The sequence below is a fragment of the Manis javanica genome, chromosome 10, assembly GCF_040802235.1.
Source record: "Manis javanica isolate MJ-LG chromosome 10, MJ_LKY, whole genome shotgun sequence".
Classification (NCBI taxonomy): Eukaryota; Metazoa; Chordata; class Mammalia; order Pholidota; family Manidae; genus Manis; species Manis javanica.
Genome location: NC_133165.1, coordinates 91,013,499 through 91,157,677, shown reverse-complemented (window position 1 = coordinate 91,157,677; position 144,179 = coordinate 91,013,499). Strand labels below are relative to the sequence as shown.

Below are 144,179 nucleotides of genomic sequence, written 5' to 3'. Positions count from 1 at the left end.
AAACAAGGTTGTTGGAGAAAAGAATGGTATGTAAAAAAAGCAAGTGGACATTTCAGGGACTAAAAAGTCTGCACTCTGACATATGCCATGCCATTTTTGCTCAACTAGAAAACCCAAGAAACTTGATGACCTAATCCTACGGTTCCAAATAATCTCTACTTTTTTCCTGGTGATCTGAATACAAAGAAAAATAATTGAATATAGAAGGCACATTCTATTGATAAAACGGCTGCTGAAATAAACAACCTAGAAAATACTAGTGTCTTTACACTATAGAAATACTTTCCCCATTCATGAATAGTTCAGAGCAGATGTTTGAGGCGTAGCCTTCCAGGAATCGATTCAGGTCCCAGACTGCTACCATCTCCTGGCCATACCATCTTCTGGGTCCTAAAAATCTTTTACTTCCAGCCAATACATAGTGAAAGAGGAGGTGGAGAAGAGAAATGTATCACTTCTGTTCACATTCTATTAGCAAGAACTGGACACAAGAATCCACCTAGATATAGCTCCCAACTGAGTAAGGACATCCTACCAACAATGCCATATTAAAGAAGGGAAGCATGAATCTTTGAAGGACAGTGAGCCATCTTGGCCACAAATGCCATTTCAAGTATCTGTGGTCATCTTATCAGCAGTTACTTCTTAATTGTCTAACCTGAATTTAACTGCAATTGTACCTACTTGCTTTGGCTAGAATATGTATGCATGCTTTTAGTTCCCAATAGGTTGTCAGGGCCGGGGAAATCTTTTCTCAAATTTTTGTAAAATTCCTTCCCTACCTGAATTCTAATAGAGTAGAGATGATGCCCAAGTTCTATATAAACTATCTTGATTTCCACCCTCACCCTAGTCTGGGAAACATGGAACAGCTTTTGTCTCATCTCTTCTTTATCCACAGGCTCTGAATGAATAGCTGGGGAACTTGCACTTTGTAAAACAAACAAATGAATGGCTCCTAAGTAATAAATCAACCTAGTTTTTAAGGCAGGCAGATATCAACTTCAATTTAGAGTCTCCCCATTGTCATTTATGTTTTATTCCCTTCACCTATTTTTGACCCTTCCCACTGATGTTTGTGAAAGACTGAATCCTTTTTTATTTCTTTCATGGCAGACTCACGTGTCACCTGGCCTAGTTGTTACACTTAACTTATTTTGCCACCAATAATATGTAGTTATCAGACAAGCCATTTATTCATTTCTCAAAGTTCTGCAATGGTGACTGTATATTTAGGTGACTGTTGCTTTATAGACTTACTGCTCATAATGATGGTCACTCACATTCTTTGTATTTTAATAAAGATAAGATCTGTGTTTAAGATCTCCTCAATTATAATACTGTCACCAGTCATTCCATATCTGTAAAAATAGGCCTTATAACTGTTTCTTCCCTCCCCAAGTATTGTCCACAAATCGGATGCTGCTTGTCACAAATTCCCAATGAACACGAACACACCGCCAGGGACTGCAGCCAGGCAAGAGAGTAGGAATGGATCCAGGCAGACCTATTACTGCTCCTGTAAAAACACATGCCCTCCTATGGGTGAGTCACATATTAAAACCAGTCTATTTTAAACACCCTTACTTTTATAGCCTAGATGAATCTAGTAACCTTATTATAATCATTTGAACCCTATTTTCAAGGTCCATTATCATACACTGTTGTTAAGATAGAAATCCTTTAGAATATGGAAAATATCTAAAAAATTGTCTTTGAGCAGTCTTTGTCCATACCAAAACATATACAGTTTTCTGTTTCTGTAAGACAGCCAGTGACACCCTATTATGATATCCCATTTCATGCCAGTGGCTAATGGCTAAAAAAATACAATACCTAGATGCTTCTTTGATCTACATTTGCCTTATGTCTTTTTGCCAGAGCTGCAAACATTTCTCAGTTGTCTTTGAAAGAGAGAGAGAATCTGTGAACTGTGAGCATACTCTTAAGTGGCACAACCAAAGCTCTGGTACTGCTTTATTTAAGTTTATCACAGAATTCCTTAACATGTTTTCTACATCTATTATTATGCCCCTATCTGAAGCTATGCTGTGGTCATCATTTCCTAAAATATTTTTAAAATTTATCCTCATTAACAAATGTATAATAATCACCCCTGACATGTAATACATTGTGTTAGTTAATAAGATGTTGGGAGGATTCCTACAAAGTAAAGTAAAAGATTCATTATTTAGTAACCCAAATTTTAGAGCTAACTGTGAATGTGTCATCTAAATGAATGTTATCCTACCTGTTAATATAACTGCAGCTATGAGAAACCTTGATTCTCCAAGTCCACTTTACCATCTATCGTCTCCTCATCACAGGACACCAGTGTTGGTGATTGAACCACTAACGTTGCAGTGTTGGGGTTGAAGCTATCTCATTTTGAACCACCTGAATAAGACCTCTTGGTCTTACCAAACTTCCTTATTTTAGTCTCAAATCCTATGTAATTTCATGTATATAATCTTGTTCAAGCTGCTCTACCTTTTCCCTCTTTTCTGTGATTTTTCCCACTTCCAAATATAATAGGGAGTTTTAGTCTGGCTCAGTTGTTTCAGTGTAGAAATACCGTCATCTTTTCTGACTTATTTGTGTAGACTGCAACCAGACTGTAATGGAAGTCTCTATTTTTATAAGCAGTAGAGTATTACCCACTCATTATAATACTAATTCATACTTTTAAAAATATCAAATCATCTATATTCTCATACAGTTAGAGCTTCACTTTATAGATTAATTTGTCTGGTAGAACATTTCCAGAGACTTCTGTTTATTGCTGATAAATATAGCTTGCTTATTTAAGCTCTTTACCCTTTTCTAACCCTACAGGGAGATCTTCTGAAGCAAGAAGCTTTAGAATGACACAGGCAGTAATGTGCTGAAAGCACTGGACAGCCTCTTAGAGGAGGCACCATGATCAGATAATACAGCGTCCACTGCAGCTCAAGGTCAAATGATCTCTAATCTAAAAACAATCTCTCAATGACATAAGAAGGGCTTTAACCTTAACATCCATTGTATTCAAGGAACTATTTCATCTCTCTGCAAATTAAAGTCAGTAATATGAGAATCATAAACTGAGCAGGACTGCAAATCCTCTTATCCTACCTGCTGAAAATCAAGGTGTTAGCAAAAGCATTGTTTCAAAATTTCACTAGTGCAAAGAAATGAGAAAATAGTTCATCATGTGATTGTTCAATACAAGCCATGGTCAAATAATGTGATGGGAAATGTTTTTCTCAGCTTGCTTCCTGAATCCTTCATTTAACATTCTGGGAAACCATCCTGATGGAAAAAAGTCAAAGATATGCAAAAATAAAATAAGGCTTATTAATCACATTTTATAATTAGAAAACATATGTTAGAACTGAAAAACATTTTATTCAATGAGAAGTTTCCTAACCCTTCCCTATACTGTAATTACTCAGAACCTAAAAGAGAAATTAAATTCAACAATACACATTCCTGTTTTCAGTGTTATGCCTCAGAATACTTCATATTCATACCTATTCCTACAACTAAAGGAAGCAGCAGTCATATAGATAATTTATGAAAATAAAAACAAGAATTTTAATTTTAACTTGTTAGAGAGAAAGAGTAATGCAGAATAATGCTTTTCAAACTTTGTTATGCTCACAAGTCATCTGGAGATGTTGTTAAAATGCAGATTCTGATTCAGCAGGTTTGGGGTGGGGCCTGAGATCCCGCATTCCTAACAAACACCCAAGGAACGCCACCTCCCCTGATCTGAGGCTCACACTTTGAGTGGTAAGATCACAGAATTTTGTGTTATTCCTGCATGGTTTTTTTTTTCTTTAATATATATATATATATATATAAATTTTTATACTTTACAATTACATGAAGAACATTATGTTTACTAGGCTCTCCCCTACCTGAGGTCCCCCCAACAAACCCCATTACAGTCACTGTCCATCAGCATAGTAAGATGTTGTAGAATCACTACTTGTCTTCTCTGTGTTGCACAGCCCTCCCCTTTGCCCCACCCCCCACATTATACATGCTAATCATGATACCCCCTTTCTTCTTCCCCACCCTTATCCCTCCCTACCCTCCCAGTCTCCCCAGTCTCATTCCCTTTGGTAACTGTTAGTCCATTCTTGCGTTCTGTGATTCTGCTGCTGTTTTGTTCCTTCAGTTTTTCTTTTGTTCTTATAATCCACAGATGAGTGAAATCATTTGGTATTTGTTTTTCTCCACTTGGCTTATTTCACTGAGCATAATACCCTCTAGCTCCATCCATGTTGTTGCAAATGGTAGGATTTGTTTTCTTCCTATGGCTGAATAATATTCCATTGTGTATATGTACCACATCTTCTTTATCCATTCATCTACTGATGGACACTTAGGTTACTTCCATTTCTTGGCTATTGTAAATAGTGCTGTGATAAACAGAGGGGTACATCTGTCTTTTTCAAACTGGAGTGCTGCATCCTTAGGGTAAATTCCTAGAAGTGGAATTCCCGGGTCAAATGTTAAGTCTATTTTGAGCATTTTGAGGAACCTCCATAATGCTTTCCACAATGGTTGAACTAATTTACATTCCCACCAGCAGTGCAGGAGGGTTCCCCTTTCTCCAGAACCTCGCCAACATTTGTTGTTGTTTGTCTTTTGGATGGGAGCCATCCTTACTGGTATGAGGTGATATCTCATTGTGGTTTTAATTTGCATTTCTCTGATAACTAGCGATGTGGAACATCTTTTCATGTGTCTGTTGGCCATCTGAATTTCTTCTTTGGAGAACTGTCTGTTCAGCTCCTCTGCCCATTTTTTAATTGGATTATTTGCTTTTTGTTTGTTGAGGTGCATGAGCTCTTGATATACTTTGGATATCAAGCCTTTATTGGATCTGTCATTTACAAATATATTCTCCCATACTGTAGGATACCGTTTTCTTCTATTGATAGTGTCCTTTGCTGTACAGAATCTTTTCAGCTTGATATAGTCCCAACTTGTTCATTTTTGCTATTGTTGACCTTGCCCAGGGAGATATGTTCATGAAGAAGTCGCTACTGTTTATGTCCAAGAGATTTTTGTCTATGATTTTTTTCTAAGAGTTTTATGGTTTCATGACTTACATTCAGGTCTTTGATCCATTCTGAATTTACTTTTGTGTATGAGGTTAGACAGTGATCCAGTTTCATTCTCCTACATGTAGCTGTCCAGTTTTGCCAGCACCATTTGTTGAAGAGACTGTCATTTCCCCATTGTATGTCCATGGCTCCTTTATCAAATATTAATTGACCATATATGTTTGGGTTAATGTCTGGAGTCTCTAATCTGTTCCACTGGTCTGTGGCTCTGTTCTTGTGCCAGTACCAAATTGTCTTGATTACTATAGCTTTGTAGTAGAGCTTGAAGTTGGGGAGTGAGATTCCCCCCTACTTTATTCTTCTTTCTCAGGATTGCTTTGGCTATTCGTGGTCTTTGGTGTTTCCATATGAATTTTGAACTATTTGTTCCAGTTCGATGAAGAATGTTGTTGGTAATTTGATAGGGATTGTGTCAAATCTGTATATTGCTTTGGGCAGAATGGCCATTTTGACGATATTAATTCTTCCTAGCCAAGAGCATGGGATGAGTTTCCATTTGTTAGTGTCCTCTTTAATTTCTCTTAAGAGTGTCTTATAGTTTTCAGGGTATAGGTCTTTCACTTCTTTGGTTAGGTTTATTCCTAGGTATTTTATTCTTTTTGATGCAGTTGTGAATGGAATTGTTTTCCTGATTTCTCTTTCTATTGGCTCATTGTTAGTGTATAGGAAAGCCACAGATTTCTGTGTGTTAATTTGTATCCCACAACTTTGCTGTATTCCAATATCAGTTCTAGTAGTTTTGGAGTGGAGTCTTTAGGGTTTTTTATGTACAATATCATGTCATTTGCAAATAGTGACAGCTTAACTTCTTCTTTACCAATCTGGATTCCTTGTATTTCTTTGTTTTGTCTAATTGCTGTGGCTAGGACCTCCAGTACTATGTTAAATAACAGTGGGGACAGTGGGCATCCCTGTCTTGTTCCCGATCTCAGAGGAAAAGTTTTCAGCTTCTTGCTGTTCAGTATGATGTTGGTTGTGGGTTTATCATATATGGTCTTTATTATGTTGAGGTACTTGCCCTCTATACCCATTTTGCTGAGAGTTTTTATCATGAATGGATGTTGAATTTTGTCAAATGCTTTTTCATCATCTATGGAGATGATCATGTGGTTTTTGTCTTTTTTTTTCTTTATGTGGTGAATGATGTTGATGGATTTTCAAATGTTGTACCATCCTTGCATCCCTGGGATGAATCCCACTTGGTCATGGTGTATGATCCTTTTGATATATTTTTCAATTCAGTTTGCTAATATTTTATTGAGTATTTTTACATCTACGCTCCTCAGGGATATTGGTCTGTAATTTTCTTTTTTGGTGGGGTGTTTGCCTGGTTTTGTTATTAGGGTGATGTTGGATTCATAGAATGAGTTTGGAAGTATTCTCTCCTCTTCTATTTTTTGGAAAACTTTAAGGAGAATGGGTATTATATCTTCTCTGTATGTCTGATAAAATTCCAAGTTAAATCCATCTGGCCTGGGGGTTTTGTTCTTGGGTAGTTTTTTGATTATTGCTTCAGTTTCTTTGCTGGAAATTGGTTTGTTTAGATTTTGTGTTTCTTCCTTGGTCAGTCTTGGAAGGTTGTATTTTTCTAGGAAGTTGTCCATTTTTTCTACATTTTCCAGCTTGTTAGCATAGGTTTTCATAGTAGTCTCTAATAATTCTTTGTATTTCTGTTGGGTCCATGGTGATGTTTCCTTTCTTGTTTCTGATTCTGTTGATGTGTGTTGATTCTCTTTTTCTCTTAATAAGTCTGGCTAGAGGCTTATCTATTTTGTTTATTTTCTCAAAGAACCAGCTCTTGGTTTCATTGATTTTTTCTATTGTTTTATTCTTCTCAATTTTGTTTATTTCTTCTCTGATCTTTATTATGTCCCTCCTTCTGCTGACTTTAGGCCTCATTTGTTCTTCTTTTTCCAATTTTGATAATTGTGATGTTAGACTACTCATTTGGGTTTGTTCTTCCTTCTTTAAATATGTCTGGATTGCTATATACTTTCCTCTTAAGACTGCTTTTGCTGCATCCCAGAGAGGTTGGGGCTTTGTGTTGTTGTTGTCATTTATGTCCATATATTGCTGGATCTCCATTTTAATTTGGTCGTTGATCCATTGACTATTTAGAAGTGTGTTGTTAAGCCTCCATGTGTTTGTGAGCCTTTTTGCTTTCTTGGTACAATTTATTTTTAGTTTTGTACCTTTGTGGTCTGAAAAGTTGGTTGGTAGAATTTCAGTCTTTTTGAATTTACTGAGGCTCTTTTTGTGGCCTAGTATGTGGTCTATTCTGGAGAATGTTCCATGTACACTTGAGAATAATGTGTATCCTTTTGCTTTTGGGTGTAGAGTTCTATAGAAGTCTATTAGGTCCATCTGTTCTAGTGTGTTGTTCAGTGCCTCTGTGTCCTTACTTATTTTCTGTCTGGTGGATCTGTCCTTTGGAGTAAATGGTGTGTTGAAGTCTCCTAAAATGAATTCATTGCATTCTATTTCCTCCTTTGTTCTGTAAGTATTTGTTTCACATATGCTGGTGCTCCTGTGTTGGGTGCATATATATTTATAATGGTTATATCCTCTTGTTGGACTGAGCCCTTTATCATTATGTAATGTCCTTCTTTATCTCTTGTTACTTTCTTTGTTTTGAAGTCTATTTTGTCTGATATTAGTACTGCAACTCCTGCTTATTTCTCCCTATTGTTTGCATGAAATATCTTTTTCCATCCCTTGACTTTTAGTCCGTGCATGTCTTTGGGTTTGAGGTGAGTCTCTTGTAAGCAGCATACAGAGGGGTCTTGTTTTTTTATCCATTCAGTGACTCTACGTCTTTTGATTGGTGCATTCAGTCCATTTACATTTAGGGTGATTATCAATAGGTATGTACTTATTGCTATTTCAGGCTTTAGATTTGTGGTTACCAAAGGTTCCAGGTTACTTTCCTTATTATCTAAGAGTCTAACTGAACTCACTTAGTATGCTGTTACAAACACAATCTAAAGGTTCTTTTTGTATTTCTCCTCCTTTTTCTTTCTCCTTCATTCTTTATATATTAGGTATCAGATTCTATACTTTTCCTCTATCTCTTGATTCGCTTTGGTGATAGTTAATTTAATTTTGCATTTGCTTCACAATCAGCAGCTCCACCCTCCCTACCATGATTTTACTACCTCTGGTGACAGCTATCCAATCCTCGGAACACTTCCATCTATAGCAGTCCCTCCAAGATAGTCTGCAGAGATGGTTTGTGGGAGGTAAACTCTCTCAGCTTTTGCTTCTCTGGAAATTGTTTAATCCCTCCTTCAAATTTAAATGATAGTCTCGCCAGATAAAGTGATCTTGGTTCCAGGCCCTTCTGCTTCATGGCATTAAATACATCATGCCACTCCCTTCTGGCCTGTACGGTTTCTGCTGAGAAGTCTGTTGTTTGTCTGATGGGCTTTCCTTTGTATGTGATCTTATTTCTGCCTCTGGCTGCTTTTAACAGTCTGTCCTTATCCTTGATCTTTCCCATTTTAATTACTATGTGTCTTGCTGTTGTCTTCCTTGGGTCCCTGTGTAGGGGGATCTGTGGATCTCCATGGCCTGAGAGACTATCTCCTTCCCCAGACTGGGGAAGTTTTCAGCAACTACCTCCTCAAAGACACTTTCTATCCCTTTTTCTCTCTCTTCTTCTTCTGGTATCCCTATAATGCGAATATTGTTCTGTTTGGATTGGTCACACAGTTCTCTCAATATTCTTTCATTTTTAGAGATCCTTTTTTCTCTCTGTGCCTCAGCTTCTTTGTATTCCTCTTCTCTAGTTTCTATTTCATTTATTATCTCCTCCACCGTATCCAACCTGCTTTTAATACCGTCCATCATGTTCTTTAACGATTGGATCTCTGACCTAAATTCATTCCTGAGTTCTTGGATGTCTTTCCGTACCTCCATTAGGTTGTTGATTATTTTTATTTTGAACTCCCTTTCAGGAAGAGTCACGAAGTCCATATCATTTAAATCTTTCTCGGGAGTTGTATTAACAATTTTACTCTTGACAAGGTTCCTTTGGCCTTTCATGTTTGTGTATGTCACCCTCTAGTGTCCAGAAGCTCTATTCTGGAGTTGCTGAGCCCCTGACACAATGTCGCGGGTCACAGGGGAGTGGTACTGGGGGTAGGAAAGAGCTGTTCCCCGCCTCCTGGCTGCTGTGCCTGTCTCCACTGCCTGAGCCAGTGGGCCGGTCACACAGGTATAAGTTTTTGTCCCGGAGCCGCCAGATATAGATCCCTGCTTTCCACAAGCAGCCAGAATCCCAGTCTCCCCAGGAACTCTGCCTGTATTAACTTTCCAACCCGGTAGTCATGTCAGTCTCTTGAAAGCACCATGAAATGTAGGTTTGTGCTCCCAGAGCAGATCTCCCGAGCTAGGTACTCAGCAGTCCCAAGCCTTCCACTCCCTCCCTGCTCTGTTTTCTCTTCCTCCCACTTGTGAGCTGGGTTGGGGGAGGGGCTCGGGTCCCGCAGAGCCACAGCTCTGGTACATTACCCCCGTTGGGTGAGGTCTGCTCTTTTCTCCAGGTGTGTGCAGTCTGACGCCATCCTCTTTCCAGTTGCTCTCTCAGGATTAGTTGCGCCAATTAAATTTTCTAATTGTATCAAGTTTTAGGAGAAAGCCTCTGTCTCTCCTCTAGGCTGCCATCTTTAATCCCCTGTCTCCTGCATGGTTTTTATAGAGAAAGTGAAGCTAGGGGAAGTGTGAAAATGGATTTTATCAACTTTCTCAATCTTTACTTTCATCTGCATGCACAGATACCTAACATTTTTATAAAAGCAACCAGGGAGTACATGGTTTATCTTTTTTAAGATGAAAAACACAGTACAGATGTAAGATACGCAATATTATGATTTATATTAAGCTTTTCATTTAACATCTAAAAATGCACCTTTAATGCACCTACTCATTTAATCTTGTTACTATGATCAGTCAATACACAAACTACTCTCAGATTGTTCAGTAAATACAAATATAAATATAGCCAAAGAAAATATTCAGTTAGGTTCCATTGAATACTTTACAAGTAATGAAGTAAAAGGTTATTTTAAAATTTAAGTGCCCAGAGAGTAACCCTTTTCTTTGTTGAGCTCAGAAATTGGCTTATTTACTTAAAATGCTGACTCAGCCTTTGGAAAGGCCCATTAACTCCACTGAGTAGTTCAAATTATGTTAAAGCTTTTAATAAAACTCTGGGGGAAATTCCAATGCCATACAATGAAATTCCATTACGTATAACTTATTTTTGGCTCCCCAATTGATAATAAAACATATCAAATGGCATTTCACTTTATTTTTTCCTGGGACTTGGTTATTGTACTACTATTCATGTATTCTTCAAGGAGAGTTTTTTTACTTAAAAGTATTTTTAATTTCATTCTTCAAACAGTACTAAAATATGTAAATTTTATTATTGTAATGATGTCATAGTGTATTAAAAATTATGTATTAGCAATCATTCTGCTTAATGATTTCCATAAGTAATCTGCCATTTATAGTACTAAAATTCCAAGGAATAACATTATGGCAGAAAAGATTAATTTTTCCAAAGTCCTGCACATAGTTAACATCTAATAAATATTTATGTGTTAACTGTAGCCTGATCCTTCGATAGCTGATTGAAGAACTGCTATAATTAGTCTAGAAGACTATCAATTTTAAAGAAAGGAATAAAGAAAAAAATTCAATATTTTATTCATATCGATCACCTGTCTCAGAGCAGACCCTTAGCAAATGTCTGATGATCGTGGTGTTGTTGGGCCACTGCGTCTGGGGAGGTCTCTCCCTGCACACTGGGTGAGACCTCAACCTGGAGGACGGAGGGCTTTTGACTCTGACTGAGAAAGAATTCTTGAACAGGTCAGACAAGTATAGGTAAAGAAGGAATTCATTAAAGTGAGAGTAGCAGCAAATGGCAGCAGCCATGCAGGCAGCAGAGAGCAAGGAAGAGCAGAGGGAGGAAAGGGAAGCTCACTGAACTCCTGCTTGGCATAGGGCAGATCTCTTGCCAGCCCCTAAAGCCAGGATCACCTGGTGTCCAGTGTCCACTTGAATCCACACAGCATGGGAACTAAACCCCTACCACTCTAGGATTGGGGGGAGCCGCAGAGCACTGGAGGGAATGAAATTATGTTCTGAAAACTTCCCAAACTAATGAAAGGAGATGTTTGGGCAGGCTACTAAAGAGCATGATCGTACAGCTGCAGTCCCGTCCAGGTCACCCGAGTGACAGGAACTTGCAAGCCTTTCCCTACTTCCCTACCCATCTGAAGTAGAACCTAGAGAGAGGGGCTAGTGTGTAAGCCTGGAAAATTGAGTAAAATAGCAAAGTAACAAAGACACCACTTGAAGAGCACAGAGACAAAACAATAATTCGAGCAGTAAGAAGTCTTTATTTAAGGCAAACTACACGTTCAAAGAAAGGTGAGTGCAGGCAACGTCAGAGAGGAGGCCAGTTAAAGGCTTAGGATTCTGTCTTTTAAGGATTTAAAGAATGGAGCAAAGGGCTGGTGGGGAGGGAGTTTGAAGAAGGGGTGTAGGCTTGACATGATGTCTGTCTCCAGTGAGAGAAATTATGTCACCATCCATAGTCAATCCTTTATATATTCTTTAAGGTAAACTTAACACAAGGAATTTCTTAATCCTGTTCTTCTCCAATATAGTGGTTACCCTCAAGCAATTGGGATTTAGGACTCATTGCCCTACCTTAAGATAGGGTAGGTTATTGGCTGATTACCATAAAATATATTAGGAATTTTACCTCCTAATTCCACCCCCCCCTTTTTTTTTTCATATAATAAAATTCTTTTACTGGAAATGAAACAAAGACTCTCCAATCACTAAAGATCAATAGATAAGACATAACAGAAGTAAAAACCATTGTGAAAGTTGACACGGATTTTGTCATTCTTTTACATGTGAGGTAGACAATAATAGAGCTGGCTGTGGAATAACAGCAGCCTGGAAATGGTTCTGAGTTCTGTCAACTGTGATGGGCTCTGCAACTTTGAAAGTTACCAAGTTAAATTGTCTGATTTGGTATGTGTACAACTGTTAAATGGGAATAACAATAATTTTTATTTCACAGGAATTTTTCTGTGAGAATCGATTGTCTTTTATTCTGCCAAGTCCAGAGAAAATGTCATTAAAACTCTTTTTCAACCAGAAGTAGTCATTTTCCACTTGTGTTAGTCAATCTGCTCTTCTGCATATCTAATCTAAATGAAAACCTCCTCAAGATCAAATTTATTTTATTTTATTTATTTATTTATTTTTTGAGAGGGCGTCTCTCATATTTACTGATCAAATGGTTGTTAACAACAATAAAATTCTGTATAGGGGGGTCAATGCTCAATGCACAATCATTAATCCATCTCAAGCCTAATTCTCGTCAGTCTCCAATCTTCTGAAGCATAACGAACAAGTTCTTACATGGTGAACGAGTTCTTACATAGTGAATAAATTCTTACATGGTTAACAGTACAAGGGCATTCATCACAGAAACTTCCGGTTTTGATCACGCATTATGACCTATAAACAATCAGGTCAAATATGAATATTCATTTGATTTTTGTACTTGATTTATATGTTGATCCCACATTTCTCCCTCTATTATTATTATTATTTTTATTTTTAATAAAATGCTGAAGTGGTAGGTAGATGCAAGATAAAGGTAGAAAACATAGTTTAGTGCTGTAAGAGGGCAAATGTAGATGATCAGATGATCAGGTGTGTGCCTATGGACTAAGTATTAATCCAGGCTAGACAAGGGCAGCAAAACATCCACGGATGCAGAAGATTTCTCTCAAAGCAGGGGGGGTGAGGTTCTGAGCCTCACCTCTGTTGATCCCCAAATTCTCACCTGATGGCCCCCCCTGCGACTGTGCCTGTCTTAGGTTGTTCCTCCCTTGAGGAATCTTACCCGTCTCTGGCTAACCAGTCATCTTCCGGGGCCATACAGGGAAATGTAAAGTTGGTAAGTGAGAGAGAAGCCATATTGTTTGCAAAGGTTAGCTTTTTACTTCTTTGCAGATTTATGCCCTGTGGCTTCTATGCCCAGCACTTGTCTCGAGGTATCCTTACCACCTGGAGGAATTATGATACTCGGTAAATTCGATATGAGGCACGAATTCTATTTAAGGGTTGTAATTAGGAAGAAAGAAGAAAAGCTACAGATGTAGCATATGGAAGGAAACATGGGAGGATTGATTATTTCTTTGACATATCTTCTTGTAGAGTACCTTAAGTATGTATAGGTTTTAAACTACTAACTCATTTGCACACACATATTAACGTAATAGGAATACGGTGACATAAACAAAGCAAATCTATAATTACCATCCATCTCCAGTGAAGCCAAGAAAACCATTTAGGCACCCTAGGCATTTGTGAAAATTTGTCTATGATATGATGGATATTGTCCAACTGTACTTGAACAATCAGACAAATTAAAGCAGCCCATTTCTGGGATCTGTTCACATCCCATATGTTCTTTTAACCGTAGATAGTCTATAGTCATGAGATTTTGGAGTGCTACAACTTGCACCCCTCCCAACTCCTGGTTGAGTTCCAACAGTACAGATCCGGTCAAATTCGTTGTCTCACTGTATGCACATGCCAGCCTAGACATCTCCCTCCTCATTCCAATGGTAAGTCCAGGAGACGGTGGGCTGGATGCAGCCACAACCGCAGCATCGTCCGGATCCCTGTGGAGGCTTTTTGATGATCATCCCCCGGCACAAGTCCTCCAGAGAGTGCTGATGCCGGAAGCTCCTCCTCATATCGTATCTTAGTTCATTTTCTGGGTATCCAAGCTAGGCCTTGATCTTCTGCATAGAAACAAACAGACCCTTTGCCCACACTTTGACATGCCCTCTATACCACTGTGCAGAACTCATTGGAGGTCAGCACACAGTAACTGCTTTTTTTTTTTTTATTATTAAGAGAAAGGAATATTATCAGAAAAGAGTACGTCTATAGCTGATCATCTGACACCCTTTAAGTGATCAACATTAAGGATATTTAAAGCATGCGTTGATCTTTGATTAACAATAGTTTTATCCTATCCAGGAGTAATCCCCCTTTTCTTTCTTTCTTTCTTTCTTTCTTTCTTTCTTTCTTTCTTTCTTTTTTTAATTTTTAATCTACACTTACATGAAGAATACTATGTTTACTATGCTCTCCCCTATATCAGGTCCCCCCAAACAACCACCTTACGGTTACTGTCCATCAGCTTAGCAAAATGTTGTAGAGTCACTACTGGTCCTCTCTGTGTTGTGCAGCCCACCCTCCCCTTTCTCCCTCCCCCGCATGCATGCTAATCTTAATACCCCCCTTCTTCTTCCCCCCACCCCTTATCCCTCCCTGCCCACCCATCCTCCCCAGTTCCTTTCCCTTTGGTACCTGTTAGTCCATTTTTGGGTTCTGTAATTCCGCTGCTGTTTTGTTCCTTCAGTTTTTCCTTTGTTCCTATACTCCTCAGATGAGTGAAATCATTTGCTATTTCTCTTTCTCCACTTGGCTTATTTCACTGAGCATAATACTCTCCAGCTCCATCCATGTTGCTGCAAATGGTTGGATTTTTCCACTTCTTATGGCTGAGTAGTATTCCATTGTGTATATGTACCACATCTTCTTTATCCATTTATCTACCGATGGACATTTAGGTTGCTTCCAATTCTTGGCTATTGTAAATAGTGCTGCGATAAACATAGGGGTGCATCTGTCTTTCTCAAACTTGATTGCTGCGTTCTTAGGGTAAATTCATAGGAGTGGAATTCCTGGGTCAAATGGTAGGTCTGTTTTGAGCATTTTGATGAACCTCCATACTGCTTTCCACAACGGTTGAACTACTTTACATTCCCACCAGCAGTGTAGGAGGGTTCCCCTTTCTCCACAGCCTCGCCAACATTTGTTGCTGTTTGTCTTTTGGATGGCAGCTATCCATACTGGTGTGAGGTGATACCTCATTGTAGTTTTAATTTGCATTTCTCTGATAATTAGCGATGTGGAGCATCTTTTCATGTGTTTCTTGGCCATCTGTATTTCTTTTTTAGAGAACTGTCCGTTCAGTTCCTCTGCCCATTTTTTAATTGGGTTATTTGTTTTTTGTTTGTTGAGGCGTGTGAGCTCTTTATATATTCTGGACGTCAAGCCTTTATCGGATGTGTCATTTTCAAATATATTCTCCCATACTGTAGGGTTCCTTTTTGTTCTATTGATGGTGTCTTTTGCTGTACAGAAGCTTTTCAGCTTAATGTAGTCACACTTGCTCATTTTTGCTGTTGTTTTCCTTGCCCGGGGAGATATGTTCAAGAAGAGGTCACTCATGTTTATGTCTAAGAGGTTTTTGCCTATGTTTTTTTCCAAGAGTTTAATGGTTTCATGACTTACATTCAGGTCTTTGATCCATTTTGAGTTTACCTTTGTATATGGGGATAGACAATGGTCCAGTTTCATTCTCCTACATGTAGCTGTCCAGTTTTGCCAGCACCATCTGTTGAAGAGACTGTCATTTCCCCATTGTATGTCCATGGCTCCTTTATCAAATATTAATTGACCATATATGTTTGGGTTAATTTCTGGAGTCTCTAATCTGTTCCACTGGTCTGTGGCTCTGTTCTTGTGCGAGTACCAAATTGTCTTGATTACTATGGCTTTGTAGTAGAGCTTGAAGTTGGGGAGTGAGATCCCCCTACTTTATTCTTCTTTTTCAGGATTGCTTTGGCTATTCGGGGTCTTTGGTGTTTCCATATGAATTTTTGAATTATTTGTTCCAATTCATTGAAGAATGTTGCTGGTAATTTGAGAGGGATTGCATCAAATCTGTATATTGCTTTGGGCAGGATGGCCATTTTGACGATATTAATTCTCCCTAGCCATGAGCATGGGATGAGTTTCCATTTATTAGTGTCCCCTTTAATTTCTCTTAAGAGTGACTTGTAGTTTTCAGAGTATAAGTCTTTCACTTCTTTGGTTAGGTTTATTCCTAGGTATTTTATTCTTTTTGATGCAATGGTGAATGGAATTGTTTTCCTGATTTCTCTTTCTATTGATTCATTGTTAGTGTATGGGAAAGCTACAGATTTCTGTGTGTTAATTTTGTATTCTGCAACTTTGCTGTATTCCGATATCAGTTCTAGTAGTTTTGGAGTGGAGTCTTTAGGGTTTTTTATGTACAGTATCATATCATCTGCAAATAGTGACAGTTTAACTTCTTCTTTACCAATCTGGATTCCTTGTATTTCTTTGTTTTGTCTGATTGCCGTGGCTAGGACCTCCAGTACTATGTTAAATAACAGTGGGGAGAGTGGGCATCCCTGTCTGGTTCCCGATCTCAGAGGAAATGCTTTCAGCTTCTCGCTGTTCAGTATAATGCTGGCTGTGGGTTTATCATATATGGCCTTTATTATGTTGAGGTACTTGCCCTCTATTCCCATTTTGCTGAGAGTTTTTATCATGAATGGATGTTGAATTTTGTCAAATGCTTTTTCAGCATCTATGGAGATGATCATGTGGTTTTTCTCTTTCTTTTTGTTGATGTGGTGGATGATGTTGATGGATTTTTGAATGTTGTACCATCCTTGCATCCCTGGGATGAACCCCACTTGGTCATGGTGTATGATCCTTTTGATATACTGTTGAATTCTGTTTGCTAGTATTTTATTGAGTATTTTTGCATCTACATGCATCAGGGATATTGGTCTGTAATTTTCTTTTTTGGTGGGGTCTTTGCCTGGTTTTGTTATTAGGGTGATGTTGGCTTCATAGAATGAATTTGGGAGTATTCCCTCTTCTTCTATTTTGTGGAACACTTTAAGGAGAATGGGTATTATGTCTTCTCTGTGTGTCTGATAAAATTCCGAGGTAAATCCGTCCGGCCCCGGGGTTTTGTTCTTGGGTAGTTTTTTGATTACCGTTTCAATTTCTTTGCTCGTAATTGGTTTGTTTAACTTTTGTGTTTCTTCCTTGGTCAGTCTTGGGAGGTTGTATTTTTCTATGAAGTTGTCCATTTCTTCTAGGTTTTCCAGCTTTTTGGCATATAGGTTTTCATAGTAGTCTTTAATAATTCTTTGTATTTCTGTGGAGTCTGTTGTGATTTTTCCATTCTCATTTCTGATTATGTTGATTTGTGTTGATTCTCTTTTTCTCTTAATAAGTTGGGCTAGAGGCTTATCTATTTTGTTTTTTTTCTCGAAGAACCAGCTCTTGGTTTTGTTGATTTTTGCTATTGTTTTATTCTTCTCAATTTTGTTTATTTCTTCTCTGATCTTTATTATGTCCCTCCTTCTGCTGACTTTAGGCCTCATTTGTTCTTCTTTTTCCAGTTTCGATAATTGCGATGTTAGACTATTCATTTGGGATTGTTCTTCCTTCTTCAAGTGTGCCTGGATTGCTATATTCTTTCCTCTTAAGACTGCTTTTGCTGCGTCCCACAGAAGTTGGGGCTTAGTGTTGTTGTTGTCATTTGTTTCTATATATTCCTTGATCTCTATTTTGATTTCTTCATTGATCCATTGATTATTTAGTAGCATGTTGTTAAGCCTCCATGTGTTTGTGAGCCTTTTTGTTTTCTTTGTAGAATTTATTTCTACTTTTATACCTTTGTGGTCTGAAAAATTGGTTGGTAGAATTTCAATATTTTGGAATTTACTGAGGCTCTTTTTGTGAGCTAGTATGTGGTCTATTCTGGAGAATGTGCCATGTGCACTTGAGAAGAATGTATATCCTGTTGCTTTTGGATGTAGAGTTCTATAGATGTCTATTAGGTCCATCTGTTCTAGTGTGTTGTTCAGTGCCTGTGTGTCCTTACTTATTTTCTGCCCGGTGGATCTATCCTTTGGGGTAAGTGGTGTGTTGAAGTCTCCTACAATGAATGCCTTGCAGTCTATTTCCCTCTTTAGTTCTGTTAGTATTTGCTTCACATATGCTGGTGCTCCTGTATTTGGTGCATATATATTTAGAATGGTTGTATCCTCTTGTTGGACTGAGCCCTTTATCATTATGTAGTATCCTTCTTTATCTCTTGTTACTTTCTTTGTTTTGAAGTCTATTTTGTCTGATATTAGTACTGCAACCCCTGCTTTCTTCTCACTGTTGTTTGCCTGAAATATGTTTTTCCATCCCTTGACTTTTAGTCTATGCTTATCTTTGGGTTTAAGGTGAGTTTCTTGTAAGCGGCATATAGATGGGTCTTGCTTTTTTATCCATTCTATTTCTCTATGTTTTTTGATTGTCCACCCCCTTTTTTTTAAATGGAATCTTAGTCCTAAAATAGAGTCCCTCCTCTTTTTTACTATAGTATTTATGTCTCAGCATTTTTCATCATAGGCCAGAAAAATTAATCATGATGCTTGTCCCAAGTCCCTGCCCTATTTCAATGGTATTGATTATATAATTAGTTAATACTTGTTACAGTTAACAAAATAATTTCTTTCATACTTAAATAGGTAAGAAACACACAGAAATACATGTGTATATCTCTAATACATAAAGATAAGGTTTAAATGTAAACTACAGAGATACATCCAGATGCCCTTTCAAGGAGTGATTCTTTGCCCTCACTGCTGGGAGTGCTGGAAGCCAATATCTTTTAGCCCTTCAAGAGTCACATCAGTCACACCCTTTGCAAAATGGCCCACATCCAGTGACATATGAAGGAAGAGATATTGCTATAGACTGAATGTATTTGTCCCCCCAAAATCATATGTTGAGACTTAATCCCAAATGTAATCATATGTGGCAGTGGGACTTCTGCCAAGGAGCCCTCATGAATATATTCATGCCTTTATAAAAGAGACCCCAGAAAGCTCCCAAGGCTCTTCTGCTATGTAAGGACACAGCAAGAAGACAGCTAGCTGTCTTTGAACCAGGAAAAGGATCCTCACCAATACTGAATCACTGGCACCTTGATCTTAGTCTTCCTAGCATCCAGAACTGTGAGAAATAAATCTGTTTTTAAATCACCCAGTTAATGATATTTTTGTTTTAGCCACCCAAACTGGCTAAGACAGGTATAAAGGTCTGGCATTTCAGATCAGTGCAGTATAATTCCAAGCTAGGCTGCCCTCTGCCTGATTATGATTTCAAAGCCCTGGCTTTCATGAGTTGATCCCAGGAGTCCCCCCAGCCTGGCACAGTAGGCTTTTGTCTAGGCCATCCTTGTCTTACAGGTAAGGAAACGGGCTCCAAGACAGTGACCCAACTCGCCCAAAGTCAGGCCACTTGGCCTTCTCCTGAGCTGCGTCCTGCTCTTCTCAAAACCTCGTTCTTCTCCCACGGGACATTCGTCTCTGTGGCCTGTAAGATCCCTGAAATAGATTTCAACTTCACATGAGGTTATGCACTTAACTAAAGCAACTTGGTCTTCTTGATTATTTTCCAAATGTTTAATGCCAGTTATTCCTCTTCTCCATCTTCACCCCAGGAAGTACAAAGGCAGCTGGTACCCACTAAACACTAATTACCTCAGGCATGCTGCTCACAGAACTCTAATAGAGAATTCAGAATGGCATTCTCCCGGGACTATGGCATCCAAGGAGAGGGCCGATATTGAGATAGCTGAGGCAGCATAACCAAGGTAGGCTCGGGATTCACAACCAAAGGAAGAGAGGCAGTAAGAGCAAGGGAAATGTCTGGATTGGAGAAAGGTAGGGGCAGGGTAGAGATGGGAGCAAATGACAGAGACACCGCAAAGGAAGGCAGAGATGGAGACCCTCCTTCTAGGTTTTTGCAGGATCTCGGTCTGTGAGTCCTCAGACCTAGGAGGTACTGGCCATGCTTCAAGAAACGTTGCCGTTACTACTGATGAGCCAGTTTTCACTTCTTCAGTTATCCTGCTTCAGCCCTTAGAGGTGGAAGAGTGCATAAAAGCTCCACCTGGAGCATGTTCTAGAGATCTGGCTAGCTTTGAGTGTGTTGTGTCCTACTAAACACCAGCCGCAACTCAAACATACCTATGTCTCCATTCCACTGATCATTATAAAAGAGATTTTAGAAACGCCATCTATGGGCCCACTTATTTTAAGTATTATTTGATAGTGCACATCCCAATAGAACAAGGAAAAAATGAGAATTGGTCCTTTGCATTTGTTGTAATTAGATTTGATCAGTTTTTCTAAAGAGAAGAATGTGTTCACTAGGGTATGTACCTGTCTGTCCTAATAGATTTGAAAGTGAAAAAATGTAGAAAGGAGAAAAAGGGGAAATGCTTGGGTAAAATGCTAAATCTGAAATCAATGTTGAATGTACCTCGTAATTCACAGGAGAAAACAATTCAGGAGGCAGTAGGACAAAACAGTTAGGTTCCTAGTTGCTTGAATGCCAATCTACAAAACATATGATTAGATATTCACACAAGAAAAACAATACTCCTCATAGACATTATTGCATCTTGGCAGAAATAATATTCACAAATGGCAAATCCTATGGAATGTACCACACTGTGCATGGTAGTAGCTCTCTGCGTCAAGAAGATATATATCTTTGTGAAAACCCCAAAATCAGGGGTGACAGAATGAGAAAGAACATCTAGGTAGAGATAACAGGAGAGTACTGTTGTAGGGGGTGGGGTGGGGGTGATGGTTTGTAAAACACCCCTTCCAGGCAGAAGGAAAGGTTGGACAATCACGTCCTGACATCGATCACAAATCTGGCACAAAAATACAGGCAAGACAAAGAAGTGATGAAACATTGTGCTTATCTAGACATCTCCAGGAAGTCAGTCAGCTGAAAGTAAAGCATTGGATACATCTTACTGACAACTTCATCTTTTAGAAGGCAGAAAAGGCAATGAAGGAAATCACTGCTTAGGAACTAATTCTGACAAGAAAGGAAGACAACTGGTTGGCAAAGTGGAAATGATAGAATCCTTGAGGAGAAGGGGGTAACCAGTAACAGCATCTTAGAGTCCGTGACAGCCTGAGCTTTGAACCCTGAGCAAATAAGGTATAGGGCCTAAACTAAAGGAAGACAAATTTCCAGAATTTCAGAGAGAACACAGGCATGATCTCATGATCAGAGACTGGGGAAGGAAAGGACTCTGGGCTTTTTAAATGCACCGTTCTGAGATGCTAATCATGAAGGTGAGGCAGAAGCAACTAAAAAAAACATTCTGGCAGCTCAACCACCTCTCAGTTCCACAGAGATATTTTAAGGTGTCATTTGTAAAGAGTGGAAGGACCAACATATAACCACAAACAAATGAAAGCTAATACCAAGGGAATAAAGTAAACTTTGTGAAAATTCCCAAGGAAGATGAAAATAGGTTTTCTAAAGTTATGCAGGGAGCAAGAGAACTATTAAGAGACAGTACTCTGAAGTCCTCAGGAAGGCACACAGCACCACTTCTCAGGTCTTTCCTCTGCTGTAACTGATCTCTGTTTCTTTGCATTGCATCCCTCTCACATCTCATGAGGTTGTCATGGACCTGTCGGCTACAGGGCCAAGCCAGCCCTGGACATGGCTATGAACACATGATTGCACAGAGCCAGTTAGGTGCTCCCCATGAGATCTGATGCATGGATACTGAGAGAGAAAGAGTTTTTCTTCTTTTTGGATTTGAACTAGATGCAGTAGTTATCGTCTCTACCATGTGGTGAGCCCATCCACAAAATGGGTCAGAACTCAGATACAGCAAGAAATGTAGGCTTCTGGTGACATCCTCTGGTCTCTACATCCAGCCCTGATTGAAATAAGCCTTACCCCTGGATCCCCCAGCTATGTGAGCCAAATATTCCTCTTTATCCTATGAGAGTTTAAATTGGATCTCTGTGTTTGTAATCAAGAGAGTTGTGACTGATATATTAGTGGAGAATGTTAATTGTCAGATTAGAAAGGAGAAAGCAAATATTGGGAGGAGTAAATTAAAGTCCCAGCTAGATAAAGAGGTTGAAAATAAGGCACCTTTCAAATGACTTTGGTCCCATTCCATAAAATCAAAAGAATGCTCAGATGACATCAGTGAACTGTAAATAGTCATCTTTGAAGAACTATGGGAACAGAAGTCTTGCTGACAGGTGGAAAAAGGGCAAATAAATGTTTCTATTTTAAAAAAGGTGAAAGAAGTTAAATTCTTTAAACTATATGCCAAAGGATTAGATGTATCACTAGCAAACTGAGTATAGAAGATGGGTAAATACTCAGGAAACATAGAGGTATCATTAGGGACCAGGACAGGTTCATGAAGTTCAAGTCATGCTGGGATTATATCATTTTCTTTTTGAGCTACACTTTAGAGAGGTTGTGAGGATTATTAATTCTGCCAGGTACTGTGTGAGACACTATTCTAATAGAGTATTATGTGTGATGATAGTCATAATTGGTTTGCCTTGTTAATTATAATAATATCTGGTGTGCATTAACAATACAGTATGTTCCAGAATGCATACACTGCACAACACACACATAGATACACACACATGTATGCACACATATATAATATGCATATAAATACATGTAAACATGAGCATTTGTATATATATATATACACATGCAAATATGTGTAAGCATATACACATGGTATTCACTTACACATATATAGCTCTGGGAGAAGGGGTTCCCCACCCAGAACAAGTTCCCTATGAATTCGCTGAGGCCAAATAAAGGCAAGGGCAAGAAGTTGGGAATTGAAGGGGTTTATTCTCATGGTTCAGTCTCTCCTCGCTCCCACTGGCAGCTCTCTCGGCTCCTTCCCTTTCTCATGGCTCTGAGCCCTAGATGCTGGCTCTCTCTCTCCTACACTGCTGGGAACTCCCTCTCCCGCTGCACTGTCTCCTCTCCCTGCCCCTCACACTGGGAAGAACTCAGTGGGCAGGTCCCTTGTGACAGGTGGATACCTGACCAGTTAGGTACCAGGAACAAAGGAGAGGAAAGAATGGGTATTTCTTCTCCACCCCTACCCTGGGCCAGCAGTTCCATGACTGATCAGCTACTCTGCCGCTGGTAAACATTCCATAGATGTGCAAATAGGCTCATATATATGGACAATGGTTGCTATTAAGGCCAGGCAGGAATACTGGTCAGAAATATCCATTTTCCCTGCAACATAAAACATACAGGAATACACATATGCACATATACAACTAAATATACACAATACATACATACAAAATTCACTTGCACATTAAACGCACACACACACACATATATACCCATAAACACATATTTATACACATGCAAATATAGCAGAACCAAAATCTAACATGAGCAATAAATATACCCGTGATACAGAGACAACTAGAGTGAGAGATGCTGTCCAAAGTCACACCACTAGTAACAGCAAAACATGGATTTGAACTTAGAATATCTGATTCCTTAATGTTCTTTGTTGATAATTGGTATCTATGTGCACCATTATACGCACTGTTACACAAAAATGCTAATTCAAAAAGGTATGGCAAGCTGAGGAGAGGTCTTTGGCCTCTTCAAGTTTCAAAAATGTTAATATCTATAGAGAAGGCACTGCAATCCAGTTTGAAAATAATTCAGTGACCTGTAATAGATTGTTGAAAGAATTGGAATCTAAGCTGGAAAAAAGAAGAGAAGATAATAGGGATAAATAAGTTCAGGCTACACAACAACACAAGTACCTTAACAAGATTTAAGGACTCTGAGTCCAAGGAATTAACTTGACTCTGAGCTTAAGGAAATTAACAGTGAGAAGTTGCTGTCAGAAGAATGAACTCATCCCTGGGCTGCATCAACAGCCATATGAAATTCAGAAGGAGGAGGAAGAAATGATCATTTTTAGCCCTAAATTAACACATTGGTACTTGCCCAGAGGATACTGATGATGATGAAAAAGAATCTCATCTTTTCCTAGGGTATATTCAAGAAAGATGACCACAATGTCTGATGAGAGAGGTAAAGAGTTACACCATGGGTGTGTGAGGAGAATTCGTCACATACTCCTTCTATACCATCCAGAGAGCTTTGAAAGGCACAATAGGAATTAAAGCAAAGAAGTTGCTGTGAATCAGATTTCAATACAGTATAAATGTAAAAGGTTCCTCTTAATGCAGAGATTAAATGCAGAGCCATGGAAAGGACTGATTAACATTTAGTATGATGATTTCCTGACATAAAGGTAGTCAGAATCATCATGGAAGATGCCAGTTTGCTCCTGAAAAGAATCTGTAAAGTGGGCTCCCATCTGTAAACACAGGCAGAGTGGACATCCATTGCCCAACTGCCCTAACAGGTCCCCCAAGAAAACTCACTAAACAATCCCTATGGGCAGAAATGGATCTACTAGCCCAAGAAGCCCACAGCTCTGTGGGAAAGAGGAAACTCAGATCCTGGCCTGAATATCCCAGGATTAGAATTTAGAGATACCCGGGAGTGAGGACTAAGCTAACTTTGACCCCAAAAGGAGAATTCATCAGGAGAACAGGAGAGATCCATTTATTCCCTTAAGCTCGGCACACATGATTTTTGTGCAGAAGAGCAGGTTGTAGCATGATGTGTGGCTGAAGCTGAAAGCCCCTTGGGCTGTGGTTCCCTGGGGGTTGTGTTTAAAGAATAATTAATGGACGTATGTGTGATCACCTTGGCATCCAAGTGTAGCACACCAATTTGACCTGTACAGAGACATGTGCCAACAAAGGCGTAACCATGATGAAGGGAACATCAGGTCGTGTGTACAGACAAGCCTTCAGCAGGACACCAGTGGCAGAGAGCAGCAAAGGCAGGAGGGAACTGCTCCTCCTCTCCATTACTTTGTCATCCCAACCAACAGAAATACAACGGACTGCCTCGCCTTCTTTACATTGATCGGCCTCTGGATTTCTGAACAATTGGAGGGGGTGGTGACTGAAGGAGAGATATTGTGGTTCTGTTATTAAGGATAGATGGGTGCTTGTGTGCCCAACGTTAGAAGAGGATTGCCTCTACAGCCACTATGAACCTTGATTCTTCTAATTACAAATAAATGAAGATTATAGGACTAAAGAAACAGAAACCAGTTAAGTGCTTTCATGCACATTTTATTTTCTTATTAATGCAATGCCAAGCCATACTTAATATTACCCACACTGCTTTGAGAACTATGGCTGGAATTGGAAACCTTGAAGTGTTCTAGAAGTCCCAAGTCCCACACCAGTACTTCTTCTTACTTATTAAGGCAGATGAACAAAAGAGGGTGCCTGCAGGTGTATTAGGTTTCCATTGCTGCTATAACAAATCACCACAAACTTCTTGGTTTGAAAAACAACAACACAAGCACCGTGTCTTACAGTTCTGGAGGTCAGAAGTCTTGGAACAGGTCTTCTGAGGCTGACTCGAGGCATCAGCAGGGCTGCATTCCTTCTGGAGGCTCTCAGCAAGAATCCATTTCCTTGCCTTTTCCAGCTTTTGGAGACTACGCACATTCCTTGTTTCGTGGCCATCTTCAAACAAACATCATTCTGACCTCTTCTTTGTTCACACATTTTCTCTACTCTTCTATCTGCCTCTTTCCCTTGTAAGGACTCTCCTCATTACATTGGGCCCAGCAGAATGATCCAGGATAATCTCCCCATTTCAAGATCTTTAACTGAATCACATCTTAAAATCTTTTTGCCTATAACGTCATCTCGGCTTCCAGGGATCAAGACGTGGACCCCTGAGGAGACGTGGTCCTGGGTGCTGCTCAGCAGCCTCGGGCTCAACCATCGCAGAAAGTCTGAGCTATCACTACACCAGCTGGAAGGAATGGACTGTTCCCTTTTTTTTAAATCTCCATCAAAGCTAAAAGAACACATGTTTTAGCTTATTGATGAAATATACACAAAGCTTAATCCATTAACCTTTCAGAGAAGAAAGTTTCAGGGAAATCATTAAACAAATGCACAGATCTCCCAAACTGAATGAGGAAGATGGGTACAAATAGCCAACAAGATTGCTTCAAAGAAAGTTTCTCCCCTTCAGTGTGGTTGTGCAGACATCCTACAGGAAGATAGGATCTTCAGCCTACCTGGTTTTAGAAACAGTTTTAGTCTTAATATTTTCTATCCCCATAAGAAATTAAAATCAGTATTTGGCAGGGCATCAGGGGAGTTCAGGCCCTTGGAGAATTTCCCCCAAATCTCCCATGACAGTGCTCAGAAAAGTAATTTGGGAAATGAAGAGGAAGTGACCTTACTTGAAACCTAATTTGGTGAAGCGAATGAAAAAGCTACATCAAGAAAAATCTTTTAGCACAGTTTCTAAAATACCCACTATTTTACTTATTTCTCATTTCTGTATCTGCAACTTCAGGCAGTAGCCAATCCCAGATTTTTTTCACTTTATGATGATACCAAAAGACTACCTATAGCGCAATTTGCTTAACTAAAAATTGTGGTTACTATAACCCATGTTCAGACCAATTCAAGTATGAAAGTTGGAGAACCCCATGACTGGCACCCATGGGAACTATAAAGCAAGACATGTAGGGTTTTTATATTGTAGTCACCAATATGTAATGAAAAAATTCTACATGTTCCCAAGACCAATCATTAACCCCTTGTCTAGAGGCAGTCTAGTAACTTAGGATCATTAGCTTCAGAGAATGAATGCCTAGTGAGGTCAAAATAATACCTGGAAATGCTCTGTTCACAAATAAAACATGGTATTCTTCTTATTACTATACTACCTGCAAATAACCTACAGCATTTTCACTGTTACTCTTATTCTGCTGCAGCTAATGTATTTTTTGTTGTTGTTTTAGCAGGAAAATTTGAGGTGGTTTTATTTTTCAGTTTTAGCAATCATAACATGAGGACTAACCATTCATGTCCCCCCCAAAAAAGAGTAAATCTGTTAAACAGAGGCATATCAAATTGCCACAGGTGAAATGAATCAGAAGCAATGACTCCTAGGACCTTTAATAATACTTTTATAATTTGTATGTCTGTTTCATGAAAAGATACATAAGATTGCATAATATCGATGTAGTTTATAGTAATTTATAAATTAACTTAATAGTTGTTTAACTTGAATATGTTTTTAGCTAAGAATAATCTATGTTTGTACAAGAAGAGGGGTGTGATGCCAAACTTGACTTAAACCTGTGCAACCTCCACCTTCAATTTTGCTTAATTAATTCACCCTATGGCATTGCTATGACCAAACTATATCCTTTCTGGAGTACAGACAAGTAGGAAAAGCCTTGCTCATTCTCTCAGTGGAAGTAGGGCTGGTTGGAAAAGGCTCCTCAGGTGCATACTCCCCTCATGTTTGACTGCTGAGTTCTGTGAGTGGCTGCAGAGCTGCAGGAAGAGTCACATTTATCCATTATTCACTCAACAAACATTGAATAACTGATTCTTCTCATTCTTTCTGAAAGACTCAGAAAATTTAAGACTTTTAAAATTTCCTTTTAAATTTATTTTTTATGTTAAATACAGTAAAATTCACTCTGTATGGGTGTGTAATTCTCTGAGGTTTGACAAATGCACAGTCATGTATCTACAACGAAAATCATGGTATAGAGTAGTAGCAACTCAAAAATTTTCCTTGTACTTTTCCCACACGCTGGACTCTGATTTATTCCTCCATTTCTAGAGCTTTACCTTTTCCAGAATATCATATAAAGTGAGTCACTTTGTAGCCTTTTGATCTGGCTTCTTTGAGTTAGCAATACATTTTTAATTTATTCATGTTGTTGCATCTATTAATAGCTTTTTTTCAGTTTTTATGTATGGGTATACTATAGTTTGTTTTTAATTTAATTTCATTGTGGTAAAAATACTTAACATGAGATCTACTTTCTTAATAATTTTTTAAATTGAAGTGTAATTGACCTACAACACCCTGTTACTTTCAGGTGTACACCATAGTGATTTACTGTTTTTGTACATTATGAAATGATCCCACAATGTCTAGTTACCTTCTGCCACCATACAATGCTACTGCAATACTATTGACATATTCCCTATGCTATGTATTACATATCCATGACATTTATTTTATAACTGGAATTTTGTATGTCTTAATCCTCCTCACCTATTTTGCTGACTTCTCCCCAAACCCTTCCCTGCTCTGGCAATCAAGTTTGTTTCCTGTACCTCTGAGTCTATTTCTATTTTGTTTGTTCATTTGTTCTGTTTTATAAGTGAAGTTATATGGTATTTGTTGACTTATTTCATTGAGCACAATACCCTGTAAGTAGGTCCATTCATTTTGTCACAAACGGTAATATTTCATTCTTTTTATGGCTGAGTAATAGTCCATTGTGTATGTCTACATAACATCTTTATCCATTCATCTGTTGATGGACACTTAGGTTGCTTCTGTATCTTAGATGTTGTAAATAATGCTGCAATTAGCATAGGAGTCCATATATCTCTTCAAATTGGCGTTTAGTTTTCTCTGAATGAATACCCAAAAATGGAATTGCTGTATTATATCATAGTTCTATTTTTAATTTTTGAAAAACCTCCATACTGTTCTCCACAGTGGCCACACCAATTTACATTCCCATGAAACCTAACTATATTAAGTGTTTCTTTAGCTTTTACTTTTTGATTTGTAAAAGACAATGGTAAATTACTATAGTGATTTTGGGTTTTTACCAAAAAAACTCCACAAATCACATACAGCCACATATATACAGGATAAAAGCTAAAATATTTTATGTTTAGAGTTCTTTAAATACTATGGTTAATTTAATCTTATTCTTTGTCTCACTGCAAAAAGGATATAATGCAATGATGCATATCTTTTTAAAAAGCTATTTTATATCAATATACTCTTTAAAAGTTAGCATAAAAAAATAACATAAGAGTGTCATTTTTAGGTCTTGGGTATTTGACTTTGAAGTAGATACTGAAGTAGAATATTGATGTATAAGATGATATTGTACAGCTTGCTTTTAAATAATTATCAAGCACAGAGTGTTATTTTATAATGTCTTAATTTAAAAGTAAATTGTTATTCCTATGAGACTACTTACCATAAACAATCAATGAATCTGTTTGTCCATCTGGTATACTAGCTTAGTAAATAAATATTAAGTTCTTCATTTTTTATAGAATAAAATCAAATCTTGCAATGCACTATTCAAAAGATTAGTTAGATCTATATTTATTGATCTGAAATAATGCCCAAAAGATATTTTTAGGTGAAAAAAGCAAATTATGAAGTGTTACATCTGTGTATATTTGTTTAGAAAATATAATGTGTGTGCATATGGATATAAGAATAAGCATAAGTGTGGAAGGATACAAATGCAACTGAATTTAAGAAAGGAGTTAGAGGTATGAGAGAGACACAATCATTTGCTGAAAATGAAAATTTGTTCAAAATTAGTATGCAAAGTTTAGTATATATTTTCTACTTACACGTAATTCATTTAAAACTAATTATTCCTTTTCTTCCATATTTACGGAAATCTGCCACAATCCAAATGGTCAAAAACTGTTGAATTGGTTTAATATAGCTGGTTATAATAGCACTTAAAATGTGATTCATATGTTTAGATTAAAAACACATGCATTTAAAAGGGATATTATAAAAATATTCTGAAAAACATTCCTAATAGGTATCTCTGGCTGAATCATGAGTATACTTCATGTTGTTTTGTTTGTCTACGTTTTGTTTTTTAAAGAATGTGTACTGCTTTTAAATAATGATGGGCTAAAAATAAAAGAAAAGCATCTGAGGAGTGGGGAGTGGGATGAAGAAGCAGTTGACTTTCCAGAACACTGAAAAGTATGTCAGCAAATTCTGTGGGAATAGGCAGTCTCAAAATGTGTAACGTTAGTTTTGAAATTTGTCTTAAAGATACTCATCAAGAGCTGCTGGAGGAACTGAATCATACTTTTTCAGGAATCCCTTAGTAAAAGAGGAGAATAAATTCCAGCAGATAAACACAGATTGGTGGGAAATGGCTCCTGGGGATTTGTCTGTTCTAGATACAGGTTTTGTTTCAGTTCAAGATTTTTTTATTATATATGAATATGGAATATACCCTGATGTGATTAGAAACATAATTTATATGAGATTCAATCCAAGAATTCATTTTCCATTTGATTGAACTTCCTAAGAACTAGTGCCACTCTGACCTTCACCATGAATAGACTTTACTTGGAAGGCAATTGGTGTCCCAGGAACATAAACAGAGCCCTTGAAATGGTGTTCTCAGAACTCGAGTTGATGCTTTCCCAGCTTGTTTATTCTTTTGGTACACAGACTACAGCAGTGATTCCCTTCCTTTCCTTTAGTTCCCTCTCCTTTTCTTTCTATAACCTCCAACTGGCAAAGTGTACAAAAAGCCATGGTTTTTTAAATTGTATATGATAGGTAAGCCCTCAAAGCCTTCAAAGAAGGTTTTAAAATATGGTTAATAAATATCTAAAATGTACTTAATCTGTATTATTATTTCTAATTTTTTATTAATCATTTCTTCTGAACACCCTTAGTTACAAGACTTAAAAGTGAAGCAATTTGGTCAAGGAAGTATAGAGAATCATAAGGATGCTACAAAATTTAATTTGACCTTGGGCTGAATATTTTAAAAGGCACAGAGAGGAGGTCTAACTGGAAGTTTCAGCTGTGGGATAATCCCATACATAAGATGTTAAATTTCAAAACCAGCTGTTGGACCAGTGGCAGAAGTTTCTAACTTAGTGACCTAAGACAGACTCAGAGGCTCTAAACTACAATAGATATAAAAGGTCTAGGAGTAATAACTAAGAGTAGATTTGTGAAGAGACATTTTGGAGGGACCTGCTTCAACACTGAGCCTCCCACCCCCACTGGACAGCAGGAAGTGAGATACTTCTCCCTTAGCCTAAATTCAAGACAGCAGGCGTCAGTGGCCCCTGCAGACAGCTTCATACTGAGAAGCTGAGGAGCACTCCTTGGGGTTGAGAAGCACACCACTGCCGGTGTCAGAGGAGCCTGGTATCTGCAGGTAAGAGGTGGGAGGACAGAGCCAGGATATGCTGCTGCATTGGGATTTGCCTGTACTTCCTGAGTTTCATTGAGGTAAAGAATAAGTGTTTCCTGGAGACAGATGTAGGACACTTTAAATGGGAGTTTGCCCAAGAGGACTTCGGTTAGAGGGTAAGAGATCTCCATCAAGTGTCTAGATGGAATGACCCACAGGAAAAGCAGAGCCTGAGGTAGGGGTCTAAAGTAGCAGCTGAAAAAAAAACATTTGTTTCATTACTTGAATCATGGATATCCTAATGGTCCAGCAGGGAGATCTCTGAAGAATCCACCAAAGTGCCCAGGAGGGAAAAATAAAGGTTGGCCATCTTCCAGACCCAGAGAATATCCAGTCATTTTATGGAAGTAACTGTCAAGTAAGAAATACACTACCCTCTTCCCTCTATCTCCCCACATCCTGCCATCCCCCGTCAATAGGCCCTGAAGAGAGAAGAAACAGCAGCTAGTGGGTTGGTAGAGGAGGAGGTGACTGAGGACAGCCAACCACACACCTCCCAGAGGCAGGCCACTGGCCTACTCTCAAGTCCTAGCTCAGAAGAAAAGGAGAAAGTATCTCAATTTTGAATGCAGATCTAAAGATTGATATTTTAATTACCAAATTAAGATGGTATTTGGTGAATACCATTGGGCAGAGAACTCTGTCTGTATCACCTCAAAGTGAATAGAAAATTCAGGAATCTGACAGATTATTCCTCCAGAGAGGAGAAAAGAACTTCCACTACTGAAACATGTTAAAAGACATTGAGAGATTAAAAAATGAAAACAGAAAAATGTGCACTTTAATGATCCCACCATGTTTGCTTGTTCAAAGTAAACAGAGACAACAAATCCCCTAATGAAGGACATGGTCATATTCTTAGTGGCACTCAGACCAGGATTATGTTCTATTCTGAATGATGTTCCTAAAGGGGGATGTTGACAGAGCACCAAGGATACGAAAATCCGACCACAGAAGAGACGATTCAAGGAACTCAAGCTGTTCAGGCTGGAAAATTTAAGCAAGATGTAATAACTCATTTAGCCTCTATTAATAGGCTTATATATGGAAAGCAAACCAGAAAAATTCTATTGCTTCTGAGGGCCAGATAAGGACCAGTGGACAAATTTTAGCTAAAAATGAGGAGATGTATATAATGCCCATATTTAAAACCAAATGTTTTGCATTGTTCTGGACTGTCTTGTATCGCAGTGCATTCTTCACTGTCGGTCACTCAAGCTGAAGCTGGACAACATTTGTTATGTTTCCTACACAGAAGCTCCGTTAATCATGTGCTTCTCGATCAAACTGCCAAACAGCAATTTGTTTTAAGCCAGTTTGCCAGTTGACTAATCCACCAAATGACCATTCCACTGAAAACCAATTTACCCAACACCAATTTACCACATCTACTTGTCTCCTTATTTTAATTGACTAAATTTCATTTGTCCTCATAAGAGAACACTTTGAGGAATATTTAACTGATTGCTGCCCTAGTTCTCTGGAGTCTGAGAGAGGGGGTACCGAAGAGCAAATAGACAATATATTCTTAAATACAATCCTGAATATAATGAATTATTACAATTGTTATCTTCCTAAAAAATACTACTGTTCCTCTCCCAAACCATCTGTCATTCCCTCTTTCTCTTTCTTCCTCTTAGCCTCAGCTGCAGCACCTAGGCATTAGAGTGGAAACAAATGGAGCATTTATTAGTTATAGGGGTATTAAAAACAACACCCCTTTTTCCCTCCACTTTGGATCTAATTGAGAGAGAGATACAAGTGCTAGTCAAGTGGAAATCAAAATATCACCTTTATTCTTGGTAAGCTGTGTTGGAGAAGAGAGTCCAAATCTGGCTCAATGGTCCCAAACTGAAGGCACAGCCTTCCCCACTAGAAAAAAGAATTCTGCAACACTGTTTGCACATCCACAGATTTACAAACATGCCAAGCACCTGCCTCTAGAACACTGTCACAGACAAGAACCTGATCTTAGAACTCAGAACTCAAGAAATTTCTCAGTACCTGAGAGAAAGGGTACAAATGGAGCCAAGTGTTTTGGGATATCCTCTTAGAATACCATCAGTGTAGGCCAGTGGTTTGGAGACCAAGACTTGTGATTTTAAAACTCTGTTGGAGAAATCTCCCATTAGGTGGTCAATTCCAACCTTACCTGCAATATTGCAATGGCTGCCTGTTTAATTCAGGGTAAAAGCCAAAATCCCCAGAAAGGCCAACAGAGCTCCCTCATGCTAACCCTTCTGTGACCTGATCTCCTCCAGCTCTCCTCACTTGCTTGGGGACTCTGCTTCAGCCACAATGACTTCCTTGCTTCCCTCAAACATAGCTGAAGATATGCCACCTGAAGGCCTTTACCTCCAGGTACAGTTAGAGTAGCCTCATCCCATACACCCATGAACCTTTGTGTATGTGGGTGTATATATATGTATGTACTATATCCATATAACACACATAGATATATACATTATACAATACATATTGTACTATATGTATTTTATGTAAAATATATACACACGTTAGCCTTTATTTCATTCACTTGGCACTATTCTGTTACACATATATATATGCATTATACAATACATATTATATGTATTTTATGTAAAATATATACACATGTTAGCCTTTATTTCATTCATTTGGCACTATTCTGTTATACACATACTCTCTTTTTTTTAACTTTTTAAACTCCTAAAGGGTAGGAACCACACTTTTAGGCCAACAAGTGCCTTAGTGCCATGTCTGGGGCAAAGTTAGATAAATGAGTTAACGAATAAGTGAATAAATGAATGAATGAATGGATAGAATGTTTTGTATTGCTGGTTGCAAACACCATCAGTGAAACCCCAATAGAAGCTGTAATTCTCACCTGGACAATATAAAACACAGCTGTCCAGAAACCTTGGGTCCTCACCCAAAATCAGGTCATAGTCACTCGTGGTTTTGAGTCAGTCTTAGCCTGGATGCCTGGTAAACCATGTCATCCTTGGCCCACCATATTGCCAACTGGAACCACCATTCTCCCATTATCACTAATAGATCTCTAGCTTTTAAAATCTTGTTACTATGAAACTTAAAATATAGCCATATTGTAGTTTGTAAAATACACTCTGCACATATAAGGTGTTCATTACATTTCTGCTGCTGTGACTGGCAGTCAGCGGATCCAGTGATTACCTGGACTGACAGCTCTCCTTTTCTCCAGAGCAAATAGTAAGGTATCATAAGTTCCTCTCAACTGCTAATGTAAGGATCTCCAGTTCACAATTCTCTTCTACTAGGTAGGCCATACTCACCTGAATCAGAGATCCACCAGTAACACTTGGTCCTTTCATAAAATGAAATATATTCTCAAAAAGTCTAGGACAATGGAAAACAAGTTAGCATAATTAGCATGACCATACTTAGCACCCAACCCCATGCCGTCTCTCTGATAACATCTGTAGATTAAATTGAAAAAACCACTTAACTTCTACCACTGCTATTTCAACCTCAGGTGATAGTGAACAAAGGAGCCTTTGATTCCCTCTTTATTTCCCATGGTCACAGTATGTGTATATATTGAAAAGACTGAATTTAGATTTTTAGATACAAATATGCATTATATACACATATATATGCATGTATGTGTGTGTGTGTGTGTGTGTATATACTTCTTTCATCAAATTTGTAAGTGCTGTATCTTTTCTTTCATTTTAATTTTTTTTGTAACATGTCATACTTTATCTAGATCACACAAATGCTTCTCTCCAAGTCTAAATATTTTTTAATGACTCTTTCATTCCTCCATTCATTTGAAATTAATTTATTTTCTGTGTATTTGCTCTAGCTCTCTACCTTTTCTTGGCACTCAATCACCCAAAACTCTTTCAGAGATTTTCTTTTTAAATAATAAAATAAATTAAAAGCAGAAGCAATAGTTCTGACTACCAGGAAAGTACAGTATATGTTGGTAGGTATCATCTACATTTGTAAGTTGCCTATGTATTCATGGAATCATAGAAAATTAGCATTGGCATCTTAGAGAGTCTAAATCCACCCTTCATTTTACATAGAAGCTGATGAAGCCCAGAGAAGTTTTATAGGAGTTCCCCAGGATCACACAGTAAGTAGAGATAAAGCCAGAACTGGAAGCCAGATATCCTAAAGACTCAGTGTTCTTTCTAGTCCAAAATGTTGCCTTCCTTAGTAAAGATAAAAATACGACTCCTAAGGTCGGAACTTTGCCAAGACACCCCTCCTCAGAGTCCCATCACAGGAAGAGCACATCTCTGGGCTCCTTCTGTGGTGTGGGTGTGGCTTTCAGACATACGTGACTGAACAGTTACATCGGGAGCAAAATTCAAAGATCTGGAGCTATTGTTGCTGCCTTAGACTGAAAATGAAAAATGATTTGGTTGTGCTAAATATTATAAAATATAATTATAATCCGTGGGAACAACTCAGCAAAACTGGAGCTATATTTTTCTGTCTTAGCTCACTAAAGCCCTGGAAGATAATCAAAAAGAGATTGTATAGCAAGTGGCATACATCATTTCCTTTAGATTTTAGCTCTCAGTGTTCAGAAAATGTGACTGTTTTGGACTCATTAATAATCAGTGTTGATTGCCAAAGTTTAATTGATCATACGTCAATGTGTATTGCTAGGCACTAGTTATTTACCTCTGTATATACCAGTAAAAGCTTCTGGCTCTCCTACTATAGCCTTTATATTTCTGTCTTAGGGAAATAAAACTGCTGTTCTGAACCATCAGCTTTTCCAATTTAATCTGAATCTGACTTTTTTTCATCTTTATTTTTAGTTTATAAACTGCTCGAGAAGGGCCTTTTTTTTCCTCCTGATTCCTGGCTGGAGTTGAAACTGAGTTTACGGAAATACCTCAAGAGTGGCTATTTCTATCCATGCTGCAATGAGAAATTTAGGGATGTTTAGCTGAACATTCAAATGTTTCAGCTTTTACCCTTCACTATTAATAATACCATCATCTGTCTTTCACACGGAAAAATCTTTCTTTAACTTCACACTTGAGAATTTTGTTTCTTTTTCATTTTATTTCCTTATAGAGTCTCCCTGGAGTGAGTCATAACATACTGAGGTCATGTCAGTCACATTCGGTTACACAGGAGAATGTTTCATCCCCAGGTGTGTGGCCAGGCCCACTGACATGTGTATTAATCTTGAAATGGGGCTGTTGGTGCTAAAGACCCAACCAAGCGAAGACTTGGCTTGGAATCTTCCCCAAACCACTGCTCCCATTTAGAACAAAACCATACCAAAGGAGAAGGAGAAACTCCTTCGAACTTTAGGTTTTGGTCCCTATCTCCACTCTTTATAAGAATTCATTTAATTTGATAATAGTATATAGTATTTCACCTGGCATGGTCTAAGATTCCAAAATTGCTTTTAAAAGCCCTAAAGTTTTAATCCCAAATGTCTTTTTATTCATTTTAACCAGTTTAAATTAGGATATGAACAGCTGAAAAAAAACGAGTTATAAATTATATTGCCAAAATGAGGTTACTAGCATTCCACCAAATTATTCACTATCCAGTCACAAAGTGAGGTTGTGCCGTTTCTTGTGTGGGTGTAGCTGAATTACGGAGGGGCTTCACAGTTTCCGCTTTGTCTTCTGTTTAATGTCCTTTCTCTGTACCATATCCCATTGTCCTCAAGAGTCTCACTGTAGACTCCCGAGTATAAAGATCATCTCACTACAGGAAACAAAGAGCTGCCAACATTTCTTTATTTTTAAGTAGAATTCTGACCAAAATGTTCAGTTTTTGCTGAAATTTAGCAATGTATTTTATGTGGACAAAAATGTTTAAACACTTCTCACACAGTCCACTTTGACCCTTCACCACCCTTCTTTCCTGCCTTCACTGCTTTCTGTAGTAGTCGTAGACTCACAATTTCCAGTCTGGAATAAACCTTAGAGATTGGTCATACAGTCCTGTCCTTCACATTACAGAAAAGGAAAGCTGAAGCCCACAGCATTGAGAAGATGTTCCCAGTGACCAACTAGCTCATGACAGACCTTGGACAGAGCCCAAGATTCTGGACTTGTGTTCTTTTTACTCACTTCTCCATTCATTTCCCCATTGCTCTAGCTTTTACTTTTCTCATGCACTTGTCAACACCCTCTGAGCTCTTGTCTGTTGAGAGCAGAGGGTGGTACCACCTACCAAAGCACCAGTTGTGGTTAGTCCCATATCCAACCTGCTGAGCAGCTTTGGAGAAATGACCCGACTGGGAAGATTGCTGCCACCTTGGTTTCAGTGCATCTGCCTCATTTGACATACTGATGCTGCCCAGGGATCGTGCACAGCTCTATAGCTCTGTGAATGCCGACCTTCCATAATCAACACTCAGGTTTGGCACCGCAGTGATTTTTTTCCCCCAACTTCTGAATCCTCTGATCTGTTGTGCAACTCTGCATCTTACCTCTCAGAGAAAATACAAGAAATCCAACTTCTTGCCATTAAACCTCCAGATTTACTTATCTGCCATCTATTATTCCTTTTCACTTCCTATTAAAATGAATGAAGCATTTGCAATTTAAACTAATCTCTGTGTTCATGTTTTGGACAGCATCCTGTCCAGGACTCCTAAAGTGTTTGTTCTGTTGTATCCCTTTTTCTCAAATTTTCACCATCAACCCCCCACCCCGTCTTGGTCCCACAAGTAATTAAATATATCAAGCATCTTCATTTGTCCCGTTCTTGAGTCCTCTTTTTCCAAGACCTGAAATCTCAACATTCCCGGGAATCTGTCCTGGGTAATTAATTTTAGCCATTTCCCTGAACTATCCCATCAGATCCTATGGTTTTTATTTCATTTTCTCATGCTCATGACTCCCAAGCTATAGCCCCAACCCTGCTCATTTTCTCTCTCTCCCCCTCCTACCCTGCCAGGCATTTCTGCAGATAGTCTGCAGAGACACCTCAAAATCAACATATCGGAAACTCAATGCATGTTCCCTCACTGTTCCTTCTCCTTTGTTCCCTGTCACACCAAATGATATCACCATTCAACTAGGCATTATCTTTAACTCCCAGTTACCAAGTGTTTTCATAAAATCTTTAATACAGAAGTTCAGAGAACAGTATTGGTCCTGCCGCTGCAAGTTAGCCACTACAGTTGCCTAATGTTTCTAAGTTTCAGTGTCACCTTTCAGGAAATAAAAATACAAATAGTGGCTATTGAAAATTAATGAAATAATGTGAAGATGACTTCCAGTACACAGTAAGCATTCAGCAATTTTTGTCTATCTATAATACCATGAGTATTAGTATTACAATAATCAGTACGCATCTCAAAGTCTTCTCTAAGTGCCTACTGCCACAAGACAGCCCAGATCTCTCATCCCTTCTCTGTATCACTCAGAAGTTTCCCAACTAATCTCCCTGCCCCAGACTTGCCCCCTCCTTTCTCCAATCCATTTTCCACATGGCATCCATAAGTGATAAGCCAAAAATGTCTCATTTTTCTTTTTCCAAATGTTTTCCATGGTTTCCCATTGCTACCAGGGTAGAGTATACATTTCTTTAAAAAGTTTAACAGTTCCTTTATCATGTGGCTTTTGTGTACCTCAGCTCCATCTTTTAGTTTTCCCCATTCTCTCTTCATAATTAAGCCAAAGCAATCTTGTTAAAAAAAAAAAAAAAAAACCTAAACTCTTCAGGCCTCCCTCATACCAAGTACTTCACGAAGCAATTTCCTGTGTGGAACACTCTTGAGTACTCATTTGGCCTTGTTAACTCTTAATCATATTTCAGATCTCAGTTTCTTTGTCTTTTTTCGAGGAAACTTTAGCTAACCTTTACCTCACCTACTCTAGCAACTGTCATATCTACACTTGCAGAGCAACTTAATCTTCTCCCATAGTGTTTAGCATATTGCATTTTACCCGTGTATTTACCTTGTGGTAGTTTCCTAGAGCTACTCTAAGAAACTACCACAAACTGGGTAACTTAAAAAAAAAAAAATTTATTCTATCACAGTTCTGGAGACCAAAGACTAAAATCAAGGCTTAACGGAGCCACACACCCTCCGAAATGCCTGGGGGAGAATCTCCCCTGCCTCTTCCAGCTTCTGGTGGGTCCTGGGGCTCCTTGGTTTGTAGCAGCGTGATTCTGATTTCTGTTCAGTCCTCACATGCCTTCTCTGTGTTCGTGTCTTCCCCTCTTCGTATAAGGACACTCTAAATGCAGGATGATTTCATCTCAAGATCCTTAGTTAATTCTAAATAAGGTTATATTCTGCAAATACACTGTTTCCAAATAAGGTTACATTCCGAGGTTCCTGGTAGACATGAATTTGGGGTACTATTCAGTCATTACACTAACCAGTCTTCTTTGCTGGACTATAAACTTCCGTAAGGGAGTTTATTGCCATCACTGCAGTTGGTTGAGCACATAGTCTCATGGAATGAATACTTTTCTTCTTCTCAGTTTTCACCCAGCTTTTCTACCACATGGTAATCCCATCCAACAACCTCAGTGCTCGCTTCCACTTAGTCCTTTAAGACCAATTCATGCTCCAGCCTGAAAACTAAATAAGGAATATTGAATTACTCACTTGGAAGCAATCCCCTCTCACACTAATATTCATATAGCTCTTTACCTGGTTTTCTTGTAGTAAGAAGTTTGTGACTTTCTAACTCATGCTATACTTGAGTATTTCTTTTATAATTTCTGTAAGAACAGTAATTAATATTTTTATCTGTCCATCCCCCTAGAAGACTACCACAAAACTCAACATGAAAGATTTCTCAATAAATTTTCATTTAATATGTTTATCTGGATCATTTGCTGATACATAAGATCAGTCTACTAGAAAGTTAGGATTATTCAAAGGAAACAAATTATTGACTCTTTGATTTCAGAAAAGCAAAAAAGAAAAGTCCTAAACATGTTTTTCTATTCTTTGATTTAAACATGTTTTAACTATTCTCAAAGTGCTAGACATATTTTTCTATTCTTTGATTTAAAATTTTCTAGAATCTATAAACGCCAAAGTCTTCAAGTCTAAATGTCCGCAATTTCTTGCAGTTTCACGTATTTCCTTTGTTCCATTGAACTTGTCTTCATGTTAGGGTAAATTCAGTGATGGCCTCTTCACAGATATACTCAAAGTTTATCAATGATTTTTCAAAACCTTTATTAATTTTTTCAAGTTGAGCCCTGCTGAGATACCATACCTACATTAACATATTTATGTCATAATGTATTATCAGAATTTCATCAGAAAAATCCAAAGTAGGTATTTTAGGTATTAGAGTATATCTAGGTATTTTAGGCACAAAGACATTTCACAAAGAGAGTGTGGTGCTTTATGACACTGCTGGAAGGGCAAAGGCCAGAGAAGGCTAGAACTAGCACAGGTTTGCCACTGGATTTAGACAATCAGAAAATTGCTGCTGTAGCTCAGGTCAGGAATTACACTTAATGGCCCCCAGTGCTTGCAGATGTCTCAGCAAGGAAGCGGGTGATGACAAGCAGAGAAACATCCAAAGATCACTGTAAAACCTCACTTCTATCAATGCCCAGCTATCTGCCTGCCAATACTAGGAAATTAATAATGTGGTTTCTGCCCAGTGGTGTGCTGTAAATATATAACAACTGGCTCACTGGGCAGGAATAAAGTGCTGATTTGTAATATTTGCCAATTTCATGGAGTAAATACTGCTATGGCTGATTTAAAGCTACTAAATGCAGAGTAAGGAAAAGATGAACACAGTTGGTTTCTTTGAGCTTGTGTAAGTCAGATCAACACACCACTGTTTCTGCCTGTCTTTTGCCTTCCAAATATTACACAAATGTATCTCATTGATGGAACTTAATACAAATTCAGAACCTTTTGGCAAATGAGACTGGGAAATACATAGCTATCAGACTTCCATCCCCTGCAATACAGGGTATAGCAAAGTGCCAAGTGCCAACACAGATAATATCTAGCTCATGTAATGGACAGACTAATGTTAGAAACAATTTTCCCTTTTCATGCAAATAACAAAAGAAATCCTTGGTGATTTCATCTGCATTGTGGCTCAGTTCCCAAATGATGTTCAAGCTCTGAATGGCTCATTTAAAAATTAGTGATTCAGCAGGCACACCACTAACATTTATTGAGCCATTAGAATGTGCTTGGTATTGTTTTAGACTTTACATACATTATTCAATTTAGACTTCACAATTTCATGCGATAGGTTTACTATTATCTTAATTTTACTATTATCCTAATTTTAAGGATGAGGAAGCTAAAAATTTATATGGTTAAGTAAATGCTCCAAATCACAGCTAATTGAATAGCAGCATATTTCAGACTGAAGTTGTCTGACTCCAAGGCTGCTGCAATCTTCTCTCCAAAATTTTCTACCTTAAAAACATGCAATATTTTATTAATTGTTTCTGCTTTTGAGCACCATGTTTGGTGTCAGATGCCTGATAGCATCAAGTGTGTTGTAGAATCAATATACTAAATTTTTAGGACTACATTGTATCTTAGAAATCACCAGATGGTATTTGGAAACACCCTAATAAGCATCTGCTAGTCAAAAAAAGTAATTTACATACAGTTCACAATAATTTGATCATGATGTATCTTCTTTTCCTCAGTTTCCATCATTACTGCCTGAAGGTTTGATCCCTTCCATTCTTCTGGTTTAGATAAATACCCACTTTTGTTAATAGTGTCACTGAGCTTAAAGTACAATAGTAAACTATTTGTATAATTTTCAGAAGGAAAAAAATATGGTGGAGAAACAGAATCAGATCTTCTTTTAAGAAATAGAAAATTGCTTTATAAAAGGTGTTTTATGTTTAATAAACAGTTGTATATCTATAAATTGCTTGAATCACTCTCTAATTTTTTAATGTGCTTTCTCTTGCTTAATCCAGCAAAATATCCCTTTATGCTTTCAGGTCACGCTCACATACCTTGCATTCCCTTTTCTAGGTTCTGTTTTGAAAGCAAGTGAGCATTTCTCTTCAAATCATTAAAAGATAATTCAGCCACTGTGCTTTTTACCTTTGTAATTTCAAGTTAATTGCATGGCTGTGTATTTGCCCAAACTGAAGTAATTGGGCTTTCTTTATTCTATAATCAATCTTTAATTTAAAAATTAATAAATGAAAGGATATGCTGTGGGAGAGGGGCTGTCCTTTGAAGAGTGGTAGGCCTGATTTCAGGGGTAGGTGCTATCTGTGGGAGACACCACATCAAATTATCTGGCCATGCTTTTGCCAAGGAATGATGTGTTTTGACAATTTATTGCCTCACATGCTTTCAGGGCTTGTGGAATACAAGAATGTAAGATGTTTCTCAGGTATGTGATATCTGGTTGAAGCAATTCAGAGTATCAAATGCACCAGAGCATAGCAAGGTATTGAGGTTTGTATTTCTTCCACCAACTTCAACTTGGTGATCATCCCAACTGTCCAGTGATAGGCTAAGGTAATATTTTGAGTGGTCATTACTGCAAAAGAGAGAGAAAAATATCACTGATGTTAACTAACCTGTTTGTCAAGAAACATTCAGAATTTTTTAAGTCAGGCAAGCTCTTCTCCTCTTTTAAGGTGCTTTCTCTAACATTTGTTGGGTTTCTCTGATATTTGCCATATCAGCTTTAAGAATGTGAAATCTAAATGAAAAAACCCATGAACACATGGAGACTTAATAACATGCTCCTAAATAATCAATGGATCAATGACCAAATGAAAACAGAGATCAAGCAGTATGTGGAGACAAATGACAGCAATAATTCAACACGGCAAAATCTGTGGGATGCAGCAAAGGCCATGCTAAGAGGAAAGTATATTGCAATACAGGCCTACGTCAGGAAAGAAGAACAATCCCATATGAATAGTCTAAACTCACAATTAATGAAACTAGAAAAAGAAGAAAAAATGAGTCCTAAAGTTAGTAGAAGGAGGGACATAATAAAGAATAGAGTATAAATAAATAAAATTGAGAAGAATAAAACAATAGAAAGAATGAAAGAAAGCAGGAGCTGGTTCTTTGAGAAAATAAACAAAATGGATAAACCCCTAGTCAGACTTATCAAGAGAAAAAGAGAGTCTACACACATAAACAGAATCAGAAATGAGAAAGGAAAAAACACTACAGACCCCACAGAAATACAAAGAATTATTAGAGAATACTATGAAAAATATATATGCTAACAAACTGGATAACCTAGAAGAAATGGACAACTTTCTAGAAAAATACAACCTTCCAAGGCGGATCTAGGAAGAAAGAGAAAATCCGAACAGACCAATTACCAGCAATGAAATTGAACTGGTAATCAAAAAACTACCTAAGAACAAAACTCCTGGACCAGATGGTTTCACTGCTGAATTTAATCAAACCTTTAGTGAACACCTAATACCCATCCTCCTTAAAGTTTTCCAAAAAGTAGAAGAAGAGGAAATACTCTCAAACTCATTGCATGAGGCCAGCATCACTCTAATACCAAAACCAGGCAAAGATAACACAATAAGAGAAATTTACAGACCAATATTCCTGATGAATATAGATGCAAAAATACTCAACAAAATATTTGCAAACTGAGTTCAAAAATACATCAAAAAGATCATCTATCATCATCAAGTAGGAATTACTCCAGGGATGCAAGGATGGTACAACATTCAAAAATTCGTCAACATCATCCACCACATCAACAAAAAGTAGGACAAAAACCACATGATCATCTCCATAGATGCTGAAAAAGCATTCAACAAAATTCAACATCCATTCATGATAAAAACTCTCAACAAAATGGGTACAGAGGGTAAGTACCTCAACATAATATAGGCCATATATCAAAAACGCATAGCCAACATTATACTTAACAGTGAGAAGATGAAAGCTTTTCCTTTAAGATCAGAAACAAGACAAGGATGCCCACTCTCTGCACTTTTATTCAACATAGCTCTGGAGGTCCTAGCCATGGCAATCAGAAAAGACAAAGAAATAAAAGGCATTCAGATTGGCAAGGAAGAAGTTAAACTGTCACTGTTTGCAGATGACATGATAATATGCATAAAAAACCCTAAAGACTCCACTCCAAAACTACTAGAACTAATATTTGAATTCAGCAAAGTTGCAGGATACAAAATTAATGCACAGAAATCTGTTGCATTCCTATACACTAATGATGAACTAGCAGAAAGAGAAATCAGGAAAACCATGTCATTCACAATTGCATCAAAAAGAATAAAATACCTAGGAATAAACCTAACCAATGAAGTGAAAGACATACCCTGAAAACTACAAGACACTCTTAAGAGAAATTAAAGAGGACACTAACAGATTTAACTCATTCCATGTTCTTGGCCAGGAAGAATTAATATTGTCAAAATGGCCATCCTGCCTAAAGCAATTTGCAGATTCAATGCAATCCCTATCGAAATACCAACAGCATTCTTTAACGAACTAGAGCAAATAGTTCTAAAATTCATATGGAACGACAAAAGACCCCAAATAGCCAAAGCAATCCTGAGAAGGAAGAATAAAACAGGGAGGATTACTCTCCCCAACTTCGAGCTCTACTACAAAGCCACAGTAATCAAGACAATTTGGTACTGGCACAAAAACAGACCCATAGACCAATGGAACAGACTAGAGAGCCCAGATATGAACCCAACCATATATAATCAATTAATGTATGATAAAGAAGCCATGGGTATACAATGGGGAAATGACAGCCTCTTCAACAACTGGTGTTGGCAAAACTGAACAGCTACATGCAAGAGAATGAAACTGGATTATTGTCTAACCCCATACACAAAAGTAAACTAAAAATGAATCAAAGACCTGAATGTAAGTCATGAAACCATAAAACTCTTAGAAGAAAATGTAGGCAAAAATCTCTTGAATATAAACATGAGCAACTTTTTCCTGAATGCATCTCCTCAGGCAAGGGAAATAAAAGAGAAAATAAACAAATGGGACTACATCAAGGTAAAAAGCTCCTGTACAGCAAAGGACACCATCAGAGAACAAAAAGGCATCCTACAGTATGGGAGAATATATTTGTAAATGACATATCTGACAAGGGGTTAACATTCAAAATATATAAAGAACTCACATGCCTCAACAACTAAAAAGCAAATAAACCTATTAAAAAATGTGTGGAGGATATGAACAGACAATTCTCCAAAGAAGAAATTCAGATGGCCAACAGGCACATGAAAAGATGCTCCACATTGCTAATTATCAGAGAAATGCAAATTAAATCCACAATGAGATATCAGCTCACACCAGTTAGGATGGCCAGCATCCAAAAGACAAGGAACAAATGCTGGTAAGGATCCAGAAAAAGGGGAATCCTACACTGTTGGTGGGAATGTAAACTAATTCAACCATTGTGGAAAGCAATATGGAGGTTCCTCAAAAAAACTAAAAATAGAAATATGATTTGACCCAAGAACTCCACTCCTAGGAATTTATGCAGAGAAAACAACTTCTCAGACTCAAAAGGACATATGCACCACTGTGTTTATCACAGCACTATTTCAACAGCCAAGATATGGAAGCTAAGTGTCCATCACTAAATGAATGGATAAAGAAGATGTGGTACATGTGCACAATGGAATACTATTCAGCTGTAAGAACGAAACAAATCCTACCATTTGCAACAACATGGATGGAGCTAGAGGGTATTATGTTCAGTGAAATAAGTCAGACAGAGAAAGACAAATACCAAATGATTTCCCTCATTTGTGAAGTATAATGATGAAGCAAAACTGAAGGAATAAAATAGCAACAGACTCACAGACTCAAAGAAGGAACTAGTGGTTACCAAAGAGGAGGGGTTGGGGAGGGTGGGTTGGGTGGGAGGGGGAATGGGATTGTGAGGTATCATGATTGGTGCACATGGTGTGTGTGGGGTCACGGGAAGACAGTGTAGCTAAGAGAAGACAAATAGGAACTCTGTGACATCTTACTACACTAATGGACAGTGACTACAATGGGGTATGGGGGAGGACCTGATAATAAGGGTGAATGTAATCACCACATTGTTTTTCTTGTGAAACCTTCATAAGATTGTATATCAATGATATCTTAATAAAAACTTGTGATATCTGGTTATGACCACTTGGTGTTGAACCAGATTATTGACATTCATATTCTAAATCATTGCTGGAGGTTGAAGAAAGTAAGTGTGGACCACTGGGTAGGAAAGTCCTAAAGCAACATGCCTGTTTCCAAAGCTAGCAAAATTTGATCATCTCTAGTACAGATGACACCAATTAGTAACCCCTGCTGATATTAATACACATGAAAGATGCAATAGGATTGATGACTATAAATGCTGACTCCCATTTCAGTACAGATTGCTGTGTCTGGGAATAAATGAGTACTTATCATTTCCTGAATTCTGCTCTGGCCAATGGCCAACAGAGAATGTACATCAAAATGAGAAGAGATGGGAGGTGGGACATGGTTCCAAATCGATCTGAATAAAGATAGCAAGCTTGAAAGCAACCTCCTTGCTTTTATGGTTCACTGTTGTCTGTTTTCAAAAGTAAAAGAAAACATTCAAGAAAATAACAGGAAGCCAGTCTACAGCTTGGAGATAATCTTGCTGGATTTGATTCCTTCACTGCATTGCACTATCATCTATATAAAAACAGAGCTCACCCCTGCCAAACCCAGGAATGCATAAAATGGAAATGAGAAGGGAAAGTGCCTTTGCCACTCATCTGTTTCTCTCGTAGGAAATGTCTCCAGCCTGTCTGCTTGGTGTCTTACCCAGAGGCTTTCTGTGCCCACATGAAATAGGGCAGGTGCCACAGAGGGACAAACCTGGACGAGGGCTGGCATGGCCCATCTCGTAGCAAGTCCCAGATGCTTTTCATCCTAATGAAATACCCACACAAAGGGCATCTTTGGTTATCCAAACCCAGAAGCCACTTGCTCCCTAATCATGTTAAGTCTTGATGGGAATTTTGAGGGAGCTTCCTGTAGAATGACATTAAGTTTACTGTTGGCAGAGTCAGGAAAATGCATAGGTTAAGAAAATCTATTTATCCTGGGTCATTGTCCTAGAAACAGGACAATAACTCATTACCTTTTTTTCCAAAGAGTAGTTTTATCCCCATAACTAATGTTGAACAAGGAGATATAATCTGAGTAACATGGGAAAGGAATATTTATTTATTTATCAATTTCACTTAAAAATAAGTTAGATGGTAAAAATTTGAAGTAGGTGATAACCTCTCTCATGTATATGTATAACCACATATACAGGCACATGTACACACTCAAATATATGGACTCTGTATTAATTTCCTAGGGCTGAAATAACAAGATAGCACAAACTAAGTGGCTTAAAAGACAGAACTGTTTTCTCTCACAGATATAGAAGCTAGAAGGTTAAAATCAAAGTGTCTTAGAGTTTCACCCCTCTGAAGGCTCTAGGAAATAATCCTTCCTTGACTCTTCCTACCTTCTGGAGGTTGACTGCAGTCTTCGGTTTTGCTTGGCTTATAGATGCATCACTTCAGTCTCTGCCTCCATCTGCATATGGTGTTCTTCCCTCTGTGTGTCTCTGTGTCTGTCTGTCCTCTCCTCTTTCGGTAAGAACACTAGTCATACTAGAATTAATTTCCACTTTAATTCATTGTGAGTTTATCTTAATTTGACTGCAGATGCCCTGTTTCCAAATAAGATCACAAATTACCAGTAGACATGAAATTTTTGAGGGACACTATTCAACCAAATATAGTCTGCCTCTAACCCCTACCCCCCAAATTCATATTTTTTCCCCATATTCAGCCCATGGACCCAACAGTCTTAGTTCATTCTCACTTTAAGTCCAAATCCCAAAAATCTCAGCTAAACACCACCAATTCAGAAAAGTTCCAAATCTCATCACCTAAACCCAGTAGGGGTGAGACTCTGGATATGGCCCATCCTGGGACAATATCTCTCTCTGCTCACAAACCCATGAAACTAGAAAGCTAGTTATCTGCTTCAAAAATACAATGATTGGACAGACATAAGATAGACATTCTCCTTTTGAAAGGGAAAGGCAGTTAGAAGAAATAAAAGGATTTCTGGTCAAAACAAGTTCATAGCACAGCAGGGAAAATTACATTAAGTTTTCAAGACCTGAAATGATCCTCTGTGGCTCCACGCTCTGCCCTGTGGGCCCTCCAAGATGGCTCTCCTACTTCTGTGGCCTCTACATCCATGGTCCTGCCTTCAGTCATTCTTCTTTCATTTTATTCCATCCTTGCACCTTTCAGTCCAGGCTGACAAGATTTCAGATGATATAAAATTCTCAAAAACCTTGTCAGTCTTTGGTAGATGTCACAGGGATCCTCAGTGTTAGACATGAGGGTTCTCTGAAGATTCTTCCTGGATAACTCCATCTCTATTCCTGGCTTCTGCTGAGATGGACTTCTGTGCTATGTTTGGAAATTTCTTCAGCTAAATACCTAGGTTCATCATTTATACATCATGCTTTCCATTCAACAGCAGAACACAATTCAGCCAAATTTCTAACAGTTCATGACAAAGGTCTTCTTTCTTCCAGGTTCCAAGAACATGTTTATCATTTCTTTCTAAGACCTCATCAGAAGCACATTTAACATTCATCTCTAGCAACATTCTGTTCATGACAATATATGCATTCTCTAAGGTGATAAATGCTCTCTCCAATGCCCTCTTCACTTGTTTCTGAGCACTCAGCAGAATTGGCTTTCATGTTCCATTTATCTACCAACCATCTCTTCCAGACAATGTAGGCTTTTTCTATCACGTGCCTCAAAATTCTTCTAGCCTCTACTCATTATCCAATTCTAAAGCCACTTCCACTTTTTTTGGTATTTGTTATAGCAGTACCCCACTTCCTGGTACCAAAATCTGCCTTGTTTTGCTAGGGCTGCCCTAACAAATCACCTAGAACTAGAAAGATGGTCACACTCTACAGGAGGCTAGAAGTCTGAAATCAAAGTGTCAACACAACCGTATGTCTCACTGAAGGCTGTGGAGAAGGATCCTTCCTTGCCTCTTCCTCGTTTCTGGTAGTTGCCAGCAATGCCTACAGTTGGTTTATAGACACATCCCTCCACTCTCTACCTCTGTTGTCACATAGAACTCTCTATGTGTATTTCTATGTCTAAATTTCCATCTTCTTAGAAAGGCATTAGTCATTGGATTAGGGCCCACCTTAATCCAGTATGACTTTATCTTAACTTGATTACATCTGCAAAGACTCTATTTCCAAGTAAGGTCTCATTCACAGGCATCAGGGGTTAGAATTTCAATGTATTTTTTGGGGGGAAACAGTTCAACCATGCACAAGACATAAACAGAAGAAAAAAATAAGAAAAGTGATATAAAACACAGCCAAAGAAATATTATTGCAAAAATACATGTCGAAATTTCCTTATACTCTTAGAGACAGGAAATAAACTTAATTATCAACATAAAAAGGGAACTCTGATCATTTACACAATTCAAAGTGTCTATGTGATTTAAAAAAAACAAAAACAACTAAATGCTATGGAAATGCAGAATTATTGCTGATAATATAACCATTACCAGAAAGAAATCTCTAATTTAAGAATATTTGTAGGATTATTTCTTTATATGCAAAAATGTGACTACACACAACACACAGCACCATTTTGCTAATTGCATATACATCCTTCACTTTAAATGAGCTAAATACACAATTACAAAGCAGAATAATATATGGGAAAATATGTTTTAGAAGTCACAAGTTCAAAGGTCATATTTAAATACTAGATGTCAGTGATCAACAAGGAAGCAACAAATACACAATTTAGTGCTTCCACAGTCAAGGAGGCTCTCCCACAATGCGGGAAATGCTTCAAAGGGATACAGTAAGGAAAGCACCTAACATTTAGGAAACCAGCATCTAAACAGACACAGTGCTATGGCAATGAGCGTGTCTGTAAACCTCTTTGAAAAAAGTTTCTGTTCAGATAACAGAAGATTTTTCTGCAGATGCATAGTTCCAAATATATAGAAATCGGTAGCAAAAGAGGATTTGAATTCTAGGGATTCACTTTAGAATTAAATGTGTTGAAATATCTTGGAAAGTGATACTACATTTTTAAAGATATCTTTATTCCAGATGTCCTCACTTTTCCACCTGTTTTGTTTCAAGTGCTCATCTTTGTTTTTTGGGTTTTTTTGCCTTAATTTTGACAACTAGGTTCCCTGTCCCCATGCACAGTCTTTCCTCAGCCCACTTTGAAGCAAAGTCTAACTTGTTTAACTCTGTTAGGCTTTAATTAAAAAAAAAAAAATGAGATGTTTTAGTGCCTTCAGGATTCTATAACAAAATACCACAGACTGTGTAGCCTGTAAACAACAGAAATTTATTTCTCACAGTTCAGAAGGCTGGAAGTCTGAGAGTTGGGTGCCAGCAGGGTCAGGTGAGGGCCTTCTTATAGATCACAGACTTCTCATGGTATCTGCACAGGACAGAAGAGGTGTGGTTATCTCTGTGGGGTCTCTTTTATAAGAACACTAAGCCTAAACCCATTCAAGAGGGCTCCTCCCTCATGACCTAAGCATTTCCCAAAGTCCCCACCTCCTAATACCATCACATTAGCCATTAGGATTTCCATAGATGTATTTTGAAGGAATACATTCCAACATTAGCAGAAGATTTAAATAGGTGTAGTTGTCAGAAAAAAATAGCCCCCCAAAGTATATATTTACTTTCTAATCCTGAAAACTTATGAATATTATCTTATATGGCAACACATAGGATTAAATTAAAGATCTTGAGAGAGGACTTTATCCTGATTATCTAGGTTAACAGTAAATGCAATCACATGGATCCTTATAAGAGAGAAGTAGAGGGAGATTAGATACAGAAAAACAGTGGTGATGTGAAGACAAAGAGAGACATGGAGCCTCAAGCCAAGGAACATCAACAGCCCCCAGAAACTGGAAAAGATAAGGAATAGGTCATCCACACGGCCTCAGAAGAGAACCTATGCCTTGATTTCAGACTTCTGCCCTTCAGAACTGTGAGAGAATTTGTGGTGATTTGTTACAGAGATCTATCTAATAGGTGAAAACACAGGAAACAAAAAGAGAAATGAAACTCCCCTCCCCCATGTGACTGTATCTCTTTATTGACCTCTCACTTACCAAGCACCTAACAGCTGGGTGAGAGAAAATGAATTACATGCTTTAAGCACATGATCCTAACACTTAGAAAAACCTACAAAAATAAATGTGATTGTCCCCGTTTTGCAGATGAGGAAACTGACTTGCCCAAATTCACACAAAGTAAATAAACAGAAGTCCCAGGATTTAAACCTAGATGTGTTCCACTCCCTATTTCCCACTCTTCCTGCAACACTATGCTGCATCCCACAGGTCTCACTCCAGCCTCCCCACCCAACTGCCAAGCACACTCACAACCATGTTTTACTCTTACCCAGCTGCAAAATTTCCCTCCATGCACCTGGGGGCAACCAGTTGTATTCCTGGCTTTTATAGGAAACAAAATCTTAAAAGGCAATATGCCCCAAATAGCATGGTTTTTCTTTTTTTTTAATAGCATGTAATCTTTTTTTTTAATCTCCTAAATTCCTAGATCCTGGCCCTAAGCTATCTAAGTTGGTTTCTCCTCCACACCAAACTAACCCTGATTTCCCTCAGAGTAGACAAATTGCAGGCAATTTCCTAGTCCCAGAGCTACAACCTCGTCTGGGTACAAAGTAAATCTGAGATTATTGGCCATGTCTTGCCCATCCTGCCAACATCTCTCTTGCTCCTAGCCTCTGCATGTTCTCCCTGCATCCTTACCCCTGGTCTGTCCAGCCTTGATCCACTGTAATTTAGGCCTCAGTGTGTTTCCTGAGGCCAGGGAATCACTAACAAAATCTCATTTAGTTTGAGATTCATATATGTACACACGCACACCCCTTCTGCAGGTATTTATTTATTGAGGCATAAAAGCGCAGGTGTCCAGAAATAGAAACGTCTTTATTTCTTACAGTTACAAGTAAACTAGGCCTTAAGCCTCCCTTCTGCTGATAGTGGGAAAGCGATTCTTCTATTTTCAAACTCAGTCCTTCAGCGGTTGTTCCCCACTGCTCCAACCCGAGTTCATCTTCTTTCTTCTTGGAGAGACGTAGGTTCTTAAAGCTTATGCATCCTCCTGGCCTGGGAATGGGGGCTTCTGGTCTGGGACTTCCTCTGTCCTAGGCTGCATACTGCATCTTTCCATCTTAGGTGTTACCTAGCCTCTTTCTGCTGCATCCAGAACTGCTGTCTCACGTGGTGATGGGGCTCCATTTCCAGATCTAATGTCTGTTAAGCTCTGTGCAGGGAGCTCTGCTATCTAGCTGCTGCCTCAGCATTTGCTACTGCTGATTCTCAGAGGCTCTCTCACCTGAGTATCTCCTGTGGGACCCACCCTCAGCACCCTACGGACCCCTGCACAGGGTTTCAACTACATTTCACAGTCCTCAGGCCCAAACAGTGCTTCAGATTTCCTACGTGCATCCAAGGAGGGGGGGATTTGAGGATGAGGCAGTGCAAGGGGAAAACTCAGGTCCTCTCTGTTTGAAGCATTGCGCCACCATCTCCATCTCCTAAGGCAGCACCACAAAGACACAAAGCATAGGATGAAATTTCTCCTTTCAGAAATTCAAACAGGTTGCTGGATACTAGCCCCTTCTCCTTATATATCTTTACACTCTTAGGGGTCCCAGTCTCCCACTCCAGGCTCTAATTGCAGGGGGACAAGGAGCAGAACCCTCTCTAACCTCCACACTGATGCTCTCCCTTGAAAATCCTCCCTCAAGTCCTCACTTCATTAAGGTAATAAGGGTTCAAAAGGTCTCCGTGTTCAAATGGAAAGGAAAGCTGCCCCTAAGGCATTGTAATTCTTCCATAGCCTCTGGGTCAGGGTTTAAACTCAGTACCTTCATTCACTAGGCTTTGCTCTTGGCTTCCCAAGTCAAATTTTTGAATTTCAGTGAAACCTTTTTTCTCTCAGGTAGCTTATAAAAAAAAAAATTGTGGCTTTTAGAGTATTGTATCTGCTGTGGATTTCAAAAGGAGATGAAATTTGGAGCCAAGTGAGGACAATTTTGTTTCCAGCAGTTGTGTCTACCATTCTTCTGGGGCAACAGATGCCACTGGTTCAGTGGGTGGGGACCTTGGCATATAATTAGGAATTAGTACCGCAAGTGAAAGATGCACTTAGTGTTTTAAAAACATCATATATTTTGCAAGATAATGTTAATACTATAATCTCGGCTTTTAATACAGTTTACAATTTTATGTAATATGATTATTTTAATGGTGCTGTTTGGCCATTTCCTTGAAAAGATAATGCTTAAATTTCTTTATTTTGCTTAAATTTTGAAATAAAAACAATACATTTGTTCATTTTGACTTCAAAGTCAAAAAGTAATTTTTACATTTAGAGTCTGAAGTAATGTGGAATATCAAAACTAATAATACTATTCCAAAAAGGCATGTGTGTTTTATAGACTATCATTTTTACATTTTGAAACATTTCTTGTTGAAATATTATAATAGCAATATTAGAAAAAAAAAATTTTAGAGTCGCTTATAGACCCACCATCCCTTGTGACTAGGGGGATGACTAAACTAAGTGACTAAACTAATACCATGTTACTGGTTATTAGCTTTATCTTTTCTAACTATACATGGTCAAAGATGTTAATATAATAAATAACTTTGCGTGAAGATTTTTTTCCTTATTAGATTATTTACTTGTGATCAACCAAGATTTTGATTATTGAGTCAAAATCAAAATCAATATTGAGTTAGCACTAATCAGTTACCCCCAAGGCCTTCCCTTTCTCAGTGCTCCGTAATACTACCTGTGAGTTTTTTAATGAAGTTAAGATAAATGCAATAAAAAAAAAAATTTTATAAAAGAAGGCATTGCTTTTTTTTTTTTTTAACAAGAAAGGGACCTTCTAAAGTTTTTTTTGTTGTTTACACAGTATATCATAAAACATCCTCAGAAGTTGAACAGGTCTAAATTTAGTAGCCTATAATGCTATATACAGTCGTTTTTTTCCCAACAGTTTCAGGGTTCAAGTGAACTTACTGGCACATGGTATGAGTCAAAGTGTAATGTGAGACAAGTTTTACATATGGCCTTACATGTAGGTATAACACTAATGGAGAATAAGACATAATAAGGTAGGAAAGTTGAAAAATGAGATTGCTTCTATTATTTATTGCATTTAATTTGTATCATTATAGCAAATATTAGATGTGGAATACACAAGGAAAGTACTGATAAGCTCTGTGTATGTATGGATGTGTGTTTTTGTCTTCAAATAGGAAGACTTCTTAGAAATTTGAAGCAAAACCTTGAAAGCAACACTAGGCTTTTCTAGAACTTTCTAGAATGTACTTAATCTTAACTACATCATAGAAAACTATTTTCATATGTATCTGAACCTATAACACTAAGTAAAGACCAATGTCACAATGTCATTGACTGTTATTTCATAAATGTGTTTGTTGGTTCTCAGAGGCTGTATGAAGAACAAAATCAGTCAAATTAGAAAGTCATGAAATTATTACAGATACTATACATTTGTGTATCTGAAAGACACCAAATTAAGCTAAACTAGGTGAAGGAGGTAACTTAGGCCCAGTGGAATGAGTTCTGGAAACTGAACCCTACAAAACTGAGTAACATCTGAGTTCTTCTATTGAAAACAAGATATTGTGTATTTCTGGGCTTTAATTTGGATATCTACAACATAAGGGAAAGGGGTGTACAAGATGCTGTCTAAGACCTTTTAAGACTTGAAATGCTCTCAGTTTATAAAAAGGGTGCCAACAACTGCACAACTCCTGTACAGAAGGATTTAATGACAATAACCAATATAATAAGTTGTAATTATAATTAGAAGCCTAATGAGCAATATGCACATTCTTTCATCTTTCTCTTAAAGAGATCAGGTGTAGCCAAATATTCATAGTATTAAAATCTGTATCACATTTTTATACTTAGAGATCTGCAAAACTATGGGTGCTTTACTATAGAGCACAATCAGCAATTCATGGACCTCTAGTATTTTTCTTAATGAAACCATTCCTAGGAATGGAGCTTTACAGACAAAAAAGTAGAATTATAATTGGATTGCAAAGTCAGAGGATCGCATCGTTTGTTTTGCTCATCCTTTCTGCTCCATTTCTGGTTCTGCTTCTTTTGTGAGCCCTTTGTGATATTTCCAATTCAGAAGTAATCTACCATTTCTCTCTATATATTTTTTCTATGTCTCTCTTCCATAGCTCTACTTCTTCATGGACTTTATGGACTTAAAAGCACATAGCTCTCTCTTCCCTTTTTGATTAGCATTAGGGAAGAACTTGTACTAATATCTCCTATTAGATCTAAATTATTTTTGAGGCTTAGGGTTTTATCATCTGCATATTGCTCATAATACTTAGTAACTAGGTATTGTTACTTGTTGACTTGAATCAGTAATAATCTAGTTAATTAACTCAATATTACGTTGTTGCCTGTAAGAATACTTACATGAATGAGTGGTGATACCAAACTACCCCAGTGGGTCTAAGTGATGTGATTACACAGGAGCCTCAAATAAAGACTATATATTTTGTTTGCTTCTCCTGTACATCTGGACAACATAAGCTATGGTTATGAAGTCATGAGAACCATGAAAACATGTATCAATGCACAGAGATGATTCCATATGGACCTCTCCAAGTTTACATTCTGAGCACATCTTTCAGATTGTCCCTTTGCAGAATCACAAGACCTTTATTATAGCTCCACAAGGTGAGAAAAAGCATATGGCTTCATTTACTGCTCTCACAGGAACAATTTTATCCACCATAAACTGTGGGGTCTGCCCTTTTTAGGCCTCACTATTCTGTGATATCTGGATGAGCAGGGACCTTGGAGGCAATTTTTTTCACAAAGAGCCCCAAAAAGGCCTCAAAGACCACAGATAACTAAAAGATAAAGTCGGGGTCACTATTTCCTAATCACAACACCTGTTCAGTTTATTATCCTTATGCAAGTCAGCATACAAAAAGAATTTAATTAAAACTAAGTCATGAAACATCTATGAATCATGGGAAATATCTCTGACACCTAGCTTTACCTATACCTAAATAAATTTTCTTAACCAAGAAAATTCAGCTCAAGCTTACATTCTCTGCACATCTCTCCTGACCTCCTCTCTCCAAATTCCTACAACTCTTATGCTCTCCAGACTATACACTTTAGGGTTTAGATGGATGTGACATAATCTCTTTTTGCTTCATCTGTTTTGTCTTGTCTCCAAGACTTGGAGAGATTGTAAGACTCTTAAAGGGACCAGTGCCTCTTTATTCTGTATCCTGCAAAATGATTAGCACAGAGTGTGTTCAGCACAAAGTGGGGATCCAATTGAGTGCATAAAAATATAAAGATCATGCATAATTCAAGTTTTCTGAAAAGAAATCTTATTTTAATAAAAAGCATTCCAACTGATTAATCTTTCTCAATATTGAAAATCCATGCATCCATGGGACACCTATGTATTTGCATTAAATTCTAATAGAATATTCATGTGATTTTAATGACTACCTAAGGTCTATGCTACCTAAGATGCATCATGATACAAATACAAGGGGTAGGGAGAGAGATGTAATTATAAGCTTCAGGTGTTTTGTACGCCTTTTCTTGCATGCAACTGTTATTATCTCCATTACCGTTGACGTGTCATTTTAGATTCTGGCAGCAATGATTATTCCTAATTATATATGGGAAAATAAATTGTAATATGTGTTTAATACAAACAGTCTATCACTTGGATAGTCGTGTCAAATGGTTAATCATGTTTAAAACTAGGAGGAAAAACTTAGGGGACAGAAATATGCTATGAAAAGACAATTTCCTCTTTTCTTAATTTTGACTTAAAATTTAATCTGAAGGTCAGAGAGCATAGCTTCAAGAAATGTGCTGGCATTTCATTAAAGAACAGTTTCTCCCTATGACATGAAGAGTTCTTTGGAATTAGATGACACATCATTGCCCTACTTGTATAGGTATCCCTGCAGACACCAGTGTCTTCCCTGGTTTGGCCTCTTACATCGGTCTGCCCCATGGTGGGACAAGGACAAGGAATCCAGCCTTTGGCTGCAACTCATCCAGTTTCTAGCTGACAAGATACTATGGAGGAGACTCATTTCTAAATGGAAGCTTGGTTCAGTATTTTGTCCCCAGTCTCTTCTGTTACTATGTTGACTTTGCCCAGGCTTAACTCTGCCTTGCAAATAAGAAATAGTCTTTCAAATAGGTCCAATGCAATTAAATATTTTTTTAAAAACCTTTATTCTGCAATCAACCTATTAGAATGATTTCCCCTGAGTGAGTGGGCATACAGCTATTTATAAACCAGGCTTGGACAGTATTGTTTCTTAACTAAATGCCATCATTGTTGGTAACTTTAGAAAAAAATAACAGCACGAAAGTTAACATCCGTATTATGGACGCTCAAAATATCCTAGACTTATGCAAATCTACTTGTGATCACATGGCACCTATTTATTTACAAAAGCTTCTTTCTTTTCTGAGAAAATATTAGAGTGCCTATCCATGACTACAATATCTCTCCTTAAAGTAGCAGTTTCAGCTAGTGAAAGTCCAGGAAACACTGCTATTTTTCAGAATCTCACAGGGACTCCTGTGTTAATCATAGAGGTCATTCATACCTCTCCAATACTTTGAACATCATGAAAGTCAAGTATTTAAATTATAATACCCTATTGTAAAAAATAATGGGGATTTTATCTTAATGGAAGCTAATGTACATAGTAACCAATACCTGAGATGCATTGGTACTTCTTTATGCTGGACTTGGAGAATACCAAAAAAATATGCATGACCGAGTGAATTTTCTAGTATTTCAGGACAATAATTTTGAAAACAGAAGCTGATCATGGAAGAATATAAATGAAGGAAAACCTGGTGTATATTCAGAGAAACAAAGGTTTAAAAACCAATCCCAAGTTGGACTGCACAGAGGAGAAATATAAAAGCTGTCATCAGGGTCTTGCCGTAAGGCAGCAGATTTCTAAGGAATAGAAGACATTTTATATCCCAGGAAGAGCAGAGAAAAATGCAGAAGATGATATTCTAATGACATGAAGTCGAGATCTTGAGGCTTTAGTGTCCTGTTATTCCTCATGACCATTCACCTATTAATAATAAACCAAAAATAAAGGAACAGAGAGATCACATTCTTCAACTCCTATAAGCTGACAAGGTTATTCATCTTTAGTGAGATGGAGGTCATAGAAAAACCTAGTTTGTGAGCAACAGGGGTCTAGAAATACTCTAGTTTGCCATTAGCCATTCTGCATAAGGCAGCAAAATTAATTTGTTTTAATGTTATACCCAAGAGGCACATGTTTTCCTTTCTATGTGATTATGAAAATACTGAATGTCCCCTGAGGAAAGAAGTTCTTTTTTTAGACTTTGGGAAGAGACAACCCAATTTTCTGAGTTCGTTTTTTCTCCTTTGAGAGCACTCTTAATTTGTTAACACAGGAGTGCATTTGTCACCAATAAAATTCATCTTCACTCTATAAACAGACTGCCTGAAATTAGTCCTGATAAGAGGAAAAGCTAGGGGGAGTGTATTCAGTTGCATGTTATGAAAACATAACTCAATGGCTTAATTTGTAATAAGATTTTTATATCCAACTATTGCATGAGCAACATAAGAAAGATACTGAAAGACCATGCTTTTATTTCACTTCTACCAAGCACTGGTCTTTATGATTATAGATAAAAAAGCAAACTGTTCTTTAATAGGGGCTTCACTGCTATTAAATGGGGTTGAAGGTTGTCAGTGTTTATTTCTTTTACATTGTTATATACCCACGGGAATAAAATTGTGACTACTTGTAAAACACTGTGTTAAGTGTTTTGAAAGAAATAAAAAAGTGGATGGGACCCAGCAACTGCCCTCAGGTAATGCAGTCTAAAAGGGGTGCTCATATAGGCATAAGAAACTGCCTTACAAGGCAGAGGGAAAGAAGTGTTTTGAGTGCCTTTGATTAGAATATTTTTGGGTTGCAAATAACAGAAACCCAAATTAAACTATCTTAATGATAAGGAAACTGAGTATAATGCTTAAGAAATTTCAGACAGGCTGCAGGAACTCACCGTGTCACTAGGAATGCACTTCCTCCCATCTCTCCAAGTTGCTAGTCACTCATTTGTTCAGACTAAGGCTGGTGGCCTTGCCAGGAGATGGCTGCCAACAGCCATCAGAGCAACATCTGTTGCTCTGTTCACATCCAGCAGGAGAGAAAGACTGAATTCTTTCTCTGAAATCCCTTTCCTTGTGTTCCATTGGCCCATGTCTGAGTTCATAGGTGATAAAAGAGGGATGGGGCTCTCTTGATTGACTCAGACTATCCATAGGGTAGAAGAGAGGTCGGGAAGCCAAGCACAGTGTTCACCCAAGTGTGGTAAAGGAAACAGACCCAAAGCCGATCCCCTCATTCACCGAACTGAGTAGCTTCCTTGGGGTTTGGTGGGTTACCCTGAGGTTCAGTGTTGCCAGAGATGGAAGGCAATAGACAACACTTGGTAAGAAAAATGTTTTTAAAGCCTGTAAGAGATGATTCATTATGCCTTAATGACATTTCTAAATTTGGGTAAGAGGAATACCTCTCCTTTTCTCCCAAAGTCAGATAATCTTTTAAAAGTGGTTGCCAAGCATTTTTAAAGCTGATATTTCTAGCTCCTTCCAAAACAGTCTGTCACTAAACCCACCCACTCTACATAGAAGGGGGAAAAGGAGGAGAAGAAGCTGAAGTGTTGTTACTTTTTATAGAGACGATAGTTCTTCAGTTGTGTCAGCTTTTGATGGGTAATAAGATGCTTTCAATCTTACAATGTCTCTTGTATATGGGCACCCTGCCCTATTCTGAGTCCATATCTGGCCTGTCGCACTTAATTGTAAGATTGCTTTTATTTCATTTTTTTCATTTTTAATGTTTACAATATGCCATGTGCTGGTATAAGCTCATTACATGTGTTGTAATCTTATTACATGCAAAAGCTCATTTAATTTCCTAACAACTCCTAAAATAGGAATTATTTATATCCTTACTTCACAGGTGAGAAAACTGAGCCACAAAGAGATTGAGTAACTAACCCAATACATACAGCAATCAGTACCAAACCTGGGATTTGAACCTAGGCAGTCAAGGTCCAGATTCTGTATTCTCACCCACATTATTACAGAAATACCTGTAAACTATCAACTTTCCTCACCAAAACAGAAGTAAAAACCTTAATGATTGGTCCAGACATACCTTAGGTACTGACAAAAATTCTCCATTTTTAGTGATCTTCAAATCAGAGGACCCCTTGTTCACATTTAATCTTTCATGTATCTGTTCACTGAACACATGTATTGAACATTCACCATGTGCCAGTCTCTATGACGGATGCCCGAAACTTACAGTCTGGTGTGAGATGAGTAAAACCCAATACAGTGTGGTAAGAGCTGTAACAGAGGAGGTGATAGGTGCCACTGGAGCACAGAAGGCAAACTTGGGGGTCACAGAAAGTACATGGGCAACTTCCAGCTAAGACACATTTAGAAGAATGAGTCAGGTAGGTATCATGGAGAAGAGGGAACCAAAGGAATGTAACTGTGGCGAGTGAGGGAGGGTAGAGAAGGGCACAAGTGACTAAGATGGTGCTAAACATTTCGAACATTATCCTAAGAGTAGTGGGTATAACGTGAGGGGTAATCAGAAAACAGATAACTAATATTCAAGTCAATAATGAGGCAGAGAGTATTGTTTCTGAGAAAAGTTGGAAGAGAAAAGGAATGAACATTTGTTGAACACTTAAGGTTCAAAGGGATAGCGCTCAAAGCTTAGGGCTTGCTTTGCCATTTCCTAAAAAGTTTCCGAGATTTAATTTCCCCCATAATAGAGCTCAGAGAAGTTAGGTAACCTGCCTGAGGTCTCAAGGAAGACCTAGAATTTAAACTGCTATCTGATTCCAAAGCCAATACTCTTCCCCACTATCCGATGAAGTCTCCAGAGCTCCTCCAAGTCAAAGACAAAAAAGGAGAAAACTTCTTTCTACAAACCCTCATTCATCCTGTAAAATGATACCCTCTTCAAATCATAGAAGTTGTACATAAGAGAATTAAATGTCCCTGAGAAATTTCCCTTCTCTCAGATCTTTTAATTATAGGCACCAGAGAATAAAGACCTGAATATATGAGCAAAAATATTAAGTAGAAACCTCCCCCCAACACATACACATTAACAACTGATATCCTGCCGGGACAGAAACATGATCACCACTATAAGTATCTTCTCTGCTTCCCCTGGAAAAACAACAGTGAACGCACCCCCGCAACATCCCCAGGGAGAGCATAAAGTTCCCCGGAGCTTCCTCGAATTGCCCAGCACATCGTTTTTATATTTACTGTAAAGTACAACAACCCAAAAGGACGTGAGGGCCATTTCTGCTTCTCTCAGAGTGACCCCACATGGCTTGGCTTCCAGCTGGAGAGCCATTTCCAGGAGAACAATGCACATTTGCTAAGGTTAAGCCTCCCATGAATAACTTATAGCTGTGCAGCCTCATGGACAGCAGCCCTGACACAACTGACAGTATCATTCACTGAATCGCGATCCACCCTCTCAGGAGAAATGAAATATTTGCTCGTTTCACGTTTCATCAAGACAGGCTCTTCAACTATTTATAAGTAAAATAGAAATTTCCACTACTTCAGCTGACACAACTGGCTGGATCTGGCAACTGATAAAAGAGATCCAACAGCAGCCTTTGGTAGTCGGCTTCAGCAAAAGCCACTAGTGGCAGGGGAAGGGCACAAGGTCAGCACCGAGGGCGCCCCTCCTTCAGGCGCTGCTCTCCTCTCCTCATTCTTCTGCACCACCTCAACTGAGACCCCAAGTATACAGCTGACCCAGCATGGATTTTGCTAATAACTTTTTGCAAATATGCCTCCAGGTAAGTGGCTGTGCTTTTTCAAGAATTATTAAGGACTCATTGAAATTGACACTGATCAATACCATAGTGCCTTTCTTCTGGAATAAAGGTTGTCACTTCTAATTCAGTCCTCCTGAATTCAAAACAGATGCATTAAGGATAGTCAGTGTGCTGGATCTGGGAATTTAAAGACTGCTAAAATTAAGTCCGCATCCTTCAAAGGCATAAACCTAGTAGAGGAGCAGACAAACAGAAAGCCCTGACTGCAATAACTGCTCTGCCACAGGAAAACCCAAGGGGCAGAGGAGCTCTGTTAGCCCAAGCTGGAGGATTGTTTTATTGATAACACGTGCAGACCCAGTGCTTCATACAGTCCTCATCCTATTTAACCTCACCATAACCCTCCCCATGAGGCTAGCTATATTATTAACCTGAATTTTTAGGTCAGGAAACCCAGGCTCAGAGATGTTAAGTGATTTGCTCAATCTGACAATGCAAGTGGCACATATAAAATTCAAACAGCCTAGTCTAACCACAAAGACCATGCACTTACTTTAAAATTGTATTGTTGCATCTCAACAGAAATTTGCAAAATTTAATGTTCATAACTATATTCATTTATTATTCAAGAAATACATGCTATGTTCGAGGCACTAAAAGGGGCACAAACTAGGGAATGGTTCTGGACTTCTGGTACTTGCCTTTGAAGATCATCGCAGGCAAAGAGTTTTGCGTAAGATCATTCAACCAATCAGTTATTCTGGAAATGTTTGTAGAGTACTGTTATGAACCAGGCACCAAGCTTGGTTCTGAGACTATGGAGTGATCTGAAAAAAAAAGAAAAAATGTCTCTGCTCTCCTGGAACTCATATTCTGGAAAATATGCAAATAAATACACATTACATCCAAGGAGGTTAAGAGCTGTGAAAAAAAATCAAGTTGAACAAGGAGTGGGTCTAAGAGCAAGAGTGAAGGACTGAGGGGAGAACTTGGAATTTTGAAGCAGATGATCAGTAAAGGTTCCTGAGAATTGGAAGGAAAACCTGAATAAGGAAAAGTGTGTTAGGTAATCTTCTATGTGGAGAGCATGTGTCGTAACAGAAGCACAGCACGTACAAAGACTCCAGGGCAGGAGCCCACTTAGAGTTCGCCAGAAACAGCAACAGCCCAAATCACAGAGAGAGACTGAGGGCAGTGGAGCACCCTGGGCCGTCCAAGGACAGGACCTTGTCTGCAGTGTGTGGGACTCCTGTTTTCTTGGCAGAGCAAAGGGAAACCACTGGGGAGCTTCGAATAGAGTTGGTGGTCGGTGGGTGGTGGTGACATGTTCTGATTAATGTTCTAACCTAACTCTGGCCACCGTGTGAACTGATGATGCGGATACCCGAGTGAAAACAGGAAGACTGTTAGAAGACTGTTATGCGAGCCTACTTCTGAGATGGTGGTGGGTTAAATTAAATCAGAAATGGGAGGCTGTCAGAGTAGGGATATATTTTTCATGGTAGTGCTGACAGACTAGGTTAGATGTGGCCTGGAGGAAAGAGACAAGAGGAAATGCACTTAAATTCCTGGGACAGTTTATACTCAATATATGGGAAGTCTGTCCCCATCTTTCAGAGCCCAACACACAATTTACTTGGAGGAAATGAGTCACATGCATAACTAATTATTCACACATCTATAACCCCATGTCCACAACCCGCTCATAACGAAGTAGATGATATTCTCCTTCAATTGCTTTGATCAAACTAGTAGATAGCCTCTATTTGTGTTCAAATAAGCCAAGTAGAAGAATTATTAAAAGAATTCTGGTTTTATCAAATATGAGGGAACTTCTATTTTTGGTGAAAGTGTCTATTACTACTATAGGTAGAACATAGTTCTATTTATTATAAAATTCAAATATTGCATTGCCAGAGAAGTCTCCCATGGAATGCCTTCTTGTAAGGTCTCCTTGTTACAGCCTCTCATCACTCCTGTATCTTTCCATCACAGCTCTTGTACTCTGAAATTTGTTATGTATTTAATTAATATTTGCCTCACCCACTGTGATCCCATTCTTCTTAAGTTTGAAACATTTGCCTAGAAAAAAATACAGTAGGCATTCAAAGATATTTGTTGGAAAAAAGAATTAGCACTCCCCTGTTCATTACAGCAGTGTTCACAATTGCCAAGAAGTGGGAACAACAAACTAAATATCCATTGACAGATGAATGAGTAAAGAAAATGTGGTGTATACATGCAGTGGAATACTATTTGGCCTTAAAAAAAGAAATTCTATAATGTGCAACAACAAAGATGGAGCTTGTGAACATTATGCTAATAAAATATGCCAGAAACAAAGTTACAGAAAGAGCAGATTCTACATGATTTCAGTTATATGAAGTATCTAAAAATAGTCATAGAGTCAAAGAGTGGAATGGTGGTTGCCAGGAGCTGGGGGAGGGTTGAGTGAAGAGGTTCTAATCAATGAGCATACAGCTAAGCAAGATGAAGGGGAGCAGCTTCTTGGAGAAGGCTGCTGAAGGGAGCTGTGGCCTTTGGTAAAGGGTAAAGTTAGTGAAGAGAAAGCCAGGGGAATAAACCCAGCTAGGAGGAAGCCAGGGGAATAAATTTTTTGACCTCACTATTCTCCAGACCCTGGATATCCTGTCTGTAACTAACATTGGCTAAACCCCACTGGAAACTGGTGGGCAAAGGAGCTTGTTGATATAGGCCACACATGTTTGCTTTGCAGGGCACCAAACAGGGTGGAGAAGAGAAAATACTGAACCTAGAGAAGCAAATGGGAAATGTTCCGCTAATGCCTCTGCGTTCTGACCCTCGCCTCCTCTTTGTCCCTTCTGCTGTAGTCACCCTAGCCTTCTGGATAGAGCTTGACACTCCAAGCAACTTCACAGTTTTCTATTTTCTGTTTCCTCTTTTTCTGTAAATACCTATTTTGCTCACTTCCTCACTTACTTCAAGCTCAGACTTCACCTTCTCTCCACAATCTACCTGAAAAGCCTATTTAAAATTACAAACCACCTCCCCCCAACATTCTAATCCCCTTAACCAACTTCTACTTTTTTCTTTCCCTCCTTTTTTCCCATTGTATTAATCATATACTATATTACAAATGATATAGGATTACATACACATTACATTAATTTTTTTATTACATCTAATGTTAACTGTCAGACTCCCAATTTTCTCCCTGGAATATAAACTCTGAGGAAATGACCTTTGTTGTGTTTTTTTAAACTGATATTTCCCAGTGCTAGAAGTGGTGGAAAATACATAAACAAATGGAAAAAATTGTGTTTAGTATTCAAATGCTCTCATAGTGTGTTGAATTTTGTTTATATAGGCAGATAGAAGTAAATAAATACACTAAAACCAAATAGTCCCACTCCCTTCCCCATTCTCAAGAGACAGATTAAGGTTGAGCTGAAGTGTGACCAAATACTGAATGAATTTCTGTCCCTCTGTAGGTGGTTTCACAGAGAACTGTACCTGAGAAGAAGCTCATTCTTTTACATTGTATTAAACTAATTCAGCATATGGCAGTGAGCCAAAGCCTAGGCTCTCTTGAGTCTAATCTCCTTCCACAGAGATGTGAAAACCTTTGAAACCACTAAGAACCCTCAGAAAATAACACAATGAAGTCACTGTTCAGGTGGTTCTTAATTGTGCTGAAGGAAGAATAAAATCACATACAGTATTTAAAAACCTTCAAAATAGAGAGACCAAAGGCCCCTGAAATGATTCTATTTGTGTGTGTCTTCCATCTATACTTAACCAGCATGCAAAGATTTAGAACCAAAATAAAAGTTTATCCCCATAAATGTATGCAGAAAGACACACTGCACCACATATAATTAAACAGTGATTATTTTTAAAATTCCTTTATCAGGGCAGTTGTGAGTCCAATAAACTTATGAGGGTAAGAAAACTGAATATAGCAGACCTACAGTGAGGAAAAGCACTTTGTAACCAGGCTTCTCACAAATTTAAACCAGGATTGAAGGAGGTAATGATCTCATCTTCCCCATCCATTCTTCCCCCACAAAGCAGGGAACTCTAGAGCTATGCAGATGTACAAACACTCTAGAGGTCTTAAAATGAAGGCGTATTTTTATAGCATCATCAGTAGCCATCAAAGCTTTGCCAATAGTATTTATGTGCATCACAGTGACATTTTTAAATGTTAATTCAGCCTCCAATAAGAAATTATAAACATGTAGGGCTTAAAAGCAGAGAGTCGGATTGCTTGATATATCTAATTTATTTGCAAGCCAAAGGGAAAAGCTCCTCTTTAGAGGCAACATCACAATATCCCATTTGAAGTCACCCAAAAAGACAAAGGGAAGATCTATCTAGGAAATCACTGACCTCCTGATAGGAAGGAAATTCCTTTATACTCCCCTTAAGGGAATCATTTTAAAGTAGGTTAGGTATATCCTTGAACCAAGAAGGTTTCTTCAGATGTCTAGTTTTTGTATCCTTCAGGCTACTGTGATATTCAGCCCACTCTACCAAATTCACAGGACTCACGGCTTCTGAAACGTGGTGTGTTTAGATAAAGGGCTGCTTCTGTACATCTTTGCGTTCATCCAGTTCCACCTGAGGCAGTTCTTTTACAAGGTCACTTCATGGATAAAAATCTACAGAATCAACCCAGAAAATATAAGGTACCTTGAAATTAGACATTTTGTTCTCTTTTCTTCTAGCATCATAAACCAGATGATAATTTTATATGTATGTGAACATCAAGAACTAGGACTATGGCTCATCAAGGTCAGACTGTTTAATCTTAGTAAGTTTTGAGGTAGGCGTGGAAGTCATGAGGCACAGTTGTCTTTGACGTATATGCATAACTCCAGGAAGGTCAAAATTTTGCTTGATTTGGCATCAACAGAGAAAGAAAGCATAAGATCAAATATTGATCCATAGAAACCCCTAAGAATTAGAAATTTTTTTCTGCTTTTAGAGAATTAGCCCAGTGGACCCCTTACAACACAAGGGCAGAAAATACATAGATCTCAATATTAAGTCATGCTTTGACCAACTGTGAAATAAATGTGTTTACATTATGTAGAGATATTTTTCACATTCATTTTTCTGTCACTTTGATTTGCATTATGATGCCAGGGCTTTAAAATATGGGCTGTGGGAGCCTTGAATTTGGAAAGCCTTAACTTCTCATGAAAAACTCGAACTATCCTTCCAAAAAGGGTTTTATTAGGTATATACATTATTTTGATAAATATTTACAGAAATAAGCACTACAGAAAATAAAGAGCAGCACTTCCAAGCTAAAGTAAAAAGAAATGTTGTTAATCAATGGGAAAAGTTAATGCAATTTACTAGGTAAGCTATGACAATTAAAATAAAAGTTCCATGCAAACACAGAGAATATGGGTATTGTTCACCATTGTATTTCTAATACTTATTTCAATGTTTGGCCTGTTGTAAAGGCTCAGTAAATAATGTTTGTAAAATATACAAATACTATGATAGATGAATGGATGAACAGTCTTCTAAATCCAAATGAAATATCCCCAGGAAATAGAAGACCAATTCATCAGAAGGCACTTGTAGTTAGATGAAACTCCTTTAAGATCAACTATTTCCCTTTGCTGTTCATATGCTTTCACCAAGGAACCACAGAGACCATAATTAGTTCTCTTGAATTGTCATACTCACAGGGATAGTAATTTATAACTGATTATAAATTAATCAGTTGGTTTTCTAAAACAGATTAGTCCCAAGAGATGTGGGTTATGTGAACCAGTTTTCTTAGGGCTTCTTCAGAAAGATCGACAATTAAGGTCCTTAAACTCAAGGAAATTTCACAATTTCAGACAGCAGCCTATGAGGTCTGTGGAAAAAAAGCCAACCCAGTGTACAATACTGTGTAAAAATTATAGTTTGTGCCTTTTGGACACTACTTTCATCAGGAAAAAAATGTCTGTCATGATTTCAGTGCTCTTGATGCTGGAGTTCTTGTTCACAGAGCTGAAGAATGAACTTCACAAACAGTCAAGGCAGGAGAGCAAGGCAGAGGCTTCTATTTAGAGAGAAAGCAAGAGAAGAGAGCTCCTGGCTCAGGCCAGGAGGGGCCAAGAGAACCCCTGGATGGTGTGTTGTCTAGGGGTTTTATAGGCAGTTGAGAGAGGGTTCGGGATGCACACCTGCTAAGTGGTCCCAAAATGTTTATCTTTGAAGAGACATTAAGTTTCTTATTAGTCTTCCTGGTTATTTACAAGAAACTTTACTGCTCTGATTTCCTCCCGGGATAGCAGCTTCCTGGTCTGGGAGCATATTACTCAAGACTGCCTGCTTTGCTCCCAAGGTGGGCTGAGTTATTCTCTGTTTGTTAAGAAACTTCTTTTAACGAATTGGGTTTTAAGATGGAATCCTTCCTATTTTTACTATGTTGTTTTGGGCTTGCTTGCTACATTCCCCAAGTTGCAACAAATCATTTGTTTAGGGCTGGAGGAAGAAAAGCAGCACTTGGATAAAGTTAGGAAAATAAGCTGGGCCCCCTCAGTAGGCCAAAGGAAATCTCACAATGGATTATCCTGCTTTTGGTTTTTTTCCAGAAGCCCTCACTCTACTCTGTCTAAGCCCATGGTCCCTGTCTCACTTTGATACATTTAGGGAACTTTGGGCGTCTCCTACTTCCTCCGTATAAGGGTTCAATGAATGTATATATTTGATCATCAGTAAGACATGTTAAAACATGAATCTATGTCATCAGTACAATCTTTCCTCTAAGGTGACATTGTCCTAGAGAAGAAAATAAGGAAGAGTGTTTCTTTTCCATCACAAATCCCTGTTGAAATCTACCCTGATTGTACACACACATGCAAGCATTTGTTCTTTCATTCAGTCAATATTTTTCACGTGCCTGTAGGCACTCAGCTTCTGTTATGTTATTAAGCTTACCGAGGTGAGAAAGTTATTGGTGAATGACAGCTAATTTGATAAATGCTAGCTAACCGTGTTAGTTTGCTAGGGCTGCCATGACAAAACAGATGTGGGGGCTCACACAGAAATGTGTTTTCTCGCAGCTCTGGAGGCTGGAAGTCCAAGTGCCACCAGGGTTGGTTACCCCTCAGGCTTCTCCTCTTTGCTTGCAGAGGGTCACCCTTTTGCTGCCTCTTCATATGATTATCTCTCTGTACATGTGCATCCCTGGTGTCTCTTTTATGTGTCCAAATTTCCTCTTTGTACAAGTTTACCAGTCAAATTAGGTTAGGGCCCACCCTAATATCTTTAACTTAATCACCCCTTTTAAAACCCCGTCTCCAGATACAGTCACATTCAGAGGTAGGGAGTTAATGCTTCAACATATGAAGGACAATATGAAGTATTTATAGGAAATGTGGGCTTAGAGGAACAGTGATAGAGATGTAAAGAAGGGCCACATCTGTATGAGTTAGGGGGGAAAGACAGTAGAAATTAATGACAGTGGACATGGTGGGATGAAGGGCTGGTGCTGGAAGAAATAATCTGTAAAGGCAAAGGCAGCTCCTGTAAGGACCCCTGGATCACGAAATGTGGGTGTTTGCACCTCAGGCTTGTATGAACTAAACCATTTCCCAAGTAGTGATAGGTTTACCACAAAACTAACGAAGTCCAGCTTCAATGCCCCTCAGAGGTCTTTCCAGGGCCATTGATCTACTTTTATATTCATGATTTTGTACTCTTTCTTTAAGAGGGCCTTGGACTCCAAACAACCTGCATTAGTCCGTGATTGCAAGTATTTTCAGCCATTTTTCTTGTGAATTCGAATCATCAACTGACTTTTAGGCTGCAGGGGCTCAGTGTCCTAGTCACATGTTCTAGTCCCGACACCATTCTTTTTCTCTGTCTCTTTCACACACACACACATACCCAATACACACACACATAAACACTATATACACATTTGTGTTTGTGCCAGCAGTCAGAACTGGGCAACCAAATTTATAACTTAAATAAGTTAATTTAATTACAATTAATGTGAAAAGCAAATTGTGTATGTCTAATAACTATAGTTGAAAATAATTGTTTGAAATCTTTTTGTTTTATGGAGAATCATGCTTCACTCATTTCTTCTCATACAGCTAGATGAATGGGTCCTTCTAAGCTCTCTGGGTGTGCACACATCCCAGCCCAGCCAGTATGACATTTTCTTATTTTGGCATTAGCTACAAAACACTTTCTTTACTTTCTCTAAAAAAAAAAAGTATAAATATCTTAATGATGCAGAATGCTATTACCGAGTGGACCTTTCCAGAGGCAGCACACTTAGTGAGAGACAGTTTCATCCTGTTCCCTTTAAAAGATTTCCGCATTTTGTTTTTGTTTTGCGCATAGCTCTTCCTGGGAACAGCCTTGAAATTGAAGACAGAAAGGTGTTTCTCGGTTGGAAAGTAAAAGAAGGAAATGAGATGAGATCCGTAAAACAAGACAGTTCAATTTGCCTAACAAAGCAAAATTCCCAAATTGAGTTACTCTTAAAGCACTGTAATCAGCCATGTTTCTTAAAATGCCTGGGTTATATCTATCCCCACTCACACTATGGTAATTATCAGCTGCCACCACACAGAAGTGCTGCATTCCCTGCTACTTTTTTTTTTTTTTCCAGAATGTCAGCTTGTAATCTGAAGGACAATTACAAACCCTACTTTTTTAGGCATGTTTAAAATAAACCCACAAAAGCAACAAGCCTGTTACAATTACTGTCCTGCTTCAAGGGAGAAATATCCCAGGTGGTGTTTTATCTCTGCAGCATCTATTTCTAAAGTTGAGCCACAATGAAAGGAGCAACAGCGCCTTATATAACAGCAGACTAATGCCAGTTGTGGGAAGAAGCTAAAACTTCTTAAGAAGCATTGAGACTTCATTCTTGATGAACATAAACTAGCCAAAGGATCATCACCACTGGGGCTACTTGAATACAACATCCCTGCATAAAAAGCTGCAGTATCAGTCACTGTTCATACGGCGGTGAGACTGTGTAGAGGATCACTCTTTCTTATTTAATAGGAACCTACAACCCGCACCGAGTGGAATGTTTTATGCTAATGGCAGCATTTCCAATTAAACTGCCAATACAAATCACTTTGACATGCCACCATGCTTTTTTAACTAGTTTCACACCATACACCTTAGAGCCCTTATATTGTTCAGCTTGTAAAAGAAAAATGAAATATCAGTCAAAACATAATAGGCAGCATGCTACTGAGGAAACTTTTTAGCATAACAAAATTCACATAAGTTCAAGTCACCTGAATTTTACGAAGAGATTCTGCCCAGAGTGCTAAGAAGCCTAAAAAAAAAAAAAAAAAAGAAGAAGCAAAGCACTGAGAAATCCATATATTGACTTTTCTTCAGGTATTTTAAAGTAGTCCTAGCAGAGTAGACTGAATTTGGGACAGGAGGTCTGATTGTTGTCCCACCTCAGCCATGAACAGTCTGGATGATGTTGAGTTTTCAGAAATGAGGCTCTCTAAGTCCCTTCATCTCCAACTTTCTGCAATAACAAGTTCCATAAAAGATGGAAAAAAAAAAAAACTAGGTCACTTCATGAATTCAATGCAATTCAGGACACAATTTCCAATAATAGCTTCCTCCTATTCCTTATAAAATATGTCTCATCCCTATGTTTGTCCCCTGTTTATACACCCACAAAGGGGAAAGAGTATGAAAGGCAGAACTGGGTTTTTATTGCAACTGAAATTTCCTGTTAGCTATGTGACCTTGGACAATGTGCTTAACTTCTAAAATGCTAGTTTCCTCATTTATAAAAGTAGAATAATATTCTCTATCTTGTGAGGTAAGGATAAGGATTGTAAGGGATATTTCTAACCAATATTTTATTATGCCTACAATCTAGGAGCCCTCCACAGCTAGAAGTTACACATGATCACACACATACCTTCACTCGTACGTAATCACACTACCAGCTTCAGAGAACATTGATCACAGCTCCACTAGAAGTGGCCATCAGTAATTCTTGTGTCATTAAGTCAGAATTGGAAATGCACATAGCTGTAGGTCCTTTCATAGTAGTATGATTAGATTGACATTCTAACATGCCCATGAACTTTCAAATTCTTTATTATCCTGTTCACTGCCACTGCCAGGCGTCTAGTGTGAGGGTTATCTGTCTGGACAAGGTGTACCATCTCTAGCAGGTAGAAAGTGCCAGCCCTAGAGGTACAGTCTGTCATTCCACATCCTGTTGTGATAATTTAGAAATGGAATTACATCATTTTTCTACAACAAATCGGAATAGCACCAGGTTTGGTACAAATTAGAATGCATCCATTCTAATTTAATCTCATTAACTCACCGTTTCAGGGTATTTCATCTAAGCTGTCCAAATAATAAACCAAAGCATGCAACATATGTATGTAGCTCAAATGTAGATCCTAGCTCATGTCTCCTGTATTCTAAGGAAATTTTTTTCACCTCCACTAACTAGCCTAAATAATTTTATTCCCTTGCTCTTCAATTTTACCACCCAATTTCTCCCCAGAGCATGCCATGCTCACCTGCCCTCAGTTCCTGAGTATTCCTTAAAGTGTGCAAATCTGGCCACCCCCAACTTTTTGAAATTGTCCTTGTGGTGGTCGTCAGTAATGTCTTATGGCTAAATCCAGCAGCCCTACTCAGCCACCATTCACATTAAGATTTCTTAGGACTCTGAAACTGCTGTCCTCTAGAACCCTTGTCCCCCATGGCTGCATGAACCCTGCACATTCATTTTCTTTTGCCTTTCTGAACTTCCTTCTCTTTCTCAGGCCTTTTCTCCTCCAAACCCAAAATTTAGCAGAATCCTAAATTTTCTTTGTTCTACTATGGTCCTTCAATGGTAATTTAATATATCCCAGCAGTTTTAACTACAACTCTATGCACCACACTCCCAGATGTAAATCTCCAGCCCCACCCACTCTCTGAGAGGCTCCACCTGGTTACATTGATTAATCTTTGCCTCTCAGACTCATGAGTCCAGATGTAACTCATTATGCCCCTTATGAACCTGCTCCTAGTGCTGTGTTCCTGGAGTTCTCTCACATCACCACCACCCTCATGGTCACCCATGCTCCAAATCTCTGCATCCACTTGCCCTTTTTCAAATTAGTTATCCTATGTCAATTCTACCTCCATATATTTCCAGTATGTTTCTACCTCTCTCTTCCCACTATAGATGCCCTAATTTATGACATGTATAATATGGGTTTAAGAGAGGAAAAATTTCCCAATTCTAGAAACCTTCCACCCCAGATTCTCTGACAGGTTATCCTAGATTAAGCATCAGAAAACACATCTAATCATTTCCATTTCCTTGCTGAAAATGCCTTGTGTAACACCATTTCTTTTAGGTAAACACTAATTATTAGAATAGTAAAACAATTAATGAAATTTTTTAAACATTTGCTTAGTATGTCTAGGTAATATGTCAACTATACATCAATTATCTCATTAACTGTTATCATAGATATGATTTTAGTTATTTGGGTGATTGTACTGATTAATGTATATCTCCCTAACTAGATCATAAACTCCATGAAGTCTAGGGCTTAAAAAATAGGCACTCAAATACTATCTACTAACTAAATAAATGAATGAATGATTTAAGCCTTCTTTGATCATCATAGCCAAAGGTACTCTTTTTTTTTCTCTTGGAAGTTGCATACTAATTCCTTATGTACATTAGCATATTGTACATTGTATCATAATCACTATGCCTGTGTTAAATTTGGTATATGCAACTGTCTTGCCAATGGGTTTCAGCCCCGGGCAAGTTCACTATGGATTCAATGAGACCAAGGAATGATAGTGGAACGTCCTTGGGGTTAAAGGGTTTATACCCAACTTTATTCCCATGGTGGCAGGTCAATCACTAGAATCCCATCCACTCAGAGCGAGTCTGCATGCAGCACGCCAGTCTCTGTCTCTGGGCCTCTCTGCCCCCGCAGCCATCTCAGTCTCTGTCGTCAGAGCTGCCACCACTTCAGTCTCTGCTCTCCTGCAGCTGTGCAGCCGTACCACCATGCTGCCCAGCACACTGGGTGAAACTCTTCATATAGATTCAGTAGCAACGTATTGCCCACACGTGTGTAGTGAGCAAGCCGACTAGAGCCCAGTGAGAATCCTGGGCATAGGAACCTTTACTTTATCCATAGCAACAAATCAATTCTAACTAGATGTATTCCTACTAAGGACCTATATTAGACTACTTCAGGATCAGCCAAGTCACAAACAAACTTGGCAAAAATTAGACACTAGGAATATAGGTACTATGGATTACCACACAAACAGAAACACTATACTGTACCTTCATATATAAACCAAATGTTTTGTGTAAATCTTTCTCCCAATTCCCTCCCTCAAGAAACTTAAGCAGCTCTTAAATAATAAACTTTGCATTCAGCTGAAGCACATGACCAGATTATTACAGTCAGCCCATTCATTGTCGGGGTTTATTTATCTGATTTTCCTGACTGGACAAGATGATCATCCTCTCTTGTACAGCTCTCTTGAATTTTTCTGAATCAATAAGTGTGCTTGCCTCCCAAAAACTCGAAGGGAGGTTATTCAATCCATGCTTTTTTTCTTATTTAGCACTCATTCAGTAAAACGTACTAGGTCCCAGCATGAGTCAGACATGGATCTTGGCTTCAAAGGATGTATGGATTAAATATAATGCATGTGCTTAAGTAACTGTAATTCAAAGGTGAAAGATAAAAGTGGCATAATATATGGACAGCTAAACTATGAATTCAAGATAGAAATATTAGTTTCAGTGGGGAGGGTCCCAAAGTAGTTCCTGGAGAATTTGTATGTGATATGGTTTATGAAAGATGAGTTGGATTTTTTAGATGTTCAGGGATGAGAAAAAGGATGTATTCCAAGAGGAACAAGAGGAAGAGCATTAACGAGAATGTAGAAATCTGAAAAACCTTGGGATGTAGATAAGAATCATTAGGTAGAAGAATTTAATTGTAGGATTAATTATATTGTTACTGTTGAAATAAACAAGCATAATGCTGGTTCTATACTTTTTTTACTATTATTAAGGTATTATTGATATACATTCTTCTGACTGTTTCACATGAAAAACAATGTGGTTACTACATTCACCCATATTATCAAGTCCCCAACACATACCCCATTGCAGTCACTGTCAATCACTATAGTAAGATGCCACACTTCTCTGTGCTACACTGTCTTCCCTGAGACCCCTAAACCATGTGTACTAAACAATACCCTGAAATCCCCTTCCTTCACCCTCCCCACCCGTTCTCCCACACCCCTCCCCTTTGGTAACCGCTAGTCCCTTCTTGGAGTCTGTGAGTCTGCTGCTGTTTTGTTCCCTCAGTTTTCCTTCATTGTAATACTCCACAAAAGAGGGAAATCATTTGGCACTTGTCTTTCTTCACCTGGCTTATTTCACTGAGCATAATGTCCTCCAGCTCCATCCATGTTGTTGCAAATGGTAGGATTTGTTTCTTTCTTTTGGCTTAATAGTATTCTATTGTGTATATGTACCACCTATTCTTTATCCATTCATCTATTGAAGGACACTTAGGTTGCTTCCATATCTTGGCTATTGTAAATAGTACTGCAATAAACATAGGGGGGGTTCATATATCTTTTTGAATCTGAGAACTTGTATTCTTTGGGTAAATTCCTAGGAGTGGAATTCCTGGGTCAAATGGTATTTCTATTTTTAGGTTTTTGAGGAACCTCCATATTGCTTTCCACAATGGTTGAACTAGCTTACATTCCCACCACCAGTGTAGGAGGGTTCCCCTTTCTCTGCATCCTCGCCAGCATTTGTTGTTCTTAGTCTTTGCAATGCTGGCCATCCTAACTGGTGTAAGGTGATACTTCATTGTGATTTTTATCTGCATTTCCCTGATGATTAGTGATGTGGAGCATCTTTTTAAGTGTCTGTTGTACATCTGAATTTCTTCTTTGGAGAATTGTCTCTTCATTTCCTCCACCCATTTTTTAATCAGGTTATTTGCTTTTTGGGTGTTGAGCCATGTGAGTTCTTTATATATTTTGGATGTTATTAAATAAGCCCTTGTCAGATATGTCATTTATAAATATATTCCCCCATACTGTAGGATATCTTTTTGTTCTGTTGATGGTGTCCTTTGCTGTACAGAAGCTTTTTAGTTTCGAGTAGTTCCTTGTGTTCATTTTGCTTTTGTTTCCCTTGATCATGGAAATGCATTCAGGAAGAAGGTGCTCATGGTTATATTCAGGAGATTTTTGTCTATGTTGTCTTCTAAGAGTTTTATGGTTTTATGACTTACATTCAGGTCTTTGATCCATTTTGAATTTACTTTTGTGTATGGGGTTAGACAGTGATCCAGTTTCATTCTTTTGCATGTAGCTGTCCAGTTTTGCCAACACCAGTTGTTGAAAAGGCTGTCATTTCCCCCTTGTATATCCATAGCTCCCTTATCATATATTAATTGGCCATATGTGCTTGGGTTTATATCAGGGCTCTCTAGTCTGTTCCATTGGTCTATTGTTCTGTTCTTGTGCCAGTACCAAATTATCTTGATTACTGTGGCTTTAGAGCTTGAAGTTGGGGAGCGTAGTCCCCCAAGCTTTATTCTTCCTTCTCAGGATTGCTTTGGCTATTCAGGGTCTTTTGGGGTTCCATGTGAATTTTAGAACGATTTGCTATAGTTCATTGAGGAATGCTGTTGGTATTTTCTTAGGAATTGCACTGAATCTGTAGACTGCTTTAGGCAGGATGGCCATTTTAACAGTATTAATTCTTCCTATCCATGAGCATGGGATGTGTTTCTATTTATTGGTAATCTTCTTTAATTTCTCTCATGAGTGTCTTGTAGTTTTCAGAGTATAGGTCTTTCACTTCCGTGGTTAAGTTTATTCCTAGGTATTCTTTTTGATGCAACTGTGAATGAATTTATTTTTCTGATTTCTCTTTCTGCTAGTTCATCATTACTATATAGGAATGCAAGGACTTCTGTGTATTAATTTTGTATCCTGTAACTTTGCTGAATTCAGATATTAGATCTAGTAGTTTCAGAGTGGATTCTTTAGGGTTTTTATGTACAATATCGTATCATCTGCAAACAGTAACAGTTTAACTTCTTCCTTACCAATCTAATGCACTTTATTTCTTTGTGTTGTCTAAATTCTGTTGTGAGGAATTCCAGAACAATGTTGAATAAAAGTGGAGAGAGTTGGCATCCTTGTCTTGTTTCCTATCTTGAAGGAAAAGCTTTCAGCTTCTCACTGTTAGGTATAATGTTGGCTGTGGGTTTGTCATATATGGCCTTTAATATGTTGAGGTACTTGTCCTCTATACCCATTTTGTTGAGAGTTTTTGTCATGAATGGAGGTTGAATTTTGTCAAATGCTTTTTCAGCATCTATGGAGATGATCATGTGGTTTTTTTCCTTTTTGTTGATGTGGTGGATGATGTTGATGGATTTTTGAATGTTGTACCATCCCTGCATCCCTCAGATGAATCCCACTTGATCATGATGGATGATCTTTTTGATATATTTTTGAATTTGGTTTGCTAATATCTTATTATTTTTGCATCTATGTTCATCACAGATATTGGTCTGTAATTTTCTTTTTTTGTGGTGTCTTTCCCTGGTTTTGTTATTAGAGTGATGCTGGCCTCATAGAATGAGTTTGCAAGTATTCCCTCTTCTACTTTTTGGAAAACTTTAAGGAGGATGGGTATTAGGTCTTCACTAAATGTTTAATAAAATTCAGTGGTGAAGCCATCTGGTCCAGGTATTTTGTTCTTAGGTAGTTTTTTCATTACCAGTTCAGTTTCATTGCTGGTAATTGGTCTGTTCAGATTTTCTGTTTCTTTCTGGGTGTGCCTTGAAAGGTTGTATTTTTCTAGAAAGTTGTCCATTTCTTCTGTTATCCACTTCATTAAAATATAATTTTTCACAGTATTCCCTAATAATTCTTTGTATTTCTGTGGTGTCTGTAGTGATTTTTCCTTTCTCATTTCTGATTCTATCTATGTATGTAGACTCTCTTTTTTTCTTGATAAGTCTGGCTAGGGGTTTATCTATTTTCTTTATTTTCTCGGACAACCAGCTCCTGCTTTCATTGATTCTTTCAATTGTTTTATTCTTCTCAATTTTATTTATTTCTGCTCTAATCTTTATTATGTTCCTCTTTCTAATGACTTTGGGCCTCATTTTTTTTTCCTTCTCTAGTTTCGTTAATTGTGAATTTAGACTGTTCACTTGGGATTGTTCTTCTTTCCTGAGGTAGGCCTGTGTTGCAATATACTTCCCTCTTAGCACGGCCTTTGCTGCATCCCACAGATTTTACGGTGTTGAATTATTGTTGTCATTTGTCTCCATATATTGTTTGTTCTCTGTTTTTATTTGGCATTGATCCATTGATTATTTAGGATCGTGTTATTAAGCCTCCATGTGTTTGTGGGATTTTTCAATTTCTTTGTGTAATTTATTTCTAGTTTCATACCTTTGTGGTCTGAGATACTGGTTGGTACAATTTCAGTATTTTTGAATTTACTGAGGCTCATTTGTGGCCTAGTGTGAGGTCTATTCTGGAAAATGTTCCAAGTTCACTTGAGAACATTCCTTACCAATCTAATGCACTTTATTTCTTTGCTTTACTTTCCATGTTCACTTGAGAAGAATGTGTATCCTGTTGCTTTTAGATGGAGTGTTCTGTAGATGTCCTTTAGGTCCATGTGTTCTAATACATTGTTCAGTGCCTCTGTCTCTTTACTTATTTTCTGTCTGGTTGATCTGTCTTTTGGAGTGAGTGGAGTGTTGAATTCTCCTAGAATGAATGCATTGCATTCTATTTCCCCTTTTAATTCTTTTAGGATTTGTTTTACATATTGAGGTGCTCCTGTGTTGGGTGCATAGATATCTATAAGGGTTATGTCTTCTTGTTGGATTGACCCCTTGATCATTATCTAATGTCCTTCTTTTTGTCTTCTGACCTTCTTTTTTTTGAAGTCTATTTTGTCTGATACAAGTACTGCAAGTCCTGCTTTTTTCTCCCTATTAGTTGCATGAAATATCTTTTTCTATCTCTGCACTATTAGTCTGTGTATGTCTTTGGGTTTAAAGTGAGTTTCTTGTAGTCAGCACATAGATGGGTCTTATTTTTTAATCCTTTCAGTGACTCTGTGTCTTGATTGGTGCATTCACACCATTTACATTTAGGGTGGTTATCGATAAGTATGTACTTATTGTCATTGCAGGCTTTACATTCGTGATTACCAAAGGTTCAAGGTTAACTTCCTTACTATCTAACACTATAACTTAACTCATTTAGTGTGCTATTACAAACACAATCTAAAGGTTCTTTTTTTCTCCTTTTTCTTCCTCCTCCATTTTTTATATATTAGGTATCATATTCTGTACTCTTTGTCTATCCCTTGACTGACTTTGGGGGTAGTTGATTTGATTTTGCATTTGCTTAGTAATTAACTGTTCTACTTTCTTTACTGTGGTTTTATTACCTCTGGTGACAGCTATTAAACCTCAGGAAGACTTCCATCTATAGCAGTCCCTCCTGCAAAATACACTGTAGAGACAGTTTGTGGGAGGTAAATTCTCTCAGCTTTTGCTTATCTGGAAATTGTTTAATCTCTCCTTCAAATGTAAATGATAATCTTGCCAGATAAAGTAATCTTGGTTCCAGGCCCTTCTGCTTCATTGCATTAAGTACGTTATGTCACTCCCTTCTGGCCTGTAAGGTTTCTGCTGAGAAGTCTGATGATAGCCTGATGGCCTCTTTTGTATGTGATCTTATTTCTCTCTCTGGCTACTTTTAATAGTCTGTCCTTATCCTTGATCTTTGCCATTTTAATTACTATATGTCTTGGTGTTGTCTTCCTTGGGTCCCTTGTGTTGGGAGATCTGTGTGCACTTCCATGGCCTGAGAGACTATCTCCTTCCCCAGATTGGGGAAGTTTTCAGCAATTACCTCCTCAAAGACACTTTCTATCCCTTTTCCTCTCTCTTCTTCTTCTGGTACCCATATAATGTGAATATTTTTCTGTTTGGATTGGTCACACAGTTCTCTCAATATTCTTTCATTCTTAGATATCCTTTTTTCTCTCTATGCCTCAGCTTCTTTGTTTTCCTGTTCTCTAATTTCTATTTAATTTATCATCTCCTCCACCATATCTAATCTGCTTTTAAAACCTTCAATTGTATGTTTCCTTTCTGATACTGTGTTCCATAATGATTGGAACTCTGACTGTAATTCATTCCTGAGTTCTTGAATATTTTTCTGTACCTCCATGAGCATTTTTTAAATTTTTATTTTGAAATCTCTTTCAGGAAGATTCATGAAATCAGTTTCATTTGACTCTGTTTGTGGTGTATGTCTTGACTCGACTTGTGCCATTCCCAGGTGTTCTGAAGGCAGAGAGGATTTACTCTGCTGACTCACACAGTATGGAAAGGAGTCTTGCGTAGGGAGGGAAGAAGCTTCCCATTGCTCCAGGACCTGGGGTTGAGTCATCCCAAGAGGCCCAGTATGAATAATATCCTGATGCAACTGAGGGATTCCGCCTCCTCCACCTCTTCCTCTTCCTCCACCTCCTCCTCCTCCTCCTGGGAAAGGACATTTCAGACATGAAGAGGTGGGGAAGTAGTGTGTGTGTCAGGCTGGAGCGCATGAGCTGCCAGTGACTGTAAAGAAGAAAAGCCTTTCTCCCAACCTGCCCTTTTCCTGGACTTATCTTCGTTTCACCAGTTCCAGAGGGGGACTTGGCCCTGGGCCTGGAACACCCTTTCTCTGGGAGCTACAGTAGTTCTGACCATGTGACTTAAGTTTTCTGCAGTGGGAAAAGAGTGGCAAGGACACGTGCCCCAACCAGGCACAGGCATGAAATCCTCCTCTGTGCCCTGCCGTGTTCTCCCCTTTTCTAGCTAACTGAGATGTTGTTAACCTGGGGTCTATTTGAAAGCTGAGTGTTAATGATAAAAAATTTCTATCAGCAGGGAGATCTGCCCTATTCCTTCACATACACTGATTGTTACATACAAAGTAGGTACATTCTTTCATGTATTAGTTGCTAAGGCTTCCTCTACTCCAACTAATGAATCTATTCCATTAGTGATGTAATGAGTTTTGAGAAGCAAATAATTGGACCTGGTAAATATTAAGCAAGCTATTATATTAGAAACTACTCTGTGTCTTCCCTTGGCTTATTTATGATGTATAAGCCAAGGGAATACACAGAGTCACCTCACAGTCACCACAACTATTTCAGTTTCCCATTTTTCCAGAAAAAGCCAAACTTTCTCAGTTCAACTATCATGCTTAAATGGTATTTGTGTGTGTGTGTGTGTGTGTGTGTGTGTGTGTGTGTGTGTGTGTGTATCCTGCTGGTTTTTTTCTTTCATAGTGGACCCTCACATTTACATGTCTATACTCTGAGACAATGAAAGAAAGGTCTCAATGTCTGAGGCAATCTAAGAAATCAATTCATTTTCTGTATGACTTTACACTCTCATCCCTGCACCTCCAATTTTATGCACTCAAAGTTTTTTCCTAATTTTTCATTTACCTCTTTGAGCCACACTTTCTTCATTAACTGGAAAAAGGATTGGAAAACATGTAACATTGTAAAAAATGAAATAAAGGAAAATACATTATATAATAAAAATTATACTAATAAATCACTACATCTGTGATACAGTAACCCAGAGTGAAATGATTTATGGAACACAGGTCCTACACCAAAGAGACAAGTACCTAGTCAAAGGAACCTTCTCTTGACCCACAGATTATCTGATCCCTTAGAAAGACCAGTGCACCCACACCTTTTCTTCCCTCCTGCCTTCCTGCCCTTTCTCTCCCATAAGTAGTAATCTTTGCTCCTTTTTTCCTTAGAAGACTGTTTCTAGATCCCCAGTGCTCAGAGAATATCACTGACACACACCTCCTGACATTCTGGTCACTTTGGGGGAATGTGTGATTTCAAGATGTTTCCTTTTTCATTTGTGCTTCATAGCTCAGCACTTCAGAGAGTGACTTAAAATCAGGTCCTTCCTTCTTGGAACTCTGCTGCCAGAGGTACAAGTGATGACAGCCAAGAAGCAGGCCCGTATATTTAAGAACAACAAACAACTGAAGAGGCTCTCTCCTCACTCACTCAATCACTCACTCACTCACTGGCCTGGCCGGTGCTTAAGTACACCAGTAGGGCCATTAGGATCAGTGGATCCCTTTTACCCAACACAAACTCTACCATCAACTTGAATTGTTACCTTGCACTTTACATCAAAACTTGAGAACCAATGATATGGATTAAACAAAAGACAATTACTGTATGTATCTAGGGTAACCACATTACTAAATCTCCCCAAGGGTGAGAATAAGGCATTACCTGAGAGAAACAGGCTTAGACCCATGCCTGCCCCATAGAACATGGTTAATTGTCCTATCTTAGCAGTACCATATAACTTATGTACTCATGTAAGTTATATGTGAGGTGTATGTGTATAGTGGGTTTGCAAACACCTTGTGATTCCACACAGCCCCAACATTTATTGAATTTTCCCTACTGTAGGGAACAGGCTCATGTGTTTCAACAACCCATTGTCTCTTTTGCAACTCTTGTCCCCATCACTTTCCCAGAGCCTTCAGGGAAAGAGGAACCCCCTGGCTTTACATCCCATGGCCCTTATCATGAATCCTGTGCTTGTAGAGCATGAAGGCTTCATTCCCCAGCTTCTGTCGTAGGCCCCAGTCTCCTGGAAACAAAAGAGCTCTGCACAGGGTTTGAACTCTAGTTAGCTCCATTCTACTTCCAACTTCCCACTGACTTTCTCCTCCCTGAGGTTCAATATGTATTTGCTGCTCTAGAGCCAGGCCATGATCCAGCCAGCTTCAGCCTTCTTTACCTCCAGTAGGTCCTGCCTCAACGCTGTTCCCCCCACATGGGCTTGGCCTCTTGGCAGCCACTAAACTGTAGGCACATTTCCCAAAATATTCTCAGGCTTGTCAGCTTTTGGAAAAACCAAAACCAAAAATTAGATCGTTTTACACATACCAAGTTGGTAAAAATTATATCAACCTATACAAATGATAGTAAGGATATGGGTAAAAAAAGAACCTTCATGATATAAAATGAAGTATTGACCTATGTAGCTGTTTTGGAGAACAATTAGCCAACATTTTATGAAATTAATGAGTATATCACCTATGAGCCATGATAGGGAGTGGTATAAGAGGGCAGATGTTTCCTATCAGCACCTAGTGCTCTTCAGTTTCTTTGATTATTCTCTTTCCCAGAATGGGGTTCATTTTCTATAAATGCACAGAAGCATAACATGATATGTGTAGGCTACATATCATGGTGGGGGGCCTTGGAGCTGTATAGCCAGCCAGTGGTCTGGAGTGCCTGAAGATTGTGGAAGTTCTCAACCCGTTGGGCAGAGTGCACCTGGACAATTTTGTCTACCTGTCCTTTCTTCTGAGCAGTAAGTTCTGTGCAATCCTTGCCCCTTAAGCAGCACTCTCCCTGTTAGGAATTCTCTCAGACAGCGCACCTTTGTTTTGTCCCAGAGCAGCTGGATATAGATCACTGTTTTCCATAAGCGTCTCGAATCTCAGTCTCTCCAGGTATTCTGCCTGCATTAGCTTTCTAACCCCCTAATCACCAGAGCCCCATGCCATGTAGGTTTGTGATCCCAGAGCAGATCTCCAGAGCTAGGTGTTCTGCAGTCCGAGGCTTCCACTCCCTCCCAGCAACATTTCTCTTCTTCCTGCTGGTGAGCTGGGATGGGGGAAGGGCTTGGTTCCCACCAGGCCACGACTTTGGTACATTACCCTGTTCCATGAGGTCTGTTCTTTTCTCCAGATGTATGCCGTCTGGCACAGCCTACTTTCCTGTTGCTCTTTCAGATTAGTTGTATTAATTATATTTTCATATTATATGTGGTTTTAGGAGGAGGCCTCTGTCTCACCTCTCATGTCATCACCTTTAAGCCTCCTGGGTTTCAGTTTAAACAGCCCTCCACTTCTTCTTGCCTGTGTCTCTCATGACCCAGCCTTCTTCACCTGATGCTGTGAGATGATCTCTATTCACACATCAAAAAATGACAATATTATTTCTATAGATTCCATTGAGTTGCTGAGTTCTTACTTTGGTTAAATGATATTTTTACTCTGCTAATACCACTTTCCAAATATTAATGAATGACCATTGTTTTTGTGTTCAGTAAGTCCACCCCTTATGTCACACAGTAAGGCCTAGGGATTTGGAACTGCCAAGCTGTACTGAGCAATAAGAGGATAGATTTTTGCATAAATATTTAAATCTTAGACACAAATTCATAATTCTGGATACTAGAGACAGCAGAGGTAATTGGAATCTCTAGGTCAGTTTTTAGTCCAAATCTTGTTTTTAAAATAGTCTGAGAAAACTTGAGTTTGAGGCTAAACATCTCTGGGTTGAATTTTGTTTTATTTTCCCTATTGGGTTAGTTGTTATTTTAGTTGATTTTGGTTTAAGTTTTTCCCCTTGGATATGTGCTATAAATCAGGCTTATGGCATTTTGCATTCCAATGATGCCGTATCTTGGCTGTACAACTGTTATCTCATCTGAATTCCACAGCTGTGTCACTTCCTAACGACCACCATCCCTGCAAGACAGCTGTTACTCTTAACTGGCAGGAATAAAACAAATGAGCATTAAGAAACTGGTCTGGATGATGTGCTACACAAAGAATCCATTTACTTTATTTTCCAAATTATTTGAAGCTAGAAAAGGCAAGGACAGAAGCCTCTGTTAGAAATACATGGAGCCCCTTGGTCTCCCACCTAGAATTTTAAACTGAAATTACATAAAGCCAAGCTGCCTCTTGGCCAGTTTAAATGAGTCCCACCCACAAAAACATTGAAAAGTAATTTGAAATCTCTAGCAAATTTTCCTGATGAGCTGCCAAAGGAGAATTCTGTTGTAAATCATAGTGAAGCTTCTTAAAAACCCACTTTTTCCATCCTACCTTGCACAATACACATAACACAGTAGCTACCCGCAGTACCTTGTGACTTGCTACTCAAAGTGTGGTCCACAGACAAGTAAGACTAGCATCACCTGGGCTCTTGTTAAAAACTCCTACTCTCAGGTCCCACTCCAAACTTATTTAATCAGAATTGATAAATTAACAAGGTCCCCAGGTGGTTTACCTGCACATAATATGTCAAAAAAATGCTACTTTTGTCTATTGTTTCTCACTCTTACATGGACATAAGAATCACTTCTAGACATTATTACAGTGCAGATTCTCAGCCCTCACTCTAAGAGTTTCTGAATCAAAGTCAAATACTTGGATACTACCATGATTTGATAACCAGAACCTCAGATGGTCTGAGGACCACACTTTGATCTGGCTACATGAAAACTAAAATCTCTTTATCTCACCCTACACTTTTTCTCAATCTCCTTCTCTACTATCCTTTTCTCTGCACTTTTAATTGTAAGTCACTTTAGCATGTCTGTATTTGTCGGTGCATCTGTTTGTTACTGTCTTGCAATTGTCCCCTAATTCATCTTCCTGTAACTACTCTTCCTCCATGTTGCCAGCATTGGGATCTTCTTGATCTACAAGTTCAAGCTAGAATAAGACACTCTTAGCCCTGGAACTTTCCTAGGTAACTCTACTACTTAAGACTTATCAAGGTATGCAAACCAATGAAAAACTAGTGACTAATGTTTTAGAGAAGAAAAATAGAACAATTTATTTTCTCTGGCCTCCCTTCCTCTATAGCTACTGATTCAGGGTAAATATTAAAGGGTCAATTCAAGGTTAAGCAAGTAGAAGACATATAAGAAAAAAAAACAGGAAAGTGGGGAGTGGTAACAAAAACACACCCTGACAATTAAATACATAGATACATGCAAAGAGGTAATGTGGTATCAGAGAAAGAAAGAGCACTACACTTGCAGTCAACAGGATACAAATTCAAGTTCTTTGTCCAGTCCTCACAGGCACTGTGGCTTTGAGCAGGTAATAAATAACCTCTGGTGACTTCAGGTTGTTGTCCATAAAATGCAAATTAACACCTACACTACTTGTCTCCCAAAGCATTTACAAAGTCCAGTGATTCCTGATAGAATCAAGTCTTTTAAATAAGATATTAATTGCATAAACACTTGCTGCATGGATTAGGCTGATGCTGTGGATACAAAGGAACAAACAAGACATGGTCCTGCTTTCAAGGAGACCATTGTTTAATGATGGATACAGATATACAAACAACCATTGTATTAATGAATGTTATGCTAAAAATATAAGAAAAGCACTGAGGGAACCCTGAAGAATGAACATATTTTTAAAAGGGAGGTGGTGGGGATACCCCTCATGAATCTGCAAGTTCTTTCCAGTGTTATGCTACAGTTCTCTAAACCATTCTAATATTAGAATTATTCTGCTGGAATAATGAGAAACATTGATGATAATAACAGCATTTATAATTAGTCCAGCAAAATTTTTGTATTTTGGTTTGTTGAAAAAAAAAGTGCTACTAAATGGGAAGTGTTTTGATGAGGAAAAGTGTAAGACAAATTCTCAGAGTGGTTGAGAGGTATTTTCCAATTCTGCAGCATCTACCCTCAGATCGTCAAAGTTACAGAATATTTAGCATTCACTCAAAATTAAGAAAACATTAAGCTTCCCATTAGAATATAAATTCTTATTATAAAAAAAGGAATTTTCTGTTCTATTAATTGCTATATCCACAGTGACTGGGATGTTACCTGGTATCTCAGTAGAGATCAATAAGCATTTATTGAGTGAATGGATGAAATTCTATAGGTAGTCAATGACTGGCAAGTTTTACATGTACATATATTCTGTACTGTATGTAAACAGTATACATGAAGCCAATAAATAGTATTGTAAGTTTTCAAACATGAAATAATTTTTGCAAATAGTAAACATTTCCAAATGATAATTTGTTTCCAAATATAACTTGAAACACTTTCAAATATAAGTTGAAACAATGAATCCTTATCTAGCTCTTATGCAGGGGTAAAGGGAACCAGAATTTTAAATATCTCTTTTAAATAAATGAATAAATATTGCCATTAAATAAATACCTCTTGCTAAAGGTATTTATTTTACTACAAGGTTTGTAATTGTCATCATGCATATGTCTTCCCGCTTTTCTCCAAAATACGGGTAATATATGAAGTCAAATAAAATTTCTAACATTAATGTCTGTAACTTTTCATCCTAACACATTTCTCTAAGCAATAGTTTTTCCTGACTTTTCATATATTGCTTTATCTCACTTCCAGAGTCTCCTCTAATCTACACAGTGATGGTTTTGGGCAGTGATGGTGTTGAGGATAGGGGCCTCCCTCCCTCAACTCTTACAGCCTGTGCATCCTGTAGTTTCCTCTACTTTTAAACAAATCATCTTTTTAAAAGGCTCTACATTAGCTTAAGTGGGCACTTGAATAATTGTACAATTGTTTTCTTTTATCTTTCATTTAAATTTTATGTAGCTTACATTTTGTTAAAAAGAAGAAGAAATCACAAAACAGCTTTTCTTTAAAAGAAAAGGGTATCATAACTACTTTAGGAAGGAAAAAGATAGTTGTATATTATGCAAAGGTGAAATACAGGTGAATATACCATACCAATAATTAGTATTATAGATGCTCCTCTTTATCTACTATTAAGGAAAACCTTCTCTTTGGAGCCCAGTAAGGATACTTTATTTCATATGACTTTGCACAATTTGATTACTTCCAAAAGTCCAAGGATACATGTGTAGGGGAACAGTCATAAAATCAACTCAATTATTATTTCCTTTTTTCAGAAACAAGCTTAACCCAGAAAACTTGTCCTAGGAGATTTTCAGAGGAAAGTCAAATAACCACAACATACACACACACACACACACACACACACACACACACAGAAATTTTAGAAATTTTAGGAAAATAGTATTTCTAAAATCTTCCATAATAAGTCAGTATATAACAGGGACAAGAGAGTAGGTTCCAGTCCTCAGCAGAGCTCTTAGATCTGAGGCAGTAAACAATGTGATGAATTTTCTGCAAAAGATGGCGACCAACCATTCGTTCCATTCCTTTTCAATTAATTTCCACTCTCCTTAAATGTGGGCAGGACTTGTGACTTGACTGAACAACAGAATGAGGATAGGAGTGAGAATTCTGGCCTTAAAAAACCTTGCACCTTTCACTTCCACCCTCTTGAATCCTGAGCCACCATGTAAGAAGTGAGTTACCCAGCTAGTGAGAGAAACCACACAGAGAAGATGTGAGAGAAAGAGGACTACCAAGACCTCTGCCTTTTCTTCCATTCTAGCTGAGATCACCTGGGATCTTCCAGGCCCAGCATAGCCAACCCAGACAAATCATATGAAGCAGAAAGAGCTACCCCACCAAGACCTGCAAAAATAGCAAAATCATGAGCTAATATCTGAAATAGCCAATAACTAAAACAAAGAATTAAAAAACTAAATAGTAGATAACTAAGAAAGTGAGTACTCCAGTTGTTCGCTCAGTGAAGTATATTAAACAATGTAGCCCAGTCACTGGGCTATTCTTGGCTGGGAAGAGGGTACTGAATAGAATGCCTGCCTTTGAAGAGCTCACCATCAAATGGGAGTGGCACTCATATGACAAACCACTGGCAGGAGGGTGACAGGAGCTACATTAGAGGCATTCTGTGGGACGGTGTGGATCCACAAACCAACTACCATCCTGGAAGTTGATCTGTGGCTTGGTCCAGGGAAAAGCCAAAGATAAGGTAACATTTCAGCTATGTTTTTAAAGCTGAGTAAGAGTTTGAAAACCAGGATGAGTGGCTGAGAGGGAGTACATACATTCTAGGGAATCAGTTTGATTTCTGCAGGAAGTTTAAGCCCCTTCTTAAATCCCAAGCTACACCACTGGGTTTGTGAATATCCTCTGCTAAGAGATTCATCTTTTCCCAAAGTTAGACAGATAGGAAAAAGTATATTCTTCTTGTGGTTAAAAATTTGTTTGTTGTTTGCCTAAACTCTCACTCAGCTTCCAACTCTGTGACCTATTAATTGTCTGAGAAAAAGAAATTTATGTGAAAAATGGACTGTTAAAAATGTGCATGCTCCCTCTGTTACCTTGCTATAGACAAATGCTAAATAAAGAAGGCTGTTTTTTTATTTTCTTTTGTTCAAAAATAGTTCTGAGTGTTTTTAATTGGAGATGCAAAGGCATTTTGCTGTTTATTATGGAAGAAAAAGTTTTCTACTGACATTTGCGACTTTAAAGGTCAAACATACAACACATCTTTTATTGAAATAGCTAAGCTAGTTCTTAGCTCATATTCAGTACTAGGTAAGCTGGCAAAAAAAGAAAACTAGAACTGGGTAAAACTAGTTGGCTTCATAAGTTGCTAGAATGTTTGCAGACATTTGTTTCTACTTTGTATTCATTCTTGCGCAGTTGCAACTACAAAGTTAAAGTTTTTGAAGGCCTCAGCAATCCAGAAGCTAGTGAGAAACTTGGGCACCAAAAGTCAACCTTTGGGAATGAGTGTTTTTTCTCCTTTCTTCATACCATACCGTACCTGTTTCCTCATTTCTAGGATTTGAAACATGAGGATCATGTGAGTTTGGAGGCTGTTTCCACCTAGCCATGTGTGTGTGTGTGTGTGTGTGTGTCTTAGAACCACAGGTTTGAAGGGCTCAAGCTCTTTGAGGTCTGGTGCTGAGAACTTTATAGGCATTACCTCACTTCATCTTAAAACCACACTGGGTTAGGTATTAAAAATCCCCGTTTTACACATGGAGAAACTAAGACTCAGAAAGATGATTATGTTTCCCAGGAATTCACAGCTGATAGTGATCATCACATCTGTCTGATTCCAAATTCTATGCTCTTACATTCTGTTACAGTTTCCTCATCAGGACTGTGAAATTCATTCTACTTCTAGAATACTAGTTAAACCTCTGCACTCAGAAAAAGAGAAACATTTTTAACAAAGTCAGAAACATTGGCATAAAAGAACGTGTAACATTTGACCTGCACTTTAAGATGACTAGAATATCTGATGAAAATAATCAAAAGCATATAATATAGAGGAGGCAGGGAATCAGGTAGAAATAGCATGACTTTGGGACCTTGTAAAGCTCTGCTGGAATCCCAGTTTGGGCTCTTGCTAGTTCATGACCTTGCACAATTTATTTAGGTTCTCTGAGTCACAGCTTCCTGGATTATAAAATAAAAATATTAATGCTTGCTACACATCTCAGGTTATTAGGAGTACTAAATTGTGTAATTTACGTAAAAGCACCGAGCACAATGCTACCTCATTTTTGGTGCTCAGAAATGTTAACTTTCTTCCTTCACTGCAGAAACTGGAAAAAAAATACAATTGTAAAATTTTTTCACCTGCAAGGAAAGATCTCAGCTTTCAAAGGTGAGAAAGAAATCAGGAACTCTTTTCTGGAGTAATAAAAAATATTTTCTAGTAGTGGTTGAAGGACACTTGCTGTCAGTTATGCTAAGACCATATTTGGAACCTCACACTGAAGACAAAAAGAGAATTTTGGAGGGAGGTAGATGAATGGGGTGGCTCAGGTGGGAAGATGGAGGGGAACATGCAGGTCTGGTCAAAGCTCTGGCCAGTGAAAAAGGAAAATGTGGAAGTTAAAACAACACATTCTCCCCTTAGCCAGAGTGGGACCAGCTGCCTCATCATCACGACCACCCCATGGGCCAGAGCAGCTGCCCAGTTATCCATGGCACTAATGAGTATTTGTTATATGCCTACTATGGGTTAAGCTCTGTGCTGGACAATGAGGAATCATAGCCAACAGAACTAGGCCAAATAGACCTGTGATGATACACATTTCTGTTCATTGAGTGGGTGCAGGTGAGCCATGAGAAACTGGTTAATCTATGAGATTAATCTCTGAAGTGTGACATTTCATGCAATTATTTGCCCAGAAACTAGAAAGAAGAAAATACTCCCTTTAAGAAATGACAGGTATTAAGCCCTTATTATGGTGCCAGGCATTTTACTCAGGATTTTATGGACATTCCCTCAGTGAATTCCCACAACACATCCATGAGGTAGATGCTGTTATTCCCCATTTTATAGGTGTGTAAACCAAGGTTTAGATACATTCAATGGCTTGCCAAAGCCACAAGGTCTTAAGTCCCAGAACTGGGATATGATCTCAGAATATCTAACTCTAGAGTCTAAACTTCTGGTGAAGGACCTATGACTGGATACCACTCTGATGAGGTTTTTCTGTTTCACCTGCATCCACTTCCTATAAAAGGATTCTTTATCTCTTTCAGTCAGAAATCAAGAATTAGCTACCAATTCTTGCTGAAGGTATTGGTCAATGACCGGATAGTCTGACAGAATCTGTGCTCCTTCTGACAAGTTAACTTATAAAGGCCTTTTGGCAAGGTCAGTGTGCCTTTCCAAACTGCACGCTGCTCCTTTGCTACTCTGTGTAAAGGCACTTGTAAATTATTCTAGTTATCTTTAGAATACTTAAAATTGCTCTCTGGCATTTATATAATCAGCAAGAGATAATCAGATGATCTTTTTTTTTAACAATGAGCCACTTCCTGTTCACTATACTTATTATGTTTATTTATGGCTTAAAACCCATTTTCTCTGTTGAAGGTCACCTGTGGGTTGGTGTGGAGGATTTCTTCCCTCCTATTCAAACCACTTTACCAGTTGTTGGCATTTCTATGACTGTTGATTAATTATGGCCCTGTCTCAATCATTCATGGAAGAAATAATAGCCTATGTTTCCTCTTACCAGCTATTGGGTTATTCATAGCTCAAAAAATGGCATTAAGTTCTAAGTTCTTACATACTAAGAGGCTTGAAACAGATAAACCTTACTTATACTATATATAGCCAGCCATCTCAGAGGAAGGAGAAATGTTTAAAGTCAAAAGCTGCATGACATCAGAAGCCCAAAAGAATGAAAAGTTTTGTTGTATGTCAAATTTGTGATAGCACTTGCCTGGGAACTAGACCCTTCCTAAATACCAGTCCAGTTACCCCAGACGGCCTCCCTACCTTTATACACTAAACTTACTGGCTTTTCCACAGGAGAAAGAGCCCATTTCCTTTATGAGCCTATAGTAAAACTTCATAACTTTCATTCTATCCATATCTAATATAAGAAGCTAAGGGAACTAAGGACGCTTTCCCATCCCAATGCGGAAGAGCTCATTGTCCATTACAGAGGGTTTTTCTTGGTTTTGAAGCCCTGTATCTATTTCCTTTCTGTTTGACAACAGCATCCTGAGTTTTGCTCAAGTATCAGAACCTCTCTCATTCAGTCAATGTGCTTCAAGTGGAAAGCAAATCCTCCCTTGCTTTCAGGGATAGGTTTTGAACGGCTTCAGCCAAGCAGAAGATCCTATTCCCATGACCTTACTGACTGAGTTAGACATGGGACTCAGACCCAGTGTAGATCAATAGCATGTAAGGAGATATTTGATGGAGGCCCCTAAAAAAGAAGATCCCTCACTCTTCCATTGATCTACTCTTCCTGAAAGATATGAACAAGGACACAGAGCCTCCAAGAGCATTGCCAGCCGTCTTACACTGAGAGGAGCCAACTGTAGTAGAGCTGCCGGATCTAGCCTTACTTATTCAATTTTGCCTTCCCAGACCTGTGAGCCAATAAATCTTTGTTACCTTAGCCACTGAGTTATACTCTCTGTTATCTGCAACCAAAAGATTCCCAACAAATACATCCATCACCTTGGCCACAATTAAGCAGTAGCCAGGCCACCCTGCTACATAATGACACCTTGCTGTACACTTTCCTCATCTATCAAATTCTCCTATAATCATAATCTTTTGCTTGTTCTTCTCTGGGTTCCAAAAACTAAATGAACTATGCCAAGAATTTTATTAGGGAAATTTAAATTATCTGTATTCTAAAAATACCACCTTGCTTTTTATTGTCCTCATGTAGTTTTAGGCTAATTATATTCCTATTTCAATCCTCTCTACGAACAATGACCTTCAGTAGAGATCTTATCGGCTCCTAGGTGGAAGTGAAGGAGAAAGCTGCCTTGAGGCACTTATAGCTTTCCTGATTTTTGCTCTCCCTTGTCCCTTCTACACCCCTTTTCCTCTACTCAGAAACATTAGCACTGCACAGAGTTCTGCCAAGGAGACCATCTTAATCTGGAATTGTGGGCCCTATCTTGTTTTTTCTTATTTTTAAGGCCAGGAACCAAAGATAACTGTGAGAACCAGACATAGTATCTACTCTTCATTTGTCTCCCAAATCACTTTGAGGCACACTGTAACTTACTATCATTGTATCTAACTCCAAAACCTCACAGCCTTGGTCCTCAGCAATAACTTCTATGTTATTGACTACTTTCTATCCTTTTCCCTATTAAAAAAAAAATCTTTTGTCCCCCAGTTGAATGAACTACCATCTTTTTTTCATTTCTCTTAATCACCTTCATTAGTATTATTTATCACCTCTTACTATTTAGAATTGGACACATCCAGCCATTACCATGGCTCTAAGACCATTTATCATAACTATTCTCAGGAATTTCAAGTTTAAGTTAAATGTTAGTGCCTTTTCACACTGACCATTTTGTGGAACTCCAGGGCCTAGGATGGTTTGAAGAGTCAATACATTGTATATTGAGTTTGACACTGTTAAAATAAACACACAAACTGCCATTCTCTTATAACTCAGCTGTGTATTTTAATAGAAGTGGCCTTTATAGTCACTTAGGTGACTTTCGGGGGTTTCTTTTAAAAAAAAATTCAATACTCATGTTTGCTCTTAGCAACACTCTTAAGTTCTTACCCATTTGTAATTTAACATAATTGTAGAAATTTCCTGCTGGTCACTAATAATATAGGTAGGTCACAGGGAAGGCAGTATAGCACTGAAAAGACAAATAATGACTCTATAGCATCCTACTATGCTGATAAGCAGTGACTGCAATGGGGTGTCGGCGGGGGGACTACATAATGTGGGTGAATGTTGAAACCACAATCTTACTTACATGTAACCTTTGTAAGATTGTATATCAATGATACCTTAATTTAAAAAAAGAGAGAGAGAAGGATTTTAAAAAAAGGAAATTTCCTACAGAGCTGCAGAGACAGCATCTTGGAGGTGGTGGGGGCCGTGCAGGGAGCCAGCACTCAATCAATAAGGTCACTGAAGGTAGGCCAAATGACACACAAACAAGAATTATTTACAAAGATTTGAACATTGGAAGATGGCCCATGTATTTATCATACATACATATGCCATATTATCACTTTACAGAAATTTAGGTGTGTCTAGGTATCTAGATGCCTTCTCAGAAGAGAATTCTCCCCGGGTCGGCACACTCCATGGACCATCAAATTAAAATTATCCCATTTTCACTTCATGACTTTAGAAGGCTTTTTCCAATGACCAACCTCTCCCAGAGTAATTCATGACCCCCTGTCACATTTATTATCCAGTCATTCATTAGATTATTTGTTCAATGTCTTGTCTCCCCAACCAGCATGTGAGCCCCTTGAATACAGCCATCACACCTGCCATGCCTAATGCCACATTCACAGTGCACCATAGCGCCTGCCACATAGAAGACGTTTCATCGACATTTGAAAGAAGGAAAGGTGGCATGGAGGGAGGAAAGGAGGAGAGAGCAGCAGGGTTGGTTCTTTGCTTGGTGTTAGTTGTTTGTCTCTGTACCACAAATTACCCCCAAAAGTTGGCTGCTTAAAGCAGAGCACACTTAACACCTCATTACGTTTCTGTGAGTTACAAATCTGGATGTTGCTTAACTGGGTCCTCCAGCTCAGGGTCTGTCACAAGACTGCAATCAAAGTTTCAGTCAGGGCTATAATCTGAAGGTTCAACTGAGGCCTGATTCACTTTGGAGCTCACTCAGCGGTTGTTGGCAGGATTCAGTTCCTAGCAGGTTGTTTGAAGACCTCAGTGACGTGTCGCTGTGGGTGGAGGCTGCCCACCCTCACCTCCTTGCCACATGGGCCTCTCCCTAGGGCAGCTCACAGCATGGCAGCTGGCTTCATCAGAGGGAGCATGATAGCCAGGGAGTACCAATTAGATAGAGGTTACCGTCTTTTCAGAAGTGATCTTCCATCATTTTTGCCATATTCTTTTTGTTAAAAGCCACCATTAAGCCCAGCCCACATTCAAAGATAACACGGGGCATGAATAAGGAACTTGGGAATAATTGGGAATAATAACCATCTTGGAAGACTATTTAACACACTTAAGCATGGACTCCAAATAAGAGGAGTTTTTTGAAAGTGTCTCCTGTTCAGTAGAATTGAGCTAAATTAGAGCACTGTATTCCTCTCCACAATAGGGAGAATTACTTTCAATATGGCAATAATAGTAAATCCATTTGGCAAATGGATTTTAAAGCAATGGTAATATACTCAAAAGCCACCTAATTTGTAGGTCTCCTTTGAAAGTGCTTCTAACAAACCTGGCTTGTATTCTCAGATGATCCTTTTCTTCTACATCTGAGAGTGGAAATGGCCAGACTTTAGTTACTGAAGGGAATGTGAACAGAAGACACATTCTAGTAGGAAGCAAGTGTGCTACATTCTCCTTACTTCTGCTGACCCACAGGGCATGCTGTGTGGTCCGTAAGAGAAAAACATGTAAATGTAGGCAGAAGTCCTGAACAAACCAAGGAAAGTAATTGTGGGTGGCTTAAAATGGGTGAGTCTCTTTCCGTGAAAGAATGGGCATGCCACAGCCTTGACCAGCAGCTATGTGCCAATGGATTCATCTATAGCTCCATAGTCTGGTTCTGCATTCCAAATAAGCAATCAGGTTGCTATGATTTACACTCTAGTACTAAAAATCTTTTTAGATCATTTGTCCATTTTGATTCTTCTGGAATCTGTTAGGTATTTCGATGGGGCCAAAACAAGCAGCTATGTGGAAGTCCTTAAAAACCCTCTGATGGTGTACCTCTTTAATGATTCAGCTTCTTCAGAGGGTGAAAGCCAGAGAAAAAAATAATTACAGCCAGTTACTGTGTGTCCCTGTGGCCCTGAAAATCCTTTGGCTCTGTAGAGGTGCTTGGAGTTATCCTGAAAGCTTTATCATAATCCAACCGTACTCCCAAATTCTGAGTTGCTTTTATTCAGGCACATTCACAGGTCAGTCTATAATCTAATGTCTCTGCAAAGAGAAAAAGCATAATCTGCTTTTTAAACCACAAACTAAACTCCCAACCTGGCAATTCATGCAGAATTCAAGGCCCATGAGATGCCATAAGGCAAAATCCAACATCCCAAATTATCACCTAGGATTTCCACTAACACATTTTCTGCTTACAAAGGCTAAATTGTATTTGAGTACTTTATGCCACACTATCTATGAGACTGCATCGTGGCATGCGCCACAACAAAGAAAGCATTATTATTTTACTAACAATCTTGCTCTCTGAAGGGTCTGTCTTATCCATGATCATTGCCTCTATGCAACAGCATGAGTTATGAGCTGACTATCCTTTTATATGCTCTGCACTCAAAGGAGCAATTTCACTTATAAATCACAAATTGACAGACAATCCATTAACTTAATGACTCAGAGTAAATTTCCTACTGGGTGGAAGCATCTTTAAACAGCTGGACAATAGTACAACCAACTGCTCAGATGAAAAGTTTCCATTTTCAAGAACAGATGTGAACAGAGTAGAGCCCTTTCTGGGAAACAGTCTTTCAGGCACCAGCTTGTTCTGTACTCAAACCTAAATGCTAAAAATCTGTTTCCAATGAAGTATGCACATATTGTTTCATTCTATTTTTTTCTAATACAGAATGCCTAAGGCATATTAAAACTTTTTTATTTTTAATAAAATAAATACAATAAAATTTATTAAAATAAAAATTTTAATAGAAAACATTCAATAATGCATCTTCAAACTGTGAGCCTCCAAGTAGTACTTTAGAAGGGGACCTGTCAACCTCCAACTTCATATTTTCTCATATTTCATGAACACTTATCCACCCTGAGCAGATCTCCTTTGCCTGAGATTCAAAGAATTGAAGACATCCATATGTATACCCATAAACCAAGTTATGAAAACTCATACAGTATGGCTGAAATAATCTATAGCTATAGAGAAATCATCACCAAGTAAGACCTTGGTATAGAAATTTACATAGGATTTATTCACAATTTCCAGGCTTCAGTTTATTCATCTATAAATGAGTGTGGGGATAGTAACCTTTTAGAGCTGTTGAGAAAAGTTAAGGAGGTCAAGTGTGTGTAAAACACTGACATTCAGTTCATCTCCATACCCACACCACAAACAGACGGATACGTCAGACAGCTCACAGGCACTTTGTCAGACAGAGCTGATGAGAGTCCTAGTTCTGCTGCTTACTAGTTCTGTCAACTTGAATGATTTACCTAGGCCCCTGTGGCCTCAGTATTCAGGTCTGCAGATCAGGGGAATGATCATTTGTACCCAGTTAGGTTTGGGGGACCATCAGAGCCAGAGCAAGTAAGGGGCATACTCTCTGCCTGCCATGTGGAGGATGCTCAGTTAAAGGAGTCCCTCTTTATTACTAATAAGATGAGTCCATTTGCCACAGAGGTGGTTGAGCAATCCCAAAGTCACAGAGGTGGCACTCCAGGTGCCCCAACTTATTTCATTCTCTTTTGTTCATGTGGCACTGAGCAGTTCAAAGAAACTGACAAGATGATAATACCTGAACTTATACCTCGGTCTGGATCCGGTAAGTGTGAAACCTCTGAATCTGAGAGCATTGTTGCCGTGGAGATTAAGCAAAGATGATAAAGGCTTGCCAGGCAGCAGTGATACCTACTCATCACATTTAAGTGCATAGAGAAAATCTTCCCATGCTTCTGCTTGTTTCGGCACTCCACAGATAATTTTTGAGTGCTGTGATGTGCTCAGCATTAGGCTATCGTTTTAATCACTGCCTGCTTCCTCCTCAAGAAAAGGTGACAATGGCATTTGTGTCCATTTCTGAAGCACCTCTCTCCCCTCTTGATGGCTCTAGAAAGATAATGATAAAATAATAATAGTGTCTGCAGGTTTGGGGATTATTTTGAAACAGTTACTTCTGGCTACAAATGCCAAATCATAAGAGCCATGCCACAGCCTCCAGGGGCCTCAACAAGCAAGATATGCTCTTGGGACCATGTCTAAATGAGGAAAAGCTTAGAGAACAACCAGTCTGGATGCATTGCCATGGGAGTACTCAATCTATTTAGCAAGAGTGGGAAAGAACAGAAAAACTTGGTCTAGTATAATGTAATTCAGGTCTCTGGGTTATTACTCAAAGTCACTGAATATTACAAATGAATGTTAAAAGGGTACTCTCCAGAATTCCCAAATGTTCACACAAAGTGCTGTGAGGCCTGCCCGAGGATTGCAAATGTGTGAGTATATCTGAAAGCTTGATTTCCTCATATGAAGGAGGGAAAAATGAGCTTGTTATGACCAGCAAAATGAACTCTTTTCACAATTAATAGAGCCCAATAAAACTACACATCAGTTATGTCATTGCCAACATTTACTGACATGGATAAAAAGTACAGAGCCTTGAATGCCAGCCTTAGGGGTTTAGATTGTGTCCAACCAACAATGGATAGCTTTTGGTCTTGTTTTGCATGTTTTTAGCAGAAGAATATTTTCTTTTGACTAGGTTTTCAGCAAGATTAGCAATCATAGGTAGAGAAATTAGGAATGGTGGTAATACAGAAGGGATATGAAGGCTGAGAGCTCAGAAAAGAGGCTTTTAAAGGAATCTTTTAAGTTCCCCAGAGAAGCCATCCCATAAAGGAGCTTGTGACTGCAATGCCAGAGTATCACACAAAATTCACAGGTAACTTACTGAGTCACTTCATTAACATCCCTACATGCCTACTTCTCATTAATCAGGGAACCAATTTCAGCCAGGTGTCAAAGGGTGGCCAAAGAGCCAACAGAAGGGACAGAATAACTGCGACAAGAGTGGGTAGCTACCCAGAGGTACAGCACAGTAACTGCTGAAAACAGCCATGCCTTCCAACCTGCTTTGCAGCAAGCAGAAAAGGAACAGCTCCTTGGGAGCAAATGAAGCCTACAGGCTGCTAGGCAAACAGGCAGCATCACATGCAGGAGGCACAATCAGGGACAACCAAGGGTCACTGGAGGGCTGGGTGCCCAGCAAGGGGGACACAGAGTTCAGGGCATGCTTCAGTCTTCTCAGTGACACTTTTCCACATGGCTGGACACACCATCTGGGGAAGCATTTTTATTGTTGCTCTGTTACTCTGGCTCTTTTGCCTTTTTTAATGCAAGCAGCAAAGATCTATATATGGTCTATAGATATACACACACACAGACACACGCACCACAAATCATGCTATTGCAAAACACAGATGTAATGCCTCCAGTGAACTCTGCAAAGAGTTTTCTTGAATTTATAGCTGATTCCCTTGGCGAAGAATCATTTGCTTTCATAACTTGGTGGAATGTTTTCAGATCACAATATATCCTTTTGTTTTCAAGACCACTTCATTACATACATCAGTGAGGTGGCATGTTTTCACTTTCCGCTCAACAGAAGTTAAATTTTTAATGAAAAAATGGAAAAGTAGGGCACCATTAAAATACAAAATTCCTTTCCTGATTGGTTTTTGGTATTTCCTCACGCCACTCAGGGAACCGTCTTTTTGCAAAGGAAAAGATTTTGGTTTCTCTTGAGGGAAATTTGACAGCTACCAGGGTTGTAAAAACCAAATAAATATGTGCCCCTGTTAAAAACACAAAAATCAAAATGCCATTTTTTACCCTCCTGTAAAAAGCTCCCTTATGCTGAAATACTGCACCAGCCTTCTGTCAACCTTTGGCAGCTAGACATGTGACATTTCCACTGCTGCACAGACAGTAGCTACTCTGCCAAATCTTCTAAGGTTCTTGGTAGTATGTAACACTCAACGCTTCATTTCCCTGGCCTTTATTATGCAACAGCAGCTTTGAACACTCATTAAATATATATGTCATTGCATATGTTTTCTAGGCCTATAGATTTGTTTTATAAATAGAAAAATACTAGGAAAAGTTCTCCAAAGTTTTTTGTTTCTTTAGAGAAATTTCTCTTCAGAGAAAAATAATTTAAAAAAGGAAAAATCTTGTGAGGTTAATCTAATCATACTACTACAGTTGCCTTCCTTGTCAGACCTAGGTAATTTAGGAATATGGTTAATGCCTTTATGTTTGACTAACTTTGATAATGACTGACTTATCTTGACTGTTTTTATCAAGGTTTCCAGATTTTCCTCATAAGACAAACTCACCAGTCTACTGAGAAACTGTTCACCAGTGGTACCAAAACTCGATTTTCAGCCCCTTAATCCTCTGCCGTAATGAGATGGATGCCAGGAACCTAAAATGCAACCACATTTACTTTCAAGGATATTTTGCGAATGCTGCATTCTGAAATGGGATGACTCTGAGTGTCAGGGATGACCGGTATCATCATTGCTTTTATCACTGACAGTGATAACTGTGCACCAGCTACCACTATGAAGTAGCAAATATATTTGCTCATAGCTGTCTCTTTGCGCCACCTGTTCATTAATCTGTTCAACAAAAAAGCATTTATTGATTGACTGTTATGTGCCAGGTGTTGTTCTAAATGTGAGGGGTATGGTGGCTAATAAATTACCATCCCTTCCCTTAAGTTGCTCAGAGTTTAACAAGAAATAGTGCCACAGAAACTTATAACATAGATCTATGCTATAAAACATGTGTATCCAAAGTTCTCCATTTAAAAAGAGCAGACAAGTGGTTGGTCATGATTCCTGGGAAGGCTTCACAGAGCGGGTGGCAGTTTCATACTTGAGGTAGAGCTGGAAGGATATATGAGGAGGCAGAGCATTCATCCTTCCATCCAGCAGTTGAGGGCCTACTGCATGCCAGCTGCTGTTCTAACACTGGAGACACACCAATGATCAAACAAACAAACAAAAAATTTCCTTTTATTGTAGTGAGAGCAGAGTGGCTAAAAAAAACCAAACAGGGAAATTATATGTTTTTTTGTGTTCATAAGGTTTATGCTTATGAAAAACAAAGGGAAGGGGTCAAGAGTGTTAGGAGAGGGAGGGGTTACAGTTTAAAACGGTAGCCAAAAAAGTTTCTGAGAAATTGGCATCTAAGCAGAACCTGAAGGAAGTAAGGGAACCAGCCATGCAGCTATCGAGGGAAAGAGCCTTCCAAGTGAAGAGGACAGTATGTGCAAAGTCCCTGAGGCTGGACAGAGCTGCCATGTTTGAGAAACAACAAGGAAGCCAGTGTGGCTAGAGCAGAATGAAATAAGATCAAGAGCTGGGTAGCAAACTGAAGGTCACTGCAAGCACTCCGGCTTTTATTCTGGATTCTTTAGAAAGCCAGTGGAGGGTTGAGGCAGAGTGATGCAGTCTGCCTTCCATTCTGAAAGTATTGAGGGCAGACTGTAAAGAGACAGGGGTGGAAGGAGGGGGACCAGTGAGGAGGCTACTGTAGTAATGCAGGCTGGGGACAGGTCTTATTCCAGGAAGGCAGCAGTAAATGTGATGAGAATTGGTCAGTTTCTGGATGCATTTTGAAGGTAAAACCAACAGGAGTTATTGATAGACTGGATGAGGGTTATGAGAGGAAGGGAGTCAAGTATATCTCCAAGGAGGATTTAGCTAGAACTAGAAGGATGGAGTTGTCAGAATGAAGCTCACTTCAGTTAAGAGGGGGTGAGAAAATGTTGAGCATCTCTGTAATAGGGTCTCCATGGAGAAGGAAGGTTACTTACTCATCACCGTTCAGCCTGACCCATGTGCACCACAATGTAATAACAATAAAACTCTACCCTCAGTAGAAAAAAGACAGAGTGAAAGAACAATGCTCAGTGATTCAGAGACAAGCAAGAGAAAATGCTCAATAGTGTCAAGGATTGGACACAGTCCTTGCTCCCCTAATTTCCAAAAGGATTCCAAAATAAAAAAGTAAGAATTGGAATAGTCATAGATATAAAGTTACCAGGGAACAGAATGTACCACATACAAAGAAAATAACAAATGGGGTAAAGTTAATTACAATAGGAATGCCTCTGATGGCAAAGTGGGAGAAAAAGTTCTCAAATTGGAACATAATAGTAAGATATGAATACAGAAGATCATTGTGCATAAAAAGGAAAACACCTTGACCTAGGAGTTGAAAGGTCTGTGTTCTCTTCCTAAAGTTGACCTTTGGGCAAATTAGTTATCTCATTACTATTGTACTTAAGAGTAAAGGGTAAATATACATTTAAAATGACATTTAAACCTCAATTTTGCTGAGGATAAGAGGTTTTTCTAAAAATAAATAAACATGACTGTTTAATTAGGTAGAAAAATACTTGTTAGGATTTTCCCCATTGATTACATTTTTATTTATTGAGCACCTATGACGTTCAATAAATGAGGAGGGAGGATAGTTAAACACCACTGTTTGCCTGACCCACTTGCACCACAGAGAGGCCTCTCTCCACAACTTAGTAAGAACAAAACTATCCAGCAGAAAAAAGACAGAGTGTTTTCTAGGAAGCCAGTAGGCTAGGCAGTGGGCGTGCAGCAGTGAACCTGGTAGCCGCAGACCCTGACTTCACAGGGCTTGTTATTTTATAGAGAAGACAGACTTTGGACAAGCAATTATGGGATGAGGCATGAGCTCCAGTGGATCTCTGACTTGTAGCAGGCCCCAGACCTCCAGGGGAAGAGGGCGCACATTCATTCTTCTCTAATATTAGCAGTGTTTGTGATAAATATGGATCTTGATAGCTTGGATGGAAAAAGTATTTAGAACTGTGTTAATCAGGTCCTCTAAAGAGCAGTTGACAAGAATGGATTAAACGTGCAAGCATTTAATTAGGGGAAATGCCTATGAGGGAAAAACCAGGAAGGAGTGGGAGGGGGTTATAAGAGCCATCAACTCATGATACAAGTGTGACCCCAGTGAAAGAGACAGACTGGATGGAAGGTTAGGTGGAAACATCTTCAGCTGCAGTGCAGTCTAAGGAACTTTTGTCCTTAAACCCAAGTGAACCCTGGGTTATCATCCCTGCCCACCCCCCTCATTACTGCTAGGAAAAGCTGGGGTAGGGGCGGGGGAGCGTGGCCTGTGTATAAAAGCAGATGGTTGTCCCAGCTGACACCTGCTGGGTCTCCCTTCAGTGCTGCTGGGCTCTTCGGTCAATTACACTCCCTCCAGTGGAAGGTCTTTGAGGTGCATTCTCATGACTGCTGCAAGATTTTATTTTTCTTGATGAGAATATGTCTTTAGTCAGAAATAACCTTGGTTGACTCCATTCTCAGCCACCTAATAATTTTGTGGCATTGGGTAAATTACTTGTAGTTGTAAAGGTTAAATGAAATAACACCTGTAATGTGTACTGTACAGTGCCTAGAACATCAAAGGGTGATCAGTTAGTGTTAGACCTGCCTTCTTTTCCTGTTAACTGTAAAATGCATTCTTCTGTTCATCACAGACTTGTTAGGATCTACTATATGGAAGGCATAACAGGGTGAGTATGTGAAGGGCCTAAGACATAGTCTTTGCCCTCAAAATTGACTAAAAAATATAAAAGCATAAAACACCACTAAAAACTAAAATGGAATGAGCAGGAAGCAGGATCTTCAGCAGGGAAAAGGAGCATTTACATCTTACCGTTTGAACAGTTGCTGAAGTGGACGGGTTAAAAACTTTTAGAGGCAATTCCACCTTTCCCAAGTCTTGTGAGTTTATGACACTTGGATGAATATGTTGTTATACAATTCAGGGTTTATAAACTCAACAGTGGGAAGATCCTTAGTGGAGTACCAATAGTACATCTTATCTACCCAACCTCTAGCCATCTGCATGTCTGGCTTTTTCAAACCATTATGTTGCACCTGCAACCCCTCCATCTGAATTGTCTGTATGTCACACAAGAGATAGTGCCATGTGTCAGTTTGCCCCTCACAATGTTTCCCAAAAGCCCTTCCCAGATCCTCTTAAGGGCAGGCAGAACACTAGCATTCTTGCTCCGGCATGCAACCATGTGTTGTTCAGTGCACCCAGAGGCTGCCCAGTTGATAGATATGGTTTGATGATACGTCAGTGGCACAAGAACTTTCTTTCCAAGAATAGGGAGAACTCAGTAAGTGTTGTAGAAACTAAGTACAATAATAAGTAATCAAATAAGGCTCAATAGGAGCCGAGAAATCTGCTTCAATTCTCAGCGTAACTTAGAGTCTTGCTGTATGACATCAGGCAAGTGGCTTGCCCCCACCTGGGTCTCCTGTCCTCATCTGTGAAGTCAGGTGTACAGGGCAGTGGAGGAAGAAAGGGCATAGAAAGACAACTGTTATTTACTGGGCCCTACAGTGTGCCAAGGTAAAAATTGGTTATCATCACAATCATCATCATACGACCCTTTGAAGAAGAATCATTCATTCCTTCATGCATTAATTCAGGAAGTTCTTTCTAAGAGCTTACTTCGTGCTAGTCACTGTATTAGTGAAGACAGTGAAGGGAACACAGCCGTTTCCCTCACCCTGTCGCGATCACGATTTCACAGCAGAAGATACCTGAACCTTAAGGAAATGAGCTACGCTGGCAGGTGGCAGGTAGAGACCCCAAAAACCCATTCTTCTGACTCCAAAATCAAGGTTCTTTCCTCTCAGCCTCCTGGGCTTCTCAACCCTTTTTTCATAATAATGATAGCCTCCCTTCCCCCCACAGAGTCTTTCTAGACATTTTTTTCCCTAATCGCTTCCCCCACCCCATGAAATAAATCCTAGATTTGTCAACGTCGGTTTGAGCCTTGGAGAGCTTAGATGGTAATATCTAAGATATTTCCACCCCTGTCCCTAAAAACCAACTTTCACCCCGATTAGTGTGATGTTCCCCCTGTTAAGAATGAATGCTTTACACCACATTCTTTACATCTTTAAACACCAATTCTTTTCCAGACCCTGTGAGTACTGAAGTTGAAAAAAAAAGTATGAGACATACTCTCAAAGAAATTGCAATCTAGCTCACACCATCAGCTTTACAAAACTACCAGCCTCAAGATCCAGTGGTTCCAGTGCTTGATATATTCAGGATTACTGGACAGCAGTTACACAGAGAAAATGAACTACCAATTTAGTAAACAAGAAAAGGTTTCATCTGCATACGTTACTGAGTAACTGTGTGGTGATCACTGGATGCCAGGTCTTAAAAAACAGGGTCGATTCCTTCTTGTCTTGGAAATCTAGGGGAATGGATCTATTAGCAACCACTCCCATGGGCTTCCATTGCCTCCTCCCTGTATCTGTTATATCTTCACTATCAGAAGGCCTTGTCAAAATTCATTTGGCTCACGGATGGGCTCATTATAAATAACACAGACCCCTCACATATCGCTCACCTCCTCCACATTAATGACACTGAGTGGACACCATTAGGGACTCTTCCTTTATTCAGAAGAAAGGATTTTGATGAATCTACTGCTTACAGGCAGAAGGGAAAAAAAGCAATTCAACCACATTTTGAAATTAAACCCTCTGTGGTCTGAACAAGCATGATTGTCAGTTCTTTTATGCGTTTCCAACATTGCCACAATTAATACTTTAAAAAGCGCTTCGCCAGTGACATATTTAGAAACAGAAATCTTAGTATTCCTTTCCTAGTAGCCACATTCCATTGCTCAGCAAATCGGCAGGAGCCCTGTCAAAGCGGCCGCAGCGGCCCCGCCGCAGGGAATGGGGTGCGTGACTGCAGGGCTGGTGCTTGAGCCCCTGCAAAGTCCTTCTGCCTTTCACCTCTCTGAGTGGTGCCCGAGGAGCGGAGGAAATAGCTCTCCTCTGTCCCTCAACCAGACTTACGCCTAACACCTGGGGGCTAACCACAGTTATTTGTAGATAATCCCCTCTTGGAAAGGTTAGATTTTATGATGTGTTTATGACCCTCTCTGACCAAATAAGTTCACTTGCATTGGATTCTCTGGGGGGTAGTGTTAAGCAGGTGCAATTCATTTCTAAAGCTCTGTGCCTGGAAAACGCAGAAGTTGGGCTCTGGGGCCAGCCCCAAAGGCTAAGGAGAAGCTGACACTTCCAGGCCCTCCTTCACTCCTCCAGGCTCCTCTGCCCTCGAGGCACCTCCTCTATCCAGCCATGGCTTTTCATTCATGCGGAAAGATCCTGACAGAGGACTGTTTGCACACTGGTCACATGCTGTGTCTCTATTGACCAATGAGGAAATTCAGCGTCACATATCAGCTTCTGAACATGTATCAGGGGGACATGGGATCCGGGTTGGCCAGCCCTTTCCCAGGCCAAGTTAAAAACCAGCCTGTGGGACTGACACTGCTTCTTTCATAGATGCCACACCCAAGACGCAAACCTCACCTCTGGGCAGATGACCCAGCCTCCAGGGCCACATCTTCAACTCACTGCTCAATGTTTTGGGAGCATTAAACTCCCTACTAAAACCTCAAATTCAAAAAGCCATTCCTGTGCATTTCTGTTTCTACAAATGACATTATTCCTCTAGCCACCTAAGCTCAAGAATGTGGAGCTTCTTTGATTTCCCCTTCAGCCGGCTTCCCAGCCCTGCCCACCTCCTGCACAGCTGACCATGCTTCTTCCCTCCCTGTCACCTTGCGCTTTCCCTCCCAGGTTTCTCCTCTGTGTTGTCTCAGGAAAATTGTCAAAGACCTTCCCCTGTGCTTGAGCCAGTCCCTCTCCCATCTGCTCCAGGGCTTGAGGTCATGCATTACTCTCATCTCTTTAAATTCTCTCTCTCCTGTCAGCTCCCTATTAAATAGGCCTTGGTAAGCCTCTAACTGCATCCTGACCCTGTCACTTACTATCAGAGCTCTTTCTTCTTCCCTAAAATTAGAAATAATACCTTCCTCACAGGACTGTGATGTGCATAATCCAAAACAACCAATACCAAGTGTCTGACTCATTGTAAGCACTTAAATTCACTCATTCAACAAAATCCTCCGTAGTTCCCAAGCACCAAGTCGGGCACTGGGCTTAATCATCAATAATATTTAGTGGTCCTTGCCACCAACCTGTCACCATCCTAAGTGCTTTTTACACCTTAACTCATTTAAAACTCACAACAAATAGTTGTGCTTATTATTAATTGTAGAAGCAGTTACAATTATTATGCCCAGATGAAGGTATCGAGGCATGGAGAGGGTACGTTCACATAAAAGTCAAACCCAGACAAGCCTCGAGCATGGCACATAGTCCCTCTAAGAATGTCAGACTGCCCAGCCTCTCACATTCTACAGACAAGCAAATAATTACAACACAGTGTAGTAAGTGCTCGGATTCAGGGAGTCCTGGGGTGTGATGGGAACATAAAAGAAAGACAAATATTTACTGAGAGGGTCCACTAAGCTGAGCTTTGAAAGGCAAATGTTAGTTTCTATTTTTTCTTTTTGTCTCTTCCCTATTTAATTTCTCTAATATCATTGCCGTAGTAACCAAAGTATAGCTCTGATATTATCATTCTCCTGCTTTCCCCCTCAGATTTTCATCACCTAGCCAAAGAAGTCCATGCTCGTAAAGTTGGTGTTCCTGTCTCCTCCCCACCTGGTGCCCAGATCCTGCAGCTTCTTTCTCTAGGAGGCCCTTCCTCCTATTGGCCCTGAGTCTAAATCCACACTGTTCTTCAAAACTAGTACTCTTTCTTTAAGCCAACAGTGAATTTTCATCTGAACATCATCCCTCTCTCCCCTGAAACGCCATGATCTCATTACATGCAACTTTGTATCTAAGATTTTTGTATACACATATTGTATCTTCTACTGGCCATGAAGCTCCTTGAGGACAAAGCTTATTCTGCATCTTCATGCAAAATACAAGGCTAAATCTGTGCTAAATGGAGATCCAGATGCCAGGAATCTTCTTAGACTCCTGTGTCTCTCACATGTCTGCCCTTCCCTCCATTCCCAACACAGCAAACCCCATCCCACCTCCTCCTACAGGCTCTCAACACCCACTGCTCACTGTCCGCACTGCCCAGCTTTGGTTCACACCCTCATTTTCTTCTACCTTAACTCCTGCACTGCCTTAATCTGCAAATGTTTACTGTAAAGGGCCAGATGGTAGACGTTTGGGGCTTCGTGGCCATACAGTCTGTGCTGAAACCACTCAAGCCTGCCCTGGTGGTATGAAAGCAGCTGCAGACAACACACAGACAAATGGATGTGGCTGGGTTCCAATTAATCTTTATTTACAATAAGAGACCCTTGCTGAGCCAGATTTGGCCTTGCTGACATTTTTGAACCCCTAATTTAAAGAGCTACCTAATTGTTCCCAGCAAACACATTCAAACCATCATGTAGGAACAGTCAAATGATGTTTCTAGCTGCAAATCTGGTCATGCTCTCCAAAGACCCATAATGAGTTGACCTCACCTTTATTAAAAATGCTCATTTCCTCTCATGCCTTTCCCCACCACCCTACCTCCACTCTTCCTGTTACCCATTTGACAATCTCTGCTCATCTTTTGGAGTCCAGCTCAGAGCTCAGTTATTCCAGCAAGTCTTCCCTGTCCACCATGACCAGAGCTAGCTAGATTCTTCTACCTCTCTCCTTAGCATGAGCCTCTTTGGGTTTGAAAGTATCATAAATTGAAGTTACCAAATTTGTTGACATGGTAGTCTCACCTGTTAGACAGGAAGCTCTTTGCAAAACACGGGGCTGTCTCATCTACCTTTAGATCCTTCTATTCCTGATACATAGTAAGCACTCAACAAATGTTCTTTGCCTTTATGATGGCTGTTCCAAACTGGGAAATACAGCCACTTCCCAAGACCCAAAGATATGTTTGTCTCAGTGCTGGTCAGATAACATCGGGCCAGAAAGCCAAGGGAGTGACTGAGGATAAAAAGCAACAACCAAGGATTCTGTTCTGGAAGTAGAGAGCTGTTCTTTGTGGAATACTCAGAACAGTGTGAGGCAATAATTGCCTTTTCACTAGTTTTCAAAAAGAATGGAAGATCTCATGTCTTGCCAAGTGGACTTGTAGATATTTCCTCATCCAGATTAACCACTCAGTGAAACCAAATTGTGGGTAGGCACAAAGAAAGGTTAACTTGAATGGGGTAGCAATTGGATCACATTTGACAGAAGTCAAAGAAAGGACAGTGGATGAATCCAAGATAAAACAGAATGGGAGGAAAGTATTTTGTTGCTGTCAAAAGGCTGTGACTTTCATCATGCACATCGTAAAAGGACAAGGTGAAGGCAATGAGAATTAGAAGAGGCCTTCTCAATTCCTTTTACTCATAGTATACACAGGAATTTCATTCAGGCTCTCTCTCTGTCTCTGTGTATGAGTGTGTATGTAATGGACCAGTTAGATAAGGGCACAAAAGCATGATCTTGGGAGAGATCAAATTTCTTTCTATATACGATGGATACTACATCTCACACTGGTTACGGCTCCTTTTTCCTTTGAACAGTGCCTGATGAGAAAAAGAATTGATATGGCAGGGACGGAGGACCCTCAGTGAAAACCACCTGAAACAACTTACAGACCGAAGTACTTCCACTGAGATGGGTTAATTAGAAGCCCCTTATCCACAGAAGTTACATTCCTACACACTGTTCTAAGTTATAAATTCTATGCATCTCTAGGCATCTAAATGTCAAAACTTAGAAATCTAACTCCAGCACTGCTCTGAGATTATAGAAGAAAAATAGTCAGAAAAATAAAAAGTCATGTCTATCTTTGCTTATACATTTTCTCCTTTATGAGCTGTTTGGTTTGTACGGGTTTGGATTCCATGTTCTGCAGCACCTTTTCTCCACACAGTGAGGGGCAAGCTCAGCAGCTTTCTTGTCAGTCGACCAGGACAGAGGACTATGTGGAGAATCCAAGCCAAAGGAAAGCCTACTCAGTAGGTCTGAAATACCTAGACTTTCTATAGTGGTTAAATTGCCCGGATGACTGTTTAATCTCTCATCTAAATCTATCAAAATAGAACCATGTCACCATTTTATCCAGCTATAAAGGGGAGCTTACTCAGTTAAATAGGCAACACTTGCTTCTTAATCTTCACTGCAAGCCTGAAAATGCAGTCCAAATGCCACACAGCTGACATGGGAAGCTCTATTGTTCATGGGCCATCTTTACTGAAAGATTTAACGAAAAGAAATGTATATCTGGAATGCACTCTTTGAGGATTACTGCAGAGTTGAAGAACAAGCTTTGCATGAAAAAAAGTGAAGAGAGAGGGACCAATACCACAGGATTATATAATCCATTAATGTATTGTGACTAAGAGAAGTGTAGGAATCAGAAGTGATTTTTCTTCTGACCTCATTAATCTACCTAAGGAACCTCAGATCAAATTATATTAACCTCACTAAGCCCCTGTTTGCTCATCTATAAAGTGGAACACGTGATTTCTTTACCTAATTCACAGGTCTGTGGAGATAATCAAATCATAAATATGTGTGAAAGTGCTTTGAAACCTGTAAGATATCATAGAGAAGATACAAATATGGAAGTTGTTGTTGTTTTTAGTGATACCTGATGAAAAGGAAAGGATCAACATAAACAAGAAAAGTCAGGTGTCTTCTAGGTCTCTGACCTCAGGATATGAGGTGTAAGCCTCTTGTGTGGGTCAAGTATTGGCGTAAGGATATAACTAGTTCGTCCATTACATGAGATAGAGACTAGTGACTTCTGAGGTCTTTTCTCACTTCGAGATTGCAATAGGATTCCAAACATCAACATGTCCTGAAATATTTTGTTCCCATTAGCTGACCACTCTTATAAGATTGTTCTTATAGATTTGAGAGAGAGGCTGCCTTTTAATTACACCCATCCATCCCTTATTAGATCGTAACAGAGTTAAGGATGGGGGAACCTATAGTACAATTAACCATGATCTTCTCTGAGACATTTGACACACTTAACTACCTCCTCTAAGCTGAAATTCCGAGCGCTCTGGCCCCCTGCCTTGTCCCCCTCTCCCAGGCTCCTTCTTGACCCTCAGAGCACTCTTCTTCAGTCTCCTTCTCTGGCTGCTTTTCCACAAAATAACCCTTAAATATTGGCATTCCCCAAAGCTCTGTTTTGGCCTTCTCCCTTCATACCTTAAAGTTATCATCGAATGATTTTGACTGTGCATAGGTGATGAACATAACCAGTAGGATAATAACTGCCAAATTATCACCAGCTAAATCATCTGAGCCTTGTGTTTCCAACTGCCTATTAGATCCATACTACATACGATCCAAATTCCTTAATAAGGAATACAGACCTCCTCATATCTGGCATTCCCTAAATTTGAAGGCTTATCTCTTGCTGTGGCCTACAGGAGCCCTAAGATACAGATAGGCATCATATTTTAGTGAGAAAAGCCTGAATATTAGGTCCAGACTAAACCAGATCCTAGCTCTACTGTGTACTAGCTGTACAGACGCAGCCAAGTGCCCTAGAATATTAGAGCCTCCTGTTCCTAATCTGTGAGATGTTTGTGGTGAGAATTAAATAAGATCATGTATGTTAACCTAGTTCAGCTCCTAACACAACTTGGTTGCTTAACAAATATTGATTTCATTCTCTTCCTCTCCAGAAATGTTCCATTATTTAGATTTTCTCAGACACACCATGATTTATTTTCCGTATAACCAAGTTTTTTGCACATACTGTTCCTTTGGCCTAGAATGCCCTCTCCTCACCATCCCAGCCCTCATGCCAACCAGGCAAACTATTACACAATTCTTAAGAATGTAATTATCTGGAAATATTTACTTGATGAGACCACACTGCAGTCAGAGACAGGCATTCCTTTTTCCAAGCCCTGGAAGCATTTTATTTCTAAGTCTATCATTTTATATCAAAATTGGGTATTTATATTCTCTCCTTCACTAGGTTATGAACTCACTGAGAGTTGTATGTACTCAAAATCAAGCAATCAAGTGTCATAATTCCAAAAAGAGTACAAATCAATCTCTTATGTAGCTAATACAAGCTATAGAAATATGTAAAAATAAATATTTTATTAGTTAAGCTACATTTGGTAAGGACACCATTTAGATGGTATTATTCATTTATTCACTTTCCATATTAGGTACTAGAAACACAAAGATAACCTAGATAATCATGTCTATCTTCTCGTACTGGGAATTAAATCTTGTATGTGCAAAGATTTAACTTTTAAGTTAAAATTTTTATTTGTATCCATTTGTTTTTGGCAGAAAATAGTGTAAATGTAAAAATGTTAAGTTCCTCTTTAGATTCACTGTGTTCACCACTGACAAGAAAGAACTTGTGCCATTCATATATGTCAGAATCTTTTTAGAAACAAGTGCCTAAAAGCCAGGAAGGAAACTTACTGGGTTAAATTAAGTGGATGTCCAGTGAAGAGCAGAGACCACGGTAGGTTAATCAAACAAATCGAAGTTGTCATCTGGGACCTAGATTCTTTTCTCCTCCCCAACATCCTGACTGCAAGATAATTGCCAATAAACAAAGCGACATGCTCCCTTCTCACATTCTCAACATCTTCCTCTTCCTCACCATGAAACAAAAGTCCTTTCTCAATCTGACTGTTCATAGGAGCTCACAAGTTCAACACTAAACTAATAATAAATAACTGGCTCCAGAGAGTCATGAAATGGTTGGCTTAGCTCTGGGCTGAAAGAAGTCACTAGCAAAGAGAATGAGATTCTATGATTGGATATGGCAAATCAGAATCCACATTGGAGCTGAATTCAAGTTGCACTAATGCCACATAATGGGAGAGGGTGGAAAAGATGCCAGGATGTCAAAAGCAACATCCATGTGCTACACTGCATAATTAAGTCAGAAGAGAAGAGGTGACTCTTCAGCATATACAGAGATCCAGGGAAGACTACTGTGTTCTAGTAATAAACTACTGGTTTTTATTACAGAGGAAATGGAAAGGTATTTATAAGTTCTTTTGCTTGATTAATTTGCTCAGTATTCCTTCTAATAAAATGTTTAACTAAAATCCACTGTGAGTGCATGACATCATTTTGGCTCTAGAGTTATCTCTTTTTTAATTACGTCAAATGTCTGAATTAGCTATCTTAATTTCAAAAATAAGTATCTCAGTGTCCAACCCAGCTGTTAATGACTTATTCACTGGAAGCACTTCTCAAAAAAGCACTTTTTGAAAAGAGGCTTTCTGAATAGCAAGGAAAGTATTCTCTCTTTTCCATCCTTCTCCAATATCAATAATTTGAACATTTTTTAAACATGATTAATTGGTTGCTTTAATTTCTCAGGAACACTGCTACTGAGAAGTAAAACTGTGCCCTTGAAGAAACTGAATAAATGAAATGATAGAATAAAAAAATAAAAATTTATGCCTGATGTGAAAAACTACCCTTTCTCCAACCCAACCTAACCCCCAATACCACCAAAAAAAAGCACAAGTGCGCACATGTGCATGTGCACACGCGCGCGTGTGTGCGCGCACGCGCACACACACACACACGCACAGCTTTAGGAATGAAGATGGAATGTTCCATTTGAAAAAAAGTAAGTACTGATTCTCCAAACTCAAAGCATGTAATTTTGCTGGGTGTATGAGACTGAAATTCTCAATTCTTCATTGATAGAAGTGTGAACCATCAGGCCAGTCTGAGCTGCCTGCTTTGAGGTGTGCATTCCACGGTGAGGTCCTAGGGTGGCAGGGTTGGGGGGTTAGAATGAGAAACAGATCAAATGTCTTAATAGTTGTTCTTTTCTATTAAGTGCCTTTAGAAAATCATCGCTATTAAACACAGGCTGACCTTTTCCCCCATGAAGACCTCATATAAGTGTCCTAGAGTTTATATTCTAACTTTCTTCTTATGACTGCTTAATTGTTTTCAGCTTTCAGGTTTCACTGTCCCCTTGAACAATCCTTTTTTAAAAAACAAGAACGTTTTAAACGTTTTTTTAAAAGAACATTTACCAATAACAAGGTCAAAGGGTGCAGGTTTCAGGTTCCAGCTGGGTGTCCTCACTCACTCAGAGCATTTTCTGCTATTTATGTTCTAGCCTGACTCAGGCCAGTGTATCAGGTGAGGAGGGAGTCATCTCAGCTTTCCTACATCTCGATTGTGAAAGAGGCAGGCTAAGAAGGCAGACTTAGTAGCCATGAAATTCACTCCCTAGGAATCCAGACAGGCTACTATGCTATGGAAGGAACACAGTTTCGGTTCTCAGAAGAGAGTTCCAACCTGTAGACAGAGCTAATCTTTCTTCTCCCTTAGAAAAAAAAGGAACATTTTCTCCAACTGTTACTATCATACCAGCTCTGAGAGGCTTTCCTGTTCAAAGCCAGCTCCCTCATCTCCAGTGTGCAGACACATTAATCATAGAATGGAATGTCTTTGTAGCAGCAATACCAGGCGAAGAACAACCTACCCATGTGTCTCAGCAGATCTTACCTTAACACACAAGACGGTATTTCACAGAAACAACATAGGATATATCCTGCAGGGGTTTTAAGTTTTGAATAGGCTAATCTGTGTGACACCCTAGAACAATGTCTGGCATACAGTAAGTGCTCAATTACTAACTATTATGAGGCAGCCTAGTCTTGCAGAAAGTCTGGACAGCAAGAGATCTGGTTTTGAGTCCTGACTCTTCTACATTCCACTTGGGTCGCATTGGAGAAGTCACTCAAGTTCCCTGAGCCTCAAACTCCTGATCTATAAAACAAGAATAATTTCACCTCCCATATGAATTTTTCAGGGGATAATCATAACAAAGAAATAAAGTGCCTTTGATGAGCCATGGAGTGTTGTATGACTCTCAGTGAGCATAGAGTGCCAGCACGCGAAGGCAGACACCTTGTTCTGTGGACAGAACAGACACTCAGCAATATTCATTACATAGATTATAGTTTCTCAGCAGCAGCAGTATTATGGCCATCATTATCCCCTCTAACTCAAAACTTGTCTTCCTTTTCTAATGTTTTTTCATTCATTTAATCAAGGCTGAGATTTGGCTGGTAAGTCAGTAAGGGTAAAGATTGTGCCCATTGTTCAACAGTGATTTATTTATTTGAATATTTGCTTTACATTTACTACTAGACTATAACATCAATAATGCCATGTGGTACATTACAACTTTTCAAAACAATTTCCCATATATTATTTAATTCTCACTACAACCCTCTGAGTTTTTTTTTTTAATTATTAGAAGCCTTACTTTATAGGTTAGGGAACTGACTTAATAAACTAAGCCCAAGAGCAAAATGGCTCCTGATTACCTGCAAAATAAAGTTGAAATCAATTCACAGCACAGCATCATGGTTAAAAGCACACACTGTAGTAACAGACTGCTTAAAATTCAAATTCTAGTACTGCCACATACCTCAGGGAGACCCTGGGCAAGCTATTTAAGTTCTTTTGCGCCTCAGTTTCCTTACCTATGAAAGGGAGTTAATAATAGCATTTACACCTCATAAGGAAATGAAAGAATTAAGTCAAAATATCTAAAACATTTAGAAGAGCCATGCAGCTATTGTCATAATTTAATCTGACATTCGGCATCCTCCCCAGCACAGACTCAGACTGTCTTTCCAGACAGCTCTCCTCTCTGCCTTTGTAAACACCTGCTCTCCAGTCACCTTTCACCCACAGTAGGCCTAACATGATGCATGTTATAGGTGCTTGAGAAGTGTTTGTTGAAAAAGGAATGAAGGAAAAAAGGCAGACTGGCAGGAAGGAAGGAGAGAAGAAAGAGAAGGAGGGAGGCAGGGAGGGAAGGAGAAAAGAAGACCAGCCATTTCACCTTTCTCTGCTTTCATGCCCCACTCCCCTCATCAAAGCTATTACAGTCTTTTCGTTTTCCTCAAGGAGTATAAAGTATGATGAACCTTTGTAGACTCAGCGAAACTAAGATTTTTTTTTTGCACCTAGTTGACTTTTCCAAATCTATTCTGTTGATCTATATACTGCCACTACAAAGGCTTTATTTTCCCATCATAAACTGCCTTTGAATTCTTTGTAAGATATTTTATGTCTATTGCAACAAGATGAGATGCCACTTTATTAACAATATCTATTCTTAGTGTGTGCATAAGCAGAATTGGTAGCACTCAAAGCATTTTCAAAAGTGTTCAAGCCTTGTAAAGAATTGCATTCCATCTCCCCACACGAAACTGTGCTGTCCAGTGCTGAAAAATAAGGAAGAAAAACCCCACCACTGTAATTTACCTGCATCTTCTTCCTGTGTTTTCAGGATTTGTATCCCTTGAAAAATTGATTTTGATTAGATTCTTTAAGAAAAACAATTCTAAATTTTTAATCATCATTTAGCTTTCCTTAGCACAACCCCTGCTTTTTATATAACACTTGATACCAGGAATAAATATGTCAATAAGTTATGTTATCAGCAAAGAATGTTATTAGAGCTTTTAAATAAGATGAGTGAATACTCAGTATTTTTGTACAATTTTTTTTAACAGCTCACTTATATGAGTTGTTTGTGTCATGTTTCTGGATAGACTACCTGAGAGAAAAATTTAATATTGTCTTGAATTTTAAAATATTTGGATTGAGGATATCAATGACAAGTACATGTTAGCATACTGTTTCCATAGGATCTCAGACCCACGCCTTGATTTTGGTTTGTGTCTTAGTTTTTAGTTGGATACTACATGTTCCCAGGAAGAAAATGTGTAAATGGGTGGAAAGAAAGGGAGGCATTTCAGTATTTTATTCACTTCTTCTCCCCTAAGTGAGATGACGTTTGTTTCTAGTTCATTACCTAAAACAGATACTAATTAAGGGTTTATGCACAGCACAAGAGGACATCCTAGAAATTAGTTGAAAGATATCAGTATCATGCCTTTTGTTTCCTCATTATCTTCTTTGTCCAATATTTCTTATGCTGTAGCTCAGAAAATGTACTTTAGTTTGAGGTGGTATTTTTCTCAGGCAGGCATCCTACAGAGAAGTTAAATAAAATGTAACAATGTTCCATGGCAGAGGAGAAATTTTTCCATTGTCGCTAGAGTTAAAATTGTGAATATAAAATAATTTCTGTATGTTGACTGGACATTCCATTGCTCTCCCAGTAAAGATGTGAAACAACTCTTTTTCACAGTTACTTGGTTTATGGGCTAATAACACACAGTCATAAAGTCCCTTGGCAAGGAACTGATTTTCTTCTTTTAAAATTTGGTCAAGAATCTATGGTTTAAAGGAAAAAAAAGAAAGGTCACTTTCTGGATGCCTGCCTGGTTAAACAGGTTAGGCAGTATATTTTTTATGAGGGTAGAGTGTGCAGGTACTGGAGTATCACGGCTCACATGACATGGTGCGCAAGTAGAGAAAAGTTCCTCTGATTCAGACCTGCTCCCTCAAGCTCTGTGCGTGATCTGCAGGACACTAGCAGACGTCTGAATTCAATCAGTTCAGATCCCAAGCTTGGTCAGAGATAGGTATGAGGTGGGAGGTTGGGAGGTTTAGGTGAAATTGGTCTTAAAAGTCGAATAGGTTAAAATTGAATATAATATTTATTTTAAAGACTCTTTCTCCTCCCTAGAAGTATACCAGCCTCCTAAATAATAGAATGAAAGAATTACTACGAGAGAATCAAAGAGATCATAAATCAAAGATGAGAGTTTCAGCTAATTACCAACTTCACAAAGAAGTGCCCTCTGTAGGACAATAGAGTTAAAATTTCATCTCTTCTTTTCCATTACTAGGTTCCAGTCTCCCATGTACTCCTAATACAGACAATCTGTGTAAAGGTGCATGAGTCTCATTCTGTTCAGTCTGTAGAGATGTGGCCACGCCCCTCCCTGCACAGCTCTCTCAAGACGTGTGGTGGTACCCGGGTGACAGGTACCTTCTACTGCCATCTGGGTCTAGTCGTTGCTAAGTGCTCTCTCTGTGGCCGTGCTAGAGTTTGTCTTCATGAGGTGGAGGGATGACTCACAGGGGGCTTTGAGAAACAGGTCAGATGAAGTGTCTGCTGTTGTGTTGGGGCAACCAGAGCTGCCAGTAGGTTTCCAAGATGGGTTACTGGGAAGGGTTTTCTAATCAAGCTGACCTAGGTCATTCACATGAGGGCCTTTAATGCAGCCTTATTCCTGGGTCAGTGGCCCTAGCACTTCTGGAACCACCAAAAATTTTGGAATTAACTTAGGGATGGGGCTCGAGTATTAGAATTGCCCCAGTTTCCGAGCTTCACTCCTCTTCATTGCCTTCTCTTCCCAATTCTCTCACCCTCAGAAACAAAACAAAGCCCTTTTATTTTCCTCAGTATCCAGCTCCTTCTTTTTTTCTCCTAATGCAAAAGAGTTCGTGCCATTTTTTCCCAATATTATCATGTAAGGGCCCTGAGGAAGCACCCAGGCATTAGAAAATCAGACCCATACATTCTGTAGAAAAGCAAGGAGGCATACCTGTCAGTTCTTGTTGGCCAGTCTACTTTTCATCTACTTCCTGTGCTGTGAGATATTCAGGAAGACTTCTTACTACATCAGTGAAAACAAAACTTCAGTTCCGTTCTCAGCAACTTCAAGCCAGGTCAAGTCTTTGATAAGAAGCCCGTGAAGAGTGGATGAGTCCTGCACCTGAAGAGATTCAAAGTCCCTGTTCCTTCAAGGAGGGTGGGTGGGAGAAGAGATAAAAGAGAAATGGAGGAACAGAAGCAGGGGAAAGGGACGGTGAGGCAGAGAGTGAGAGGTAGACCAGGAGACAGGAGGGGAGTGAAAGAGGGAAAGGAGGAAGAGATGGAATGAGGAGGGGGGAAGGGAGGGAAGAAAGGAGAAAGGGAGAAAGAAAAATAAAATTTTAATCATGTGCTTTAATACCTCAAAAGGCAATTGTCTAAGTTTTCAAACATATTTTTATAGTGGTGATATGATAGCCAAGCCTTGTCATAAAATAGTAAAATAATACCACAAGTCCAAAATAATAAAAGAAAGCCCTTGGTGAAGCCTATGACAAGCCCTATGCCCTGTGAGCTGCAAGTGGGTGCATTCAACTTGGTGACCCTGCGGGCGTTAAGATGTGATTACAATCCTAGGCCTGCTTTAGCAATGATGCCTTGTTGAAACCCTGCCAGCTGACTTTTGAACTCAGAGCCTCACTAACTTAGCTCCTTATTCATTAACCAGTTGCTTCCACCCAAGTAGTCTGTGTATGTGTACCTGTTCCCCAGACTGGGCCCACATAAGCCTGCCTCAGTCTTCACAGTTGGAGTTCATAAAGTCTTTGATGACAATATGGGTTCCAGCCAGATAAGAAAGCAAACTCATTGAACTCACTATTTGAATAAGGCAGCAAATCAAACTCACCTACATAAAATCTTGCCCACAGAAAAATTAAACCATCGTTTTCAGGATGGAGATGATCATAAATGTTGATTTCCCTAGTAGGAATAACTAGGGATTCACTAGTTTCCTAATGGAAAATTGTTAACGCTCCAAACCAGCAGAACCTACATGACCAGGGACTCTGGTTTGCCCAGGACTGTGGTATTTCCAGAAACGTGGGATCTTCAGTACTAACAGTGGGAATGCCCTAGGCAAACCAGAGGAGTTCATCACTCCATAGAGAACCTCCCACCACTCACCACCCTCCTACTCACTTTCCCGACTTGCAGCTTGAAGATTTCCTTGGCAATTCTCTAGCAATGAGCTTCTACTTTTGTTTAGCATGTGTTCACCTGTTTATGTACCCTGCCTCTCTACTGAGCCCAACAGCGGAAACGGTGTCTCATTTATTTTTAACTCTGGCACATTGTGTGGCACTTAGAAGAGCTTGCTGAACTGAGTCATCTGATCAACTGAGTTGATCCTCTGCTGAATGTCAGCAGAATGGGGACTGTGATATCCTCAGACAAGCACTGAATTTTCTGCATGGTGTATGCACCTCCAGGCTCCCTAAGTGGAATTCCGCTTGGACAGGAATAATAGCCCTCTGAAAGCTTCACCTGCCCCCATTGAATGATGTGGTTTTTTGAATGCATGCATACAATAGCTGAGATCACAGGTCAAAATCAGACTGACCTGAGTTCACACCCAGACTCCACAATTTACTAGCTCTGTGGCTTTAAGCAAGTCATCTAACTTCTCTGCAGATCACTTTCCCCACATCTGTCTCTCACAAATGCAAGGACCAAACGAGACACATGTCTGTAGCACACCTAGCTCTAGCTGAATGGTAAGAACCTGATGCCTGGTAGTTCACATTGCTCTACTGGAGTTTTTTTTCTAAGCACCAAGGGAGCAAAGATGAGGATTATTAGAAAAAACAATATGTATAATAATATCTCCCAAGTTCTTTGTAGGCCCTGAAGGCTACCACCATAATTTTTTTAACAATAAAAGTGCCCCTATACAATTATGATGTTCTGCCTATGCCTATAATGAACACAACACTATAACCTAACACATCACCAAAAACCCACTATGTATATGGTAGTGGTGAGGTATCTCCATCTTTTCATCTCCCCCTTTTTATGACTTAAACCTCCCATTACATGAGCCATTTGCTGAATTTTCACTGAACTTTTCACAAACCAGAAGGTCACTGGACTTGGACCAACTCCCATAAAATTTTACTGTTCTCTGAGTTATTGCATAATGATTCCTAAGAGTTAATGTTTTACTTTTCTTCTAAAATAAGGGATTTGCTTAAAGGAAGAAATCTCATTATAAATACTAATGATCCTAAATCCAGAGCTTTATTACTCATCTAAGAACTGATAAAATATCTGAACAAAGTTGAAGTCATGAGTAAAGCACATTATATTGGTATAATATTACCTTTTCTCCTCATCCTCCCCATCCTTAAATGTATGTACATATTTAATATTTATATACCCAAAGAATATACCATTTTCTGGAAATGCAAAATTGAAAACAATATAGAAATAATACTTTACTTACTAATATATGCTCAAAGTAATTTAAAATATTGCTATTTCTTCCAAAGTAATGTCTGCTCAAATCTGAATAATACATGCTGCCACTATTGACATCTCTGATGTGATGTCATATATGCATTCCTAAAAAATTATGCATCCTGAAAAAATATGAACTGAAAATAATACAGCATATGTGAAATAAACAGTTAAGAGAAAACCACTAAATACTCAAGCGACATTGGGAATTCAGAAGATGCTGTTAGTGGCATAGCTTTTTAATCTCCCTTAAAAATAGACATAGCAATTGAAATGCCAAAACATCTACAAGAAAACTAAATGACAAGATAACCCCTGAATCCCAAAAATCCAAGAAGAAGAGTCCAAGCCACTATATTTGTTGGTAGGTGATAAAATAAAAACTGTAAGAGAGAAAATATATTATGTAATTGATATGTGCTCTGATAATACATAGCACAGCTATTAAAAATGGGAGGAAGAAATGGGGAAACTCTCTGAAAAACATAATAAGCTTATCGATTATCTTGTCACTATTCATTGAAAGCAGAAGATCTTAAGTCAAATGCTATTGGAGGATGCAGAATACTAGCTAATATCAATGTATCTCATAGTAGGGACTCAATAAACAATCAAGGAGGGGGAGAAAAGAGGAAAGGAATGGGTTCTTTTTTTCAGCTTTACTGAAGTATAATTGACAAATGAATTTATGGGATATTTAAAGTATACAGCATTATGATTTGATATACATATACATTGTAAAAGGATTTCCCCATCAAGTTGATTAACACATCCATCACTTCACATATTCACCATTTTTTGGACTCTCAGTTCTACTATGAGAGCAAACTTCAGTTATATGATACAGTGTTATCAACTGTAGCTGCCAGGTTGTACATTAGATCCTAGGAACTTATCCATTTTAAACTTACCAACCTCTTTCTGTTTCCCCCACAACCCAGCCCTTGGCAACCATTTTTCTATTCTCTATTTCTATAAATTCAACTTTTTAAAAAAAATTCTACATATAAGCAATGCCATGCAGTATTTGTGTTTCTCTCTCTGGCTTATTTCACTTAACATTATCTCCTCCAGTTTCATTCATATTGTCCCAAATGATAGGATTTCCTTCCTTTTTTAAGGCTGAATAATATTCCATTGTATACATACCACATTTTCTTTATCCATCACTCATTAATCAACAAATAGGTTGTTTCCATACCTTGGCTGTTAGGAGTTCATGCTGCAGTGAACATGGGAATGCAGATCAATCTTTGAGATAATTATTTTATTTCCTTTGGATGTAGACCCAGAAGTCAGATTGATGAATCATATAATAGTTCTTTTTTTAATTACTTGAGGAACCTGCCAGATTACCTTCCCACTAATGGTATACAAGAGTTTCTATTATCTCTCATGTCTGTTTTATAATAGCTATCCTAACAGGTATTAGGGGATATTTCATTGTGGTTTTGACTTCTGTTTCCCAGATGATTAGTAATGTTGAGCAACTTTTCATGTACCTGTCAAACACTGTGTGTCTTCTTTGGAAAAATGTCTTTTCAGATCCTTCACCTATTTTTAATTTGGTTTTTGTTTGGAATGGTTGTTTGGCTATTGAGTTGTATGAGTTCCTTGTATATTTTAGATATTAACCCCTTAATGGATATTTGGTTTGAAATATTTTCTCCTGTTCCATAGTTTGCCTTTTCATTTTGTTGATATTTTCCTTTGCTGTACAGAACCTTTTTAATTGATGTAGTCCCACTTACCTTATTTTTGCTTTTATTGCTTTTGTTTGTGGTGTCAAAAGCAAAAAACCATCACCAAGACCAATGGCAAGGAGCTTACCCCCTGTATTTTCTTGTAGGACTTTTATAGTTCAGGTCTTACTTTTAAATCTTTAATCCATTTTGAGCTGACTTTGTGTATAGTGTAAAACAAGTGTCCAGTTTCACTCTTTTGCATGCGGCTGTCCAGTTTTCCCAATACCATTTGTTAAAGAAACTTCCCTTTCCTCATTATATATTCTTGGCCCTCTTGTCAAAAATTGACCATATACACATGTTTATTTCTGAGCTTTCTATTCTGTTTCTTTGATCTATGTGATGTTCCATTGATGTATGTGACTTTGCCAAATCATACGATTTTCATTACTATATCTTTCTAACATTGTTTAAAATCAGGAAGTGTGATGCCTCCAAACTTTCTTATTCTTTTGCAAGATTGCTTTGGCTATTCAGGGTCTTTTGTGGTTCCATACAAATTTTAGGGCTGTTTTTTTATTTCTGTGGAAAATACCATTGAAATGTTTATAAGGATTGCTTATAGATAACTTTGGGTAGTATGGGCATTTTAACAACATTAATTGTTTCAATCTATGAACACAGAGTATCTTTCATTTATTTGTGTCTTCTTCGGTTTCTTTCATCAATGTCTTATAGTTTTCAGTGTATAAATCCACTACCTCCTTGACTAAATTTAATTTTATTCTTTTTGATGCTATTATAAATGGGATTGTTTTGTTAATTTCTGTCTTTCATGTTCATTCTTAGTAAACAGAAGTGTGATTCTTATGTATTGATTTTGGATTGTGCAAATTTACTGAATTCATTTATTAGTTCTAAGTTTTCTGGTGGAGTTTTTGGGGTTTTCTAAATATGATATTATGCAAATAAAGACAACTGTATTTCTTACTTACTGATTTGTATGCTTCTTAGTGCCTTTTCTTGTCTAATTGCTCTGGCTAGGACTTCCAGTACTATGTTGAATAAAAACAGTGAGAGTGATTATTCTTGTATTGTTACTGATTTTAGAGGAAAAGCTTTCAGTTTTTCACTGTTGAGTTTATTAGCCATGATTTTACTATATATGCCTTTATTATGTTGAGGTACATTGTCTCTAGGTATAATCTGTTGAGGATTTTTATCTCGAAAGAATGTTGAATTTTTGTCACATACTTTTCTGTGTCTATTGAGATGATCGTGTTATCTTTGTCCTTCATTTTTTAATAAGGTGTACTACACTTATTTATTTGCAGATGTTGAACCATTCTTTCATCCCTGGAATAAATTCCACTTGATATGGTGTATGGTCCTTTTAATGTACTATTAAATTTGCTTTGCTAATATTTTCTTGGAGATTTTTGTATATATGTTTATCAGGGATGTTGGCCTCTAATTTTCTTTCCCTGTAGTTTTCTCCTTTGGCTCTGGTAGCCTTGTAATGCCAGCCTTATAAAATGAGTTTAGAAGTGCTCCCTCTCATTCTGTTTTTTGGAAGAGTTTGAAAATGATTGGTATTAATTTTTGTTTAAATATTTGGTAGAATTCACCAATAAAGCCATCTGCTCCTGAACATTTCTTTGTTGAGGGGTGTTTGATTAGTGATTCAGTGTCCTTACTAGTAATTAGTCTGTTCAGATTTTCTATTTCCTCATGACTCAGTCTTGGTATACTGTATGTTTCCAGGTATATATCCATTTCTTCTAGGTTGTCCAATTTGTTGGTGTATAATTGTACACAGTAGTATCTTATTTTTCTTTCTAATTTATGTGGTGTCTGTTGTAATGTCTCCTCTATCATTTACAATTTATTAAAGAGTCACCTCTTTTTTTCTCAGTAAGTCTAGCTAAATATTTTTTTTCTTTTTTGTTTCTCTTTCCAAAAAAACAGCTCTTAGTTTCATTGTTCTTTTCTATAGTCTTTTTAGTCTCTATTTCATTTGTTTCTATTCTGATCTTTGTTATTGCCTTCCTTCTAACTCTGGTTTCATTTGTTCTTCTTTTTCTAGTTCCTTGAGGTGTAAAATCAGGTAATTTATTTGTGATCTTTCTTCTTAAAGTAAGAGGTTTTCACTATAAATTTACCTCTTTAGAACTGTTTTTGCTGTATCCCATACATTTTGACACATTGTGTTTCTATTTTCATTTGTCTCAAGATTTTTTTTTCTCTTTTCATTTATTAACCCATTGTTTATTCAGGAGCATGTTTTATAATCTTCACATATTGATGGATTGTCCAATTTTGTTCTTATAATTCATTTCTAGTTTCATGTCATTGTTGTCAAAAGATGCTTGACATGATGTCAGTTTTCTTAAATTTATTAAAACTTGTTTTATGGCCTAACATACAATCTATCTTGGACTATGTTTCATGTGCACTTGAGACTGTTTATTCTGGTGCTGTTGGATGGAATGCTCTGCATATGTCTGTTAGCATTATCTGGTCTAATACGTAGCTCAAGTCCAGTGTTTCTTATTGTGGTGAGAGTGTGTCTCAGCTTTTCCTGCCCATTTCACTGTGCTTATTTTCTCATTCGCCTGATGTGTAGGAGTCGCTCAGCTTGTTCTGGATTTCCTTTAGAGGTACTTGCTCCATGTGTAGCTGTATATTCACTGTATCTGTGGAAGGAGGGAAGTTCATTAGCCTCCTATATTGCCATCTTGGTTGACTCTGGGTATTTTTTTAACTACTTCTATAAAGGCAACTATTTTAAAAAAGGACTAAACTTCCTCAATAAAAATTTACTTGAAAAATAAGTAAATAAAATGGGCCACATAAAGACATATCTTATGGGAAAAGGGGAAAATATGCAAAGCATGCATCTATTGATTTAAGAAAAGGGAACACACAAAAGAAGGAATGTGAAAAAATACATAATCAGCCTATAAAAAAAGCAAGAGTAATTAAACAAAATTAAAAATAGTTATCTAAATGGAGAGGGTCAGGAACAGAAACTAACTTTAGTTTAATACTCATTTAGAATACTTGACTTGGAACCTGTGAATGCTTCTCAATAATTACAAAAGAGATTTTAAACAATTTGTAAAAATGAAACAAAATTTAAAAATATAATTATGTGTCCAGTTGTTGGCAAAACTGCACGGAGAACACTATTATAAGTGACTTTAAAACATGATCATTTATATGATATCCCTAGTGGAATGTACCTGAGAACAAAAAATATTGCAAAACAAAATTGTTTTAATAGTTTCAGTGATAATATTGTGGCACTATTGTGTTGATAGTATTGGTATTGCTAATCTAAGGCTAATGTAAAATATCAATATTGTGGAATAAAACAGATGAAAAATTGTATGGTATTTCTAATTCAGTCATTCCTGAGTCTCATTGTGGATGAAAGGGAATACAGGTGTAAGATAGGAGAAATTAAATGTAAAAGCTAATATTTCTATATTTGAACTGGAAGTATCAATATGAACTAATATAATATATTTTGCCTTTTTTAAAGGCAAAGATTGAGAAACCTGTTGATCTGCACAGGTTGATCTTCAGAGATGCAATAAGCACAGTTCAGAGAAACCCTCCAAGAAAAAAAAATGCCCAGTTTCTTCTACAAATAAACCTTCTAGAAGGGGGAAAAAAATGAAGAGAGCACCTATAATTTAGAAGTTTATAAGACTTATCAACCAATCACACTGGGTGGAGTGACTTGGATTGTGATTTTAAAAAACTGTAAAAAATTATGACATTGAAAGACAGTTGGAAATTTGAATATTGGATGTTTTATGATATTAATGAATTATTAATTTTTTAGCTTTGACACTGGTATTGTGGTTATAATAAAAACAGTCCTTATCTTTTAGCAATACATACTTAATATTTATGAATGAAATCATATGATGTTCATTGCTTCAAAATAATATGGAAGTTAGATGTAGATGGGAGTATAGATGAAAATTTTTTGGTCATGAGTAGGTAATTGTTGACCCTAGATGATGGGTACACACTAATTCATTATACAATTCTGCCAACTTTTATAGAAGTTAAAAACTTCCACAATAAAAAGCTCTTATAAATGATGATACATCTATATGTTACCTAGGCATTTATTTCCCAACTTTGTGGGTCCTAATGGTAGAAAATTCCTGAAAATATGACCTAGTACAAAATTAGATCCAGAATATTATCTGGTCTTCATAAAAACACACAATCTACAGTGATCTCTGCCTAATGGTGAGATGCTACAGTCTAAAAGAGAAAGGGCAATAGAAAAGAATGTGGCTATAGCTGGTCTCTGTGAGTTTCAGAAAAAGTATTGCATACTTTATTATCTGTGCTAGAGGAGCCTATCTCATATTTCTGAGAACAATATGGTACTGGAAAGATAAGTTACCAAACCACCCCAGAATTATATGACAGGTCCTTCCTACCTGTATCCTCTTAGAGAATATGGATTATGCCCCTGCCTCCTTCACCCTGGAATTTCCATAACCTCAAATTTCTTTGAGAAAATTCTAGCAATTCAGCCTTTTGTGGCTGCAGAAGACTCTGAATAATGTTGCTGGCATCAAGTAAGGGGATATTACTTGCCATTTGAGTACGAGGAGCCTAGAGGCAGCAGGTGGTGTTCATGCCACGCCAGTTCATGAGGTACTCTTCATGTGTGTGTCTCTGCTGCCTGTTTGCCAAGGGGACTGTGATACACCAAATGCCCTGAGATAGAGCCACAGACAGGAAGTCCAGCAGTGACACCTGGCCTGCCCCTACCAGACAAGGATGCTGTGAGCTCCGAAATCGTTTCTTAAAGTCCCCCAAACACTGCATCTACATGAAGTATTTATATGAGAAAGATATATTTTAAAAGGATTAACTTTCTTAATATTGGTTGTATTTCTAAAGTTTCATTTATAATACATACAATGATATTTTTGAGGGGGCATAAAAGCCTGCTTTCTGTAATTAGAGTTCACAGAAAAACAGAGAATTATTGCAGTGTCCTATAATTGATTTTTCTAACATACAACCTCAATAAAACATTGCCAGGATTTTGCATTGTTGGTAGCATTGTTTCAAGGTGCTTTTGTCATCATAATCATCACCACCACCATAATTACTTTCTACTTAGCACTACCTGTATACTGGATTAGCCTATGGTACTCCTGGGAAATATATTCCTGCATAGTGTTTCTACCTCCACTTCTTTTGAGGAGAATAAAAGCATAATGGACTATAAATAAATTAGTAAAATTATAAGTATTATTTTCAATACATCCCAACTTAAATATAAAAGCAAGTTGTCCTCAAACTTCAGTATAGTTCTTATAAATTACTTGGAACCCATTGTATCTCACTGTAATGTAATTACTGTTTACCTGTTTGTAATTTTCATCCATAATTCTATAACTTGGTAAGGGCAGGAACCATGTCTATCTAACCCACCATTCTAAACTCAGTACCTAACACATAATAGGGGTTCATTCATATTTGTTAAGTAGATGCATAAATAAATGAATGAATCAATGAGCAAATATAACTCACAACTGATCACTTTATGTCAACACATGCTATCGAGTCACTCTACCAAAAATATTTCATATATTTTCTCATTCAACCCTCACAAAATTCCTGTAAGAAAAATATTATTTTTTCTGTTTTACAGGTAAAGAAATTGGGGCTCAGAGAACTTAAGGTCACATGGTGAGGAAATTGTAGAATTAGGAATCCAATCTAGGGCTGATGGTTTCCAGAACTCTTAGTCTTTCTGATGCCCAGCCTCCTGCCTCTGAACATTACACTATTTCCCTAAGGGTGAAGAAAAATAGAAGCTGTGGGAAGATCATGCTTTAACAAATTAGGGAAAGTGACCTCAGTGTCACTACGGAAGCAAGGGGACTGCACCTCCCAAGCAGCCCAGCTGTCTCCGTCACCATTAGTCTAATTCTAAAAAGTTGAAATGTGCTCACATTCACATACATTTGCCTTTGTATGGCTTTGAGTTGTGTGCTTTATTTTGTTCTAAACAGATATTTTTCTCTTTTTAGTCACATTTCTGAAATAACAGAATGTTGTGTTCTGCATTAAATCTCATCACAGCTGCACATAAAAAAGTGTACCTCTGAGCCTCTTATTTAAAAAGATATGGAAATGTAAAATTCTAGAGAGTCTAAATATTTCTGTGTTACATCCTCGGCTTGGGAAAAACAGTTTATTCATCTTTTTCTTTTCCTAAAGCTGTTAATCATGGTAACTCTGTTCTTTCTTATCTTTGCGGCTTTTCTGGAATCTCCAATTGTCCATGGAACCAACCTCAGGATTGCCTGCCCTTCATATCATTCACACAGTTAGGTTCAGTTTGATTCTTTTTCTGGGGCAAATAAATAAAAAATGGGTATTTTCCAAGCATTGGGAAGAAATGGAATATTTTCAGTGGGGTAAGAAAAGGAAAAGAATGATGATGATCTAGCCCTTTATCTGAGGTGATCTAGCCCTTTATCTGAGGTGTTGCTTTTTTACAGCCACTTGCTTTTACCAATTTTTAAGTGATACCTAGATATTTCTGTCCAATAAATATCCTTGGACTGTGATGGGCAAATGCAGTATCATAATGATACCCAGAGTTCATTAATCTCAACAGTCAGTAAATTAGTTGGTATCTACACACAATATAACCAAGTACATGCCCTGAAGTATGTAAAAAATAATCCCGTTTCAAATTAACAATTAGTTAAATCAATTATCCATTTGTTCTCAAGTATGTTAGTTTCATTAACAATTTAAATTGGAGAATTTCTATTCACAGATAAAGTCAATGCCACCAAAATCATATCTGAAATCTAGGGGAGGTATCTTTTCAAAAGTGTTTTTAGAATCCAGGTGGACATTTATTACTGATTGGGTAATGAGAAAAGGGCTTCTACACCTAACATACATAGATACTATTCCCTTCTTTCACTTCTCAATGAGTCAAAGAACCTCATAGTTATACATTGGCTAGCAATATATTTTGAGATATATTCTACAGCATTTGGGCAGTTAAATGAGCCATCAACATACTAGTATGTTACCAAAATTATCACTTTTATCTTCTTAACAAAATATCATCAACACATGGTAATTACATTATTTACTAATTACCAAACTTGTACAATTATCAAAGGAACCTTTTGGTGTTAATGTGCTCTATTATTATTACTCTTTCTCTCATTACCTTCTTTAAAACTCTAGCCCTCCATGAAGCATTTTTTCAGAAAATAAATCACTCCCTTGCACAAAATACTTATTTTTTAAATATAGCAAAAAATTAATGATCTTTATTTGCTCTGTTAGCTCTTTAGTACTGCAACTATATTTTTTCTCTGTTTTGCACAGTACTTTGCCAGGCACACAGGAGAGTTGAAAAGATAGTAGTTGATGGTAATTATGATGTATCCTGTGCTTGTTCACAAGAGACATTTGCTAAAGATTAAAAATAAATTCACAACTAATTGACTGCCAGCCATAAGCTATACTACTGGGGCTCCCAAACTACCAACGGGAAAGAAAATGACTGAGCAGATCTTGCCAACGGCCAACCCAAAGATTAAAACCAACTTCCCTTCTTAACTTGCCTAGAACACAACTAATCAAATGAATGGCAACCTCAATATTTCTTTAATCCTCCAAAGGTCCTGCTTCAGGATATGAATCTTTAATTGCAAGTACTGTTGCTTTTCCCCTTATTTGCCCCTTTCAAGCCATCAATGAACAAATATTTATTGATTGCTAACTATGTGCCTTATGCTTATAGACTAAGGGAATAAGTTATAGACCTATGATTATAGACTGGGAATGCAACCATGAATAAGACACCCATAATTCTTTACTTTGTGGTGTTTACCAGAGCAAGGAAGGAAAATAAATGGTAAGAGACCTTACATAATTCCAGAGAAAGATGAAGAAAGAAATAATGCATACCAGTGTCAGAGACACCTCTGTTTCTTATTTTCTATTTGTCACACCTACCTCAAGTTGATGGCAGGAATCTTTATAATTCCAAACTTTGTGCATAACAGATGATCCAGGAAACTTCAGTAATTGTCTTTCCTAAAGAAAAGTGATCCATAATGGTATAAGAACAATCAACTTACTAACTGATGAGCAATGGAAAGGCACTGAGAAGACAAGGCTTTGCTTTCTTTGAGGGCTTAATTCTGTGTTGGAACAGGAACTAATCTTGCCAAGATAGCCCTACCAGCCAAGATTTTTCTTTCTCCTCTTCATCATCCATCCTTTTCTTTTTTCTGGACACTCTCTTTTCTTTCCCTTGACCTCTCATCTGCCATCTTGCTCCTTTCTTTCACAAGGCCTGAGGTCATAGGTTATTGTTGTGTGATTGCAATTGTTAATGTTCACCAGTATCTAATTTGCCTCCTTTGGGGGTGAGACCCCTTGGAGTGAGGTGTGTCCATGTGACAGCTCTGGCCAAAGGGATGGAATGGCACTCTGAGTCAGGCTTTTCATGGCCTGTGCTGGACTCACCAGCTCTTTCTCATCTCCAGCTGCAGTAAACCTGGAAGCTCTGTGATTAGATGGCAGTGTCATAAGATGGTGTTGTCTTCTTCCACTTCAGTCCCCATGTGACAGTGATAAGCAAAGTCCTCCCTGACATTGTGAATGAAAAATAACCTAAAATTTTGGGGTTGTAACCACAGCACAACTCAGACCGTTCTGATAGGTATAAATAGAAGAGGAAAGAGACTACCCAGTAGACACAATCATAAGGATACTGGCAACATAATTCATTTATTTAACAAGTATTCATTGAGTTGCTAAGTGCCAATATCTAAACTGGGAATATAGAGAAAAGACAAAGTTAAAGTCACTGGCCCCAAAAACCTTGCTTTAAAAAAAAAAACTGATAAATACACAAACAATTATGGTTGACTGGAAATCTAGTTGTTTTTAAATCAGTCAAATATGGTGAAGGAAAGTTTGGAATAATCTTTGTCTAAAGAGTATGCAACTGGAAGTGAGAGTCCAGACCTGCCATATTTTTGTAATTCATTATTGTTAATATTATTATTATCCTCAACCTATTTATTATTATAAAATGTGTGTGACTTTAGGCAAGGTACTGAACTTTTGTTTGCCTGTTTTGAATGGAGGAAAGATATTATTCCTCCCTTTTAGATTACTAAAATGAAATATGATTAATACCTAACGATACAGAATTAATACCTAATAGTACAGTCTATGTGCCCTAAATTCTGAAGGCAAAAACATTCCAGACTGAGCGTTTAGTGGAAAGGCCCCTCGCTGCGGTTTAGCAGCTGCACACAGCGGAGCCTTCCGCGAGCCTTGTTCTTCTCATGTCGGTCATTTCAAGGTGTCCACTGAGCATTCACGGTGTGCCAAGTACCATGCTAGGCCCTGGGGATAGGCCAGTGATAAGACATGGTCTCTCCACTTGGTAAGCCCACCAGGGAATGTGAACTTTAAGCATTATGATCATTAACTGCATAATTACAAACATATTAAGAGCTATAAGGGGATCTTATTGGACCATAAGGATAAAAGGTCCAAGTGGAGAGAGAATCATCAGTGATAGCTAATAGCTAAACTTAATTGGGAAGAATCTGTAAAGCCAGCATAACAATATTTACCTTGAAAGTGACTGTAAGGATTTTTTAAAAATTACATGTAAAATACATGGCAAATGGCTGGTTCTCAAAAGGTGCTAGTTTTTAAACAGTGTTTCAGAAACCTGTACTTAACATGACCAAAGGCAAAATATTAATAGGGGAAAAAAGGATGCAGCTTTTACCATATAATATGTAGTTTACTCCTATTGTTGTCTCTATCAATATTAAAACATTACACTGAGCTGTTCCGTAATTGTATTTTTATGTTTCCCCTGACATCTCTCAATTCAACCACTAGGGAAGCCCCTGTCTTCCTGTCTGCCTTGTTTTGGTTTTGTTTCATGTACCTTTCCTGGCAACGGGGTCCATTTAGTTGACTGGTTACCATAGGAGCCTGCTTGCTCTGAAGGCTAGTGAGTGTTCTAGGGAAATCAGCAAACTACAGGAAAGGAAAAACTGAAAGTCTCTTGCCAGATGATGAGTCAGCAGGTAAATCTGATTCACTGTATTCCAAATTACTTCTAGGTGGGGTCTAATCTGGGGTGCAAATGGCACTTTAAAGGTTTTATTGCTTCAATACCCATGTTCTGTCAAATCATTTTTATCTTTGTTTGCCTGGTTATAAACAGTTTAAATAAGTAAGTCTCTTTTGATTTTATACTTTATTTTATTTGATGAATAATTTTCTTTTATTGCTTCATAAATGGACCTCACTGAATTTTTAGCTTAGTTTCCATTGCATGGGGACTGAAAAGGAATCACAGAAGCATGTTTGATGATGATAATCGTAAATAACATACAGAACAGGACTAAAAACAGACTTGCTTGATAGCAGGCAGGGAGAAAGATATTGAACATTTGCAACCATGAAACTTTCAAGATGAGTCTACAGGAAGAAAGAAGTTATCCTTAAGTGCACAATCACGGTATGAACTTAAGCCAGTGTGGATTTCAACTGAACAAAGTGTTCCACTCATTTGCAGAGATGGGAAACCAACATATACTTTGTCAAGCACATACTATTTTCCACTAACCCTCTGAAGTAATTGAAGTAATACTGCTATTCCCTTTTTTTTTGAATGAGGAAATTAAAGTTAACGTTCCAGAGAAAGGCGGTAAGTGCATTTTACAAGAACCCTAAATCCCTCAAGAACAGAAAATCAGTAATTTTATTATTTCAGTTGAGGTTATGAAATAAATTAAAATTTAGATCATTCCTAGCAACTTAGAAAACCTGTGCCTTTTGAAAACACAAAGAAGAGGACAACTGTGCCATCCATTGTGCAATAAAAGCAAAGTTACATAGGGACAAGAGTACAGAAAACAAGGGTTTTTGCTCTGTTGTTTGTTGAAAAGGAAGCACTATTACATTGGTAAAAACAGCTCTGCATTTTCATTCAATGGAAAGAAATCAGAAAGTTCTCTGGAACAGTTTTGGGCTTAGTGGAAAATCATGTCCTGGTACGAAAGTAATAGCCATTGTAGATAAATAACCATTTATAGCTTTTTATCTTGGTTAAACTGTTATCTTCCAGTCTGTAAAAGATAATTTGGGTTTGTTGCAGAGCTTTTTAAAGAAAACACTCTGCCTCTTACAAAATCCATCTCCCCAAGCTTTGCTCAGGAGTTTGAAGGCATTCTGTCAATGCCTTAGAAATAACATCTCTGAAAAGCAGACTGTTAGGCCTGCGTAACATCTCCTGCCATTGAATTCTGTTTTCCTCGCCTAAACAGCAGGTGGGACTTGAAAGCAAGAGGAGGTCCCTGTAGAGAGCTTCTGGGCTTTCCATCCCGGAAATCTAAAGATATGCTCTAGGAAAAGGCGGGCGTGCAGCATCCAACTCGATTGAACACCTAATAGGAGAAGTGCAGAACCGCTGGAGCAGAACAGCCGATACAGCACTAGATGCCAAACTTTACACATGGTGAAATGACTTGAAGACAAATGAGGTAAAACCACATATGAAAATCCTTCACTGAGGTTCCTAAAATTAAGAGTTACTCCATTACTAAACATTTTATCTTCAAGAGAAGCATTTTAAGGCTTTACCACTCCTGGGTTTTGCTATTGGAAAGTTGAATAAAAAATTAAAAATAGAGGAACACTGTATGTCATTTCTTTTTTATTGTGTTAAAATACACATAACATAAAAAACTTGCTATCTTAATCATTTGTAAGTGTACAATATAGTGATACTACATATTTCATACTGCACAACCACCACTCCCATCCATCTCCACAAGTCCTTCATGCTGCAGACCTGGAACTCAGTACCCGTTAAACAGTGACTCCCCAGGACCCCTCCCCCCTGCCTCTGGCAACCACCATTCTACTTCCTTTCTTTTTTACTTTATTTTTTTCTCCTTTTCCCTTATGCCCACGCCCTTGGTAACCAACATTCTGTTCTCTTTTACCATGAGTTCAACTTTTTCTTTTATTAACATATGCCACATATAGGCAGGATCATGAAATATTTATCTCTCTGTCTGGCTTACTTCATTTAGCATAATGCCTTCTAGGTTCATCCATGTTGTCACGAATGGCAGGATTTTCTTTTTTTTAATGCTGAATAATATTCCATTGTATTAATATATGTATATATTCACATGCAATTCTAATGTATGTATACACAACATTTTCTTTATCCATTCACCTGTCAATAATACTTCATACTATAAAATGCTCTTCATTCCTAGAATGGCATTATAGCACCAACTCTCACTATTCCTGTTAGCAATGAGGATAAATGACTAGAGTACGTTCACCTTGACAATTCCCCTAGCAAAAATATATGTACCAGCTCTTCTCTATATACAATAGGGTTCTATCTACAATAATGAATGGATATTTCACACACTATAAGGTATACAAGTTAGCAGGGTATGGCTGGGGAGATACTAAGATCAGATAACCAAGTTTATTAAACAGGCAGAATCTAAAGGCTCCTATACATACACACTTGTTAAACAGCCAGGAATATAAACAGCCCCCGTTGTTTCCCTGTATCTTGCATACTCCATATAGTTTGCTCTGAATTATTGTTAAAAATATATATATCCCAATGATTCATTCTCCTCTTAGTAGAAAACATTTCTACACCAAAGTGGACTTTATTTTCCCTTCCACTCTCAGTCAGCAAGGAGTAAGAGAAAAGGTCAGGAGTCTGCCTGCTAATCTTTCTCTACCACAAATCACCTCTACAACCTTGAGTAAGTCGTTTCTCCTCTGGGGCTTCCTTCCCTCATCTGAGGAGTGCTGGGGCTGAGCAAGAAGGTTGCCCAAGTCCCTTCCAACTTGAAGATTCTGTGATAATATAGAGCTGTTCCCAGGTGCCTGGCAAAACTCCTAGTTTCTGTCTCTCTTGTTTCCCAATGTGCATTTAAATTATGGGTCCCTCAAGTAAATGTCAATAAAGAGTCCTTACCCGGGGTTAATTGCAAGTTTTAAAAGGGGGAAGGGGAGAACCTGCACAAAGAGTCGTTCAGAGCTCAGAGACTGGTACCAGGATTAGATTCAGCACTTTTGTCTTGCCGCAATTCCTCTCTGAAGCCACACAGCCCAGTCCTCTTAAGAAAAAGAGGCACATTCGGCTGAACCAGTCACACTCAGCCTGACAAGGGTGGGAATTTCAGGACACTGTTAAGTCACTGTCACTTGAAATTGAAGTTTTCTCCCTTATCCAGCATTACTAGCATCCCTTGCAGAGGGGGCAAAACCAGAGACAGTTAACTTGTAATCAGAAAAAAGTGTTAATTTAAACCCAAGAAGCACATGTAGTTTGCCCTTGATACTCCCCAGGCTCTGGGCCATACTAAGAGCTTTGTAGGCCCCCGACCCTCTGACTCTGGACGTCCTGTCTCACAGTGAACCAAACATATTCATACGTATTCACATCTCATCCTAAATGAAATATCATTCTTTAGACTGCAAAAGGAATTTTTATCCTTTCCCTTTTGAAACTGTTTCATTTTGAGGTTTCTTTCTGTTATTTTGTAGCTTGTAACTTCTTTTTCACATATTGGACATTTTCACTGACCTTTAAAAATGCTTCATGCCTCTAGTTTCCAATGAATTAAAACCTCTGTGATTAGCCTCATCTTCAACATTCTTCTGAAAATGCACCAGATCATCAGAACTGGGCCACACAGTAAAGGCACCATCTGTGACACTTCTTCCAGATACCCCACAGCCCAGCTATATCCTCTGAACCGAAATGGTCCTCTGGACTCACCAAAGCCAGTTTAGGCTGGGCTCCGATTTGCAGCCAGGACCCCTAACCTCCCAGATAACCAGATTCAGAAGAAGAAACAGACGTACATGAAAGTTTCCCTTCAGAGTATCAGTTTGAGAACCATATGACCCTAGGAGGACTTTATACTCTCCTAGGAGTCAGTTCTTATCTCATTATAGACAGACCATTAAACTGGAGGTTTACCCATGCACTATGGCTGTACTAAAATGACGCTTCCATCATTTTAGTAGGTTCCAAAGATGAGAATTTTCAAGGAAAGCAACCTGGCACCTGGGAACGTGTGGATTGTAAACCAGAAACTTTGTACTATACTTGGAATTGGAAAAACAATTAGTCTGCCAGAACAGACATCTTCTGTATTTCGACACCTGGTATCTAATCTAGAAAACATTCTAATTGTTCTCATTTTTTCCATGACAAAACACAAGCTGTTGCCTTAAGAGGAAGAAAAATCCCAGATAATCTTGATTACAGGGTCAAGGATCCATTTAGGGCAGGAGCTCTTATTCAGCGTTGTTTTGGACACCAGAATATATTTCACTGATGCTCTCCTTGAGCATTTCAAAGCAACATTGCCTTGAGCCTTCAGGAAATGGACTAAGTCACTAAAGTCCACTGAAAATTGAAACACTAAACCTGTTCAAGAATGTGCAGTTTAGAATTACAACTCTGAAAGAGGTCCTAACCTCTGGCAAATGCTGCACTCTCCCCAAATCTTTCAGGGCCAAGGCCCATTAGCCTCCAAAAATGCCTTTGGTATTTAGAGACCTTCTGAGGTGAATGGATCTTCTCCTAACCCCAAATCAGAACACAGGCCTGACAGTGGAACAGAATATGTAAAATCCATACTCTATTGTAATATCTAAACATATGATCTCCCTACGAGGGGATCCCCTTATGAAATGACATTTGAGAGATAGAGGGTAAAATGCACTCCAAAGCTATACTCAATTCCTCTGATAAATCTGACTTCTTTCTTTATGCAGGATGAAGGAAATGGCAAGGAGGGGATGAGGGTATTAGAAAAAGACTTTGCAAGTCCTCACAGCTCTTCTTTTCTTCTCAGAAGAGTACTCATGGAAAAGAAAGGGGTTTGTGAAAGAAACTAAACAGATTTCAGTTATTTCTCCTAATGCCTGCTCTTGAGATGAGAGTCATAGTACATACATCCATTTCAGAAGAACTGCCAGAGCTTTTCCTGAGTTATGTGTCATTCTATAGGGAAAAAAAATGATAGAAGTACAGAAATTTACTTTTTTTTTTTTATCATCATATACCCCTATGGTCCTGCTAACCTTACTGGACTCGGTGCCTGTCTGGCAAACATGATTCCCAGGTACCTTCCACCGCATCTAGTCCCAGTCAGACCTGGAGTCTGATATTCCATGAAATCTGGCTTCAGGAGAATTAGCTACTCTCTTCTGGAGCCGAATGGACCGTGGCACCCAGGGGTGTTCCCTCAAGTCCCCACCTATGGTCTAGCGAATCCCTATACTGGCCCAGCCCCCAGGACAATTCCACAGATCCTGGGTGCCACATAGCAGTTTGCACCCCTGCCCCTGCACCTGCTCAGGCATCCGGGAATGCTAGACCTGTGTGAACAGGGCTGTGCACAGCAAGCAGGCCATCTAATTGTGACCAGCAGTTCCCACCACCACTGTGCTCCTGGTGCTGAGCAGGAAAGGTGGCTTTAGCCAGAGCCCTACGGCACTGTGCAAGGAAGATACACAGGGCTTCTGTGGGAGTCAGGTCTCCCAAATTCTCATCAGTCTGCTTCCCAGCACTGCTAGAAATTTCTATCATTTCGAGATGACTGGCCCAACTTCCCTTCTTAATTGGGATTTTTTTTTTAATCAGTCATGTGTACCAGATAAAATAGTACCTCTCATCCTTGATTTAATAGCAAAGAGATGGCACTATATATCTGGAAGTTGTTTTTTAAATCTTTCTACTAGTACATACTTGTGTGGGTGTTGCTGACTATGTGATATATTAGCTACACCACCCCTTTTCTACAAATCTTATGTTGGATTAGACAAAATTCTTGGTGAAAGCAAAACATTGTGGTCAGGATATTGCATTTTTTTCAAGTACAGGCAGACCTCAGAGGTATTGTGGCTTCAGGTCCAGGCCGCCACAATAAATAGTGCAGTAAAGTCAGTCAAATGAACTTTTTGGCTTCCCAGTGTGTACAATAATTATGTTTACACCATACTGTAGTCCATTAAGTGTGCAATTGCATTATGGCTAAAAAAAAAAAGTGCCTATCTTAATCAAAAAATAATTTCTTGCCAAAATATGCTAACCATCATCCGAGCTTTCAGTGACTTATAATCCTGATCACAGATCACCACAACATGAAACAGCCTGAAATACTGCAAGAATTACCAAAATGTGACACAGACACACAAAGTGAGCAAACTGTTGGAAAAAATGCTGCCGATGAACTTGCTCAACACATGATTGCCACAAAACCTTCAATTTGTAAAAACTACAGTATCTGTGAAGTGCAATAAACAAGCCTGTAGAATATGACAAAAAACAGGTGAGAATATTCTCTAGGGAGAGGCCCATGTTGGAAGATAAATGAGTTAGGTGCTTTATTAGGACTTCTATTGAATTTTAAGAATTTTCTGATTTGTTTTGCTCATAGAAAGGGCCCATCCACTGTCCTTTGAAAGCATAGTATGTAGTCTGTTAGTGTATCCTCCACGATTAACATTTTTGAGAAAGTTTAATTTTTAAATGGACTGGGAAGCTTACCACTGAGCCTGTTTTTAAAGCCTGTTAGGTATTTCATAACCTAACTGCTATGAAAATTTTAACTATTCGCTCTGGCTTCTGATTAGAACTATAAATAGAACTCCTTCATTTTTAATTAATATCTTTCCTTACTAATTAAGAAATTGAGGCCCAAAGTTTTAAAATGACTAGCTACACTGCCTTTTAATGGCAAGAGATATAACTTCAAGTTCTTTCCATCACATGGTAGTACTTAGACATATTTTGGTAATTTGTATGAGTTTGAATAGATCTTTGGAAAAACCCTAAAGGTCTTTTAGTGAAGCTATTCCTTTTATCCTCTAAGGAGGTGTTTGACAACCCTGAAATTAATCTCATTAATTCATTCAGCAGGTATTATTGAACCAATGTTATATACAAGAGGTTCTAAGTGGCTAAGGAGGGGTTATATAAAATACACACCCCGTGGCCCTGCCGTCCCGAAGGCTCCAGTCTGGTAGGGATGATATCACACCTTGGCAATTCTCAGGGCTAACTCAGTAGGCATAATAGGCAGTATCTAGGGCAAATGATATTTTTAGGGGCCATAAAGAGTTTTAATTTCAATATCTTTTCCAATCAGAAGGAAAAAGGAATCCAGCATGGATTATATTTCTCTTTATACCAACACAGTCATAAAACATCATTTTTATAATTCTTTTATGGAGAAAGACTCCCATGCAGGTAAAAGTACCCAACCCTCATGAAGGTTGATTGTGGCCCTGGAAAACTACCCCAAAGGCTGAATGCTTCATTTGGCCCAGTTAGCACCTCAGAGGCCTTCTATATCTCTCTTGTCCCACTTCTGTATAGCACTCTTAGGAATTTTGCTTCAGGCTAAAATTTGCTTTGCAGAGGTCCAGCCCCAAAGATAGCTCAGGTGATTGACCAGTAGAGGGTGGTTTTCTGACCTCTGGAATTAAGTAGGCTTTCTATACAAGTATTTTAGAATTAAACCCAACGGCCTCATATTTATGCCATTTTATGACCCTGGCAACACTTCCCAAACAGACAAATTTAAGATTTTCCAAACTGTGTTAACAGATGTTCTTAAAGAAAAGGGGTTCTGTGATCAAATAATTCTGAGGAATGCTATATATAACTTCCTGCTCTTATCAATTACCAGTAAACATATTAAATTTTATCAGATGTTCCAACTGTAAAGAAACTTGGTTAATTTGTCTAATCCAGTATTTTCCAAATGTATTTTAACACAGATCCCTTTTCAGTGATGTTTATTAACATTTCATGGAAAGTTAATGTGCCCTGGAACCTAATTTAGAAAATACTGGTCTATACTAGGTATTGGCAAACCTTTTATGTAAAAAGCCATATCATAAATATTTTAGGCTTTATGAGCCAGATAGCCTCTGTCACAAGTATTCAGTTCTGCAGTTGTAGTGGGAAAGCAGCAATAGACATTGTGTAAACAAATGGGTGTGGCCGCATATTCTAATACTAGTTTACTTAAAAAAGCAGTGGGCTGAATTTGGCCCCAGGGCCCTACTTTGCCAGCCCATGGTCTACAGTTTTCACAAAACCTTTTCAGAATTGCTATAGCCCCACCTCAAAAGTTTCCGAAGTCATCTCACCACATGTAATATTTAAAAACAATCGATCCATCCTAAACTTTTATGTGTAAAGTATTTTTTTGGCCTGAAACTAGTATCAACCTAAATAAATGGCTACTCTTTCCATCACTGGTCTTAAAAGTGTTTACCAAAAGACAGGAAGGATATTCACTAAAAAGCAGTAGTTTTCACTGGATACGTGACTACAAAGGATTTTTGTTTTCTTCCTTGCACTTTATGGTAACATTTTTGTACTCAAAACAACAGAAGGTATTTTTAAAGTAATCCTCCTGTAGTTCAGTATTTTTCAAAGTTCTTCTTTTGTCTTAACAATAACACCATTTCATATTTGCACAACACTTGGTAGTTCCCAAAGCTTTATGTGGTCTCTATTCATACCCCCCTCCCTCTTAAGTATAGCAGGATAAATCTAGGTTCTGCTCTCAGCGACTCTCAGTCTCTTCCATATTTTCATCCTCTCTTATGATTTAAATTCTCACCTTTTCATGGCTATTTCCCAAATTTATACTCCTACATCTAATCTACCTCCTCTTATCAGAATCACCTTGGAATTTATTAACTATGCAGATCTCTGACTCTGCCTAAGACCTAATTAATCAAAATGATCAAGGATAGAATCTGAGTGTATTTTTTAAATTTCACAGGAATATAGATGTGTACTCCTTGTTTAAAAGGAGAAAAAAACACTTCTTTTGTTAATTGTATATTTTTTCCCTTGGTTTGTCTTCCTAACTAGGTTCTTAAAGATAAAGAATATGGTTTATTTATCTTTTTATACCTTTAATAATGAATTATAGTTACCAACTCTAATGCCCATTGACATGCAAGATAGATCCCACTTTACCCAGCAAGACAAATAAATGTGCAGTAAACTTGAAGGTGTATCTCCATTTGCTCATTATATTTTCTTACCTTCCTCACACCACCACAGCACTGACACTGTTTGTTCAAAGGTCACCAATAGCACTTCAGTTGCTAAATCCAAGGGATACGTAAGTACTAATCTTTCATGTTGTCTCTCCAGCTTTTGACACTGATGACTATTCTCTTGTTCTTGAAATGCTGTTAATTAATGTTTATCTACATATCCCACAAATACTGCTGGCTCAAACCCAAACTGAGCCCATCCTTATGGTCACAAACGTTCACTTTCCTGCTTTATCCCCTCTTTGCTGGATTCATACCATCATCCACCTGATTCCCAAAATGAAAACAGGAATATCAACCTTTTCTCGCCCTTTTACTTATTCCGTCCACTTCATACAACTAATTACCAACTACTTACCTGTAATTCCAAAACAAAAGACTCTAAAAACTCAAATATTGCCTGTAACTCATTTGGAGCAAAACCTGCTCTGAAGTGGTCAAAGGTTATTAATAATCTTAATCCACCTCATTTATTGTGAATATTTGTATGTTTTACTATAGAAATATTGAAAACTGATTACTTCCCAAACCTCCCTGAGGGTTTTATGTACATATTTTATATGCATCATATTACCTTTCTAGAAATATCAAAAAAAAATTGGCCTCAGCAAATCCTGGAGCTTATGAACTTGAAAATCTTAAATAGCTCTCAAGCTCTTCTAATTCTCTCCATCCTACTTAGATAAGGCAACTTGCTGAATTGCAGTAACAGCTTGCCAAACTGCCCTCCCTGTCTTTACTCTTGCCTCTAATCCATTTTCCACCTGCAACCAGAATAATCATTCTTTAAAAAAAGGTCGGGGGGTGGGGGGATGGTGGCAAATCTTCCCCTCTTATTTCCTTTATTTTCTCTACCAACTCGTCCTTACCAAATGGCTTCTGGTTCTTCCATTCCCCTGCTCTCTTTCACATTCAGTTTTGGAGCTGAACTTACTAAAAATGTTTGTTGAATGAATAAATGAAGTCTAACTTTCTTTCTGAGCTATTAAGACAGACCTGATAGGTATTTCCTCTGAGTAGATTTCCTGTTTTTTCTTCATTCTTATTTAGCCATTTTCTACTAGTTGCTTCTCTAGCTAGCACTTAATGATTATAGTAGTTGTACCTCTAGTTAACATTATTAAAAATCTCCCATGCACTTTGCACATTACATACATTGTATAAACTGTTTCTAATCCTCTAACAAACATATAAAGTGGGTATTATTACCTTAGTCTTAAGGATGAAGAAACTAAGGTTCATAGAGTTGGACTAATTTTCCCCAAGACCACAGATTCAACAAGTTGCAGAAAAGGGATTTGAACCCAGTCCTTTTCATCTACAGAACTTTCTCTACTACTCCTGTCTTTCAGCTAGTGAAAACTGGTCATACTGCAGGGCAAGCCTGAAGTAATGAATCATGGGTGATATAAGAAGGGAAAACTAGCCAGAAAAGCACATGGGAGTGACTAAGTAAACAGAAGGACAGAGGGAAAAGCATAGAATTTAGCAACTCCTTCCTTATAAAGATATCTGGTTAGATTGTAAATTCTACCAAGGAAAGGTCCAATCTTTTACTTTATCACTCAGGCTGCAAACGACAGGGCTGGAAAAAGAATGGATACTTAACAAAGACTTATGAATTGAACCTCTTAGTAATAAGTTGTTGAATAAGTATCACCAACATTAATCACTGTCTACTTTTCCCCACCCCTAAGATAGAGTGTAGTAGAGGTCACGGCAAGGTGTGGCAGGTGCAATGAGGCTATCAGACGAAGGCAGTTCAATGCCTGTAAAGATTGCCTCATTAAACTCTCTGGCCTAAGATAATATTTGAAAAATTGCTGATTACCAGTAAGCCAGAGTCCTGGGTTTGACTTTCAAGGAATTGATCTGATGAGAAACAAGTTGGATTTCTCTCAACAAGGTATTTAGATACTGGTTCTTATATTCACAAATAATTATTAAGCACTTCCTACATGCAAGGCAGTGGGTAGGCTCTATGCATGAAAACATCCAAACATCCAGATGTATCCAAATGGAATAAATATGCCCTAAAGTAACATTTTCTGTTTGCCTAAAAAGTCCAAACAAAGACCTTCTATGGAGAGGAAAAAAGCCACCTTGAATTTTGCAACAACTGTGTCATCCTTGACCAAATACTTCCAAAGAAGCACTGTGTAAAATGTTCACTTTGCTGCATAGATGATAGTGTGTCTGAATTATGGTTCTTGATGGGGAGGTGCTATGGTCCTTCTCTGTGTGGAAAAGCCTCCTGGTCCTTCAGAAAATCTCAATGAGGA

At 38.5% G+C, this 144,179-nt stretch overlaps 1 long non-coding RNA gene across 1 annotated transcript; it reads right to left on the bottom strand.

The window, feature by feature from the left end:
- Positions 1-50,365: 50,365 nt before the first annotated feature.
- Positions 50,366-118,875, bottom strand: LOC140843814 (uncharacterized). The gene is made up of 3 exons (XR_012121771.1): positions 118,494-118,875; positions 62,759-62,884; positions 50,366-50,502 (listed from the first exon to the last, which is right to left on the bottom strand). It is a non-coding gene; the product is annotated as an uncharacterized lncRNA (long non-coding RNA).
- Positions 118,876-144,179: the final 25,304 nt, after the last annotated feature.